The sequence below is a fragment of the Haliotis rufescens genome, unplaced genomic scaffold (genome assembly GCF_023055435.1).
Source record: "Haliotis rufescens isolate VD_foot unplaced genomic scaffold, xgHalRufe1.0.p SCAF_6, whole genome shotgun sequence".
NCBI lineage: Eukaryota > Metazoa > Mollusca > Gastropoda > Lepetellida > Haliotidae > Haliotis > Haliotis rufescens.
The window spans coordinates 50,846,281-50,990,459 of record NW_025964334.1 but is presented as its reverse complement, the minus strand read 5'-3'; the positions used below and the strand labels follow the sequence as shown (position 1 = coordinate 50,990,459).

Genomic DNA, 144,179 nt, shown 5'->3' with positions numbered 1-144,179 from the left:
CGACGAAACAGTGAGTGAGTGAGTTGGGTTTAACGCCGCTTTTAACAGTATTCCAGTTATATCGCGGCGTGTCAGCCTAATGTAGGAAGAAAGCCCGAAGTGATGCAGGTCTTAGACGTTTACCAATTCGGTGAAACCAACGAGCACGTCATAAGGATACAATTTGTTTTAAATGATAAGTAGTTCTACATAGTATCGGGGGTGAAGGTCGGTTGATTCGAAGTCATCGTTGCTCGTAATATCAACCACTGGTTTATCTGGGCCACACTCGATTATTTCCAGGCCTCCGTGATACAACTGGAATTCATCTGACTGCGTCGTAAAACAAAAGAAAAACATTTAAATCATGTCATGTGAGCAGAGTTTAAACTTACATTATCATTGAAATTGTACACAAATTCTGCGTGACAAGTAGTCCTGTATCAACGGTGAAGCTGCGCCTTCAACACCTTAAGCGCTACCTACATTTGGTTTAAAATGGTTGACCGATAAAGCCCGCAAATAGAACTGGAAGCTAAGAATTTGAAGCAAATTCCCCAAACAGTTCTAAACGTTAAGTTAAGTTTGTGCAGCTTATTTGACGTCCGTCGTATGCGCGTTCATGGTTGTTTCTGTGGAGCATGACTAACACATGGAAGTCCAAATAAAAGGCGTCTTGACGGCGATGGCAGCTCGCCCTACCCTATCTGTACCGGTAGCACCCGTAAGTTGTCAACGTCATAGAATTTTCAGATGACCTTTAAAATGGTAATTGTCACAAGAGCTTTGCCGAAATGACACGAGTTGTCACGAATGAGACTTTTTCAGTTCCGGGACTGGCAAATGAAGGTTTTAACGTGCTTAATCCTCACAAAAGTACGTGGTAGTTTGGTTTAAAAGACCAATGTCATTACCCTTACTCTGGATGTGAAAATAAAGAGTAAGGATAAAAACAATAAACGCGAATTAAAATGTGTCATGATGATTCAAAGATGCTGGCAGGATAAATATATACTTCTCTATCAAGAATCCATTAGGTGATGATGTGAAATTGGGGTAAACGTTTGTTCAATATTACTGCTTTTATTTGTGTGTGTGTGTGCGGCTGCTTGTACTAGTCCGGACTAATGCCGGTTTTGTAGTTCTAACTTACTGAGATACCATGCCGTAGTTTAACATAGATACACCACCCAGACACAGTGTACTGACTTCGAACCGACCTTGTCCTTGTTTTAGACCCTTCATGCCGAACACCAGGCAGGGTAACAGGAAGTACCATCTTTTAACGTCTTATTGTATGACGCGGCCTGGGATCGAACCCCGGACCTTCCGCACTCCGGACAGACGCTCTATCCACTACACCACGGAGACTGTCCACGGAGGCTGTGCTTAGATCGGTGAGGTGAGGTAAGGTTAAATTGGATTTAAAGACGCGATAAGATTATTGCATTTATATAGGGACGTGCATCACGTGTATGTGTGGCTGCTTGTACTAGTCCCGACTTATGTCGGTTTTAGAGTGCGAGCCCGACCAGTTCTTGTTTTATCTCCTTAATACCGAACGATAGGCAGGGAAACAACAAATACCATCTTTTAATGTCTGACGCGGCCAGGGAATCGAACCACCGACCTTCCGCTCTCCGGGCAGCTCTAACAGCTCTACCACGGAGTAGGCCTTATCTCCAAGAGACAAATCCTGTCATCAATATTGCAGGAAAGTGAAATAAATCCAAACTCTATTTAGCCTGAATGTGTATTCGTGTGTCAATACCTATACGATATGCTCATTCCTACGTTTATCAGATATTTGTCATTATAAAAAATAATTAAAAAGTAATTTGCGACATATGTGTTTATTCACAATGTTTTACCAAAATATTTAAAGAAATATTCATCATGTAATGGCCTTAACATGACCCACGTGGTGATTCCGGAGCGGAACAAGCCCCGAGTAAACAATGCTTGTGATAAACATAAAACGTCAACGCCTGAGAATAATTACAGTAAACTACGGTTATTACGAACACGCTTATAACGAACTGACCGATATAACGAACTTATTTTTTAGTCCCGGCCATCTGTTATATATATGCTCTATATATGCTTATAACGAACTACGGTTATAACGAACACGCTTATAACGAACTGACCGATATGACGAACTTATTTTTTAGTCCCGGACATTTGTTATATATATGCTGCATATATATGCTTATAACGAACTACGGTTATAACGAACTAAAATAAGGGGTCCCTTTGAGTTCGTTATAACCGTAGTTTACTGTAGTCTCGATTATCCAGCGAACCAGATTCCACAGGGCGTAAAAGTCAAAATAGCGTTGGTAAATATATGTATGGGTAACCGAAAATCGGCGATGACACCGGGTGTACGCGAAAAGAGTAAACATGGTACGGATAGGGACCGATTACAATGAGAATCGGATGGACACAATGTGTACCCTGCTTGATGGTCACCGCGCCACAAAATCCGAAGACGTTGCTCATGCTATCAACCACTGCGGCACAAAACAACAGTTTCTCTCTCAGTCCCCTTACCTGGCAATTGAGAATACAGACAGTTTATGTTTGTTACCTCAAACAAAAATTAATTCAAAAATATATTACCCAACCGCAACATCGATTTTTTTTTGATTTTTTTTTTTTTTTTTTTCATAAAAAAATGTCTATACTACTCCCCTGTCTACACAATATGTTTATTTTCACACGATGATGTTTACGTATATTTGAGATCAAGGGGAATAGAAAGAAAAGCGTGGCTGTCTGTTAGAACACATCAAACATCCCTTCTTCAAAAACCACAGTCCCGGTGATCGCCCCAGTCCTATATGTAACAAGGAAGCCGTAATTGGTTCAACACATTTACATTAGGGCACAAAAACGCTACAGTAACGACACGAGTGTTGGGAGACCCTGACAAGCCCCTCACTGTCGCAACGCCGCGGCGTCTGTACCAGTGCCAGATCACGTCGCTGACGACATTCCCGTCACACCTATAATCAGCGTTCCAGCTATGTCCAACACTGTACATCTCCGCTTTGATGTTGCTGTGATTGGGTGGGCTTTTGTTGCGTAAGCTGGTAGAGGTAGTGATATCTATAGTGCCGCCAGGTGGACATAGCGATGACAGTTTGCTGCTAGAGCAGCGTGGGGTGGGGGCAGGGGTTGAGGGGGTGGGGATGAGGAGTAGGGGGGGTGACGGGGGATACAATGAGGATTTACATATTATCATGTTAAGGGACTGGCTTAGTTAAAGATTCTTTATGCATCGTATAAACTGCCGGTTATAAGTTCACAGAAAGTGTACTCTGAAAATAAAATGTGACACAAAAAATACAAACTTTATCAACACGTAACTAGTCTGAAAACAGTCCCCGAAACACTGCAAATTTCAGAAACACAACTTTGATACCCGTATCAAATACATCACCATCGAATAACCATTTTTGTTTGGTTTTTTTTTAGCAATCAACAAACATGGATGTATTCTTTCTGCCGGGCTGTTTATAATATTTCTATCTTAATTATTCTTTATATGTGTCAGTCAGTCATTCAGTCAGTCAGAGTCAGTCAGTCAGTCAGTAAGTCAATCAGACAGTTAGTTAGTTAAACTGTTTTTTCTATTCATTTGTTTTTGGTTTATTTGTAGGCTGTTTACTGGCAATTCTTTTTATCATTTCTCTTCAAATCTACACAGCTGTTCCATTCGAGCGCGCATTTATTGTCGTCCAAAACATCAGCGCTACATATCCTTTTGATGATACTTTTCATAATTAATACTTCATGTATTTATCTTTTTAAAATCAACATGTTATTTTACCGTTGCAAATTATTTTTCCAGAAATGCTGATTCGTTAATCTTAGACAACAAAACAGAAGCATCGATGACAGCGACATATAGACATATAATATTTTTAAGACATAGTTATATTCGTGCCCTCAGTGTTCTAGATATTTTCCAAATCGCTCAATCTCTTCATATCAGAACCTTAGATCCAGTTCTTCCAACAATGCACAAACAAGTCAATTCTCCCAGAAATACGTGACCTTAAAAGAAGCAGCTCTAAATACCCCATTGACCAAACTCTCGAATTTAATCGGTAAAGATCAGTGGAAATATGCATCATTCTTCCTAGCCTATGATATCGCGGTGATTAGATATATATCTGCTAATCTGCGTCATCAGTAGACGAATGAAACTTCAAGGCCTTGTGTTTCTCGCACGCATGAGCGTCCGCGGGTCGAAGTCGTGACACCAGTCCCGCGAACTCGCAGCGCTGAGCATGATCGTACAAAGAGACAGCCTGCAGACCGAGAGCATCACTGTTCGCTTTTCATAGTGGGAGAAACGATCCCGATTGTCGCACGGGAACTCTAGTATTTGTTGTCATATTGGCTTGCTACTAAGATACGCGGCAGATGTCGGCTTATATTTAACAGTAGGCGAGGTGTCATCATTTAGTATCTGTTGTCCAGTCTGAGCGAAAACCAGGATTGCTCCTCTGTAGATTCCAGTTCGCGATGATGTTTCCCAACCAATTCTACGGAACTCTTCTACCGATTTCAAGAAAATTCGTTGTTGTTTTGATTCTTTTTCAAGGTAAGTTTATTTCTATTATTATTTATTTGTGTATTTGTGTTTATATATCTGTAACATGATAAAACATGATATGCATATGCTTGGATGTTTTCTACATGTATATACTTGTATGATTGTAACCATTAAGAAACACTGTTTCTCTGAATATATTTTTTTAAGAAATATTTAAAAAATATCGTTTTACTGCCGCTTGAACTTATTAATTGGTGTTTCGTACCTTTTCTGTTTTACATTTTTCTTAAACCTTTTACACACTATGAAATTTGTTTCGTCGGATAATCGGGACTGGTTTTTCTCTGATGTCGACGTCATATATTGCTTCATGTGTAATCGTTTGAAAAACCTGCTTGAATCTTTTCCTGATTCAGTATTTTTGTAGTATCTGAATTCCAACATTTTTTTATATAATTACCCATTTGCCGTCCAGACGCATATCTTTCTCATAACGAACACCAATCCAAATATAACAAATAATCAAATTAACATAAAACAATAAAACGATCATTAATTTATTTAAGACATTAACAGATTTATATGTAATACTAATCATGAATGAGGAAAAAATACTATCTTCACTACAGAAACACACAATTTTTCAAAAGTCATCTATCCCTATTGTTAATTAACATGCGACAAAAACTATATTTTTCTGCCTTAAACAAATTATAAGAAATAGAAGCAATTCATATTACAGCGTTGTTCGTCTGCTTTCTACATTTATCTGTTTATTAATATTCCATATTCATATTATCTTAGTCTAAAAAACAACATGACATGCCCATCTCTCATATTGTTCTAAAACAGATTTGTTATATTGTATTGTGTTTCTGAAGACAGACTGCATCACAGTACGGATATGCGCCTTCAATGATGTTCAATCAAACTATATTAGACAAGGTCGTAAGGAAATCGAAACTTAAACAGTGATAACATTTCCTGAGGTGTTTTTTAATCAACAGTCAGGCTGACATTGCTTGTTTCTCGTACAACTGGTAAAAAGTTTCGTTTTAGGATACCTCGCATGTTATATATTGTTCTCCGGGCGTTAGTCCTGCAGAACGGGAGCGGAATGTCAGGAATGTTATCGTACTGCTGTCGATCGTTTCCATGCATTTTGAAACTCTTTTAAGCATTATACTGTGCAACCACGCTTCATTGTTCTGATGGAATATCGAGAAGAAATAGCCAGTTAATATTGTTATGAAACTGACCCAGTCTCGTTAGAATGTTACAACGTTTATTTTTAACTGTTTTGTGACCGCTAGTCTTCGTTGTTATTCTTTTTGCGGTGTTGCAAATGTATTAAATCTCGTCATTTTAATTTGTTTCGGGGGATACGTCCGTGGGGTTACTAAGTAGATAAGACTTGCTCGTGCTTGCTTGTTTTTTTGTTTTTTTGTTTTGGGTTGTTGTTTTTTTGTTTAATGCCGCACTCAGCAATATTCCAGGTATATGACGGCTGTCTGTAAATAATCAAGTCTAGACCAGACAATCCAGTCATTGACATCATGAGCATCGATCCACGCAACTGGGATGCGATGACATGCATCAAACCAAGTCAGCGAGCCTGACCACCCGATCCCGTTAGTTGCCTCTTACCACAAGCATAGTATGGGTTACTGAAGACCTATTCTAACCGGGTCTTAACGGGTCGTGCGTGTTGGTAATGAGTATTGGATGGTTAAAATGGATGACCTGGTGTGACCGTGTTTTGATAGAAATGTCCTCAGAACATTGGCAAACCAATGGTCATAATCGGATTTCCAGTGGTTGTCATCGGATTCGAAAGCAGCTGTGTGTGTGAGATTGGCAGGGCATCGTATCCTGACATTGTGGTCTGGCGGTGGAATAAATGCTTATTCACTCACTAGCTCATTGCGCAACGTCGTGAGATCGTAAAATACTGACAATTGGATGCACATTTTGTCGCCTCAGTGGGTGCTTCTATAGCTTGTTGACCGGGGAGGGAACTACCCCTACTCACTCACACATGATCTGGAGCGTTTGGGTAGCCAAGTGGTAAACGTGTTCGCTCGTAAAGTCGATGCGCGTTCGAATCCACACAGTAATTTACTTTGTGACACTCACTCATTGACATAACGTATGTAATTATATGTCGTTTCTCACCGAGGACCTTGGTAAGATCCTTCACACGATCCAATAGTGTGAAGCCCTTTTTAGTTGCTCCCCGTCGCGATATGGCTTGAATATTGCTGAAGCGGGGTAAACCCATACTCACTCACTCACTCACTCAACCAATCAAATACTCACTCAATCACTCACTCACCCATCCACTCTCTGACTCACTCACTCACCCAATCACACAAACAAATAACATAACCTGCTGAGTTTTGAGTGAGTTGAGACTTACGCGGTTTATAACATAATCACATGGGGGGAGACACCAAAATATCAGCTTCACTTGTTGTGACGGTATATGGGATGAAACCCGGTGATACAGCGTGGCGAGCGAACACCTTAACCATCAGGCCATAACCCGCGAAGATCCGGGTCTCCAGCAGCCCATGCTTGTGGTAAGAGGCGACTAACGGGATCGGGTGGTCAGACTCGCTGACTTGGTTGATGCATGTCATCGTATCCCAATTACGTGGCTCGATGCTCATGATGTCAATCACTAGATTGTTTGGTCACGATTTGATTATTTACAGACCGCCGCCATATAGCTGGAATATTGCTGAGTGCGGCGTTAAACAACAAACAAACAAACGCTCCGGGTGTTCTGATAGCCAACACATTGTTAAACACACTGTGAGTGATCTCTTTAAGATTAGCTCAAGAAACCATCGTTATGATGATGTAACCAGCGATAACAAGCCGTGCCCCCACCCCCGGGGGAGAGTATACAGAGATACATCGTAGTGACCACCTGGGGCTAGACTTAGTACCAGGATTATCCGATTACAAAATCACGTTACCTTTATCAAAATAATTGAGAAGATATGCTCAGAGAGATAGCAGGTGCGCTTTATATTTTGCACGATATGTTTATTTTCAAATGTGGTTGGTATGATGGTAACGGCCTGGGGGTCCGGCCGTAGAGAGGCCCAATACATCTAATTGCTAGTCCTAAGAGAAGCGGGGGGCACGGGTGGCCCAGTCACCAGAGACCAAAAACATGAACAACGATCCTAGTTATCAGGGCACGATGACTCGCGACCAAATTACAATGCCAGTGCACCTGACAGTTGCTTCTCTTAGGTGAGTGAGTGAGTGAGTTGGGTTTAACGCCGCTTTTAACAATATTCCAGTTATATCGCGGCGTGTCAGCTTAACGTGGGAGGAAAGCCCGAAGTGATGCAGGTCTCAGACGTTTACCACTTCGGAAAAACCCACGAGCACGGGTATGGTACTGACAAATCTAGAAACATAATCGGGGCGAACCGGGATTCGAACCCACAATCATAGGTTTCTGGCGTGCCCAAGGGACGCAACTCTGCACAGCGAATCGCGGCGCCTTAGACGACTGGGCCACCTGTGCCCCTGTGGGAATCGAACCCGGGCCTTCTGCATGTTAAAAGCAAGTGCGCATGCTAGTAATTCCTTTGCTAGAAGTTGAGCCATGTGATCGTGATCTCCTAGGAAACTTAACACTGACCTGAAATTTTAAAAAAATGCGTTTTGCGGTAACAATTTGACTCGAAATACTTTGAAACGAGTGTCAGCTGTATTTTTCTTTGAATAACAGTGATATTGTTTTCTTTTTCAGCTTCGTCCCTGTTCCTCGCTCAGGGTGTGTCGGGGGCGTGTGAAGATGCCGTGAATTTGTGTGGAAACACGATGTTTGCCGAGATCGCAGCCGCTTCCGGGGACAACACAGCCATCTGCGCGTAAGTATGTCACGCTGTTTATGTGACTGGATGCCATCGTGGCCATGGAGTTTTATGTGATGACATAACGTTGTGCTGTCTTTCTTGTTAAACTAAACTGTCGGGCGAAGAAAAGTATACATCCATGCTTGATGGTGGGTAAAAATGAAACTAACCAGAAGTGGGTTTTTTATGGTAATGTATTTGAAAAGTACTTACAATTTATGTTTTTGTTCACTTTAATCACCGAATTAAGCCAATTGGAGACGCATCGCTTTATTTATTTATTTATCTATCTATTTTTTAAGGAGATATTTCACTCGACACATGAAATATCCTCTATTTATTTATTTATTTATTTATTTATCTATTTATTTATTTATTTATTTATTTATTTATTTATTTATTTATTTATTTAAGGATATATTTCACTCGATACATGGAATATCCTCTATTTATTTATTTATTTATTTATTTATTTATTTATTTATTTACTTATTTATTTATTTATTTATTTATTTATTTATTTATTTATTTATTTATTTATTTATTTATTTATTTATTTATTTATTTATTTATTTATTTATTTATTTATTTATTTATTTTGGAACCCATGGTGATTCACAGGGACCGATGATCGCGCATGTATCTTCGAAAGAAAACTGGTCAGAATCAAGTGCAGATAAAGAATTGATTTAAGGAATGAGTAAGCACTAGTTTGGACCTTAATTTTACAGTGTTTTTAGCCTCGAAGCGTTTTCATACCGTCAGTCTATATCACGTACGAATTGTATAAGGCTCTTTTCCCTCAGTACGATCTTAGTGATATGATTTATTGATAACTTGATTAGAAAGTATGTAATAGTGGTCATAAGACATATAGATATATTTTTTTACAATAAAATTATGTAGGGCAAGTACCAATATTGAGAACAAAAGCTACCAGATAATCGCTGACAAATACAATGTCTTATTTCGTATGTTTAGCCATGTCTGAAACTAGTGTTGAAATATAGCATGGGGAGCATTCATTCCGAAGGTAGTAGATGTAGCGTAGGCAAGATACGTAGCGTTGGCAGGGTACGTAGAGTAGGTAGTATACGTAGCGTAGGTAGCATACGTAGTCTAGGTAGTATATGTAGGGAAGGCAGTATACGCAGCGAAGGCAGTATGCATAGCGTAGACAGTAGACGTAGCATAGTTAGTATGCATAGAGTAAGCAGTGTACGTAGAGTAGGCAGTATACGTAGCGTAGGTAGTTGACGTAGCGAAGCCAGTGTACAGAACATAATCAGTAGACGTAGCCAAGGCAATAGACGTAGAGAAGGTAGCATCTTTAGCGTAGGTACTATACGTAGCGAAGGCAGTATACGTAGCTTAGGTAGTGTAGCCAGTATACGTAGAGTAGGTAGCATGGGTAGCGTATGGAGTATACATAGCGCAGGTAGCATACGTAGCGAAAGCAGTACACGAGGCGTATTATACGTGTAGATACTATCCTGAAGCGGGTGTATGATAAGGCAGTATGCTTCTACTCACAGGGCGGTGGACACGGCACTTGGGTGTGTGGCGACCGAGACTGCCAGCTGCGACCTCTTGGCCAAGGCTGACATCATCGCTGCCATGGACGACATCATCGGCCTCTACAAGGATGCTCCTTACAACTGCGCATTGCGTAAGTCACGTTCTCTCTTATCCTCCGGGCCCCGTCGTCTTATGCGCCGCAATTCGCTGTGAAGAGTTGCGTCCCTTGGACACCCCGAAAACCTATTATCGTGGGTTCGAATCACCCCGATTATGTTTCTAGGTTTGTCAGCACCATACCCGTGCTAAAGGGTTTCACCAAAGTGGTAAACGTGTTGGGCCTGCATCGCCGGCTTTCCTCCTGCATAAAGCTGACATGCCTTAATAAAACTAAAATATTTTTAAAAACGGCGTTAAAACTCTCACAATCTTCTCCTCAATCCAGAATCTGAACCATTGCTTATATCGAATGGTCGAGACAATAAATGTATACGCATATTACGCTTTGTAACTAAGATCTCCGGATATACCGGTTTTCCTCAAATACTTTCATTTTGGTATAAAGGTAGCAGAGTTCATATGTCACAATTTGTTTTGAACCCAGCTAACGCAAACAACGCCGCCTACGACGACCCTTGTGCCGACGCCCTCTCCTACTGTGTCAACATCTACTACGAAGCGGAATACACGCCGACGACAACAGAATCTTGTCAGTAAGTGCATGACATGTATATGTCAGTGGGGAATTTTAATATTTAGGCTCATAGATTTAATTAAAAAAGATGCAGTCAAACACTGTTGTGTCGAACCTTGATGTGTCGGACTTTCGTTTGTCTCAAAGTAAAGTTTGGTCCCTGCGTTTTCTTTCTTTATTCATTATTTTCGGTTGTGCCGAACCTCGGATAACTCGAAGTATTTACGTAGGTCCCTTCAACTTCGACACAACGGTGTTTTTGTAGCTGAAAAGAATATCTAGCCTCAATTCCAAACCCCAGGTCGCTAACATCCCGACAATCAGGATTATCAGCGAGGCGATCTGGGATTCGATCCAGTCACAGTGATCACGTAGTCCTCACTGAAACCCATGCCCGCTTACCTATTGAGAATGATAACAGTGACAACGGTATACAGACTGTTGCTAATATTGCATTTGTTTGTAGAGGGTTTGACCGGTACCTGCTGTGCCTGCAAACCAACACAACATCATGTGACGCCACCGCTCAGACCCTCATCGCCCAGACGTCGGCAGAGACCGTCTCCAAGATGAACGCTGACCCATACTTCTGTTCAGAGAGTAAGTGAACAACTTATGACTGAGTATCCGCGAAGAACCGGATTAGAATTGTTCTTCAGCAACCCATGCTTGTCAACAAACGGAACTGGGTGGTCAGGCTCGCTGACTTTGTTGATGCATGTAGTCGTATCCCTATTGCGTAGATCGATGCTCATGATGTCAATCACTGGATTGTCTGTCCAGACTCGATTATTTACGGACCCACGTCATATAGCTGGAATATTGCTGAGTGCGGCGTAAAACAACAAATAAACAAACCTCGCCACGTCCGCAGTATCGATCACTGGCTTGTCTGAACTTTCTGCAGGTCAGGATGTAGATGTGATAGTGATGGTCGCGGTGTGATTCGTGACAGTAGTTTTCTTTTTTTAAATTCAGGCTCATAGGTACGGAACCGTACTAGTGCCACGGTGAAACTTTTTTTTTGTCTAAGCATCTCCTACGTAGGACTTACTATCTCCTACGTAGGATTTAGTATCTTCTGCGTAGGAGATAGTGATTCTAGTAAGAGATAATAAGTCCTACGTAGGAGATACTAAGTCCTACGTAGGAGATTGTGATTCTAGGTCATACTAAGTCCTACGTAAGAGATAGTAAGTCCTACTAGGAGATACTAAGTCCTACGTAGGAGATAGTTATTCTAGTCGATACTAAGTCCTGCGTAGGAGATACTAAGTCCTACGTAGGAGATACTTAGACCCAACAAAATTCACCGTGGCCCCACTACGCTTCCGTACATAGGTTTATAGAAATTATATAATATATAATACTAGCTGAATAAAATATCTAATCTCGATTTGAATCCCAATTTAAATGATCGGTCCATAAATGTATATTACCTACAGGAACATTATTGTTTTTGCTTCCTGCAAATTGGCTATATGAGGAGAAATTGAAATGTATAATCTTTAGGACTGAAGGATATATAATTTTTGTCATTAATAGTTAAAGCATAAAAACGAAGTCTGACTGTAGTGGCGTTTGATTGGTAGCAGACACTTCATTTTCATTATAACGCCGCTGTTTCATGTACACATGCTGTAAATGTTTGGCAAAACAAAAGGACTGGTGGCATTAAAACAGAATGTGGATGGCATTATAACGGATGAAGATGGCGTTATAACGGAATTAGGATGACATTATAACGGAACTAGGATTGCGTTATAACAGAATGTGGATGGCATTGTAACGGAATTTTGATTAGCATTATTACGGAAAGTGATTGGCATTATAACGGAAAGTAATTGGCATTATAACTGAATGTGGATTGCGTTATGACGGAATGTGATTGGCATTATAACGGAATGCGATTGGCATTATAACGGAATGTGGATGGCGTTATAACGGAATGTGGATGGCAATATAATGTTTGACTGTTTTTTTCCAGGAAATACGTACGACATTGCTGGGTGTGAATCTGGATTCTATGAATGTGTTAACCCTCTAAGTGCCGTCAGCCAAAACACCTCCGCGACTTCAAATCAAGTCTGTAGGTACGTACAGGTTCTACGTGTTTCGCAGACACACAGAGGGTCACCGGCCGGCAGAGGGTTTGTCCATCCCTTCGCTTTGCATCTTAAAAAATAGCCAAACACAAATCTAGTCTTTCATATTACATATACAGATAACGCTTGTAGTGTGAAGTACGACAACCATCCAGGCAGCGAACCACCCACATGGCCACACACCCACGTGCCGGACAGCTTCGTTCGCATTTAGTTTTCATAGATGATTTAGTTAGTGAAGTGGGGTGAGGTGAAATTGGATTTCGCGACGCGATAGGATTATTGCATTTATATAGGGACGTGCAAGCACGTGTGTGTGTGGCTGCTTGTACTAGTCCGGACTTATGCCGGTTTAATAGTGCTAGCCCACCACGCTACCACGCCCAGACACAGTATACTGACCCCGAGCCGACCAGTCCTTGTTTCATCCTCTTAATGCCAAGCGTCAGGCAGGGTAACAACAAGTACCATAATTTAACGCCTTTTGGTATGGCACGGCCGGGGATCAAACCACCAAGTAATGTATTTTTGTTATTATTAATATAAATTTCGTCATCATCATCATCATCATCATCATCCCACATCCATTGAAACCCCACCAATCCACACGGTGATATTATAAGCGTCCGGATTAACAAGTTAATTTTTTTTTAAACTCACTTTAATATTTAGGCGTTCTTTGCAGTAAGCGTCCAGAACTTTCAGTCGTAAAGGGATTACTTATGTCTTTACTCATATTGAGGTTGTTTTTTTCCAAACCGCAAATAGTTCTGAACTTTTCAGTAAGCCTTCATACGCTGCATTTAAGGTCTGACGTCCTTGCACACACCTGGAGAATCCGCTAATGCGGTGTGTGATGGACCAACCACACTTATTCAGTTGGAAGTATTTACAGTGAATCACACGTACACGCGATGGCCCAGGTCAACTAAATTTGGAAAAAAACACATGCCTCGCGCAGACGCCACCGTGTTGATGTCAGTCTAGTTTACACCTATCGGCCATGATGGTATGTGAGGTGGAAGATGTCTGCTGCAGCAACTGGTGAATGCAGTTTTCTGTGTATCAGCTGTGGGTTATGTAACGTTGCAGCGCCGCCGTCTCAGCAGCGGGATGTTCGTCAACGTTAACGTCGTCGTAATAACATCGGTGAGGTGGAATGAGGGTAACGTCGCCGTAAATATTATTACACTGATATAGAACGTGCATGTACGTGTGTGTGTGGCTGTTTTTACTACTCCGGACTAATGTCGGTTTAAGTGCTAGCCAACTGAGATAGTTTAACATGAATACCCGCTCAGACACAGTATACTGACTACGAGCTAACCAGTCCTTGTTTTAGCCACTTAATGAAGAGCGCGGTGATGTATTTTATACGGGTATCATAGTTGTGTTTTGGACAGGAAGTAGGCAGTTTTTCGGCGACTGTTTTCAGGCTAGTAACGTTTTGATAACGTTTGTATTTTTTTGTTAAATAATTTTAAAAAATATAATATTTCACATTATATCAAGATCTCAAGCTAATTGGAATCGAACCCGGGTTCCCTGATTAGGAAGTGACCGCACGAACCATAAGGCCACACTTGGGTAAAACGCATTGGGTAGTGGGAGAACTCAACCGTGGCATTTGTGAATTTAAGGTATCTGACAAATGGGGTATCTGACAAATGCGGAATGTGACAAAAGGCGTGAGACCACACCGCCGCCCTTTAACCTTCAACAGACCCATCTAAACTAAAGCCTCTGACGTCATACGCACATGCGTTTACATTATTTCTAACCCTCCGTATTCTTACCTAAACAGGGTTGAGTGACACATTTATAAATTCTTTCAAGGGAGTTTTATAGAGACGCCTCTTAATTGGGATTCTATGTGCATCTGGAAATGCGGACAAAGGGTCAGTGGTATTTGTGTTGGCAAGCTGTATCAACATAACAGTATATTGTAATGTACAACACGACCACAGCTGTCAGATACTGGCCGCACCGTGTTAACATAGGCAAAACATTACTAGTGCTTGAACAGGGGATATCTGTGAAATTAACAAATAGTATTTGTAATTCCGTTGCATGCGTAGTTTAAACAATATTTTTATTGCAGTGCGATTTTAATGTGACATGAGCTCCCATGTTCTGTATATTTGGTCTGTGTGGAATTATTGTATATATAAGTCCAATATCATGAGTTGCTCCCCTTGTGGTGTCAGGATCCGCGGGTCGTAGGTTCGAATCCCAGATTTCCCGATTATGAACCTTGGTTTTCTCGCCATACCTTTGTCCGTGGGAAAACGTCTGCGAGATCCGTCCAAATGGGTTTCCTGACACACCGTGACATGACTGAAATACCGTGATATACCGTGACATAACTGAAATACCGTGATATACGGTGAAGTAAATCAAATACCGTGACATAACTGAAATTCCGTGATATACCGCGATGTAACTGAAATACCGTTAAGCGACCTATAGCCAATGTGACTAAAAGCGGCGTAAAACCTCACTCACTCACTCACTAGTACTTAAGGCGGTCGCTCGTCACGCCGAAGGCCCGGGTTCGATTCCCGACATGGGTACAAGGTGTGAACCCCATTTCTGGTTTCCCCCGCTGTGATGTTGCTGGACCGTTGCTTAAAGCGGCGTAAAACCACACTTACTCACTCACTCACTCAAACAACAAATCTTGTACATAACCTGCTGAGTTTTGAGTGAGTGAGTTGAGACTTACGCGGTTTTATAGCAATATCACATGGGGGACACCAAAAAATCAGCTTCACATGTTGTGACGGTATACGGGAAGGAAACCCGGGGATACAGCGTGAAGAGCGAACACCTTAACCATCAAGCTACTAGACCGCCCCTTTAACGTTTGATCATGTAAATCAAGAAGGTAATCTACAGTATTTACTTTTTTTCAGTGAGATCACGGTGTTTACAAACTGCGTAACCACAAACAACGCCAAGTGCAGCCCACGACTACAACAACAGTACAACGAGAACGCTGCCAACCTCACCGTTACCTTCCAGGGAGATCCCTACTACTGCGGCTCTGGTGAGTACGGCACGGGGTGGACGAGCGGGTGGGCTAATACCAGGAGTGAACGAGCAGGTGGGCTAATACCCGGAGTGATCGAGCGGGTGGGCTTGTACCCAGAGTTGACGAGCGGGTGGGCTTATACCCGGAGTGGACAAGCGGGTGGGCTTATACCTGATGTGGACGAGTAGGAAGGGCGTATACCGGGGTGGACGAGCGAGTGGGCTTATACTCTGAGTGGACGAGCGGATGGGCTTATACCCGGAGAAACAACACTTTTCACTGTAAATGTGGACCGTGGTATTGAAGGGGATCTAAAATAAATGCCGTGCTCTTGGGTTTCACCGAAGTGGTAAACGTCTGAGACCTGCATAACTTCGGGTTTTCCTCCCACATTAAGCTGACACGCCGTGATATAACTGGAATACTGTTAAAAGCGGCGTGAAACCCAACTCACTCACTCACTCACTCACTCACTAAAATAAATGACGCGTGTTTCACCCGCCAAAAGCAGAGGACGCAAATTCCCTGCCTTCATTCCCTTGGTATTGCTTACTCGGGAACAGGGCGAACATGGGCATATTTGCACCAGATCCTGCTCCTTAAAGGGGAACTTATCAAGTATATTCAAATTATTCAAAACCCATTTGTTTTTTTGTTAGTGAGTGAGTGAGTGGGGTTGTAATTCAATATCACGGCGGAGACACGAGTACCCATGTGTGGAATCGAACCCGGGGCTTCGGCATGACGAGCGAAAGCATTAACAAGTAGGCTACCCCAACGCCCCTGTTTGTCTGTTAATTCAAATATTATGTTGTCAATCTGGCAATAAATGGATACCATAATTACATAAAGGAAACGTCTACGTTTCACGCATGACACTTATTACAACGCCTGGACATTGGCATGAGATCTGGAGGAGAGAGCCCCTTTAAGACACACACTCACCGATGACACTGCAGTGTTAGGTACTGTGTGACACTTTCGATTGCGACTTGAGTTAAAGTACAGTGGTTCCACTGTCATGGGCTGTCGCATCAGCTGGAAAAATGTGTAGATAGCGACGAGGAGTTTCATATAATACTATACAGCTTTTGATGAAAACGGTTAAAGGTCACTAGAATATCACCGATTAAATTTGAATTTATGAACTACAGTAAACTACGTTTATAACAAACACGCTTATAACGAACTGACGGATATAACGAACTGTTTTTTGGCCCCGCCCATCTGCTGTATGTATGCTGTATATGTGTTCATAACGAACTACGGTTATTACGAACTAAATTTAGTGGTCCCTTTAAGTTCGTTATAACCGTAGTTTACTGTACCTTAGCAAAAGTTTAAATATTTCACTTCACATTAATGGATATATTATTAGTTATGGTTTCTATATGGTTGCCGTATATGGTGTCATATTAGGTTAGCAGAATAATATAAATAATAGGTTCGGTTGATTATGGTGTCGCCCAATATTTTTCTGCTTACCTAATATGACACCGTATACGGCGACTAAAGATATCATAGAGAATTTATTATGCCGAAAAATTTACACTATCTGCTATCCATATTGCACAAATGAAGATTTGATACTGACAACCGTTGACGTTTAGGGTCAATGGGAGACTACTCTTCAAACCTTAAAGGCCAAACCTTGTTCATGATTTCAACTCTAATCTTTATCAATAAAGTCACGAACGTGATCTGAAAAAAATATTAATGTCCTTGCATATCATAATTAATTATATTAAAACAAAACAGGATCCAATAACGAATTTCTGTACTAGCATTTGCAAGTGAAATGTGTGACGTGGGTGTTGGAAAATCCCAAATGGCTGTTACTGACGGTATACGTCAGTAACAACCATCTTGTTTTTTTTTATTGACGGTATACGGGCTCATGTGGGGTTAGTAGTTCTGCTCTCTGATTGGTCAATCTCACTTTGAGGCGTAATAAGAACTGATACGATACCAGCTACATCGCATCTTCCTGAAGCAAGGGAGTTAACTGACTATAAAAGTCCAGTTTTCAAGATGGCTACCTCGATAGAGGCCAGGACACCATACTAGGTATATTAGGGCCATTCGCTTCACAAACTCCTTACAGCCTTACCGGTGTTGTAGGCAAATCTGGATATAACAAAACAAACTTTAACTTCTATAACTATGGTTGGTAAAAGCATCTCTGAAAGTGGTAATATGTGTCGTGTGAGAGGACAATAGTTGGAAGTACTTTTACCCTCTGCCCATATTATAATACCGTATTCAACGTAATAAGCGCCCAGGCCGTTCTCAAAATTAGAAATAGAGGGCTCTTATTAGAATATAATTTTAATGAAAAAAAAAACAGCGTTGAAAGATTGTAAATTTCGGGGTTTATGCTGACAGCCTGAAATGATACAAAATAAAAGTCTGTGCGTATTATACACGAGAGATATATTTTCCAGAATTTAATTGCCCATAATTAAGGGTGCATATAACACACGAGTGCGTATAATACACGAATAAATAAGTCTTGTGTACATTGATCGGAAGGGGTGCTAATTGGGATTGTTAACGAGCCAATATTTCAGCAAATATCGCGGCGGGCGCTTATTACGTCGAATGCGGTATATACACAGCTACCACCTCACCAATGCGGACCCTCTTTATTCCAGCCAACCCCTGTATGGAGGCCTTCAAGGGATGTAACACGTCGGAGAATGTGAGATTGCCGGCCGCAGGATGCGGGTGAGTGATTGATGATTACACTATTGTTGTTTTCGTTACAGTCTGTCTTGTTTTTTTGTAAATAATCAAGTCTGGACCAGACAATCCAGGGATTGACATTATGAGCATCGATCCACGCATTTGGGATACGATGACATGCATCAACCAAGTCAGCGAGCCTGACCAACCCATACCGTTAGTCGCCTCTTACGACAGGTATGGGTTGCTGAAGACCTATTCTACCTGGGACCTTCACGGGTATTTCGTTACAAGCAATTCAGATGTTAATAACGATTGTTTGGAACTTGACGATTGTAACTTGCAGGCTGGGATGTTGTATCGAGATTAGATATTTCTTCAGCCACAACCGTTAAAACAAGATATTTTTTTATTTAATTATATGAGCCTGAATTTCTTTTAAGAAACAAAAAACACCTTGCAACAATGTATTTCTGTGGCAGGCAATTTCGTTTTTCTTCAGCCGTCTGTAGCATAATATTTTGGGGACAATTTATTTCGTTTGATAAAATCCCAAGCCCCATAATATGAAATGATCGGTCCCTTTGCTAGACATGTACTTTATACCTGGTCTGTGTTTTTTCGAAATTGTGATAGTGACACATTTCTTCTACAAAATTTACTTGAACGCCAACACCCCCTTTTTCAGCCTACTTGATGTGTACGACGCGTGTTTCGCTACTGTCAGCCCGATCTGTGACAGCGACAAACTGGCGGAGACGACAACAGAGGTGAACACGCTCAAACAGCAGCTCACAACGGACTTCGGATGTAAGTCGTGGTCCACACAGGGCCGACGTGGATGTTAGGGTTAATGCATTTGTTGTTTAATTGAATAACTTACTGGTTTAACGCCACTTTGAACAGTAATCCAGTCATATCGTGGCTTGTGAGCTTAATGGAGGAGGGAAGGGGAGATCTGATGTTTACCACTTGGGTGATACCAACGAGCAGGGGTAAGATATGGTGGCCGAGAGGGGACATCGCTTTATCGCCTACAATCGCGTCCGCGAGAAAGCGATATTAAAACGAGATCACGATACGAGAATTATCGTCGAGAGTTATCGTCTAGTGTGATCGCTTCCTCGTCTCCTGCTATCGCTTTCTCGTCTCCTGCTATCGCTTTCTCGTCTCGTGTCATCGCTTTCACGTCTCGTGTTATCTCGTTCTCGTCTCCTCCTATAGCTTCCTCACCTCGTGTTATCGCATTTTAATCTCGTGTTTTCGCTTTCTCGTCTCCGGCTATCGCTTTCTCGGCTCCTGTTATCGCTTTCACGTTTCCTGTTATCGCTTTCACGTTTCGTGTTATCGCTTTCTCGTCTCGTGTTATCGCTTTCTCGTCTCCTGCTATCGCTTTCTCGTCACGAGTTATCGCATTTTAGTCTCGTGTTTTCGTTTTCTCGTCTCCGGCTATCGCTTTCTCGTCTGTGTTATCGCATTATCGTTTCTCGCGGCCGTCATTGAAGGCGATAAAGTGATGTCCTATAGCATGTTGCTGACGAACCTAGAAACGGTCAGTATGAATCTGGTATTCGAACCCATGATCACAGGCTTCTTGCACGTCAAATGGATGAACTGCCGTGCCACAAAATACATATAGCCAATGTTCACATACTGATAGTTAACCGTATGTGTTAACCTATTTTGCGCATAGGTGCTACAACGACAACAACTCCTGCTGCTGCTACTACTACTACAACATCAGCTTCTACAACTACGACTCCTGTAACTACAACAACTGCTGGTACAACTCCCACAACTACAACCACTATTACAACTACTGCAAATGGAGGCAACACCAGCCCAACTGCCAACAACCAGGGTCAGAACCAAGGGAAGACTACCGCGCCAAACTACAACTACGGTAACTTTTCCTATTTGTCGTTCAGTTAGTGATGCATCTCGTAACCTTGCCAACATATCAACTGTGTCACGTCACTCGCTAACATATTATCATATATTGTTCTCAAAATAGTATCTATATTCAGTTTCTGTACTCGTTAATCCGAACTGTACCTTTACCTGTGAAATCGTCCGGATTAGCAGGTTGCCTGGTTACCAGATTATTGATATGACGTAAAAATCCCTTTGTATATATACGCGTTCGCAACAGCAAGCGTCCGGAATGCGGGGTTTCTGGATAAATGAGGTTCTGTTGTATGACTAAGGATGTTGTTTGTACGTGGCATGGATTTCCGGTGTGTGAGTGAGTGAGTGAGTCGGGTTTAACCGTGTTTCAGTTATATCTGTGTATGTCGTAAATGCCTACCACTTTGCGAGATCCCGGGATTCCACCCGTCTTCAGCAGCCCATGCTTGTCATAACAGGCGACTATTCTTGTCGTAAGAGGCAAATAACGGGATCGGGTGGTCAGGCTCGCTGGCTTGGTTGATGCATGTCATCGATCCCAATTGCGTGGATGGATGCTCATGATATCAATCACTGGATTGTCTGTCCAGACTCGATTATTTACAGACCGCCGTCATATAGCTGGAATATTGCTGAGTGCGGCGTTAAACAAGAAACAAACAAACAACTTGACTTACATGTATGTCAACGCGAGTGTTCGAGGTAGGTGTTCAGTCAATGTAGAGTTTAGGACGGATGGAGTACCCTTTCAAAAGTGGTGTAGAAATGAGTGTGATCTTCTATAAGTTATTGTTGTTTTTGTTCATTATTATTATTATTAGCATTATCATTATTATTATAAATGAGTATGATCTTTAAGTTATTGTTGTTTTTGTTGTTGTTGTTGTTATTATTATTATTATTATTATTATTATTATTATTATTATTATTATTATTATTATAATATTATTATTATTATCATTATTATTATAAATGAGTATGATCTTTAAGTTATTGTTGTTTTTGTTGTTGTTGTTGTTGTTATTATTATTATTATTATTAATATTATTATAAATGAGTGTGATCTTTTATAAGTTCTTATCAGTATTATTATCATTATTATTTTCAGATGGAGCAGCATCTACAACATTGTCTTTCCTCCTTGGCTTTGTCATGCTGTCCCTGTCAGTGATCCTGTCGTGAATCACGTGAGGCACCTGCATGACGTAATTGACGACCGGCGTTACCTATGCTGTGATTTGCACGTCACTTTTACTGGTCGAGGGATTCGCACTACGGACGAAGTGTGTCCAACCCACAGCTTAGTATGATGCATATTCATGACTCCGGATCACTTGAAATGGACTTGGGCCCCAAACAAGGATGTTTTACATGTTGTATAGGTCGTCAGTGACGTGGAAGTGTGTTGCATATTTGTACAGTTAGAATTGGTTTCATATTAAAAGGTACTCGTGTCTTCAACAGAATGTGAGGCGGTTCTAGCATTCGCGGATATATTTTGACCAACAACTCGTCGCAATTTGCTGTGCAGAGTTGCGTCCCTTGGCAATGCCAGAAATCTATGGTCGTGGGTTCGAATCCCGGTTCGCCCAGGTTATGTTTCTTGGTTAGCATCACTTCGGGCTTTCCTCGCACACCAAACTGACACGTCGTGATAAAACTGGAATACTGTTCAAAGTGGCGTAAAACCCAACTCACTCACTCACTCACGTAAAGTAACGAGTCACATCTCGCATGTGTGTGAACAGCCATTCAAGACACGCGTAAGTTTTGATGTAATTGACATAATTAAAGGCAGCACTTTTCAAGATAAAATAAAACACAATACTTGTTTACTGCACCGGTGATTTATTCCTTCGGTTTCAAAACAAGAGGGGCGGTCGGGTAGCCTAGTGGCTTAACCGTTCGCTCGTCACGCCGAAGACCCTGGTTCGATTCCCGACATGGGTACAATGTGTGAATCCCATTTCTGATGTACTGTCCCCCGCCGTGATATTGCTGGATATTGCAAAAAAAAGGCGTAAAACCATACTCACTCACTCACTCAAAACAAGAACTCATTTAAGCGAGGCATCTATCCGACGGCGTCAAATTAGCATGTCTTTATTGAAATGGTAAACAAATTAATTTACAATGTAATATTTATCCCCAAATGTCAGATCAATACAGGTATGTTTGAAATCATTCCCTGTTTTGCATCTTGCATCATGCTCTTGACTCCAATGCAACATCCGTTACACCCTAAATTGGACAAATACGGTATTTCCGCAGTAAATGAACGCATTCGTGACCAACTCGTGTTATTCCGGGACAAGCCGAATAGCGACTCGTGCCCCTCTCATGGCCATTTTTGCGACCGGGTTCAGTCTTAGCGCAAACGGGCATACCTAAAACAACTGTCAACTCGTTGCGTAATGGTTAACATGTATTTCCCCATATATTATATATATTTCAGATGCAATTTAAAGCACATCTGGACATGCGGAATTATACAGTATGATTGAACACATGTAACTGTCTTGTGTATATTTTTAGAAGCAAGACATATGTAAAATCAAAAATTATTTCTGAGGGAATCTTTGACGAAGAACTTGAAATCATACGCGCATTCTGATTGGTTTGTCGTATTTTTGCACATAACATCATCGAAAGGGGGACGAGTCTTCTTGCAGGTTACGGAAAGGGGCGAGTGGTGACGAATGTAAATGAACGCAGTAGCCTAATGAGGCTATTGTATCGTTGGTACTGCCTCCCTCCCATTATTGCGGTAAACATTCGAACAAATGTCATGCATTTCAGGGTTAAAATAATAGTGAACAACTAACAGTATATCGGGAATTTTAAGATAAAGTAGACCACTTGTGATATGTTATATGTTATGAACATTTGTTTGAAAGAAAACCAGAAATATCGTCAAATAATTCGTTCTCTATTCCTATGCATTACCTTCGTAATAGATTAACAATTTTTCACAGAAATAATATATTTAAAAACGTATATCTAAAATATATATTTTTTAAAAATCCAAATGGAGCCCATAACAATGCCTTTCCAAATTTATTCTCTTGGGTCTGGGAGACTAGCTTTATGCCAACTTAGTCACGGAGCAGTTATGTCCCTTGGGTAATCTGAAATATCACTTTATGGGGACAGAATCTTATCTACCGTATTCGACGTAATAAGCGCGCCGCTCTAATAAGCACCCACGGCGATATTTGCAAATATATTTGCTAGTCAACAATCCCAATTAGCATCCCCTTCCGAATGATCAATGTAGACAAGACGTATTTATTCATGTATAATACGTGTGTTATATGCATCCTTTATTGTGGGAAATTAAATTCTGGAAAAATATATCTGTCGTATATAAACATTTCAGGCTGTCAGCATAAACCACGAAATTTAAGATCTTTCAACTCTGTTGTTTTTCACCAAAATAATGTTCTAATAAGAGCCACCTATTTTTGAGAGCGCCCTGGGCGCTTATTATGTCAAATACGGTAATGTGATATGAAACGTTCACATTTAACTATCTCAGTATAAATCCCAAGGGGAGAGAGCAATGACAACACGCTTACTATCAGTGTAAACTGCCGGGTAAAAGAAAGTTTACGCTTGAAAATTGAATTTATTACCCCGCTACTAGGCAGACAACAGTCGCAGAAACACTGCAAACTTAAGGACCAAAACACAACTTTGATACCCGTTTCAAATATATCACCATCCAATAGCCATTTTTGTTTGTTTCATTTAAGCCTCAATCAAAGGGGCACGGGTTGCCCAGTCGTCTAAGGCGCCGCGATTCGCTGTGCAGAGTTGCGTCCCTTGGGCATGCCAGAAATCTATGATTGTGGGTTCGAATCCCGGTTCGCGCCGATTATGTTTCTAGGTTTGTCAGCACCATACCCGTGCCCGTGGGTTTCACCAAAGTGGTAAACGTTTGAGACCTGCATCACTTCGGGCTTTCCTCCCACATGAAGCTGACACGCCGCGATATAACTGGAATACTGTTAAAAGTGGCGTTAAACCAAACTCACTCACTCAATCAATCAAACAAACATGGGTGTATACCTTTTTTGCTCGACAGTCAATTTAAAGCAATGCAATTGTACATAGTACGGGGAGGGTCTACTAAATTGTGATAAAATGTACCCAATCCATGACATCACTGAAATCGATATTTTAAACTAATAATCAGGGATGGTGGAGGGAGAAGCGTTCTGAAAACGAGCAGGCTCCTCAACAGCTTAATACGTGTACTTAAAACGCACATGTGCGTAGTTAGTAGTAGCTGGAAGCGCTCTTAAAATATCGCTATAAATTATTTAGACGGTTACACAAGACATTCGTTTGCGTTTTACGGTAATTTAGTAAATTCGTCTCCTAAATAAGCAGAACAATTTACAACATGATTAATAACAAATATAGGATCACAATATTTCTCTGGTTCTGATTTGTCAATGTAGCAAGTCTCTTCTGCGACCATCTTTAAAGTTTGCAATGATTTGTAATCTGGAATGTTGTGCTTGAGCTGCCGAATACTACATAAAATACAGTAAACTACGGTTATAACGAACTCAAACGGACCACTAATATTAGTTCGTTATAACCGTAATTCGTTATAAACATATATACAGCATATATACAGCAAATGGCTGGGACCAAAAACAAAAGTTCGTTATATCCGCCAGTTCGTCGTAAGCGTGTTCGTTATAAACGTAGTTTACTGTATTGTACTTATATGTGTCCACGTGAATGTAAGCATGCTATTTTGTACATAATCAATTGTATTTTCGGGTGATATATTTTTTGTCGAGCGATTTCGATGACTAAATGAAATCCAAACATGAGAAAATCCATGTTTTAGGTAAAAAAATATATTTGATGCTGTTTTGTATTTTTTGTAAATATTGAAAGTATCAAATAACAAGGAAGAATGTTGAACAAAAAACTTTATTTTCACAACAATATGGTTTGTATTTTTATAGACATGTGTGATGTACATAGTTGAATGTTGTCGTTGATGCTGTAATAAAGCCGCTAGTACTGTGATATGTTTTTTGTTTCCTATATACTTCAATTGGACCATGGTAGTGCTAAGGGTGGTTTCGGACAGAGTTCAGAGCTGCGTCCTTTAGTGAAGACGACTGTAATAAATCAGTTTGTAACCCCATAACCTCTGTCATGTTTGAAATATTGTGAATGTGTGCCGAAAAAAGCAAATGTATTGATTTAAAAATAAGATGTCTACGAAACCCATCAGCCGTTTTCTATTATGCGAATTTGCTTTTGGATTTTTAAATGTTTTTAATTGAATTATATATTTTTTGTTAATAACGATATAGAAGTATTCTTTGAGTGCTAACTTAGCGCCGGAACAGTTCGTTTTTTATATACAATTGCTGACTTAAGATATTTTCAAACTTGAAAATCAAACATATGATAAAATCAACTGAGATGTATAGTTTCTTTTCCAACTCAGTATATGTGCCCATGATGCAACAGGCAACTCCCACAAGCATCTCTCGTAAGTTTAATTCAAAAAAAATTATCCAGTTAGGCCAGACATTCTTGTTTAGTTTACGGATTTTTATAGGGAAAGTTATGGTCGGATGTTGAGTGTTTGCTTTTAAAATACATTGTTAAGGAATTTTGTAATCATCTTAATACATGTGTATTTCATTTAGAGCGATAAGATGATATCAACAACAAAAAATGACGATTAATCGTAAGGACTGTATTTGTTTAAGTCATATACAAGTTTATTCTTTTTATGGTAAAAGCGATCTTTACCGTAAGCGGTATAAAAAAAATGTCATTCTGATTTTATTTATTTTTCTGAATTTTCATTTTTAAGGTCAACGGATCCGTATACCAAGAAAAAATATAATGCTTTCATATAAACTGCAATGATCTGCACAATCGTGTGCTTCATATCACATGCATTAAACTCCCATCAACCCACAGACAGCGTTTCAGATTATTCTTTTACAGACTCGTATTCAGATGCCGAACGGGCATCAGCTCAGAAATAACAAGGCATAAGGTCAAACTACAGAGAATCCATAACATATTCTGTTTGAAGCCCTCCGCCGAGTTGTTCCCACTGGGACGGAAAGTAGAATTCCCAGTTTCGTTCGCTTGAGTTACCGCTTCCGATGTGTCTCCGAGATCAGCGACCGTGGATCCATTGGACAGGCCGTCCTCATAGGCAATGGCTTCCGGGTCTGCCTGCCGTTTGTCATCATCTTTCTTAGTAGAGTTTTCATCCTCTGCATAATCTACATCAGTTTTCAAGCCAGCATCTTCCTCAAATTCTCCGTACCCATATTCATCGTCTGCTGTATCATCCTCGCCATTCTCCTTGATCTTGCTTTTCTCAACTTGCGGTGGCCCAACGTTAGTTTCTTGAGATGTTAGACCCTCTCTTCCATTAACCGATGTGTGAGCATCGTCATCCTTTCCCTTGACTTGAGTCCCGGAGCCACCCCCAGCCGTTCCTGGACGCAAAGTACCCGCTCCAAAATCAACATCGTTACCTCTTCCTTCAGACCCGGAGCCACCCCTACCCGTTTCTTTCCGCAAAGTACCCGCTCCAAAATCCACATCTTTACCCCTTCCTTCAGACCCGGAGCCACCCCTACCCGTTTCTTTCCGCAAAGTACCCGCTCCAAAATCCACATCTTTACCCCTTCCTTCAGACCCGGAGCCATCCCTACCCGTTTCTTTCCACAAAGTACCCGCTCCAAAATCAACATCGTTACCCCTTCCTTCATACCCGGAGACACCCCTACCAGATCCTTGCCGCCGTGTGCCCGCTCCAGAATCCCTGCCTTGCACAGCGTCATTATTTCTCTCTGCAGTGTTTCGATCCTCTATCATTATGTCCTCATTGCGCCTTCTAGTTCCTGCACCATTTCCATTCTGATCGACAGCATTTATATTTCGTGTAGTCTCTACTTCGTCGTCACCAGGCACATAAGCTGTCCCTGCCGATCCTCTAGGTCTTCCTGCCGTTCCTGGAGATCTCCTTGCCGTTCCTGGAGATCCCCCTACCGATCCCTGAGATCTCCCTGTTTTTCCAGATTTCCCTGCCGAATCTGGAGACATCCCTGCCGTTGCTGAGGATCTCATCGCCGTTCTTGGAGATCCCCATACCGATCCCTGAGATCTCCCTGTTTTTCCAGATTTCCCTGCCGAATCTGGAGACATCCCTGCCGTTGCTGAGGATCTCATCGCCGTTCCTGGGGATCTCCCCGCCGTTCCTGGGGATCTCCCTGCCGTTCCTGGGGATCTCCCTGCCGTTCCTGGAGATCTCCCCGCCGTTCCTGGAGATCTCCCCGTCGTTCCTGGAGATCTCCCCGCCGTTCCTGGGGATCTCCCTGCCGTTCCTGGGGATCTCCCTGCCGTTCCTTGAGATCTCCCCGCCGTTCCTGGAGATCTCCCCGTCGTTCCTGGAGATCTCCCCGCCGTTCCTGGAGATCTCCCTGCCGTTCCTGGGGATCTCCCCGCCGTTCCTGGGGATCTCCCCGCCTTTCCTGGGGATGTCCCTGCCGTTCCTATTGATCCCCCTGCTTTTCCTAGAGATTTCCCTGCCGAATCTTTAGATCGCCCTCCCACACCCAGAGGCATCCCTGCCCATCCTGGAGATTTCCTTGCCTTTCCTGGTGAACGTGAACGCCCCACCCGTAGCGCACCTGCGAGAGTTCCCACCATACTTGTCTTGTTCGCTTCCGATGGATGAACCTCTCTACTCTTGAGATTCGCTCGTTCATCCGTGTCAGCATCAACATAGTCTTTATCGGCGACCTTTCTCACACTGTTATTTCCACACAATTCTACAAACAGAATAGCCATAAAATCAACATTTTAACAAAACCGTCTATCTTAAAAAGACAAAATAATATTTTCACATGAAACAAAACAGTTTCAAAAATTCTTCAATGACGTCATGGAACAATGTCTTAGTGTAACTGGGCAACGTGGCGTCGTTGCCTAGATGCCACACGATTTGAACAATTCACTGAAAGGTTTAATATGAAATCATGGAGGGGACATTATTGTGTTGTCGCCCTCACAAAATTAATCAAGCGCGACAATGTCCCTTCTGGGATTCCATAGTTAAACGGGAAGTGTACACGCAAAAGTTACTTTCTTTCTTTTTCTAAACAAAACGCAATTTTAGAATTAGTTAGTATCTGTGTTTGAAAATACACACTCATTTTTTTACAGTGAAAGTAGGAAGCTCACAATAGTGTGAAAATGAAATGCCGTTATGAGGCCTTCGTTTTTCGAGCTAAACAGGCCTGAGTTATCCCCCTTAGATTATGACGTAATTGGTGCCAATTCAACTGGGTCCCTGTCTATTCTCAACGCAAAAGATATCAAGTACCAGTTTGCGGTAAAACAACATGGCCTACGACACATTCCGGCGCAGTGGTGACTCAGCATAACACTATGCTAGCTGGCATCTGAGACGCAAGAATCACACACCAGCACCTACACCACGTGATGCGGCTCTAACAAAGCATGATGACGTCATAATGTTTATCAATTGGCACCAATGACGTCATATTGTAAGGGGCATAAGCCATGGTGTTTTTGTTATGGAAATAGAACACTTGGTAAATGTGAAAAATATAAATAGCTTTAATACGAAAATTATGTTGATTAATTGTGATATTTTTATATTTTTGTCTATGACACTTCTTGGTTAACACTTTTAATGTGGAAAAATTACAAGAAAAATAGCTTCATTTCCGTGTGAACTTGCCCTTTAAACGTTATCTGGATGTTTTAACAAGACTGAAGTTTTCAATAATAGAAGAATTGGTTAAATTTATCAAATACGGTACTTATCTCATCTCGTGGCCCATTTAATAACCACCCGCACCACAGATAATATTTAACCAGTCTGAAAGTCTGTGAATATATTTTTGTATATGGTGACAGTTATAAGTCAAACGTGTACGTTATGAATGCGACTTGCGACCTGGCCGCGCCGTACCTGGTTGACATTTTTGTTGTTGGCAAGTACGTCTACTTTCCTGTAGCCTGGTTTTAACAGCACCGGTGTCCGCGTTGGGACACTGCGCGGTAGCATTGGTGACGCAGGATAAGTATGTTGCATAGGCACTGGAATTGAACACATGTCGTAGTTACATGTCTCTCTCTCTCTCTCTCTCTCTCTCTCTCTCTCTCTCTCTCTCTCTCTCTCTCTCTCTCTCTCTTGAACACATATTGTAGTTACATCTCTCTCTCTCCCTCTCTCTCTCTATTGAACACATATTGTAGTTACATCTCTCTCTCTCCCCCTCTCTCTCTCTCTCTATTGAACACATATTGTAGTTACACCTCTCTCTCTATTGAACACATATCGTAGTTACATATCTCTCTCTATTGAACACATATCGTAGTTACATATCTCTCTCTATTGAACACATATCGTAGTTACATCTCTCTCTCTCCCCCTCTCTCTCTCTCTATTGAACACATATTGTAGTTACACCTCTCTCTCTATTGAACACATATCGTAGTTACATATCTCTCTCTATTGAACACATATCGTAGTTACATATCTCTCTCTATTGAACACATATCGCAGTTACATCTCTCTCTCTCTCTCTCTCTCTCTCTCTCTCTCTCTCTCTCTTGAACACATATTGTAGTTACATCTCTCTCTCTCCCTCTCTCTCTCTATTGAACACATATAGTAGTTACATCTCTCTCTCTCCCCCTCTCTCTCTCTCTCTCTCTATTGAACACATATTGTACTTACACCTCTCTCTCTATTGAACACATATCGTAGTTACATATCTCTCTCTATTGAACACATATCGTAGTTACATATCTCTCTCTATTGAACACATATCGCAGTTACATCTCTCTCTCTCTCTCTCTCTCTCTCTCTCTCTCTCTCTCTCTCTCTCTCTCTCTTGAACACATATTGTAGTTACATCTCTCTCTCTCCCTCTCTCTCTCTATTGAACACATATTGTAGTTACATCTCTCTCTCTCCCTCTCTCTCTCTATTGAACACATATTGTAGTTACATCTCTCTCTCTCCCCCTCTCTCTCTCTCTCTATTGAACACATATTGTAGTTACACCTCTCTCTCTATTGAACACATATCGTAGTTACATATCTCTCTCTATTGAACACATATCGTAGTTACATATCTCTCTCTATTGAACACATATCGTAGTTACATCTCTCTCTCTCCCCCTCTCTCTCTCTCTATTGAACACATATTGTAGTTACACCTCTCTCTCTATTGAACACATATCGTAGTTACATATCTCTCTCTATTGAACACATATCGTAGTTACATATCTCTCTCTATTGAACACATATCGTAGTTACATCTCTCTCTCTCTCTCTCTCTCTCTCTATTGAACACATATTGTAGTTACACCTCTCTCTCTATTGAACACATATCGTAGTTACATATCTCTCTCTATTGAACACATATCGTAGTTACATATCTCTCTCCATTGAACACATATCGTAGTTACATCTCTCTCTCTCTCTCTCTCTCTCTCTCTCTCTCTCTCTCTCTCTCTCTCTGTGTCTCTGTCTCTCTCTATTGAGCACAGATCGTAGTTACATCTCTCTCTCTCTCTCTCTCTCTCTCTCTCTCTGTCTCTGTCTCTCTCTATTGAACACATATCGTAGTTACATATCTCTCTCTATTGAAAACATATCGTAGTTACATATCTCTCTCCCTCTCCCTCTCTCTCTCTCTCTCTCTCTCTCTCTCTCTCTCTCTCTCTCTCTCTCTCTCTCTCTCTCTCTCTCTCACTCTACCTGCAAATGGAAACTGGATCCGCAAATGCTCTTGAGAACTGGTCCTCGCATCGGCCTAGACACTTGGGTTGTGCGGGGTCGATGCATAGACTGGCTGGTAATCCTGAAGCAATCATCGGTACATGCACAACGTATTTACATGATATATCACTGTGAGGAACAGACACTCGGAGACACAGTATTTACATGATATATCACTGTGAGGAACAGACACTCGGAGACACAGTGTTTACATGATATATCACTATGAGGAACAGACACTCGGAGACACAGTATTTACATGATATATCACTGTGAGGAACAGACACTCGGAGACACAGTGTTTACATGATATATCACTGTGAGGAACAGACACTCGGAGACACAGTGTTTACATGATATATCACTGTGAGGAACAGACACTCGGAGACACAGTGTTTACATGATATATCACTGTGAGGAACAGACACTCGGAGACACAGTGTTTACATGATATATCACTGTGAGGAACAGACACTCGGAGACACAGTGTTTACATGATATATCACTGTGAGGAACAGACACTCGGAGACACAGTGTTTACATGATATATCACTATGAGGAACAGACACTCGGAGACACAGTGTTTACATGATATATCACTATGAGGAACAGACACTCGGAGACACAGTGTTTACATGATATATCACTGTGAGGAACAGACACTCGGAGACACAGTGTTTACATGATATATCACTGTGAGGAACAGACACTCGGAGACACAGTGTTTACATGATATATCACTGTGAGGAACAGACACTCGGAGACACAGTGTTTACATGATATATCACTGTGAGGAACAGACACTCGGAGACACAGTGTTTACATGATATATCACTGTGAGGAACAGACACTCGGAGACACAGTATTTACATGATATATCACTGTGAGGAACAGACACTCGGAGACACAGTGTTTACATGATATATCACTGTGAGGAACAGACACTCGGGGACACAGTGTTTACATGATATATCACTGTGAGGAACAGACACTCGGAGACACAGTGTTTACATGATATATCACTATGAGGAACAGACACTCGGAGACACAGTGTTTACAGGATATATCACTGTGAGGAACAGACACTCGGAGACACAGTGTTTACATGATATATCACTGTGAGGAACAGACACTCGGAGACACAGTGTTTACATGATATATCACTATGAGGAACAGACACTCGGACACACAGTGTTTACATGATATATCACTATGAGGAACAGACACTCGGAGACACAGTGTTTACAGGATATATCACTGTGAGGAACAGACACTCGGAGACACAGTGTTTACATGATATATCACTATGAGGAACAGACACTCGGACACACAGTGTTTACATGATATATCACTATGAGGAACAGACACTCGGAGACACAGTGTTTACATGATATATCACTGTGAGGAACAGACACTCGGAGACACAGTGTTTACATGATATATCACTGTGAGGAACAGACACTCGGAGACCCAGTATTTACATGATATATCACTGTGAGGAACAGACACTCGGAGACACAGTGTTTACATGATATATCACTGTGAGGAACAGACACTCGGAGACACAGTATTTACATGATATATCACTATGAGGAACAGACACTCGGAGACACAGTGTTTACAGGATATATCACTGTGAGGAACAGACACTCGGAGACACAGTATTTACATGATATATCACTATGAGGAACAGACACTCGGAGACACAGTGTTTACATGATATATCACTATGAGGAACAGACACTCGGAGACACAGTGTTTACATGATATATCACTGTGAGGAACAGACACTCGGAGACACAGTATTTACATGATATATCACTGTGAGGAACAGACACTCGGAGACACAGTGTTTACATGATATATCACTATGAGGAACAGACACTCGGAGACACAGTGTTTACATGATATATCACTGTGAGGAACAGACACTCGGAGACACAGTGTTTACATGATATATCACTATGAGGAACAGACACTCGGAGACACAGTGTTTACATGATATATCACTGTGAGGAACAGACACTCGGAGACACAGTGTTTACATGATATATCACTGTGAGGAACAGACACTCGGAGACACAGTGTTTACAGGATATATCACTGTGAGGAACAGACACTCGGAGACACAGTATTTACATGATATATCACCATGAGGAACAGACACTCGGAGACACAGTGTTTACAGGATATATCACTGTGAGGAACAGACACTCGGAGACACAGTATTTACATGATATATCACTATGAGGAACAGACACTCGGAGACACAGTGTTTACATGATATATCACTGTGAGGAACAGACACTCGGAGACACAGTATTTACATGATATATCACTGTGAGGAACAGACACTCGGAGACACAGTGTTTACATGATATATCACTATGAGGAACAGACACTCGGAGACACAGTGTTTACATGAGACCGTGTCTGAGACCGTGAACACCTGACACCATACGTCGTGGCTAACATACTCAACGTGCTGGCGAACACCTGACGTCATCTGTGGTCACAGACTGAGACATACTCAATGTGCTGGTGAACCCCTGTCGTCATCTTTGGTCACAGGCTGAGACACACTCAATGTGCTGGCGAACACCTGACGTTAACTGTGATCACAGACTGAGACACACTAGACGTGCTGGCGAACACCTGACGTCATCTGTGATCACAGACTGAGACACACTCAACGTGTTGGTGAACAACTGACGTCATCTGTGGTCACAGACTTGGACACACTCAACGTGCTGGCGAACCCCTGACGTCATCTGTGGTCACAGACTGAGACACACTCAACGTGCTGGTGAACAACTGACGTCATCTGTGATCACAGACTGAGACACACTCAACGTGCTGGTGAACCCCTGACGTCATCTGTGGTCACAGACTGAGACACACTCAACGTGCTGGTGAACATCTGACGTCATCTGTGATCACAGACTGAGACACACTCAACGTGCTCGTGAACCCCTGACGTCATCTGTGGTCACAGACTGAGACACACTCAACGTGCTCGTGAACCCCTGACGTCATCTGTGGTCACAGACTGAGACACACTCAACGTGCCTGTGAACACCTGACGTCATCTGTGATCACAACACACTGAATTTGATGGTAAACACCTAATCCTACCTGTTCTCATTTTTTACGAGACATTTTACGATTTTTACATTTCATTTCTGAAACATTTCCGTTTTTTCATTCTATAGCAACCGGCTTGCGATGTTTCCTCGGGGCCCTCTTTTACCTAACATCTTTTAGCCTTGTGAAGGCCAACAATAACGGTTTCTTTAACATTTCTTCTTAAAATAAAATAAAATTTTCAGAAAATTCAGAACTTAAATATCTCTTTTTATGTGACAAAGATATAACGGATGCTTGAAAACAACTTACCTATGACCAGTAAACAGTATATGGTTGTCACGGAAAACTCCATGGGCACAGCAATGCGACTTGATGCGAAACTAAGAATGGTGGCTCGCTTTGCAGTAATACTACGGGGGTTCTCTGATCATGTGAAACATACGGGCTTGTACCGGTCAACATTTCCATGCTCAGGTGCACAGTGTATGTATTGTATTCAATGTTAATGTGATGTTGATGAAATCCATCTCCCATTTGTGGTAACATGATGCTAGTTAATTACAGAACAACACTACTTACGTGTGTAAGAATGGCATTTTACGTTGCAATCTGGATTTCATCATGACTTTATGTGTGAAAATGTGTGTGGCATTGGCATAAAATGGCATGTAAGCCATTCATTCGTTGGTTCCTTCGTTCATTCAAATTTAAATTTTTCTTTTTCAAAAAAATATTTTTTTTAAATGTTTAATGAATTACTCATCATTTAGTATTTTTAGAAACCTGTTCACACGGTACAATGTGTGAAGCCCATGTCTGGTGGTCCCGGCCGTTAGAACAATAATTATGTTTAATGTCAGTTACACTCTTCAAAAAAAGAAACGCACAGGTAGTATGTAGTTTATTGAACCTGACTACACAAAAAAATCCGGAATATAAATTGGATATATGTCATTGGAAAATGTTGGTGACCTGATATTCGACAAACGGTACGTCAAAACGCAGCCATTGTCGATTTGTAATGTCTTAAACGGCATTGTATTCACATTTGTTCAAAAATGTCATGGAGGAAATCAGTAAAGGAAAATGCACATGCAAGTTATGTCAAAGAGGGGAATCACAGTCTTCTGTTGCACGCTACTTCAACGTCCGAACACGCCGCAGAAACTCCCACAACTGACAAACGCGTTACAAGCAGAATGGCGCAGAATTCCGCAGGACAGAATTCGTACACTTATCCAGTCAGTGCCGAGGAGATGCAGAGCCGTGATTGCTGCCCGGGGCGTGTTACGAGATATTGAGTTCAGTGTAACCTTGTGGCCTTATATGACATGACAATGAACAGTTTTCAATGCCTTCGTACAACGGCAACATGTGACTATCGAGCTCCAAAATTTCATATGTGTATCTATGATATATAATTAAATATATCGACTTTATAAGGTACAATCAATTTACTAAAAATCTACCTTTGCATTTCTTTTTCTTTTGAAGAGTGTATATAATGTATGCTATTTCTCATGTCACTGTCAATACATTGTAATTTGTATGTGTATCATGTTTGGGAGAGGCATTCAGATAAGCAAAGTTTGTTTGTTTGCAAATCTCTCCACTTCATGGAAATGAATATGTTTATATCATATTGCTGGAATATTGCTAAAAGCGGCGTAAAACCATACTCAATCAGTGACGTCATGCCTTACACCTTGATGACGTAATGAAGTACCGGTGAAGCCTAGGACTGGGCAGGTGGCACACACACGCACGCGTTCACACAGACAAACACAGACACACATACACACCCACACACAAGCTCGACCGCACGCACACATACACACACGCACACATACGCGCGCTTATACACACACTCTTTCACGTGCGCTCATACGCGCTCTAATTCACACTCTTAATTCGCCGTGCAGAGATGCGTCCCTTGGCGAAGCCAGAACCCTATGATTTAGTGTTCTATTCCCGGGTCGCCCCGATTATGTTTCTGGGTTCGTCAGCACCATAACTTGTGAGTTTCACCAAAGTGATAAACATCTTCACTTCGGACATTCCTCACACATCAAGCCGACCCGTCGTGATATAACTGGAATAATGTTAAAAACGCCACAAAACCAAAATCATCGTGAAAGGCGACTATTCTTGTCGAAAGAGGCGACTAACGGGATCGGGTGGTCAGGCTCCCTGACTTGGTTAAAGCATGTCATCGATCCCAATTGCGTGGATCGATGTTCATGATGTCAATCACTGGATTGTCTGGTCCAGACTCGATTATTTACAGACCGCTGTCATATAGCTGGAATATTGCTGAGTGCGGCGTTAAACAACAAACAAACAAACAATCAAACGTAGCTATAACAGTGCAATAATCGTGACAGCGACGTTATCCTCATTCCACCTCACCGATCTTATTACGACGACGGTAACGTTGACAAACATGCTGCTCCTAAGATGGCGGCGCTGCAACGTTACAGAAACATTCACATCATCCAAAAGTATGTATAAAAGATACAGAAATTCATAAAATTTGTTTCTCCCAATTAGAGGCGAACCGGTTCCCTCCTCTGCTGTGAGTGAGTGAGTGAGTTAGGTTTAACGCCGCCTTTAACAGTATTGCAGGTATATCGCGGCGTGTCAGCTTAATGTGGGAGGAAAGCCCGAAGTGATGCAGGTCTCAGACGTTTACCACTTCGGTGAAACCCACAAGCACGGGTATGAGTGAGTGAGTGAGTGAGTATGGTTTTACGCCGCTTTTAGCAATATTCCAGCAATATCACGGCGGGGGACACCAGAAATGGGCTTCACACATTGTACCCATGTCGGGAATCGAACCCGGGTCCTCGGCGTGACGAGCGAACGCTTTAACCACTAGGCTACCCGACCGCCCCAGCACGGGTATGATGTTGACAAACCTAGAAACATAATCGGGGCGGGCCGGGATTCGAACCCACAATCATAGGTTTCTGGCGTGTCAAAGGGACGCAACTCTGCACAGCGAATCTCGGCGCCTTAGACGACTGGGCCACCCGTGCCCCCTCATCTGCTGTGAACAAGGGTCAATGAGGTACGACGCTGATTGTTTGCCGCAGTGTACTCGGATACCTCTCCCCGACGCCCAGTAACGAGACGTGGTCACGGCATCTCTGTAATGGATACAGTTATCACAAATCAGCATGGAATATGTCATATCAAGTATTTCCAACATAAGTGCGTCTGAAGCAAGGTGAGTTGAGGGACAATGGGGTCTAGAGTCGCGTTGTGGTTTTCAATAATGGTATGCAAGACAGGACAAATTTGGAGCGTACGCAGATATTTTAATATTCTGGAAACCGGTAGATCAATGCTGACACTACTGTCTACAACTAAAACATCGATATAAAGGCCGCCAGCAGTTATTTCATATGAAACATGGGACATTCATCTTTGTCACTTGGCTGGCTTGAAATATGAGTTGACCCGTGAAGATTCCGGGGTAGAATAGGTCTTCAGCAACCTATGCTTGCCGTAAAAGGTGACTATGCTTGTCGTAAAAGGCGACTAACGGGATCGGGTGGTCAGGCTCGCTGACTTGGTTGATGCATGTCATCGATCCCAATTGCGCGGATCGATGCTCATGATGTCAATCACTGGATTGTCTGGTCCAGACTCGATTATTTACAGACCGCCGTCATATAGCTGGAATATTGCTGAGTGCGGCGTTAAACAACAATCTTCGATTTGTTTTGAAAATATGATATGTGCTGATTGCATGAGCAGGATCTGCGTCTTCGAGGGTTATACCCACCTGATCTTCTTGTTAACCAGACCCGTGAAGATCCGGGGTAGAATAGGTCTTCAGCTACCCATGCTTGCCGTAAAAGGCGACTATGTTTGTCGTAAAAGGCGACTAACGGGATCGGGTGGTCAATCTCGCTGACTTGGTTGATGCATGTCATCGATCCCAATTGCGTGGGTCGATGCTCATGATATTAATTACTGGATTGTCTGGTCCAAACTCTATTATTTACAGACCGCCGTCATATAGCTGGAATATTGCTGAGTGAGGCGTAAACAACCAACCAACCAACCAATCAACCAATCTTGTTAACCGGCCCTTACGGAAGTCATTGGTTACTCGGCACCGATTTTGTCTCTGAATCCTCAGCATGTTTTGTCTGGGCCTATTTGTATAATCATATTATTGGTTAACGGGTGGCAATATTCTAGTGGTGGCCTCTTTATCGAATCTTGGATCAGGCACACGCTGTCAGGGTTCGGTGACCTGCGAGAATCCAGGTCACGGTGACCTACAATAAGCCAGGATAGAAGAACTGCGACATTTAGACTGAGGGCGTGGTCTAGCCGTCCTACCTACACCCATGCGGTCTTTCTACTCACATCAAGACCGAGTCCGAGTTCTTTAACCGTATTATAAACCGAAATGAATAATTATTCACGCTAAGATGAACTAAAAAGCAAGGTTTGAAAACATCTAGCCCCTCAGTAGAAATGAACTCGGTTCACAATGATGATGCGTTTCGATAAAGACATTACAGATAAAGAGTTACATCGCTGCGGGAGAAAAAAAACAACATGTGCAACATAGACAAAACTAAGTCATGACATCTAAAATTGAACAACCTTTCATCATCTGCCCCGATGGCCCAGTGGGAAAACAGTAGGTTACAACTCAGGTTCATTTCTTGTCTTCGACTTTAGGACAATGGACGTTTGAAACACAAAGTCCAAATTTCATCTTCCCAACCCATCCGCATCCGGCCTTTCTTCTGAAAGGTAAAATACCCGGGCGTAGCAAGTGTATTTGATTGGTTGAAATGCAGATGGGACAGGTCTTTCTGTAACTCCAAATGACCTCATATGAGGTCTCGAAGTCTCAGAAAGACTTACGTACAGGTAATGGTATTGTGTTTAACAATGGGATGACGTCATCAGAGGTTTATTTTTCCGCGGAATCCCCTCGGAGAGACAGTGAACATGTAAAAGTGATGCAAGCGCACGTAAAATATTGGTAACGCCCAAGTGCCCCACTGGTCGAGTTAACGCATCATCTAGTTTCTGAAATAAACTATTTTACACACGAAAAAGCAGTTTTAAATTATCTAAAAAATTATCGCCATTTTAAGAAACCGCTGTGCACTTGCCAACTATTATAGACTTACATATATATATATTATATATATATATATATATATATATATATATATATATATATATAGTTGGATATATTTGTTTCAGGGACTGTAATATCAGAGCGTGTCAGCTGGATGTGGGAAGAAAAGGCTAAGTGATAGAGGTGATGCAACTGGAATATTTTTTAATGCGGCGTTTGATAGTATTCTCTCACTCGTGTCAATGTGTGTCCGTCATTTCAAATGTAGTGAGGTAAAATGGGGTTTAACGTCGCGTCCGACATTATTGCACTCATATGTGTGTGTGTGTGGCTGCTTGTACTAGTCCGGACTGGTGCCGATTTTATAGTGCTAGCTCACTGTGATACCATGCCACATTTTAACATGAATATCCCTCTCAGACACAGTGTACTGACTCCGAGCCGACCAGTCCTTGTTTTAGCCCCTTGGTGCCGAGCGTCAGGCAGGGTAACAACAAGTACCACCTTTTAACGTCTTTTGGTATGACGCGGCCGAGGATCGAACCCCGCACCTTCCGCTCTCCTGGCAGACGCTCTACCACTAGACCATGGAGGCGGTCTGAAATGTAGTTTTACGACGCATAAATAACGTATAATTATGTATGCCTATTGACGTTAATATTTTACTTTTATGAACCGTTTACCTTATCACATAACCCTGCTTAAACTTGGGGGCGTTAGTCAAAGGCTTCTTGAGTAAGCAAACAATGCTTCGATGTGTTAGAGCCTAACAGTTCCTGCTGGATGAACTCCATCTTCCCGAGGCAAGGGAGTTAACTGATATTAAAGTCCAGTTTCCACCTTTACCGAAATAGACTGGAATTATGGAGTTGAGGTTTTGCTCGACTAACGAGTCTGTGCATAGTCCAATCAAAACGGCGTAACGAAAACAACATCCGATTCGTAAACTGCCGTGCTGATTTCGGCCGGTTGCAGGATTTGCAGAGCATGTGTGCCGTCGTCAGCTGGGCGTCAACATATATTTTCAAAATCTTTTTATGTTTTTAATCAAGGTGCTCACGTGTTTTAATGCACTTCGCGAAGTAAGACCCGTTTTAATACAATATAGATCTTGATTATCGATCAGATCCTCTCACTGGCGAGTCCATTTTGTTTGGAGCAAATGCAAGTGATATGAGAGGTGGAATCTGATCGGTCAATAGGAGGGACATAGAAGGGACATAACTCGTAATAGCCACTGGTGGTGCTACGATCGAACCAATAAATTACGGCCTAGTTCGGCAAGGGTGGAAACTGGACTTATAGAGTCAGTTAACTCCCTTGCCTCGGGACGATAGATGACCTCATTTGCATATTTATCGGTGAACAAAAATGGCATCTCAATTCTGACCCGGTAAGTTCACTCGTGAAAACTTAGCCAGGTCACTCGACGAGATAATTAAGTTATTTGTGAAGACAATATAAATATCCTCTATGAATTAAATGTTGCTTTGACTGAACGAGCACACGAATGGAATAATGTCTTTATTATCCCTATTCCTGTCACTTTCACGTTGACAAAAATGTGGGAGACTGGCTTTCACGGGAGATATCGCTTGTATGAGACATTCGCTACTATGACGTCACAATCAAATGACATCACTCATCTCTCTGCCTCTGAAGCTGGTTAGCTATGCTTTTACTCTCAAGACACAGGTTATTATAACTGAAGCAGTATCACGAGGGGTATATGTGGTATTATGCGTCCCTCGTTGGGTTTTACACCACTGACAAGAGATTTTCTGTCCCCGCTCAGAAATCCACGTGCAGAATGTTTTCTTCATCGCGGGGTAAAAGGGATTTATTCTCCCGCTCAGAAATGTATTTCCCTCCCAGGCGGATACGTAGTATTTTATCAAAACCAATCAGATCTCAACATTGTGACATGGAGGTAAGATAATAATGTTTACACAATAAAATAGTTAGAGGAATGATTTGGGATGATAAATAGAATCTCACCGTTGTGTCTTTTGATATTAAATATATCAACACGTTTTAAGCTTGTGTTGACCCGTGTTGATATAGCTGATATCAAAAGACACTGAGATTATCTATGTTAATTGATTGGCAAAGAAACGCAATCCTTCAGTTGATTTTGTCAAATGTTTGATTTTCAAATGAATTCCATATTCTACCTTCTCAGTAAATTAAAATGATTAATCCTGCCATAGAAACTGTTTGCAGTTTTTCACATGGGTGTATTCCTAGGTCCGTTGACACTATTTTTATGATACGGAAACATTTCTTGCCTCGACAAAATCAAAGGCAGTCAGCTGGGAGTCGCAGCAATTAATCGAGCTTTATTACCACCAACCAGTAAGGCTTATTACAGAACACAAAATCATATTATCCTGCCAGTCAGTGTTAGTTATTGAGGGGTGGTGGGGGGGGGGGGGGGGGGGGGGGGGGGGGGGGGTAGCCTGGCGTGAATAAAAACTGCACTGGCTCTCAGTCAGCCCTTAAGATTACTTCTATATGGTTTTATTCATAAAAATATTATTTGATTTAACGCTTTTAAGATTTTTCAGCATAATACACAACTGCTGATGGGTATCTTAGACATCTTATATTTGAAAAAGATAAATATGCTTTTTTCGGGACAAATTTACAGCAGGTAGGAGTTTTGTGGTTGCAAATTCATATCTTACCCTAGTCTCTATATCTCAACGAGGTAAGGGAGTTGACTGACTATAAAAATCCAGTTTCAACCCTTGCCGAACTGGGCTGGTTATGGAGTCATATTTGGCGAAGTAAGACCCGTTTTATCATAATATAGATTTTGATTATCAATCAGATCGTCTTGACTGGGCGCCGCCTTTTTTTTTGAAGCAAATGCACGTGATAATCGAGGAGGAACCTGATTGGTCAATAGGAGGGACATAGAAGGGACATAACTCATAATAACCACTGGTGGCGCTACGCTATACCCAAGAAATTCCAGCCTAGTTCGGCAAGGGGGGAAACTGGACTTTTATAGGCAGTTAACTCCCTTGCCTCGGGAAGATGCAGTCTCTGTTGAACCAATAATTTTTACACAAAAAAAATATATAGTATACTGACACTGGGCGTGATCATATATATCTTGCAGCTGCTATGTTCTGCGTTACAAGCACCTGTGGAAAAATAGTGGTTTTTAATTTCAAGATGGGCATGAGCAAAGTGTTTTGTCCGATAATATTTTGACATCAGGACACATTGTCATTGACATAAACCAGCCAATCAGCATGACGTCATGATGCTCAGTGGGAATTACTCACTGAAAATATTTTTAGTGTTAAATAACTTTATTTCACGAATCACTCAGCAATATATTATAATATTATGACCAATGAATGGAATCAATTCTAACCCGGAATCCTCACTGAAAGTAATTTCGTCTATTGCTGTGATACATTATAACTAGTCTATTGAGTTGCATTGACACTCCTTCCCATATTTTGTTGGCTTAATTTACATGCACATGTAATTCTAGAAGCCTTGTCACTCGTCATTTATTCAACATAATGCTCAATCCGATAGTGACGCTGTTCTTAGGATGAATACGGATATATGGTGACAGACCAAGGTTCACAATCAGGTGGGAATCGGTATTCGGACTCATGATCAGCGGATCCTGATACAGCTAAGGCACGTAACTGCGCGAGAAATGAAGGTACAAAGTAACATACAAAAGTCTGGTGTAAATTAACATTATTCATCTGCACGATCCTGACACAACTAAGGGGCGCAACTCTGCAAATAGAATTTTGGTGTACTATACCATTGTCTTAAACCCGAGTAAAATGAAAACAAAACTTATTTTATTTTTCGGTATGACAAATATCCCAGCCGATACCAGTTATGGTTTGCCGGATAAAACTGTAATTGTGTCACAGGTTTGAAAACGTCCCTTCCGGTTTTGGAAAATAACACATACATCACTTGTTGATCAGTATTCATCAGATTTTGATCCAGTAAATAGTGCACCGCGGTCTTATAATCCTTCTCAAGCTGGAGCAAAACGTCCGGAGTTCCAACATACATCCCTCCGCCAATCCACACTTTATTATTGTGGACTATGTTGATAAAGTCGAGGTTCATTTCCGGTTCCGCTATCTCTGTGACGGCAACGAGACTCGAGTTCAAATCAGGCGGCGCAATGAGCACAAATGGATCCTTCCGGTTGAAGACGTCACGGAAATACCCGATGTCTAACCAGCAGTAGAATTCGGTCTTAAAGAATTTGTGTTTCAAGGTATCTGCAAGGAGCTCGAATTTGGCATGCTGGGCTGAGGAGTACGCAGGCTTCACGGTGTTTGGATAATGTCGCGGGTAATTTTTTTGCTTGTATATTTGGTTTATCCTTTTCATGATGTCAAAGCTCCATAAATTATTCCTATTGACGAGAAACAACTTCGTCAGTCTGAATGTGGTTTTGCGAACATTTTTCATGTGGTTGTAAAACCGTCTTGAATCCGTGTAAATCACCATAGGATTAAACATTTGACCGTAGAAATTGGCCCACTGTTCGTAAAGCTGGCGTCGCAAGAGTCGCCTCCCCTTGACGAAGTCTCCGATGTCGAAGTAGGCAGTGACGACGGTCATATTTGCGGTGATGTTGCCGGCTTGATAGACTCTATGGCCAGCTTTGGAGTAGATGGCGAGAGATAGGTTTCGTGTGATCTGAATCCCGCCTCTCTGGATGTCCTCGTCGGGGTACTGATCCTTAAAACAAACACAAAACATATTTTATTAATGTTTGTTGTTTAGCGCCGCACTCAGCATATCCCAGCTGTATGACGGCCGTCTGAAAATACTCCGTCGGGGTACGGTGACACGTTGGATGCTCATGATATCAATCACTGGATTGTCTGGTCCATACTCGATTATTTACAGACCGCTGTCATATAGCATTTTAATATTGCTGAGTGCGGCGTTAAACAACAAACAAACAAACATCACAAGTACTCGTGTGCGCTCTACTTTGTCAACTTGTGACAATTCAGCGTCTTGTTGACTAAATTGTGCACTTTGAGGTAAAAGCACGAAATTTGGCACACAGGTTCTTCATCCCAGTGCAAGCATTTATGGCTATAGAGCCATCCAAAATGGCCGCCATAAGTATCCTTTAGTGGTTCCGATATCTTTATCATATTTGGTAATATGGTAATTATCTTTCATTTGATCCTTTTTGGATACTTGGTCACCTTAATGATTCCAATATGGACAATGTAGTTGGTTATGACAAAACTAAACACGTCTTGCCATTTGTCGATTTTTACTATTGCATTTACAATGCCTAACTAGATTTGATGCAATTAACAGACATAGGGATATATTGGCGTGACAGCAAAGGTTTGTTGGTAGCATCTGGAAGCTGAGACAATCCTTCTCAGTCAATAAATCAATCAGTCTTTATACGGTACTGAAGTGGCCACGTGACCTATCGTACATACGATATACAATCCTTTTCTTAGCCTCGAGGAAAAAGTATGGTTATTCTGATCGGTGTTTCATGTAAATATTTCATGAAGAGGCTAATCGATATGTTGGTTGTCTTCACTACGGCATGGCTGTACGATACAACATAACTTGTCTTCAAAATGTGTAGTATCTATTATTTATGTCCTTGTAAATAACAAAAGGTGAGGGTAGGGGTGCATTTACGTTCAAAACTGAGTGAATATGAATTTATTACATCAGTCTTATCAAACCAAATCACAGCGGGGACACCAATGGGGTGTCAAACTTTGACCTTGAGGTGGGTGAGGTGAAATTGGGTTTAACGTCGCGTCCAGGATTATTGCACTTATATAGCGACGTGCATGCACGTGTGTGTGTGTGGCTGCTTGTACTAGTCCGGACTGATGCCGATTTATAGTGCTAGCTCACTGAGATACCATGCCGCAGTTTAACATGAATACCCCACTCAGACACAGTATACTGACTCTGAGCCGACCAGTCCTTGTTTGAGCCCCTCAATGCCAAGCGCCAGGCAGGGTAACAACAAGAACCATCTTTTAACGTCTTCTGGTATGACGCGGCCGGGGATCGAACCCCGGACCTTCCGCTCTCCGGGCGGACGCTCTACCACAAGACCACGGAGGCGGCACTGACCTTGAGTGATAAACGAATCTCTTGACCACTAAGATACCCAATCCCATGACATTGATAGCGAGTAAGATCTGATGTCCCAGTCAGTGAACCTGAATAAATTATACCATCTGAGTTGCAGTTTACGCCGCTTACCGTATTCGACGTAATAAGCGCCCCGCTCTAATAAGCGCCCACGGCGATATTTGCTAATATATTGGCAAGTGAAGAATCCCAATTAGCATTCCATCCTATTGATCAATGTACACAAGACTTATTTATTCGTGTATAATACGTACTCGTGTGTTATATGCACCCTTAATTATGGGCAATTAAATTCTTGAAAAATATATCTGTCGTATATAAACAGTTCAGGCCGTCAGCATAAACCACGAAATGTATCTTTCAACTCTGTTTTTTTCCACCAAACTAATATTCCAATAAGAGCCTCCTATTTCTAATTTTGAGAGCGCCCTGGGCGCTAATAACGTCGAATACGGTAAGTGATATTTAAGATATATAACGATGTAGGTGGGTGCACAAGTAATGGGCTTCGTGTGCACAATGTGGGAAATCTCAAGCTGACGCTTCTTGTCCTAACGCTCACCGTGAAAATCAGCGTTAGAATTGATCTTCAGCAACCCATGCTTGTCGTGTCAGACGACTGACGGGATCGGGCGGACAGGCTCGCTGACTTGGTTGATGCATGTCATCGTATCCCAATTGTGTGGATCGATGCTGATGAAGTCGATTACTGGATTGTCTGGACCTCGTCGAGTGCGGCGTTAAACAACGAACCGGTGATTTGGTGAATCGTATTTCCAGATGTACCAGTGAAAATGTGATTATGTGTTTGTACAAGTGTCCATATTACATCTCTGTCACGTGGAAGGTCAATATTCGAGTCTGTGCCAGGCAAACCGGTGATTGATAACATGAACAACGACCCAAGCCGTCGGAGCACATCAGCAGACAATCATCCAGGTCCTCATAAGTCGGATCCTGCAAGCCTGTCGTGTTTGGGTGAGTGAGTGAGTGAGTATGGTTTAACGCCGCTTTTAACAATGAAACAATATTCCCGCAATATCACGGCGGGGAACACCAGAAATGGGCTTCACACATTGTACCCATGTCGGGAATCGAACCCGGGTCTTCGGCAAGACGAGCGAACGGTTTAACCACTAGGCTAACCGACCGCCCCTGTCGTGTTTGCGACCTGTTTTGCCTGGAATCATGTGGTCTCACGTGGGCAAATACAAAATCCGTTTTAAGGATGTTCATAGTGCATGTTATAATTGTTTGTGAAAGTTTCTTTGTCGAATATATTTATCAATATTTACCTTGAAGAAGAAAAGAGGTGTGTTCATCTGGATCACAAACAACACGCACATATTTAGACATCCCATAATTCCTAGAAGCCATAGCAACCACAACTTCCGTTTCCGGGACATCAGCGTAGATGGATGTCTGCAGAGGAAGGCTCTGCCTCTCTGAGCTTGGTACTGAAGTAAACAACGAGGGTATATATATAATTGGCATCCATTAAAGAAAATACACTGAACTCTTGATAGATTTCCCAGAAACGTTATAGATTAGCAATTGCACAAGTATGTCTTGGCTTCCTGTCGGTGGAAACTTTTATCGATCCAATGTTTTGTTTCTAATCGTCCTTTTAAAAATTGATTCGGTCAGGTGTAAGATGTTTATTTTTATTATCATATTGACAAATTTGCATCTCTGTCATGAAATTGCTTTTTCTGCATGCAACGCATTGTTTGCAAAATCAAAATATATTTGAGTGAGTGAGTATGGTTTTACGCCGCTTTTAGCAATATTCCAGCAATATCACGACCGGGCGTCACCAGAAATGGGCTTCACACATTGTACCCAATATTCCAGCTATGTGCTACTGTAAATAATCGAGTCTAAGCTTGTCGTTAGAGGCGACTAACGGGATCATATCGTCAAGCTCGCTGACTTGGTTGATCCTTGTCATCGTATCCAAATGCGTAGATCGATGATTATCTGGTCCAAACTCGATTATTTACAGACCGCCGTCATAAAGCTGGAATATTGCTGAGTTCGGCGTTAAACAACAAACAAACAAACAAACAAACAAACAAAACATCATTTTGATATCATCCATTGACAGTGACAGCATTTATTCCTCGGTGTAGAGAAGGTGTTCCACGTTTGATTGTTGTTTAATTTGGAACTATTCAATTCATTTATGAAATAGAGGAGTGGGTTACAACAAATACCCCCGAGTTTTTTCTTCGTTTTAACAAAGGTAGCTCAGTTCTTGTGAACACTGCGTCGCTCGGCACAGCCTGTTTCGTACATGCATAGTCATAGACGACGATCCATATGTCATGAAAACAGCTGATTGGTAACATACGTAAAGACCATTCTTTGTGAGCCTCTACATATTAGTCAGGACAAAAGCTAAACGGCACAACACACTCACTTATTCAAAGACAAATGCGTCTTACCTCAGAATACGGTTACCGGAACAATAGACAATATGGAACCGCGCTCCCGACGATGGGCTTATGCTACTGAGCTTCCTCGACGTGGAACAGGAGCACCAGAACAATCTTCATCAATATTTACACTCGATAGTAGCTGTCAATAATCCCTTCATAACTACAAGTTTACGAATCTTCCTGAGATATGTGCTTTTGGTTTGTCCCAAAGTGCCCGACCCTTTTGGGGGACTGTCCCTTTCACAAGAAACAAATACTTGAGATAGACCTACTGTAAATAGCGTTATTCTCACCTTCCGGACGTAAGACAAATCCAGTGTGTCTGTGTGTGTCTGTGTGTCGTTGAAGTGTTTGTTCGTGTTCGTCGATCGATTTTGCCTACAGGTATTCTTGAGCAAGCTAAACACAGTGTATAAATGTAAATTGAATAGGAATTATTGGTAAATATAGAAAAGCAAAATATCGGCCTTGACCCCGATCAATATGCAGCACTGTACCATTACGTTGAGTGAGTTGGGTTTAACACCGCTTTTAACAGTATTCCAGTTATATCGCCGCGTGTCAGCTTAATGTGGGAGGAAAGCCCGGAGTGATGCAGGTCTCAGACATTTACCACCTCGGCGAAACCCACGAGCATGGGTATGGTGCTGACAAACCTAGAAACATAATCGGGGCGAACTGGGATTCGAACCCACAATCATAGGTTTCTGGCGTGCCAAAGGGACGCAACTCTGCACAGTGAATCACGGCGCCTAAGACGACTGGGTCACCCGTGCCCACCCCATTACGTTGAAGGGGTGAAGAGTATAGGTATAGGTGAGCACATCAAAGTTAGACCTTTAGCCAAAGCTTGACCTCCTCTGTGGAATGGACTTCCGAGGCACGTTCAAAGTATCTGGACTTTTCAACGTTCATGGAACATATAAAACAGTCCACTTTGAGAGAGCCTTTGTCCAAACTGTTGGAGACCCTTAAAGATCCGGGGTAGAATAGGTCTTCAGCAACCCATGCTTGCCGTAAAAGGCGACTATGCTTGTCTTAAGACGCGACTAACGGGATCGGGTGGTCAGGCTCGCTGACTTGGTTGATGCATGTCATCGATCCCAAATGCGCGGATCGATGCTCATGATATTAATCACTGGATTGTCTGGACCAGACTCGATTTATTAACAGACCGCCGTCATACAGCTGGAATGTTGCTAAGTGCGGCGTTAAACACCAAACCAACCAACCAAATTGTTGGTTATTAATATGAACTTTGTTGTTGTTACCTAAAATTGATTTCGAGGATCACAGCAACCAACACGAAAAGACGAAGGTCCTAATGTGTATGAGGGGAACAGTCCAATATTTTCACAGGGGTAATCGGTTTGCTGTATACCAGATCAAAAGGCACGTGACAAAAAGATACAAGAGGGGGATGTATTGTAAGTACAGTATGGGTGATCTGAGGCGTGTTCAGGAGGGCGAACGACCGCGCGAGAGTACAGTGAGGCGCGTACTCGCTCTCGCGGCACAGTATCCAAAATAGCGTCGCCGGGGATCAAAACAGCCCTGTCCACAAGTGTCATAGGTTTACACATATAATTTCATCACAAGTTTGATGGGTTCATACTTTGATGTTCATGATAACAAAGTGTTTATTTTTAATATTAGTTACATGTCCATGTGCTGGACCAGACAATCCAGCAATCGACATGAGCATCGTCTGTGCAATGGGGATACGATGAAATGCATCACCAAAGTCAGCGAGTCTTATCACTCGATCCTTACGGCAAACATATGGGTTGCGGAAGACCTATTGTCTTCCCTGATCATCGCGGGTCAATATATTGAAAATGCAAAAATATCTTTTTGATGGTAGATCTAGTCTAAAAGATTATTCTTTTGACATCGGTTCCATTCTCGTCAAAGGCAAATATTTGTTCAATGTGCGACGCCATCTTGGATTACGAGGCGAACTACCTCTCGGGCTCGATCGCGAGTACACGCGTGCGCTCGCGCGTGTTCAACAGCGCGCGCTCGCGTAATATTGCGAGCGCCAGCCCTCCTGAACACGCCTCTGGAATATCAATGGCATTCGTTAGTTCGACTTATTCGCTAGCGACGCAAGAGACGTTGTGGACGGTAGCATGTTGCAACAACCACGTGGGTCTACTGTGCAGGTGCGACACGTGCACTTTCACAATGACCAGAAAAACTGAATGAACTCTTCCAAGTCACGGGGAACTCCTTGATGTCAAAATTGCGACTTCTGCGCTGGATAAACACTTTCCTGTCCATCAGCAGCAAGGATGTAGATGGGCTCAGTATATATTACTCAAAACAAGTTAAAGAAGACGGAGACAGACTTAATGTAGTCAGAAAAAATCGAATGGAACTCATGCACTGAAGGGCATCGATGATGATACGCAATCATGATCATCTCTGCTCTGCGTGCATTTCTCTGTTAACTCTCATGGTACGTATTGCTTCGTGTTTGAAGGTCGACATTCACCGAGATTTCAGTGTATAAAGCACTGAATCATAGCATATAATACGTCAAGGCCAGAGAATAACCAGTCTTTCAGGTGAGGTGAGGTGAAATGGGGTTTAACGTCGCGTCCAAGATTATTGCACTTATATAGCGACGTGCATGTACGTGTGTGTGTGTGTTTGTGTGGCTGCTTGTACTAGTCCGGACTGATTCCGATTTATAGTGCTAGCCCACTGAGATACCATGCTGCAGTTTAACATGAATACCCCACTCAGACACAGTATACTGACTCCGAGCCGATCAGTCCTTGTTTTAGCCCCTTAATGCCGAGCGCCAGACAGGGTAAAAACAAGCACCATCTTTTAACGTCTTTTGGTATGACGCGGCCGTGGCTCTACCACTAGACCACGGAGGCGGTCTACCAGTCTTTGAAACAGATTCCATTGGGCGTTAAAGGCAAAATAGCGGTGACAATTATATGAACAGATCACTGACAATCAGTGATGGCAAAACATGTCCTGCCCTACCGGTATCACCCGCCACACACAAGTTGCATAAAAAGTAGACATTTCTTGCCCGACAGAGTTCAGCACTACTCCTGCCATTCGATGGCGGCATGTAAACAAACCAGAAAGAAATTGAAAAATAAACTCACCATTTGCCTAAATCCTTGTGGAGTTCAGAATTTGTTGTGTGTCTTATTTCGAAGGGATTGCCCGTGTTGCTACAATATCCAAGCCCTCACGATAATGGATAGGCATAACCTCAACAGCATGCAGATCATCTTACACTGAAGCTCAATAATTCATAGCTCATTTTGATCTTAGTGACATTTACTCTTCAGGTGATGACGAATCTTTCGAAAAGGAAGATGATATCCTGTATATTTCAGTGGTATCACAATAGGATGTTTATATTATCTATAGTTCTGGGGCACGGGTGGCCCAATCGTCTAAGTCGCCGCGATTCGCTGTGCAGAGCTGCGTCCCCTGGGCACGCCAGAAATCTATGATTGTGGGTTCGAATCCCGGTTCGCCCCGATTATGTTTCTAGGTTTGTCAGCACCATACCCGTGCTCGTGGGTTTCACCGAAGTGGTAAACGTCTGAGACCTGCATCACTTCGGGCTTTACTCCCACATAAAGCTGACACGCCGTGATATAACTGGAATACTGTTAAAAGCGGCGTAAAACCCAACTCACTCACTCAAAACGCAAGGCAAGAATTGAGGTTTTTGGAGGTGACCACATTTCGTTTTGTGGTGATCGGATGAATCAAGGCTGGTCAGTGGGTCATCATGTAGACTTATCTCTTAATTTCGTGACTTTCTGTCTCCAAATCCCGCTACACTTTATAGAAAAGCGAAATACAGCAGCGAGTAGCTAGACACCATTTCTGGCTACTACATCGCATGAATTTACGATCTCTTCAAATGCAATTTTACCTTATAACACTAGGCCCAAGAAAGTGTCTCTGGGGTGGTTATCAACGGGTTGTGGATGAGATTCGGCATCACAGAAGTGTCTCTCAACAAAACTAAGATATATTGACACGTAATGCACCTGAAAAATGGAGTGGTGGCACGTTGTGTAATGGCCACTGGTTTAAGCGGGGCAGATAGCAATGCATCCGGAAGCCGTTCCAAGGCTTAAGAATTCCATATTTGATCTGATTATTATCACCAAAAGACTTGCCTCACTGTAGCCTGTAAATAATCTGGACCAGGGAATCCAGTGATTGATATTATGAGCAGCGATCCACGTCATAGGTATACGGTCACCAAGTGCTTTCAACGGTTTTCTTTGTTATTTGTTGTTGGTTAACGCCGCACTCAGCAATATTCTAGGTATATGACGGCGGTCTGTAAATAATCGATCCACGCAGCTGGGATACAACAGTATTCTAGTTTGTATCACGTGATGTCAGCTTAACGTGGGAGGAAGGCCGAAGTGACGCAGGTCTCAGACGTTTACCACTTGGGAAAACCCACGAGCACAGTATGGTACTGACCAATCTAAAACATAATTGGGGCGAACCAGACCTCGAACATACAAACATAGGTTTCTGGCATGCCCACGGGACGAAACTCTTCACATCGGACGCCCCAGACAACTTGTGCATAAGTGAGTATGGTTCTACGCCGCATTTAGCAATATTCCAGCAATATCACGGCGGGGGACACCAGAAATGGGTTTCACACATTGTACCCATGTCTGGAATCGAACCAGGGTCTTCGGTGTGACGAGCGAACGCTTTAACCACTAGGCTATCCGACCCTTACTGGTGCATAAGAACAGGACCAATTCTAAGCAGGAATCCCCAGGCGATCAACTCACTACAAGTTGGTTGGTTTGGTTGGTTTGTCGTTTAACGCCGCACTCAGCAATATTCCAGCTATATGACGGCGGTATGTAAATAATCGAGTCTGGACCAGACAATCCAGTGATTGACATCATGAGCATCAATCCACGCAATTGGGATCGATGACGTGCATCAACCAAGTCAGCGAGCCTGACCACCCGATCCCGTTAGTCGCCTTTTACGACAAGCATGGGTTGCTGAAGACCTATCGTATGTGGGCTGTTAACGTGGATGCAAGGTCCTATTATCCATCTACCAGGTGAGCTGGAGACTCCTCGCGCCCTGACCAAAACATGGCTTAGTGCGTCCTCCAGGAACTGATCACAATAAACCCCTAACTCCACGACCTCATTTATTTCATTCTCATTACAAGCACAGAATAAAGACGTATTCCCCCCAACTGGTAAAATGGTAGGGTATAAACTACTCAAAAGAAGTTCAAACACATCAGATTGTTTTCATATGACTATAGTTTCATCTGATAGGGATGGTGGGCGAGAGACAACTGGAACTCGTTTTGAGTGGCATATATTTGACATTGAATGATTACAGATGACAACATGCGCAATCGGGTTAAAAAGTCTAACCACTTTGTTTTCTCTCGGATAAATTTAGGATTTAATATTTTTTGGACATTGTGCAGATTTCAGTTATTGTGACCATAAACTAGTTTCATTCCATGGTTTCATGTGTGTGCCGCGAGTGCCGTCTAACTTGAGAACTCCCTCACTGCCGAGCTCATGGCAGCCGCCAAACTTCAAAAAGAACTTCGATAACCCACAAGCGGGAGACAGGGCAAGCTGATCACCATCTTAGGGAGGTGAGGTGAAATGGGGTTTAACTTTGAGTCCAAATTGTGTATAGCGACGTGCATGCACGTGTGTGTGGCTGCTTGTACTTGTCCGGGCTGATGCCGATTTATAGTGCTAGCACACTGAGATACCATGCCAAAGTCTAACATGAATACCCCGCTCAGTACACGGACTCCGAGCTGACCAGTCCTTGTTTTAGTCCCTTGATGCCGAGCGCCAGACAGGGTAATAAAGTACCATCTTTTAACGTCTTTTGGTATGACGCCGCTGGAGATTGAACCCCGGTTGGTTGGTTGGTTGGTTGGTTTGTTGTTTAACGCCGCACTCCGTAATATTCCAGGTATACGACAGCGGTCTGTAAATAATCGAGTCTGGACCAAACAATCCAGTGATTGACAGCATGAGCATCGATCTACGCTATTAGGATACAATGACGAGCCTGACCACCCGATCCCGTTAGTCGCCTCTTGACAAGCATAGTCACCTTTTACAGCAAGCATGGGTTGCTGAAGACCTATTCTACCCTGGATTTTCACGTCAAGCATGGGTTGCTGAAGACCTATTCTACCCTGGATCTTCACGGCAAGCATGGGTTGCTGAAGACCTATTCTACCCCGGACTAAGTTTTAAGTCCCATGTTGTCATCTGATAATACCTGGTGCCGAAGGAGAATTTAAAAATTAAACCAGATTTACCTGTAATTCTCCGAGGGACCAGAGAACAGTGAGATCACATGCCAGAGACTCTCCCTTAGCTCTATACATTCTTAGTCAGCCCACATTACAAATTCTTTAAAGACTGAAGCCAGATTGCACAGTCGCAGTCTCATGTGATCTCACTTCTTCCCTTGTACCTCGGGGAATTACAATCAAACTTTACCTTACAAGTGAGTATTGTTTAATTCAAATTGCTGTGTGGCTAACATTACCGATGCAAACAATTTTTAACACCCGTAAACCTTAAAAATGATTATGGCAATGACAGATCAACGATAGTCTTATGAAAAATTGGATGTTCTTTTAACCTCTTTTGAGTAGTATTTGCTTCACGTTCTCCTTAAAGGCTTTACGTTCACATCAAGTCCGAAGTTCCTTCGTGAAGACAAAGCTTTCAGGGCACTTTGAGCATCGTTGGACAGTCTGAGTTTGAGCCTGTCAGACAGAGACACGGGACTCTCCATCATGGTTGTCTCAGCAGCTCCAGACACATCACGACTCCCAGAACACCCATTGTCTGTCTCTGTCACAAAGCTGTCCCTTTTGAACAACCCATGTACACACAAATCTCTCTGGACCATGGAACTTCCCACGGGTGAATCGTCCTTACTGCTGAAGGATGATGCACCACTCAAATCGTAACCCTCAGAGCCACTCTTAGTGAAACTGTCTCTGTCTTTACGGTTGTTTTCCTCTCCTGAGTGAGGGTGGAGCGTTGTTGAAGTTCCCACACCGCTGAAGCAATCTTTGCTAGGAAGGGACTTACCTCTGGATGGCTGGTCATTATTTAATGCTGTAAATGGAGTTTTATCACCTGTGGTTTCAGTTTCCCATTCAGGCAACGTATCACTGTCAGAGTCCTCATAGAAATTTGGGAAAGGCTGCTTTGCCGAGACTTTCACACAGCCTGATGGCTCATGCAGCATCTGTAGAAATGTTCGATCACCTTCTAGTGCCTTCGGGAACACTTTGTCAGTCGGCACGAAACACTTGGTTGGGACACACATGGGTCTACAGTCCCCCACTTCACTATCAGAATCCTCACACAAGTCAATCACAGAATCCTCTGTCGAAGATTTGACAGAGTCTGGCCATGTAGATTGTTCATCTGTATCCGACTCTCTGGACCTGCCACTGGTAGCCATTGGTTGTTTTTGATGCTCCTCTCCTAAGTTCGGGTAAGAGTCACATGCAGAGTCACATGCAGAGTCACCTGGCAAAACCTCATGTTGAACCACTGGGAGACCGGATCTACTGCCCTTTCTCCTCAATGACAGCTTGGACTTGTTAGGAAGTGTTCTTTGGGAACAGGATGAGACTTGGCTTTGAGATGAAAGCATGATCTGGTCATCAGTCTCAATACTGGCTGTGCACTTCATGTCAGATGAAGTATCTGGTCCAGTGTCAGTTCCAGGTGCTGATTCCTTTGAAGTTTTTCCCCCACACTTTTCAGAACTGTTTCCTTGGGCAACAATGTCATGTTTCTCAGAACAGTTAGTGTGTACATCATGTTCCAGAATGTCCTGATTAATGGTGTTCTTTCCTATTTCAGGCGGTGTACTGGATTCTGAACTCTCTCTTATCAGCCGGCGTCTAGATGCCACACCCTCAATTGTACTGACGTCAACTTTTGTACTAGAAGACTTGGAATCAAGTGATAACATTTGGAAGCTTGAGTCGATATCATCACTCCCATCGCATGTCGTCGACTCAACACCTCCACAGGATGGGAGACAATTTTCATTTCCCTCCATATTGAGATTGATGGGACTACCAATGGAAGGTCGTCCTTCAGGCTGAGAATCACAAATTGGACTTCTATAACTGACAAAAGAAGATTTGATAGATGTTGAACTGGCTGTCATATTGGCCAAACTGTCATTCAACAGCGATGCCTGCATGCTGAAGTTGCCAAACTGTAACGTTGAGTCGACAGCGGAGGTGAAGGCTGGCGATGGAGTCTGATAGAGAATAGTCTGGTTCGTGTGTGCAGGTCTGCTGTGAACAGAGTCAGGGATGCAAGGTCTTACCAACAATGAAGGAGAGGGAGTCTGATACAAAAGAACCTTTTTCTGCATGTGACCAGACGCAGGACCTGTTTCAGGGGTTAGTGGATGGAATGGAGGTCTCTTTGCTCTTGTTAAAGGTGATGGTGTTAGGTTGAATAGATGGCTCTTAATACTGAAAGGTTTCATAGGTTTAGGGCTTACATTGGAAGGATGGGGTGACCCATTTAGTATTTGTGGACTACTGGAGGAGTTAATTTGGAAAGAGGAATGATCATGACAATGCAAGGTATTCGTATAACTATTGTGTAGGGTGTTGCTACTTGTATTATGCACTGCCCTACCATTTAAATAGAGATGATTCGTTCCAATTTTCTCAGCACTTGGCAAATCTAAGGAGTCGGGAGATGCACCACTGCTGACAGAAGCTGGTCTGCTTGGTCTGACGGGGATATCAGGAGTGTGAACTACAGTCATGCAAGCAACATGGCTGAAGTCATGCTCACCACAATATGTACCAGAAGTGAAGTCTGAAACTGCTGGAGGACCATCTGGTGATCCTTCACGTGTTTCTACTTTAAATGGTGGATCTGTACCTGCTAGTGACTCTCTAATTGGTGGAACAACTGCTGGTGGACCATCTGGTTGATGACAGGATGATCTCTTATTTGATCCCTCAAATGTTTCAACACCTGATCTGTCGTCCCGAGACAGATCAGTTAATGGTGGCCCTGTACCTGCCAGTGAATCACCATCTTGTCCTTTAACATTTGCATGTGAGCACTTACCCCTTAGTCTGCAATCTGTTGTATCAACAGATAATGGAACACACTTTGAACTATCACACATTTTGGAGATAGGACTGAAGTTGTGATGGTCACATCTACTCTCACATAACCTACTTTCAGAAGGGGTCTGGTTTGATTTGGGATTGGTGACATAACCTGACTCCCCAGATATATGAGACAATACAGTCACATGGGAAGCCAGATCATGTGTGATGCCATTGATAGGCTGATCTTTGACACACCTGCTCAGAACAGGTTTGGACAAATCTGCGAAATCCTTCTTTTCCCTCCCCTGAAGCTGGTTCATCACTGGTTTCTTATCTGTTTCACAAGACAAAATCGGTTTCTTGAAGCAGCGGACTTCAAGAGATGCACCCTTTGAGCTCGGTTCTGTCACTACATGTTTTTCTTGTTCACTTTTCCTTGTCCTCACAGGCCTTACTCTCTGCATTGTGTCAACACCACTCTCTGATATACACTTGGTCATGGTATGCTGTTTGAGGGCCAGACACTGTTCAAATCCCCCGGACACAGACTGACCTTTGGTGGACTGGCCAAGCTTCAACTGAAGCCTCTGAGACAAGGAGAGGAACACCTCCGAATCTGAATCAGACTCGTTTTTGTCCGAATTCTCATAGGATTTATACTTCTCGGAAATCTCGGAAGCATCTCGATAAATGACATATGGCACATCTCCACCAGTACTATGTTTAGTGCTAGTGTTTGGAGTACCTTTTAACTCAGATTGAATTCCATAAAGTGAATCAGTTTTGGATCTGCTTTCATGTAATGCAGTATTATTTCTTGTTCTTTTTGCACTTTCATCTTGAGCACCAAGTTCAGTCACATACTGAGTCTTTGAATACAACACATCTTCGTCAGGACAATCTGACACGGTATGACCTTTACTGCTCGTCTTTCGGGATGTCTTGGTTTCCTGTTTTACCCTGACATCCAGCTCATCAACACCTTTGATGTCGATAGGTTTACGTCGACTCTTTGCAGTCAGACCAGGAACACCTACAGGTCCTTGTGCTGGAGGTGCCTTCTTCAGGTGATGAGAATTCGACTGTACACGCTGATTCCCATCTCTCCAACTGTTTGCAGGTGCAATGTGGCAGGAAGCCTGCTGTGCACACTGAGTGCTGTCCATCTGAGCGTTGTGACGAGTGTCCCCGTCACCTTGTAGCTCCAGCAGCAGCATCTGGCTGGACAGGTCGCCCAGCTCATCCTCTGGAGGTTCCTTCTTCTTGGATTTCTTTGTGCCTAAAAGATATGAAAGCGTATATATCTTACCAGCAGGTTTCAAGGCCAGTTGGAGGCCATTTGAAGGTCAAAGGTCTCTGTACAGGCAGAAGCAAATGCTCCAAATATTCATGGCTGAAATACTTCCACTCTGGAAGAGAACTCTAAGGAGCCATACATTCGCTATTAGGATGGGTCTTGTAATTTTTGTTGAAAAACATAATATGTTCCCTAAAATGGTGGAAAAAATAGCAAAATCATTCACTAACTATGCCTGAGTGAGTGAGTATGGTTTTAACACCGCTTTTAGCAATATTCCAGCAATATCATGGTGGAGGACACCAGAAATGGGCTTCACACATTGTACCCATGTCAGAATTTGAACCCAGGTCTTCGGCGTGATGATCAAACACTTTTAACCTCTAGGCTACCCGACCATATTCTGTTAAAACTGAAGATATTGTGACTAACCCAAATAATACATAATCAGCAATTTTGCATCTTTTTGCAGCAAGGACTTTGCACAAAAGTTTGTGTGTCTTGAGTTAAATATTGGAAATTGTTTCTTTAAAAAAGTTTAAGGGCATTAAAAGCTCCTCCTTAAGTCTTCATACAAGCTTCTGAAGATATCTTCACATTGAGGTCTTTTCAAAGGGGCTGTGGGGTAACCTAGTGTTTGCTCGTCATACCAAAGACCTGGGTTCGATTCAAAATGTGGGTATAACATGTGAAGGTCACTCATGGTTTCATGGCGGTGATATGGCTTGAAAAAAGTTAAAAGTGGCTTCAGAAATATAGGTATTGGGGGATGCTGTAAATTAGGTGGCTGAAATACCTTTCTTTTTCTTCACCTTCTTGGCGGCCAACTCCTCTTCAAGATCGTGGACGAGGTCAGGGAATGCTCGAGCAAAGAGGCCCTGTTCCTCCATTGTTGTGTAAAATTCACTGCTGGTGTTCACATCATCCACTACCAAAGACAAAATTGTGAGTTTGAGTTAACAGTATTCCAGTAACATCACAGCATGTCAGCTTCATGTGGAAGGTATGGCTTGGAGAGTCCAAATTTACTACCGGGTACCCATCCCGCTATTACCCAACCCTACCCCGGTACCCACTGTAGGTCTTAAGAGTTGAGTACAAAATGTCTGATTGGGAATAGTTTGAGAGTATCCCTGGCAAAATGTGTTTAGGTACACGTATAAAACGATCTGGTCATGCATACACTGAAGTTGACTGAAGTTTGATTTTTATTCAAACATATAAAATTCAGAAGGAATGGGTACATGGTCAGAAAGAAATGCTAACATTAATGACTTGAAGTGTGACCATAGAATTTTAGATGTTTTTTGTCATAAAACAATATATCACATGACTAACCACGGGTACGGGTAGTCCTGTGGGTACGGGGTCCTTCTCAGTACCCAAACCGAGTACCCAAGTGACCCATCCCGACCCTAGTGGAAGGCAAGCCCGAAGTGATGCAGGTCTCAGACGTTTACAACATTAGTGAAACCCACAGCACGGGTATGGTGCTGACAAACCTAGAAACATAGTCGTGGTGAACTGGGATTCGAACCCATGCAACTCTTCACAGCAAATAGCCCTGTCTTGTAGTAGTTTATTAAAGATTGAAAACCTGTTTTCTCTCACATACACCAGTAGGTCATTACATTTATCACTGGACAATGTAATAGTGATACACTATTGTACCATATCGTAACAGTCTTTCATTGAGATGAAATAGTCATTTGGTTGACATGCGGAAGAAACAATGACAAAGCAATGTTAAATAGTAACTCATTGATTTTTGCTGTAATACTGCACCAGTAACTTGAGCTATGATGACTTTCATGACTTATTAATATAACACCTGGTATCAAAATGTCACAGTTTATTCAACTGACGGCCTTGTCATGAGTAGCAGCACACCTTCTTCATCTTCCCGAGGCAAGGGAGTTAACTTACTATAAAAGACCAGTTTCCACCCTTGCCGATCTAGGCTGGTATTGAGGAGTCAATTTTGGCTGGGCTAACGAGTCTATGCATAGTCCAATCAAAATCGCGCATTGAAATTGAAATCCGGTTCGTAAACTGTCATGCAGATTTCGGTCGATTGCAGGATTTGCAAAGCATGTGCACCACCAACTCGTCAGCAGATATTTTCCAAATCTATTTATGTTTTTAATCAAGGTGCTAATGTGATTTGATGCATTTCGCGATGTAAGACCCGTTTTATCACAATATAGAAACTGCTTATCGATCAGATTGTCCTGACCGGGCGCAACCATTTTGTGTGAAGCAAATGCAAGTGATACGAGAGGTGGAATCTGATTGGTCCTTAGGAGAGTCTTAGAAGGGACATAACTGGTAATAGCCACTGGTGGTGCTACGATCGAGCCCAGAAATACCAGCCTTGTTCGGCAAGTGTGGAAACTGGACTTTTAAAGTCAGTTAACGCTCTTGCCTCAGGAAGATGCACCTTCTTATGCAGAATCAAGAAATAGTCACTGTGACTATTCCCTAACTGTGCCTGCATGTATATATGGGTCATTATAAATTAAACATGTGAAGACAATCCCAATTGCGTGGATCGAACCTCAGGATGTCAATCACTGGATTGTCCAGACTCGATTATTTACAGACGGACGCCATATAGCTGGAATATTGCCGAATCTTTTGTAATTTTTTTTGGCTTGATCAAATTAGTATGTAACCAAAACAGTTGTGTACCATCAACCGTGGAAAGGTCCTCACTACAGCAACAAGCACACAAACTCCTATTGCCACCATGACCATAACATGAGATGTGCAGTAAGCAGTACACACGTAAAGGCAGGGTTAGAAATTGGCACTAGTCCTATAGTCCTTGCCAAACTGCCCAATGGCAAAGGTATCATAAGGACTAGAAGAAAATTGCCATTTTTAAGAGTTTTGCTATATGTTATCATTATAAGGACTAGTGGACGAAAACTGTTAGTTTCTAACGCTGTAAAGGGAAGTAACTGTGTGCCATATTGGATCCAATTGTTGTTAGGATTTTAGGATTAGTATTATAATATTTTTTATTTTTTTTGAAAATGGAAAAAATAAAAATACTCGTGTGGCAGACTTTATGATGATGCAGGCAGTGCCTGAGAACCAAGACTTTTATTTTTTAGGAACCATCTTCTCTTGAAAAGAAAATCATGAAAATTATAGGGGGGTGGGGCATAAGAAATGTCCTGAGAAACCTGCTTATTCATACCAGTTCCTGGAGTTCAGAACTAATTGTGAGTGGAGTTATGTGGCAATTGTGGTGATTGTCAGTGGCAGCAAATGATAGCAGCACTGGTAAATTTTTGTGAGCTGTATCATTTGATTAGAGTTACCTCCCTTGTAAACAAACATGACAGTCCACATCATTTGAGAAGTTTCAGGAAGGTTATTCCTAGAAAGCTGGCTGTACCATAAGAGAGACATGAGGGAGATTTGAGGCGATAGTGACAAAATTCTGGACATTTGTGAGTGCACTTACATCATTACAGGGCTGGTACGCACACTGCTGCTGCTACTTTTGTCTTTTGGGATTGTAAAACTAAAACTGTGTGTTTCAATATAATTTGTTTGTCATTCATTGATCTTGTAAGGTCATTTACTGATTTCTTTAGTTGGTTCTGTACAAACCAATTACTGGGTTAACCTTCGTGTTGCAATTTCAGAATCAGCGTGTAACAGTAGGAGAGAAGGAGTGAGTGAGTGAGTGGGTTGGGTTTAATGCTGCTTTTAACAGTATTCCAGTTATATCAAGGCGAGTCAGCTTAATGTGGGAGGAAAGCCCGAAGTGATGCAGGTCTCAGACGTTTACCACTTCTGTGAAACCCACGAGCACGGGTATGGTGCTGACAAACCTAGAAACATAATCGGGGCGAACCGGGATTCGAACCCACAATCATAGGTTTCTGGCGTGCCCAAGGGCCGCAACTCTGCACAGCGAATCGCGGCGCCTTAGACGACTGAGCCACCCGTGCCCGAAGGAAAGAAGGAAGGACACTGGACAGAAAAAGACCTAAAAGTTCTTTACCAAATGACAGTAAAACATTTATTTGAATTTTCAGCCTACGGAAGATGAGTGATATAAAAGTGTTAACTCTCACCTGACTTGAACCACTCCACTTCATAGACAGGTACTCCATGTCGGACACGTGGCTTCACAACCCTGTGTGCAGAAACGCGAACATGGCACTGAGTGAGTTTGGTTTATGCTTTGAAAAGTATTACAGTAATATAGCCCCCAAAATCATGCAGGTGTTTGATTTGTTTGTCCAGCTCACTGACTTGTTTGATGCATGTCATCATATCCCAATTACGTAGATAGATGCTCATGATGTCAATCACTGGTTTATCTGGTCCAGACTTGATTATTTACAGACCGCCGTCATGTAGCTGGAATATTGCTCAGTGCGGCGTTGAACAACAAACAAACAAAAGAGTAGATCTAGATAAGCACATCATATATCATTCCATCATCCCAAGTCATGCTTTGGAAAAACTTAAACCTCCTTTAATTAACAAACAAATGAAATATTCCAATTGTACCAGGAAGAAAACCTAACCATTGTGATTTTATGAATGCTTCAAAGACTTTGAGAAGATTCTGTCCTGGAATAGGTGAGGTGAAATTGTGTTTATTATTGCCCTTATATAGCGTGCATGTACACGTGCGTGTGCGTGTGCGTGTGCGTGTGCGTGTGAAGGTGCTTGTACTAGTCCGGACCGATGCCGATTTATAGTGCTAGCTCACTGAGATACCATGCCGCAGTTTAACATGAATACCCCACTCAGACACAGCATACTGACTCCGAGCTGACCAGTCCTTGTTTTAACCCCTTAATGCCGAGCACCAGACAGGGTTACAACAAGTACAATCTTTTAATGTCTTTTGGTATGACTCTCCGAGCGGACGCTCTACCACTAGACCACGAAGGCCACATTTTTCCATACCTATTAGGTTTAAGGTAGGGCAAATTTTTCAACGTGGTGTCAGCCATATGCACAAGGTCCCACAGAGTCACCAGGGGCAGAACCTTCTCGGTGGTGTAGTCGGGCGGCCATTCCATCTTCGTCTCTGCATACTCCTGGGACATTCAACAAAGGATTATTTCAAACTGGTGAGTGAATGTTGTTTAATTCATTGTTTACAATCTGAAAGCTCTCCATAAAGAATGTTAACACTAAGTTTCACTGGGTTTTACACACAAGTCTCATCGGAAAGAGACAACTGTGAGATCAACGGGCAGTACTGTCACAAGCATAGCAGTGTTTGAAATAATTTTAAAACCCAACAAGACAGTCAGGTAGGGGATAGGGCTGCAACAATACACCTAGGTCACGATACGATACGTATCTCGATACTTACATCACGATTCGTTATGAATCTCTATACGCTACGATACAAGAGTGACAAGAGAAGACAAGCGATAAATGAATTAAACTTAGTTTATTAAAATGAAAAATTAAATTAAATTAAATAAATATATACTGTTTTGAGTTTTTTTCACTTAATGAATCATCTGCCATTTCCAAGTAATAGTTAGCTAACACAAAAGTAACAGTCCTACAGTAAGTCCCCAATGGTTTCTTTAGCAAAGGACGAGCATCTGCTTTTTCCGACATGTTAGAGTTAGAGACCGCTCAGCCAATCAGAAAGCTTGAACTGCTACTGATATACAAAGCAAGCATAGCCGCTGTATTTTCGAAGACGTACATGTGTGTAGTGAAAATTATATTGTCCCAACGTTTTTATCACTCGGTTCGAATTTAAAATTCATTTAAAACACATTTAATAAAAGTTTGTTAAAAAAAACGTATCGTGAAAAATCGAGATACAGCACCTCACAAATCGTGCAGCGTATCGTCTGGAGTGATTTGCGATGCATCGGTGTCCCAGGATATTGTTTCAGCCCTACAAGGTGACCCGTAAATGTTGCCTGCCCATGTTCAAAGTTACCTTACAGCATTCAGACATTATAAATAATGAAAAATCGCAAACAATAAGACACAAATTGTGTCTTGATTCAGTTGAATTAATGTGAACAATCATTTAAGAATATACAAGGAGTAATAATAAAACTGAATATCTTAAAATGATCTGCCAGATAGTCAGACACAGGCAGGCAGTTATTTCTCCCACTGGCGTATTGCCAAATATTTGAGTCCCACAACTAGCTGACACATCCAAAACTGACCTGTGTTTTAGCAATGTGAGGACGTCTCCATGTAAATGCCTTCTTTGGAGTGGTTTCTTGTTTGCTTAGAAATTCTTCAATAACCTGGAACAGAGATGTTGTTGAGGTAAGTGTGATTTGATATCTCTGATTGAACAATCAGAAAATCTAGTGATTGATATTATGAACAAATATCCATGCTGTCGGACTACGATGACAGGCAATCCACCAAGTCACCGAGACGTATCATTCTATCTTCTTACAACCAGCGTAGTTGAATGACCGCACTCAGCAGTATTCCAGCTGTATCATGTAGACCATAAATCGTGTATAATTGAGTCTGGAGCAGGAAAATTAGTGTTTGTTTGTTTGTTGTTTAACACCACACTCAACAATATTCCAGCTATATGACGGCGGTCTGTAAATAATCGAGTCTGGACTAGACAATCCAGTGATTGATATCATGAGCATCGATCCACGCAATTGAGATACGATGACATGCACCAACCAAGTCAGCGACCTGACCACCCGATCCCGTTAGTCATCTCTTACGACAAGCATATTCACAATTTACGGCAAGCATGGGTTGCTGAAGACCTATTCTACCCCAGATCTTCACGGGTTGGAAATTAGTGCTATAAATCATAGCAACAATCGACATATTATCTTCTAAAAGACCAGTTTCCACCCTTTCCGAACTAGGATTGAATTTCTGGGCTCCATCGTAGCGACACTAGTGGATAGTACGAGTTATGTCCCTTCTATGCCCCTCCTATTGACCAATCAGATGCCACCTCTCATATCACTTGCATTTGCTTCAAACAAAATAGTGATGCCAGTCACAATGTTCTGTTCGATGATCAAGATCTATATTGTAATAAAACGGGTCTTACCTCATAAGGTGCAATGGAAACATGAAAAGATTTGAAAAATATCTTTCACCGCCCAGCTGATGGGACACATGCTTTGCAAATCCTGCAGTGGATCAAAATCTGCATATTGAAATCCATGTTGTTTAGAGACGGATGTTGATTTCGTTAAGCAATTTTGATTGGACTGAGCATGGACTCATTAGTCCAGCCAAAATATAATTCCAGCCTGTCATCGGCAAGGGTGGAAACTGGACTTTTAGTCAGTAACTCCCTTGCCTCTGGAAGATGTCCACAATTTGTTTGATATTTCCCTGCACCTGTACATTGTGTGCAATGAACAAACACACTGTTTACTGATGAAGATGATTCATCTTCAAGCTGACCTGTGCTTGGGGGAAGTCTGGTGTTGCCAGAGACTTCTGTCGAATGAAAATCTCAATCTTGCTGACACACTGACTGACTGTCATCTGTTCCCACTGCCGAAACCTGAGTGGACACAAAATAGCATCACACATTAGCAGTGTTCTGCCGAGACTCTGAACAAACGGGGACAAGGACCCATTCAGCATAAAAACATGGGGTCATTTTCAAAAATTTATGTTGTTGTTGGTTTTTTGTTTAACGCCGCACTCAGCAATATTCGAGCTATATGACGGCGGTCTGTAAATAATCGAGTCTGGACCAGACAATCCACTGATTAATATTATGAGCATCAATCCACGCAATTGGGACCGATGACATGTGTCAACCAAGTCAGGGAGCCTGACCACCCGATCCCTTTAGTTGGCTTTTACGACAAGCATAGTCACCTTTTACGGCAAGCATGAGTTGCTGAAGACCTATTCTACCCCAGTCTCAAAATTTATGTGGCTACACACTAACGTAAGTTGTGGTCAGCGATTCTGTAATACCGAGTTCATTTGAGGCAGAAACATCTTTAGCATTATCAGAACTGTGACTTCTACAGTGTTCGCGTTAACGCATAAACCTGCTTTTTTCACGCATTAAAATCATAAAAACAAGCAAAAAATATTTTGCACGCACAGATTGTGATTACTTAAGTTTGTATTAATACCATAAAATATGAAACTATTCAAAGCTGATAGCCTGCTTGCGATGTTCAGACGAAAATAAATCAAAACCTGGAAATTCCCATTGCTAAAAATAAGAACGTGGCCAGATGGCGCTTTGAATCGCGTCCTATATATTTCCATATATGGTCTTTGGGCAACAGAATAACTAATCTCAGACACAGGACGTCATATTTATTTTATAAATGATTGAACTTTCATTATATCAAAACTGGACCGTAAGTTAAAGCATGGTCATAATTATTAGCTGTACTAGTACTGATTTTATTGAAATAAAAACTTCACACGTGAAATATTTGAATTGAAAATATATTTTTTCATTTCTGCACGCACAGTACCAAAACCTACCGCGAACACTGCTTCTATATTTGCAAAAATGTGTAAGCTTGATTCTGATTGGACAATTTGTTACTTTCAGCCAATGAATGGCGCGGATAGTAAATTGAGACAACTGAGGCAATGAAAATCATGATGTTTACATTCAATAATAGAAGCAGCTGTCTACATGAATGGCCCCTTGTCCCACTGAGAGTAAATATGCGGCAGTCGATAAAATATTTCGAGAATCAGGCAAGACTGCTGCCTTGGCAGAACACTGCACATTAGTAACGGGTATCTGTCTTACTTTTGTATTGCAACAAGTTCCAACAATAATTCATGCGTTCTCTCATCTCTAATTTCTTACGAAACTGAATAAATATAATCCAAATGTCTTGTCCTTAAACAGACTTTTCCTCACATATTGTAGTTGTCCACCATTTTGTTGGATGTGCTAAGGCTTGCGTAATAGGCACATAAAATACAGCAAGCTGGTCGCGAATAGTTTCACTTTTTTTTTTATCACAGTTGCTAATTTCTGAATTCATTATTTTCATTCCACTTGTCACTTGTGTAAACTTTGCTAACAAGAACTACCGTATTCGACGTAAAAAGCGCCCTGGGCGCTCTCAAAATTAGAAATAGGGGGCTCTTATTAGAAAATTAATTTGGTGGAAAAAACCAGAGTTGAAAGATAAATTTCGTGGTTTATGCTGACAGCCTATAATGTTTCTGTACGACAGATATATTTTTCCAGAATTTAATTCCCCATAATTAACGGTGCATATAACACACGAGTGCGTATTATATGCAAATAAATAAGTCTAGTGTACATTGATCAATCGGAAGGGGTGCTAATTGGGATTGTTCACTTGGGAAGTTGCGATAGATTAGCAAATATCGCGGTGGGCGCTTATTACGTCGAATACGGTATATATGCATACTATGCATATTATGACACAAATTCATTATTTCAAATTGTTGTTTGTTTGTTTGTTTTCTTTTTGTTTAACGCCATAGCAATATTCCAGCTATATGACAGTGGTCTGTTAATAATCAAGTCTGGACCAGAATTCCACGCAAAATTCATGCATCAACCAAGCCTGACCATCCGATCCTGTTAGTCGCCTCTTACGACCAGCATAGTCGTCTTATGACAAGCATAGTTGCCTTTTACGGCAAGCATAGGTTGGTGAAGACCTATTCTAACGCAGATTTTCATGAGTATCAAATTGTGGTATACCGGTAATACCCTGCACCTCTATTACAAACAATCTTTCAAGGCCGATTAGGCCTCATATATAGTGTGGTGATTGTGAATACATTTAATTTTAAAATAGGGTAGAAAGGGTAGGGTATATATTTGATATCAAATGAGACTCTGGTGAGATTCTCTGTTTATTGGAATTGCACTCCCAGATAAATATTGATGCCAGACACAATCTAACCTTTTGAGTATATCCACACCTTTGAGGGACTGGAGATACTTGATGACTCGCTCAACCCCCACCCCCGGGACCCCCCCTGGCAGGTAGTCACACCCCAGGAGTAGTGCCACGCCCACCAGCGACTCCCGGGATACCCCCAGGTCCTGCTCAATGGCTGCCATGCTGAAACTCTCAACATGAGGGTCCTGAACAGAGCAGATTAGAAAGGAGTGAAAACATGTCTGTAACATTCATCAGAAAATTCAAAAAATATATAAAAATGACCTAACATACTGCAAGAGTGAGTGAGTGAGTGGAGTGAGTGAGTGAGTGAGTGAGTGAGTGAGTGAGTGAGTGAGTGAGTGAGTGAGTGAGTGAGTGAGTGAGTGAGTGAGGTGGAGTGAGTGAGTGAGGTGGAGTGAGTGAGTGAGTATGGTTTTACGCCGCTTTAAGCAATATCACGGCAGGGGACACCAGAAATGGGCTTCACACATTATACCCATGTCGGGAATCGAACCTGCGTCATCGGCGTGACGAGCGAACGCTTTAACCACTGGGCTACCCGACCGCCCCTCTAGTGAGTGAGTGAGTGAGTGAGTGAGTGAGTGAGTGAGTGTGGTTTTACGCTGCTTTTAGCAATATTCCAGCAATATCATGGCTGGGGACACCAGAAATGAGCTTCATGTCGGGAATCGAACTAGGGTCTTCGGCGTGACAAGCGAACGCTTTAACCACTGGGCTAACTGACCGCCCCTCTGAGTGAGTGAGAGTGAATGAGCTTCACACATTGTACCCATGTGGGGAATAGAACACATACTGCAAGAAGTCTTGAACAAACTATTAATTAAAGATCATCTAATTAAAGTTTGTTTCTTTGTTGTTTAACTCTGAACTCAGCTTTATGTAAATAATCAAGTCTGGACCAGACAATCCAGTGATTGCTATCAGGGGCATCAGTTTTCGCAATTGGGATCAACCGAGTAACCGAGCCTGGCCGCCCGATCCCAATAACTGCCTTTTACGACAACCAAATGATGCTGAAAGTCATTTCTAACCCGGATTTTCCCGGGTCTTGTATCAAAAATGTGGTTTTCATGCAAAATAGCAAGTTCAGCACAAAGCACCCTTTTCTTATGATACCTTAACTTTTGGACAACTTGGAAAGGCTTCAGTATGACATTACTTTATTTCATTTTCAGAATGGCACTATTTTTTATATCAAAATACATTGGGGGCACGGGTGGCCCAGTCGTCTAAGGCGCCGCGATTCGCTGTGCAGAGTTGCGCCCCTTGGCCACGCCAGAAACTTATGATTGTGGGTTCGAATCCCGGTTCGCCCCGACTAGGTTTGTCAGCACCATACCCGTGCTCGTGGGTTTCACCGAAGTGGTAATCATCTTAGACCTGCACCCCTCCGGCTTTCCTCTCACATTAAGCTGACACGCCGTGATATAACTGGAATAATGTTAAAAGCGGCGTTAAACCCAACTCACTCACTCACCAACTCAAAATACATTATAAAATAAAGTTTGCACACCAGTGTTTCAATATCATCTATTAATGGAGATGCAGTATGCATCATAAAAAAATATCATTTGGACATATTTATCTTATCATATTAACAGTGGAGATAACAATGGTTGCCAAATTCAAAACCGTTTATAAAGGCAGATGTGAACACTTTAATAAAACCATTCTACCAGATGTAGAGAATACATGCCGCACCTTGTTGTTCATGGTGAAGTTCTTGTAGACGGTGCGAGCTCCGTACAGGAACACGTCTCCATCGTCCGTGATGCACGCATCGACGAGCTGAAACAGTAGGGGATATCAGAGGAGGGCTTCACACATTGTACCCAGGTGGGAATCGAGTCCTGGTCTTCAGCCTGAAAATGCGGATGTTTTAACCACCAGCTACCCGACTGCCCAGGACTCATCATAAAGGTGGAGTGAGTGAGTGAGTTTGGTTTTCAGGGGCTTTTAGCAATATTCCAGCAATATCACAGTGGGGGACACCAGAAATGGGCTTCACACATAGTACCCATGTCAGGAATCGAACCCGGGGCTTTGGCGTGACGAGTGAATGCTTTAACCAGTAGGCTACCCGACAGCCCCTCATAAAGGTGGAAAACCATATGGTTACGATTATTTTATTTCATATCATTCAAACTGTATCACAAACTAGAAATATGTTTTCAAGGGGAGGTAAGGCATAAGAAAGATATTCATTAGAGGAAAAACAAGATAAAGTCCCCCTCTGACTGTTAGGAGCACCTGACTCACCCCTGCAGCATCAAGGGCAGCACACATGGCCTCGGCCTCCCCGCGACTGTGAATATAAGGGATTCCAAGCAGGTCCAGAAGCTGGCAGCACTGAAATATGGATTATCAATGACTGAATCTAAAATAACTTATCAATATAACCCTACAAACCATAACTTGTTTTATTAACTGATGTCATCCTCTGTATTGCCTTGAAAGACTAAATTGTCCCCTTTCACACATTCTGGGTCAGAATAGGGCCTAAGTTCTCGTGTTTGTCAAAAGAGCAGATTAAAATAAGGATCCGGAAATAAGGCTTTGACACTGCTGACTGTCATCATTACCGGATAGTATGTTTGTTTGTTTGTTCTTTAACACTGCACTCAGCAAAAGTACAGTTTATACGACAGCAGTCTGTAAATAATTGAGTCTGGACCAGACAATCCAGTGATTGATGTTATGAGCATCGATCCACGCAATTGGGATACGATGACAACCAAGTCAGCGAGCCTGTGATTGGTACTTGTATCATGAAGGGAAAAATCAGGATCCACCAAAGCATCGGTGTATCATCCCACCAGCAGTGTATATGCAACTAGTTCTCTGTCTGCAATGGCACAGATGATCGATAAATAACTTGTTTTAATATCAGGAATCAGAGTATTGCCCTTATTCATATACTTTTCCTCACAACAGTATGCTGGATCTCAATCAAACCCCAAGAGCCTAAAGGTGTAGTTTACAAAATTGACTGCAACTGTGGCCAATCTTACATAGGTGAAACATCCCGCCCCACAGCGGTAGAATCTAAATGTTTTAGTCCACTAGTCCTTGTAATGATAACGTAGCAAAGTCCTTATGAATGGCAAATTTCTACTAGTCCTTATGATACCTTAAATATTGGGCAGTTTGGCAAGGACTATGGTGAAGTGAGGTGAATTGGGGTTTAACGTCGCGTCCAAGATTATTGCACTTATATAGCGACGTGCATGTATGTGTGTGTGTTTGTGTGGCTGCTTGTACTAGTCCGGACTGATGCCGATTTATAGTGCTAGCTCACTGAGATACCATGCCGCAGTTTAACATGAATATCCCATTCAGACACAGTATACTGACTCCGAGCCGACCAGTCCTTGTTTTAGCCCCTTAATGCCGAGCGCCAGACGGGTAACAACAAGTACCATCTTTAAACGTCTCTTGGTATGACGCGGCCGGGGATCAAACCCCGGACCTTCCGCTCTCCACTGGACCACGGTGGCGGTTATGCAAGGACTATAGGACTAGTGCCAATTTCTAATGCTGCCCATCAACACCAGAATCAAAGAGCACAAAACCTCCACCATCAAATCAGACAATAAATCAGCCATCTCGGACCACATCAGCAACTGTCCTAATCACAACATCAACTGGGACAACGGCCAAATCCTCTCCAACAACCTACATGACTTCACTTAAAGAAAACTAACAGAAGCAGTCCTGATTCTCCGCCACAAGCCATCAATCAACAGAGATCCGCCTACTATGAACTGAATAATCACTTGTTTAATTGGCTTCATGTCCCATTGGCTTCCATCTACGTGTTCTCTGTCCATCGTGTTGTGACAGTATTATCCTTCTGTTGTCAACACTTATGTTATCCCACTCATGTATACAATGATTGTTACTGTTAATCCTCTACTGTTAATCCTCCACCTACTACATATATTGGTTTACTCTCACTTTGCCAGCAGGCTGGGGAGATTAACTTGTGACTTGCCAGCTATAGCCTGTTCTGATTATGACCAGCCAATGGATCGAGGGCGATCTCCACATCCACCAGTGGAACCACTTCAACAGTGATGGGCCATGTACAAACAGCCACCTAGAGGGATGGAACAGTCGACTAAAGAAGATCGTGGGAAAGGCATATCCCAACATTTTCGAGATGATTACCTTCCTTCCCAAAGAGCAGAAGTCATCAGAAATTCACAGAGTGCAGTACGAAGCAGGACAGAAAAGACATCCCAAGAAGAAGAAGACCGCAAGATCGCCAATTTGAAGATGAGGTTGGAGAGGCAAGAAATTGACATTATCCACTATTCCGGTGTTGCATCAGCCATTCTTATCAAGTTAAAAAAATAATGTTATAATTCATGTAAATCATGTTCTGTTTGTTGTACCAAATTGAAAAGTATCAACTGTTGCGTGATCATGTCGCTGTTTTTGAAACAATATAATGTGTGGAATAAATGACACAAAAATTTATCATGAGTCTGTTGTTTCTACTGTGTCCTAAACACCATCCAAATACACCATTCAAAAACACCATTCATAGCGTAACAACCTTGTGTGTTAACATAACACGGACATATCATCAAAGAAAAACCGCTGGTCGACGTAACGCGAATAATTTTAATTCTTCTGTACAATGTCCCCCATTCAGTCTTGCTTGACAACGGTATAAGGATCTATACCGAAACGTGGCTTTTTACAGTATCAAAGAAGTTGTTATCCATAAAATTGTGTCTACCTTGTGAACAGTATGCCAGCATCCAGATAACTTTTTGAGCCATTAAGTTTTTACTCTGCAGTTTCTATTTTAATTGTGTTATTACATTTTCCATTGGGTAACCAATATTTTTTCACTCATCCATTCATCACTCTATTGGGTTTCTCCAAAATTAATGAATGTTTTAAGATTTACAAAAAACGAAACAATGTTTTCGATGGATATAACTGTTCTAAATATATAGGCTTAACTCGGAAAGTAAATTAGCTCGTTATTGTGTTTCGGAAATTAGCTCCTTTGTACACATGCTCAAAAAGCTTCATTGGGTATTCACGCTTGCTGTTTTTATACATTTGAGTTTTTTATCTAATGCATGCCTTTCTGTACACAAGTTAATTGAGAGTAATTTGGTTTTGAATATTTGGGGGGTATTTTACGCACATATGCTGCTTATCTGTAGTTCTGGTATGCTACATTCCTTCTTGCTTTGATCATGTAACAGTTTAGAACAATGATGTGGAAGGATAAGTTCATCAGAGACATTGTATGACAAATCGATATTTTAAGACAATGCAAACTGAATGCATGGCTCGCATTGGTCAGAGTAGTCTGCTGTAAAATGATTTGTGGTTACTCTCCAGATACATGAAAGCCGAGATGTATAGCTACCTCTCGGAGTCTGGCGTTGAAGTTGGAGCGTCCCCCTCCACCTGCACGTCCCCCCCTGCCCCGCCCGAGAGCCTGCTGGCGCCTCCTCATCTCCTGCCACTTGAGCTGTGGAGCCGCGCCCTCGATCACAAACACCAGTTTCACCCCCAGCTGGGTCAGGTAGCTGACTCGGAAAAACAGGTTCCTGAAGAAAAAGGAGGGAGTGAGTGAGTTGGTTGGTTGGTTGGTTTGTTGTTTAACGCCGCACTGTAGATAATCGAGTCTGGACCAGACAATCCAGTGATTAATATCATGAGCATCCACGCAATTTGGATCAATGACATGCATCCACCTAGTCAGCGAGCCTGACCACCCGATCCCGTTAGTCGCCTTTGTGACAAGCATAATCACCTTTTTCGGCAGGCATAGTCACCTTTTTTGGCAAGCATGGGATGCTGAAGACCTGTTCTACCCCGGATCTTCACGGGTCGAGTGAGTGAGTGAGTGAGTGAGTGACTGACTGAGTGAGTGATTTCGGTTTGACATCACTTTGCACAATATTCCAGTTATTCCACAATATTCCGGTGTCCCCATTTATGCAGTAGTATATGTCCCGTAAAAGTCAGTGAGTAAGGTGCGTTTAATGCCGCTTTGAAAAGTATTCATTTATGTCACAGAGTATCTTGACCAGTTTGGTGAAAACCACAAGCACAGTAAGGATGCTGACAAACCTAGAAACATACACTGGGATTCAAATCCATGATCATTGGATTCTGGTGAGCCCAAGGGGCGCAACTCTGCACAGCAATTAGGGGAGAGTTACACGCCCTTCTCGTAAGGCCTTGTTTCTGTATCTGACCTGAGGTCAGGGCCACCTTATCAAAGTAGGTGGCTGGGTCTTATCAGGGGACGGTGACCATATCTTTAAACACTCATGCTTTATCAGAAACATAGGTGTCGGCTGTAAATATAATAGTTTAGTTGAGCTACAGATAAGCAGCTATTTGCATAAAATACCCCCACAAAATATTCAAAACCCAATTACTTTCATGTAACTTGCGTACAGAAACGCATTCATTAAATGAAAAGCTCAAATGTATAAAAACAGCTCACATAAATTCCCAAAGAAGCTTTTTCAGCATGTGTACAAAGGACCTTATTTCCAAAACACAATTACGAGATAATTTACTTTCTGTGTTAAGCCTATATATTAAGAACAGTTATATACATCTAAAACATTATTTCAGTGTTTGAAAATCTTAAAATGTTCAATAATTTTGGGAAAAAAGCAATTATAGAGTGATGAATAGATGAGTGAAAAAATATTGGTTACCCAATGAAAAATGTAATAACCAATTTAAAATAGAAACCCTAGAGTAAAAACTCAATTGCTCGAAATTATCTGGAGCTCTGGTTTAGATAACAATAAGGATATACCTAGAACAGTGTTCACCACTAAGCATAAAAATACAGGGGTCTCATAATCCTAATGTTGAACGTTAAAGACTTAACAGAGCTCCAGATAAGCTTTTGGTGTTGTGGGTATTTTACCCATGCATTTTAAAATCATTGGGTATCAGTAATTTTATCTGAGTATTCAAATTTCTGTTACCCAGTAGTTTTTACACATGTGGGTATTTAAGTTAAATATTTAAAAACACTATTCATCTAGGCCCTGCAAACTGGTTTCGTGTTGGTTCGAGGTCTTTATAGGACTCAAAAATACCACGATACTTCCACAAGAAAGTGTGATGGCAAATGATCATGATGTAACTGTCATCGTGGAGTTTGGCAAGGTTGACGGAATGCCCGTTTATAATTTCAAAATAAGCTGCTGATTTGCTAATCGAATACGCAGGGTTATTTCACAATATTTTGATGATACGCACAAGTTTTATTTCTGTAGCGTATCTGTAATGTTTGTTGCGTATTTGATACGCTTGGATTTTATTTTACTGCATATTTCTGCATTTCTGATGCGTATTTTATGCAGACACGCAGCTTATCTTGAGCTCTGTTTAAGGGATCCCGGATTCAAATAAAAAACAAGCAGATATCGAGGGCCTGAGGACCACCATTAAAATTGACTAACACATATCCTTGAACCTGACCAGGTTCCCCATTTTAGTTGACTGATGATGAGACTGAGCTACTCCGGACCTCTTCAATCTCAGTGCTATGCTTATGACTTAACATATGAACCCTTGATTTGTTTGTTTGTTTGTTTAATGCTGCACTCAACAATATTCCCGCTATATGACGGCAGTCTGTAAATAATCAAGTCTGGACCAAACAATCCAGTGGTTGATGTCATGAGCATCAATCCAAGCAATTGGGATACAATGAATTGCATCAACCAAGTCAGTGAGCCTGACCACCCAATCCCGTTGGTCGCTCTTATGACAAGCATAGTCGCCTACTGCGACAAGCATGGGTTGCTGAAGACCTATTTTACCCCAGAACCCAAGGTAAAGCAGCCCTAGACATTTGTTTTTCTTAAGACTTGTGCAGAAGACTATTGGGAACCTTATTTCACTCAACCTCAGAGTTTGCAGCCAATCCTGATTGAACGAGTCAAAAAAGTTTTCTCAATCTCATTAAAATCAGATCTTTGTACTCGCTACCGCTAAACAAAGATCTGAGGTCACGTCAGAACGACCTTTCATCCGACCAATCAGAGCGTCGCTTACCAGATCATGAAAGTGACAGTCGGAATCTGTTTTCTAATCATGCAACCACGTAATATCTAACACGTGGTATTCCGCACGACAGTTACAGGTTTTATGTTTATATCCATACAATCTAGGCCATCTATAAGCCATTCCAGAGTGTTCTTCTTATCAGTTTTAATATTTTTAATCGAGAATACGTCAAAATATGTTTCGAAGCGTAGTCGCCAGTTTGAAACTAGTGTTGTAAAGCTCGAGAAAGCTGCCTTCTGATTGGCTCATGTAGATTTCTTGACAGTCATTTCATTGGTCGGTCAAAATACAAGAAAGGTCGTTCTGACGTGACCCGTAATGGGATGTCCTCAGATCTTTGTTTAGTGGTAGCGAAAAATAAGATCTGATTTTAATGAGATTGAAGTTTTCTATGTTTACATTTTCTGTCAGTTTTTTTCTTTTTCAATTTGTAGAAAAATTGAAGCAATGGGAAATATAGCCCTCAAATGCTGCCATAATGACAACCATCAATGGATTGTTATTTGTCCTCAGCAAAATTTAGTTGTCTCGGGCTAATGGACTACCATGAATTTCGAAGGCTTGAAGATGACAGGCAGGCCTGAGGTTAGGGTTGAAAGGATACAGCAAGGTCACGCTACAATACATATCTCGATACATAGGTCACGATACAATATATATCTTGATACATAGGTCAAGATACGATATATATCTTGATACATAAGTCACGATACAATATATATCTCGATACATAGGTCACGATACAATACATATCTCGATACATAGGTCACGATACAATATATATCTTGATACATAGGTCACGATACATAGGTCACGCTTCAATACATATCTCGATACATAGGTCACGATACAATATATATCTCGATACATAGGTCACGATACAATATCTTGATACATAGGTCACGATACAATACATATCTCGATACATAGGTCACGATACAATACATATCTCGATACATAGGTCACGATACAATATATATCTTGATACATAGGTCACGATACATAGGTCACGATACAATACATATCTCGATACATAGGTCACAATACAATACATACCTCAATACATAGGTCACGATACAAAACATATCTCAATACATAGGTCACGATACAATATATATCTTGATACATAGGTCACGATACAATACATATCTCGATACATAGGTCACGATACAATATATATCTCGATACATAGGTCACGATACAATATATATCTCGATACATAGGTCAAGATACAATACATATCTCAATACATAGGTCATGATACAATATATATCTCGATACATAAGTCACGCTACAATATATATCTTGATACATAGGTCACGATACAATACATATCTCGATACATAGGTCACGATACAATACATATCTCGATACATAGGTCACGATACAATACATATCTCGATACATAGGTCACGATACAATATATATCTCGATACATAGGTCACGATACAATATATCTCTCGATACATAGGTCACATTACAATATGCATCGCGACGCACATGGAAACTTCTTAATAAATATTTTTGGGCAAGTTCAAGGATAGGCTAGCTGTAAACTAGGGCTGCAACGATTATACTATGAGGCGAATACGATTTGTATCATAAATATAGGGTAACAAATACAAATATTAATTCACGAATACAATAACAGGTCAGCAGATGTATTATTTGTTATATTCAGTGAAACAATAATAATATAAATTATTTGACATGGTTTGTTAATTATTAATATATTACACATTTATATAATGCACTTTTCCAGGTGCTATAGTATCTGCTCAAATGCGACGATGACCAGTGACCACAATACTGTCAAATTAAATATTATAAGAGTGTTGTCTTTGAAGAAATCTATGCATATAATATAACCTTATGGATATTTTTAAGTACAGGGTATATAAATGCACATGATTGCATTTTCATAAATATTCTCTTCTAGTGGCCACGAAAAACGAATTCAATTCATGAATGGATACAGTTCAATTCACCAAATACGCAAATGAATCGTTACAGCCCTACTGAAAACACATGTTCATAGCAGCTATTGTCAGTACTTAGTAGGGAATATGGAATGGTAATTACAACACACTTTGCAATATCGGACTGACAAAACTGCTGGGTAGGGCACATTTCTACTAGTCCTTATGATACCTTAACTATTGGTCAGTTTGGCAAGGACTACATGACAAGTGCCAATTTCTACTGCTTGGCAAGGGTGGAAACTGGACTTCTAAAGTCAGTTAACACCCCTGCCTCAGGAAGATGGTGAAACTCACAAGCACGAACTCTGTATATAGTTGTTTGGATGATGTACAAACCTCAACGACCTTATTGGCTGCCTACACGACGAACCTCTGGTTTGTTTGACCTCGATAATTTGCATAGCTGCAGTGACATAAACTGACCGGCAAACCAGTATACAACCACGTTTGAGTGAGTGAGTGAGTTGGGTTTAACGCCGCTTTTAACAGTATTCCAGTTATATCGCGGCGTGTCAGCTTAATGTGGGAGGAAAGCCCGAAGTGATGCAGGTCTCAGACGTTTACCACTTCGGTGAAACCCACAAGCATGGGTATGGTGCTGACAAACCTAGAAACATGATCGGGGCGAACCGGGATTTGAACCATGATCATAGGTTTCTGGTGTGCCCAAGGGATGCAACTCTGCACAGCAAACTGCTGCACCTTAGACGACTGGGCCCCCGGGTCCCTGATGTATATCTTAGACATCTACCCTCTTGGTGAAACCCACTGGTACTGGCATCGTGCTTAAAAGCAGAGATAATCAAATCCAAGAACAAAGAATTATCCCCCTTGAAGACCTGGATCCGAATTGGTTTTCCGCACGACGTTTGTCGTAAGGTATTCATCAAAAAAGACAAGGAGTAAGTAGCAAGAGTATTATCTTGTATCGATACCGAAAAAAACATATTGTGTATCGCATCGTCGCATGAAAGCTTGCAATGCGCCGGTGCACCAATATCTATCGTTTCACCCCTACCCAAGGTCCTGGGGTCACAAGCACTGCCCACCTGAGATACGGCCTGGCTACGACCCCCTGCATGGACTTGACACACTGGTTCTCACACACCCAGATGCTGAGGTCCACGGCGATGGTCTGACCTCGGAGTGAGGACAGCGGCGTGTGCTGCTTGACAGGAGCCAGAATAGTCCACAGGTTCGTCACCCCCATCTGAAAATACCGTCACAATCGGCATTAGGCCTCGAGTTTACTCCACATTGATCACAATTTCAGGTATAACGTTATATCAGTGATATATATGATATATCAATGATGGATGATGGTTGGTTGGTTGGTTTGTTGTTTAACGCCACACTCAGCAATATTCCAGCTATATGACGGCGGTCTGTAAATAATCGAGTCTGGAACAGACAATCCAGTGATTGACATCATGAGCATCGATCCACGCAATTGGGATCGATGACATGCATCAACCAAGTCAGCGAGCCTGACCACCCAATCCTGTTAGTCGCCTCTTACGACAAGCAAAGTCGCCTTTTACAGCAAGCATGGGTTGCTGAAGACCTATTCTACCCAGGATCTTCACGGGTCTAATGATGGATGAATGCTAAAAGTGATGCAGATCTAATTGAGTGAGTTACTTTCAACAGTAATCCAGTTATATCACGGCGTGTCAGCTTAATGTGGGAGGAAAGACCGAAGTGATGCAGGTCTCAGATGTTTACCACTTCGGTGAAACTCACAAGCACAGGCATGGTGCTGACAATCCTAGAAACATAATCGGAACGAACCAATCATCATTGGTTTCTTGTATGTTGGTTGGTTGGTTGGTTTGATGTTTAACGCCGCACTCAGCAAAATTCCAGCTATATGACGGCGCCTGTAAATAATTGAGTCTGGACCAGACAATCCAGTGATTGATATTATGAGCATCGATTCACGCAATTGGGATCGATGACATGTATCAACCAAGTCAGCGAGCCTGACCACCCGATCCCGTTAGTCGCCTTTTACGACAAGCATAGTCGCCTTTTACGGCAAGCATGGGTTGCTGAAGACCTATGCTACCCCGGAATCTTTACGGGTTGTTTCTCGTATGTGAAAGGGACGCAACTCTGCACTGCACAGCAAATTGCGGCGCCTTAGACAACTGGGCCACCCATGTCCCTGATGTAGATGAGTGACATCTACCACCTTGGTGATGCCCACTGGTCCTGGCATGGCGCTTAAAAGCAAGGATAATCAAATCCAAGAACGAAGAATTATCCCCAGTGAAGATCTGGATGAGAACTGGTCTTTAGCAAGACATTAGTCGTAAGTGGCGACTAACGGGACTGAGTAGTCATTCTCTCCGACTTGGATGATTTATTACATTATGTCCTAATTGTGTAGATTGATGCTCATGATGTCAATCACTGGATTGTCTGGGCCAGAATCGGTTATTTACAGAGCGCCGTCATATAGCTGGAATATTGCTGAGTGCGGCGTTAAACAACAAACAAAGAAATAAGGGAAGCAACCATGTACAACTAACTTACTACACCTTAGACAACTAGAGTACCTGTGGCCCCAAATCTGATATTGAAGAAATGGGAAAAAAATTCTCATCAGAAGCATATTTCTTACTTGACCAGGTCACTAGGCTTCTTTTCTCAAGTAGAAAGAGATTCATCAGAAAAGCATGGCAGGACAGCTTAGGCAGGTTGCAGTTAATGTTTTGAACCATTTATTTACTCTCATCTTATCATTCCGTTGGGTATTTATACTTTTCTTTGGGTATTCAATATGTTTTTATTCTCTTGGGACCAGGCCATTATGTTTTGTAAACCGATAAGTCTACATTTTTTTTAACTAGTTCTACTTCTATGCTGTTTCAGGTAACGTCTAATTAGCATATGTTTGTTAGCGGTGCGCAGTTTTACTAGAATTACCTGTAAAAATTGTTCATGCAGTGTTATTTAAATGACAAGCAGCGTCAAGTGAACAATGTTTCTTTTCAGTTCCCTGCCTTGAGAACGGGAAATGTTTGAAACTAATTTTGTTTTGATTTTGTTTGTTGTTTAAAGCTGCAGAAGGCAATATTCCAGCAATATGACTGCCGCCTGAATTGAATCTGATTGAGCATCAATCCACACAACTGGTACATGATGACATACAATCAGCTAAGTCACTGAACCCGACCACCCTATCCATTAAGTCGCCTCTTACAAGCCTAGGTTACTGGGGAACTATATCATTACTCAGAATACCCCCGGGTTGTTACAAAGTAAAGCGGTTCAAGGGGTGGGACAATTTTTTTAGTTCAATCACAGTGTCAGTAAACATGATAAATAACTGACGGCTCTTCAGCATCAACCAATACGGCGTTTATAGTGCTGACATGGATTTTTCCAGGATTCCACATTTAGTTCCCTTGGCAATCTTGGTGAACAAATTGTTATTTTGCTCAAATTGGTCAGTGCCTCTACAAAGTCATAACATTAATTATTGAGGTTGGAAATATGGAATTCCAATGTGGAATTTATTTACTTTTACTGACATTTGCCGCAGACTTGGGCCCAAATATTGGCCACGGAGCAGATCTGGCTAAATCCCTAAACTATTACCGCAACTCTCCATTATTCATTAATACACTAAAACTAAAATCTACTGAAAATAATGAAAAGATACGAGTGAAAGAGAGGAAAGTCAAAGTTTTGGGCACAGACTGCGGACGTACAAGGGAACGTTGGTTGGTTGTTTAACGCTGCACTCAGCAATATTCCAGCTATATGACGGCGGTCTGTAAATAATCGAGTCTGGAACAGACAATCCAGTGATTAATATCATAAGCTCGATCCACGCAATTGGGATCGATGACATGCATCAACCAAGTCAGCGAGCCTGACCACCCGATCCCGTTATAGCAGAATAGCCGAGTCTTATCAACTATAGGCCTCACTTCATATACAAGGCCTGAAACAAGTTGAAATGGCTTAAAACCTCATCTACTCATTTAGAACTTTCGGTGGGTATGAATTAACTGGAGATGTTCTTTTAATATTCGCGCAGTATCAAGGAACAACAAAGAATGTGCTTCACACAGCGTATCCAAGTAAGTGATAGCACTTTGTTGTTGAGCGTGACAATCAAACGCTTTAACAACAAGGCTACCCTATTTTGACAGCTCATAGATCTGCCATAATTTGGGCAAAAGTTTCTAAAAGAGGACTGTGTAGAACTGCTTGTATGAAATATGAAAACAATAAGCCATATTCTTGTTGGCATTCTGCTTAAAGAAATGATGCATCAAATGTGATTGCTGAGCATGTGGCTACCGCCTTCTCCTTTACCTCTTTGTCCCACCCAGCTGATTGTTTCACCTGTCCTCTTCAAATTCCCGCCATATTTATCACTCTCGTTAGCACGATATTGATTAATACCACCATATTTTTTTAATGGTGTGATAATTTAGACAATCATGATTCAATACATTACAAAGAATATTGTTGTTTTATAAAAACATTTCAAAATAATCAATATTTTGTCACGTGACTTTACATTGGAGTGCGGGAAAGAGTACTCTGCCGGTGCGCGCCAGATTTTAAACACCTGTGAAATATAGAAGAATTTCATGGATTTTACTAAGTATGCCTCTCCTAGGTAAAAAGGTTTTCAACTGTCTGAAGCCCTTAAATGACATTAAGGCTGAGGAGGCCGTTTTTACCATCCCACACACCAAGGAACAGTTCCGATCTAAAGCGTATCCTTTTGTCAAGTGACCATCTGCAGCATCCAATATGGCGGCGCGCATGGATTTCATTGTAGAAATAGTAAATTTATCATATTTTCTACATTAGTGTTGCGATCTTCATGAAAGTCTGCATGCAAGCTGGAATTCAGGACACAGAACGGTGAGTCAAATTTCGTTACAATCGGGCAGCATTTGACCAAAATATCTCAAATAATCATTTCTGCCGAAAACAGCGTGGAGTGATTGTTTACATCTCTATGGTGATCACGTGGTATTAAAATATTAAATTTTAACCATTTAACTGTTATTTGGTCATATTTATATGTGAGCATTGTTATCAGATTGACCACAATAACGCGCAGTTCAAAAACACCCTTCCGCGATCCGCCATTTTGTGTTTGCACGATTCTGCAAAAATCGCGTCGTCTGCTGCTGTCAAAACACGATTCCGATTTATTCACCACTGTTACATTCAATAAATACTCAATATTGAAGCTTGACCTTACACTTACGATGAAACAAACTTATATTGTGTTGATGTTTGGCCTTAATTTGATATAAACTCATTTAAGTTTTGAAAATTCATCGAAGCAAAATGAAGGAAATGAGTGTAAACACGATATACTTCGACATTTTGCTGATTTCGTATGTACTTTACTGAATACGTGTAAACATGACACACATTGTCAATAACTTTTAGAATAGATGTACTTAATTACTGATTGTTCCTTAACCAAGTGAGTGAATTTGAAAAACGGAAAGATCTATATGGGGAAAGGATATGGACCTGTCAGTGTACTGGACACATTAACTTGACGCATGAAGAGGCATGGAATTCAGAGAAGGCTGTGCAGAAAACTCTGAAAAATCAGTTTGCTGCATGTTATGAGAAATCTGTTCTTGAAATTGTTCACCACAGTAAGTATTTGTTGATATTTGTTGTCATTTTATTACACATTTCAACCCTTTTTCTCATAGAGCATGAAGAGTAGATCGTTTTGAAACTAGTGCCAAGTTTTCCCACCAGGGGGAGTTGTTTGCATGGTTGGTTTTCCTTGTGCAACAACATTTTTTTGTTTCCCTTCTTCAACCTTACTTTGAATATGCTCATAGAAGTATTATTTTGAATGCTGTGACATGTGTAATGTGTCCAGGTGATAACTGAGGTATGAACATGATGAAGAAAAAGGTGTTGTATATATTTTAGGAATAATTATTATATTACTGTGGATGTTAGCTGGCTTCACATTCCTCTTTGAAGTCAAGCATGATATAAATTTATGTACATTGTCAGATACATCAGCACATTTTTGACTGTGTAATATCAATGCAAAACTTTTTATGTAATAATGAAGATAAAATTTATTTTACTGTTTTCTTGGAGACAAATGTTTAGAAAATGATTAACTACATAAGGAACATAATTTATTACAATTTTCTATTTGCTTGAAGTTGAATATACACTTTTCTAGAAACATGAGTTATTGACCATTTGAAAATGTTCACTTTAGTTGCTATTATTATCTAGATTACGAGTAAACAAGGTTATTTTTCCTCCATCACAATAAGCCAATAGTTACACAACATTACTATTAATTTCTATTATTTCTGGTTTGACAATGTTGATATAATAACATGGCTAAGCTCTGAAATTAAGATCATCATTCAGATATTTCTGTCTTTGCAAGTTTTAATCTGTACTTTTCAATTATCTAAGACGTAATGAGAAAACACATGTTGATCAGTTATCATTGGTCATTGTTTGGGGTCAACAGTCACATGACTACTATTGCTGCACTAGCATGATAATGTATCATTCTTTTTCAAAATGAAACAATGTCAGTCATGTGCCATGCAGTCTGGTTTCTCTGATTCTTCGTAAGTCTTTGCATGGCGCTAATATCGATACAATAATGGTGGATCCATGTTATCAGAAAAGGCACAAGGAAACGCAAGGTTATTTTGATCTTCATGGCTAGCATGAAGGACTTGACCCAAGAAGATCCGGGGTAGAATAGGTCTTTCAGCAACCCATGCTTGTCGTAAGAGGCGACTAACGGGATTGGGTGGTCAGGCTCGCTGACTTGGTTGATGCATGTCATCGATCCCAAATGCGTGGATCAATGCGCATGATGTCAATCACTGGATTGTCTGTTCCAGACTCGATTATTTACAGACCGCCGTCATATAGCTGGAATATTGCTGAGTGCGGCGTTAAACAACAAACATTAAGGACTTTGTAACATGGTCGTTTGTGAACCTGCTTTGTGGCAACCTATTATATACATATTTGTGGCACTTTTTCATTGTTTGAAAGTAATGTTAAAATACCGTATTCGACGTAATAAGCGCCCAGGGCGCTCTCAAAATTAGAAAGAGGGGGCTCTTATTATGATAGTATTTTGGTGGAAAAAAACAGAAATTCCAGAAATTAATTGCCCATAATTATGGGTGCATATAACACAAAAGTGCGTATTATATGCGAATAATTAAGTCTTGTGTACATTGATCAATCGGAAAGGGTGCTAATTGGGATTGTTCACTAGCCAATATATTAGCAAATATCGCCGTGGGCGCTTAATAGAGCGGGGCGCTTATTACGTCGAATACGGTAGGTCTGAATTTTAGAAAATAATGACTTTGCAAAAAATCCCAAATTTGAACCAAAAAACGTTTTCCCCATATTTCCTGCATTTAGTTTGAAATCATTGATAAATACCTCTGATTACTGTCAAAAGCTTTTAGAATTATTTTTGTTATGTAATGTTTTCAAACAGAGTTGTCTCCCCTTTAACTAACTGCAGACAAAACATTGCTATGAGATATTTGCCTGAGGCAGGTACACTGATTGTATTTCAATGATTTGATTTTTATTACAGTAGGACTAAAATTTCCAATCAATGACATCTCTATGTAAACCTAAACTCTTATGTTCCAGGTACCCTCTCATTGGACACGTTAGTGGACCAAGCATGGCTGAAGCTGCAGCAGGTGCTCTGTGTGACCGAAAAGATCAACCTGCGCATCAAGAGTACAGGAAAGTAAGTGGAGCAACAATTTACAGCATTCACATCTTAGCATATCAGACAGCATCTTCCCAAGGCAAGGGTTTCCACCCTTGCCGAACAAGGCTGGTATTATGGAGTTACATTTTGGCTGGACTAACGAGTCTATGCATAGTCCAATCAAAATCGTGCATCGAAATCAAAATCGAAATCTGGTTCGTAAACTGTCCTGAAGATTTCGGTAGATTGCAGTATTTGCAAAGCATGTGCACCGACAACTCGTCAACAGATATTTTCCAAATGTTTCCATGTTTTTAATCAAGGTGCTCACACATTGCGTGATGTAAGACCTGTTTTATCACAATATAAACCTTGATTATCAATCAGATCGTCTTGACTGGGCGCCACTGTTTTGTTTCAAGCAAATGCAAGTGATACGAGAGGTGGAATCTGATAGGTCTTAAGGAGAGGCTCAGAAGGGACATAACTTGTAATAGCCACTGGTGGCGCTACGATAGAGCCTAGGAATAACAGCCTAGTTAGGCAAGGGTGGAAACTGGACTTTTAAAGTCAGTTAACTCTCTTGCCTTGGGAAGATGATCAGACAGTTAATACCTGTGGAGAGGTCTTCAGCAACCATGGCTTGCCGGAAAAGGCAACTAACGGGATGAGGTGGTCAGGCTTGCTGACTTTATTGATGCATATCATCCCATCCCAAATACGTAGATCGATGCACATGATGTCGATCACTGGATAGTCTGTCCAAACTTGATTATTTACAGACCACCGTCATACAGCTTGAATATTGTTAAACAACAAATAAACAAAACAAATCTTTCTCAGATGTATGAATTGTAGCAACAAAGACAGATTCATATGTTCAGGCTCAGCCATTTGTTTGTGATCACTGTCATTAACATGTTTCTTCTTGGTATTGTTTCTTAGATTCAGCATGGTTTGTTTAAAATTGACAGGTCATAGTATTCGGTTCCGAGTTAATCTCAAAGCCAGGGTTCGTTGAATATTTCTACTTTATGGGGGCTTTGATTTCATTGTCAGGAACATTCTGTGTATCGTTACTCCTGGTCGTCCATTTGTGCATCAATAACATGAGTATTTGGGTCATTTGAAGTCGAGAAAATCATTGGTATTAACAGAAGACAGTCCAGTCTGTTTTGGCAGTCTGTGACTTAGCCACTCGTCCGAATCTGGAGTCTAGTAGAATTCAGTTCACTCGAATTAGCTCAGAAACAGTAGTCGAGATATAATAACAATAAAATTGATTGAGAATTGTGCCAAGAGTCAAGTTCAGACTTGTAGCCTAAAATGTTTTGACACAGACTGTTATGGTGACAAAAAGAAATTTAAAACAGTTATTTCTCAAACTTTTCTGTCTGTCAATGTCTGTTCCCGAATTTTCCTTTTTCACCATGGCTTATTAGTTGCAGTAAAGAACCAATAAATAAAGTCCATGTGACTATTTTTGTTTTTGCACAAATGTGACAGTTGAATTTTGATTGGACCATTTGGGACTTTCATCCAATGAAAATCACTGATAGTAAAGTAGGTGAGGTGAGGCAATGAAAAATAAGGCTTTACATTCTATAATAGAAATAACTGTGTGAGTGATGTGAAATATTTTTGAGAGTGACCCCATAATTATATATAAAAAAATCTAGCTACAAATTTTGTATGTGCCCAATGACCAACTGACAATAAGTTTTATACGTCAATCAATAATTTATTGTGGGCAGGCCCCATGCAGCAGAACACTGCGACTTCTTTCATTTAGAATTTGTTTTAACATTTTTCGACCAGTCCTTATCCGATTATCTTCTCACTTTTTCAGTAAGCTGTCTTTTATAATGTTATGGTTTCAATGACCTCTTAACTTTAATTCTTTGTTTTGAACACTATTTCATTTAGTTAATGGTAATCCCGTCATCAATACAGCAAGTATTTGTTCCATGTAAAAGCGACGAGAACACAAATACTCCACAGTTACCTACGATTCGTGTTAAAACTTCTCGTTATTACGTACGTTGCACTCTATACTGTTTGCACCTGAATTGTGCCTACAAATGCTGAATAAAATTTTGTTGATTTGAAATTGCTGCTAGTGAACAAATTAATCTTAAATTTTTTATTATTATTTTTTCAGTGCCAAGGGGTTTTCTGGAACAGTTGTCAGCATTGACACAAGTGGTGTTCAGGTGAGTTTGCACTGGTCAAGTGAAATCTAAAACATTGGTGCTTTTTGGAGAAGCATCTCCCGTGAAACAGCTATGATGTTTCATGTTTTATCCAAACATTGTCTTGCTGTCCATCATTTCGAGGAGCCAGCTGAACAAGTCTTGGCTATCACTATTGGCCAAGCGTCATGTCGTTTGTTCCAAGGAAGTGGTTGTCTTTGTTTCTTTCATTTAAGGGGCGGTCGGGGAGCCTTGTGGTTAAAGTGTTCGCTCGTCACGCTGAAAATCGGGTTCGATTCCCGACATGGGCACAATGTGTGAAGCCCATTTCCGGTGCCCCCCGCCGTGATATTGCTGGAATATTGCTAAAAGCGGCGTTAAACCATACTCACTCACTCACTCTTTCATTTAAAATTTGACCCCACTTGTCACAGGAAGGACCTAGGATCCTTTTGCCATTTCAGAGACGAAAATAACTCTTAAATGTTGCTGCAATGTTAACATAGTATTGCTATGATTTTACTATGGTGTTATTATGGTGTTCAGGGTTCACTGTAGGGATTTTCTAACATGGGCCCCATATCTATAAATTTCAAATATTTCAGAGGTAACCAACACTTGTGTTTGAAAATGTGGGCCTTTTTACAAATGTAGAGGCTTAAAGCGCAAAGCCCACATATACCTTGAATTATCCCTGGCTGTTGCTATGTTACTATTGTGTTGCTATGGTGTTAGTGTTACCATGACGATACTCTGTCCTGCAGGCCAACCCCACCAGCAACTGTAGCTCACCTTCCAGTGATAAAGAAAACAGTTCCGGAGAAGGGAAGGAGTCCTCACCTAAGAAGTGGGTGCCCCCAAAGGTAGGAAGTGAACATTATTGTGGTATATCCCTATGGAACGGGTTCTCGGACACTTATGTAACGTTCATAGTTTTCTCCCTAATCACATGAACAACTGTAAAACATCCCATTCACTTATAAAATACAACCTTCTCTTAAAAACAAGCCATCATCTGAGTATTCACAATGTCTGTGTGATGCTACATTCTCGGTTAAAGCATGCATAATCACAATAAATGTAGCCGTCTGAAAACGAATGATCCCTTAAAACCTATGATCCTTTATTGTGGTATACAACATATTTCAAAATAGTTAGTCTGACAGGAATGAAAGTCTACAGGGGCAAGTTTTCTCCGAAAATCAAGTTATTTTTCCAAAAATTAATTTGTACTAGCCCGCGGGATTTTGTACAAGCCCCGGGCTAGCAGGCTAGTATCAAGTTCTAATCTACTAAAAATTATCTCTGGACTAGTTTGATGACCAATGGTGTCCCTTCTGCCAAGGGTGTGAAAGTAGTTAAATACATTGTTGACCTGCCTGGTAGTGGTGTAGTGATTCAGTATTGTATCCTGATACAAGGCCTACTTTACCATACAATATATCATTAACAACCCTGGTATCGCAATACGTACAATACATTATATTACAAGTAATATTGGTGTAAAAACGTGAATAATAACAGACATGACAGATTAACTATAGTAATATGAAAGAATCAGGTGTTCTTTAACATCTTTTGAGTAGTATATATTCTTTCAATGATGTCCCACTTGTATGTTAGTTGTAAAAACAATTGCTTGAATACTTTGCCAGTAAGCTTGATAAGTCAGTCTTTCTTCAGGGCTAACATTTCCAATCGCGTAGATTGATACTCTGCAACCCATGTTTGTCGTAAGAGGCGTCTAACAGGATCAAGTGGTCAAGCTCGCTGACTTGATGCATGTCAATTATTTACCATCTTCCCAAGGCAAGGGAGGTAACTGACTATAAAAGTCCAGTTTTCATCCTTGGCAAACTAGGCTGGAATTTCTGGGCTCGATCGTAGCGCCACTAGTGGCTATTACAAGTGATGTCCCTTCTATGTTCCTCCTATTGACCAATCAGATTCCATCTCTCCTATCATAAACAGAGTATCAGAGTATCTGATCTATATTGTAATAAAACAGGGTCTTACCCCGTGAAGTGCGTCAAATCATGTGCACTCCTTGATTAAAAGCATGAAAGAATTTACAAAATACCAGGATGTCTGGTTCGTTATACGATTTTGATTGGACTATGCATTGCCACGTTAGTCCAGCTAAAATGTAACTCAATAATACCAGCCTAGTTCGGCAAGGGTGGAAACTGGACTTTATAGTCAGTTAACTCCCTTGCCTCGGGAAGATGATTATTTACAGACAGCCATCATATAGCTGGAATGTTGCTAATTGAGGCGTTAAACAAGAACAACAAACACAAGTGTTTGCCTTATCTTCCATTGATCATTGTTTCAGCTGCTGCCTTACAAGTATAGCATCAAGCTTGAAGAGGAAGACAAAATCATCAATGGTATTCCTGCCTGCGACCTTGTGTAAGATATTCACATTCACAATTTCAACCTTTGATGTTCACCAGGGCTCCAGATAATATCCTGAGCCATTGTGTATTTACTCAAAAATTATTGCTGTTGTGAGTATGTGTTACACACTTGCGAGAGCACACAAACAGATACAAATTCGAAGTCACCAGAAACAGCATTTTAAGTGGAATTATTCTTTAAAAAAGTCCACTGATTGGTTTATCTGCTTGAAAATCAAGATCTATTTTGTAATAATTAAATATTTGTTGTGTTCATTGAAATTCCTGCATTCTGATTAGCTGAATTGGTCACATGTTATTGCATTCATTTTGCAATGAATGTAAAAAATTAAGCCACGCCCACCGAGGCGCACTACTTTTATTACTGCGGAATGTCGGGGAATCCCAATATTACAGTCAAGGGAATTCCCTTTCTGCTCACGTGTATCGTCATGCACAGGACATTTAGCGGCTTTCATGCATATTCATTGTCCAAACTACCCTTTGAAATCGAAGGCCTAGAATGAATGAAAGCAAACGTGCAGGCTCGCTCGCCTGTTTTTTTCCCCATTCGCCTCGGTTCAACCTTCATGTCTTGGGTTTCATTTCTAACTAGCATTATTCCAATTGTGTTTTATTGTAATCAGGGAAGTAATGTTTGAATCTGGAGGTAACTGACCATGTTATTTGAAACAGCCGCCTTCTCCGAACATATTTCTTCCGGTTTGTTACAGTCTGACTGTTGCAGTTCTTTTCGCCTCTTGCCTTAATTGACAGGTCCAATGAACATTGTTTTGATCCTACTCTCTGTTGATTGGCTACTGACTGTGTAGGCGTGTCAAATTATGTGCATAAATTAAACGATCACCTGATTCATGCCACACCATAGTATACATTCCTACACCTGGAATGTTCAACAATCGCGTCATTTTTGTCTGTTTTGATATGTACAACTGTTTTTGGTTAAACTATTGTAGATAAAACATGTTTTACGTTGTCAAATTTAATCATAAGCATTGACTGTGTATTTTTTTCGGTTCATTGAGGTATGAAAAGATTCCCAGGACCTCATTTTTGTCGGAAGAGCTAACTAAAATTGGGATTGTTGTCAGGCCATATGACTTGGCTGGGTGTTGATTGTTGTTCATGCGTGGGTTAGTCCGACCCAGACTTGTTTATATATCGACAGCTGTGGTAAAGCAGGAATATTGTTGACAGTGACATTTTATATTTTTTCATGTTTTTTCTTTCCAGACGAGTAGATCGACCCCCGTCCAAAGAATTGCTTCGGCTCTTCATACGAGCCAGTGCCCTCCGCGTTGGCACCACGTCCACCAGTCCCTGGGTCGTCAACGATGCACTGGTCAACAAATACTCCTTACCCAGCAAATTTGCCGACTTCCTTGTTTCACCAGCTAAGGTGAGCAGTTGTTTCAGGTGTACCGTACCAAGTTTGAAGTTAGAGAGGGTCCAGGGGTCCTAGAGGATCCTGCTGTTTGATTCCAGGGACCCCCTAAGTCTTTAACATTTACATTAAGATTATGACAAGGACCCTGGACTTCCTGCTTAATGTCCAACATACTCCATGGGGATGCTGGGTTAGAATTGCTACCCAGCAACCCATGCTGGTCGTAAGAGTCGACAAACAGGATCAGGTGGTCAGGCTTGCTGACTTGGTTGAAGCATGCCATCATATCACAATTATCGATGCTCATGATGTCAATCACTGGACTGTCTGGTCCAGACTCGATTATTCACAGACCAGCATCATATAGCTGGAACATTGCTGAGTACGGCGTCAAACAACAAACAAACCTATGCTGGTCATTAGAATCCAAATAAAGGATCAGGAGGTCAAGCTCAGTGACATGGTTCACTGTCATTGTACCCCAACAGGGTGATATTGGTCACTGGATTGGATTGTCCAAACTCAGTTATTTACAGGTCACCGTCATGTAACTTGAATATTGCTGAGTGCATTGAACAACAACAACAACAAAATACTCGTAATTATGCGTACTACTGATAAGAATCCCTGGAAATAATTGACATACTCGTTTCATGATGTCTACATATTTATTTAGACGCATCTGTTGTTGCAGATGGCTGAAGCAGCAAAGCGAGCAGAAGAGGAAGGTGTCCGTAAACGAAAACATCATCAGCAGCATAAACAACCAATGTCTGCTAAAAAACTGAAAATTACAAAGTCCTCCAAAATGTCTGATAGCAAAAGAGGGAACTCAAGTGTAAAGAAGAGGATAAAGAAAAAAGACAAGGACAAATCTCCTGTTAAGAAGAAGAAAGTTATCGATGAAATACTAATTGAGAGTGAAAGCTCGGACGATGAAGTGCTCGCGAATCTGAAAAATTCCAATGATTCTGATTCGGACACACCATTGGTCAGTTTGAAAAGTCAGCTGACGCCGAAAAAGAAAAAGAAGAAAGAATCAGATGATTCCGATTCAGATACCCCTCTCAGTAAACTGACACCCAAGAAAAAGAAATTGAAATTAGATTCTGGTTCTCAAAAGTCAAGGTCACCCAAGAAATCGCACACGAAAACAGCCTCCAAGCCTGGAAAGAAATTGAGTGCAGCTACTGGTGCGAAGAAGAGGGGCAGACCCAGAAAGGATGCTCCAGCAACGCCAAGCAAGAAAGTCAAGAGAACGCCCACTAAAAAGGTACGTCATTGGGTTCTTACCATTTATTCTTATCAAAATTGGGGCTAAAGGGGGCTGTTCTTAGTCCAGTCGTAGCAGTGGCTTCATCGACAAGGATTCCACCCGATCTAACATCATCGAAATCGCTATTGATAGTTGCATTGTGTCTGTTGTGCAGGCACAAACCTATGATTGTGGGTTGGAATCTTGGAAAATAGTTTGCTTTACTTTATACAACCCAAGATTATTCCCACGCCACTGTTTCAGGGAATGAAGCAGATGACGCTGCTGGACATTGCTGGAAAGAAGGGAAGTCCAAGAACTCCAAGCAAGTCGGTCAGGAAATCTGCCCCACCTCCTACCCCAAAAATCGTAAGGAAGTAAGTAAATAAGTGTTGTCCTCACCATATAACCTAGACTTGATTATTTCATAGGCCACTGTTTTGTAGCTTGAATATTGCTGACTTGGGCATTAATATAACTTTTGAAGAAATTGTTTTTAATATTAAGCTTTTCGAAGTTAACAGTTGACAAGTAAATTAACCAGTGTTGTGTAACGTATGGCTTCTTTGTTTCAGAATACTGAAGTTGAGCTCTGAGAGTGACCACAATCGTGTGAAGTATGCCTTCTTGGTGAAACAAGCAGCCATGACACTTACCTCACAACAGAAGTCCAACCTCCCTGCCCCCATCAAGGACATCATTCTAAAGAAGTGTGAACAGCTCAATGAAAAGAGGCTCATGTACGTGTTTCCCTTCGCATGATGAACTTGAGGGCCAACAGTCTGCCCAAAACTATTGCAACTACAAGCATGGCTCTTAGCATCTTTTTCAGTAGATTTTAGTGTTATTGTATGTACTATTGTAAGCTGAGCTTACTAGCCCAAACAGAATTTTACTTGACTTGGGGGGCGGTCAGGAAGCCTAGTGGTTAAAGCGTTCGCTTGTCACGCCGAAGACCCGGGTTCGATTCCAGACATGGGTACAATGTGTTAAGCCCATTTCTGGTGTCCCCTGCCATGATATTGCTCAAAGGGGCGTAAAACCATACTCACTCACTCACTCACTTGACTTGGGCTTTGTGTTGATGTCCCACAGTCTTACCTCACCTTATATTACCGTTTTTCTTCCAGTGGAAAATTATTTTTGAATATTTGAGATGCTGTCTGTCTCTTGGACTGACATGAATGCTGACCCGTGAAGATTCCGGGGTAGAATAGGTCTTCAGCAACCCATGCTTGCCGTAAAAGGGGACTATGCTTGTCATAAAAGGCGACTAACGGGATCGGGTGGTCAGGCTCGCTGACTTGGTTGATGCATGTCATCGATCCCAATAGCGTGGATCGATGCTCATGATATATTTATCACTGGATTGTCTGGTCCAGACTTGATTATTTACAGACCGCCGTCATATAGCTGGAATATTGCTGAGTGCGGCGTTAAAAAACAACAAACCAAACCAAAAGACATAAATGCTGGTGAAATAAGTATATTCACAACATACAACATAGGGGTGTTGTCCTAACATTGTGCCATGTTATATAATAGCAGTAGCACAATGTTCAATCTGCGACTTCAGCCACTTGTCCGAAGCCCAGGTCTTGTTAAGTTGTGTTCAGTTTAGCATGCTCCTCTTATAATAGTCCACATAATAACACGGAATTCTACGGAAAATGGTGCCAGGATCCTAGTTCACACCAGTTGTCGGACACGTTTTTGGAGCTGTTAGTTGTCTTTTCTTCACAAAACGTTCCATGACCTGTTTGACTTTGTCCAGAATACAAATGTCTTTGTCATTGGTTAATATCCTTACAGTCATTTTGGTCTTCAGAACCTATGAGCTTTTGTTGCATGTGTGTGTGCAAAATGAGTATGGTTTTACACCATATTGAGCAATATTCCAGCAATATCACAGTGGGGGACACTCGAAATGGTATTCACCGATTGCGTTCATATGGGGATTCGAACCCGGGGCTTTGGCATGACAAGCAAATGCTTTTATCACTAGGTTACCCCACCACAAAATTAGAAGTGCTGATGCAAGGAAAGCTTGGTTTTTTTATTCAGTTTTGTTTTTTTTATGTTTGGACTGCCAAAAGTTTATAAGTGTTTGTGTTTGTAAGACAAATTAAAAGCTCCCAATTTGAACTGTCAATAGTCAAACATGGTATTGATGACAACAAAGAGGAATTTAACATAAATGTACTGTGATCAACCCTCAGATAACTGCACAGTGACGCTTCTTGAGTGATCATTACGCCCTATTTATAAGGAGACCTGATATTATCACCCAATATGATGAGACCTGATGTTCTTATTGTCCTATGTAATGAGACTCGATGTTACCACCCTATGTAATGAGACCTGATGTTCTTATTGCCCTATGTAATGAGACTCGATGTTATTGCCCTATGTAATGAGACTCGATGTTATTGCCCTATGTAATGAGACTCGATGTTATTTCATTATGTAATGAGACCCGATGTTATTATCCTATGTAATGAGACACGATGTTATCACCCTATGTAATGAGACCCGATGTTATCGCCATGTATAATGAGACACGATGTTATCGCCCTGTATAATGATACCGGATGTTATCGCCCTGTATAATGAGACCAGGTGTTATCACCCTATGTAATGAGACCTGATGTTATCGCCCTATGTAATAAGACCCGATGGTATCACATTATGTAATGAGACACGATGTTATCACCCTATGTAATGAGACCCGATGTTATCACCCTATGTAATTAAACCCGATGTTATCGCCCTGTATAATGAGACCCGATGTTATCGCCCTGTATAATGAGACCCGATGTTATCGCCCTCTATAATGAGACCCGATGTTATCACCTAATGTAATGAGACCCGATGTTATCGCCCTGTATAATGAGACCCGATGTTGTGAGCAGGGAGAAGATGACGCCGGAAGAGCGAAATGCCTACGTGAGGGTAAAGAAGCAGAAGGTCAAGGCCGTGAGGCAGCAAGAACGGAAGGAGCAGAATAAGGTAGGTGGCGTTGTCATGGTTTCAGATATAGATATCAGGTTCAAAGTATAATGCATATCATCATTGCTGTTGGTCAAGACCTAGTCGTTTTAATAAACCTTCGTCTGGACTGTAAGACAAGAAGTTAAACAAATGGAAAACATTGAAAAAGATGTACTTCCCAAACAAGAGTGATAATTGTTTTTGCTATGTGGGTCAGAAATTCTTCCATTTTTTCATGCTGAGGTGAAATATTTCATGATGATTATTTGTTTGTGTTGATGCTTCTGTTCCCAAGAAACTACGAGTTACAACTCAGGGGAGATAATCCTGACTGATACTCAGTGGCGTTCGAGCTGCTGCCCTCAGTTTGGTGGTGTATTCAGAATGCCTAAAGAACATGGACAACGCTATTCCCCAGAATAGTTCCTATGGTTCAATATATTTTCTATGTTGTCACATCCCTGATTATGTCCTGTGTAAGTTGTTTTAAGACCTGTGAAGATCCGGGATAGAATAAGTCTTCAGCAACCTTTGTTTGCCGTAACAGGCGACTATGCTTGTCGTAACAGGCGACTAACAGATGGGGTGGTCAGACTCGCTGACTTGGTTGATGCATGTTATCGTATCCCAATTGCTCGGATCAATGCTCATGATGTCAATCACTGAATTGTCTGGTCCAGACTTGATTATTTACAGACTGTCGTCATATAGCTGGAATATTGCTGAGTTCGATGTAAAACAACAACAAAAACAAAACAAAAGGTGTTCAAAATGAGAATGAAATTATTGCAGAAATATGAAGACCTTGACCTGCAGTCAACTCCATTGCCTACACCGAAACCTGTTCACACACCAGATGGCCTTCCTAATGAATGTTTTGGTGATGTTGCCATGGTTACTCAGTTCCTGAGCAGTTATTGGGGACTGCTAATGCCAGATGATGAATATCCTATTTATTCAGGTAATATTCTCAGGAGATATTATTTTTTTTTAAATATTGCTATCTTTAAGAATATGTCCTGATCTTCAGTATGAATTTGTTCATTTTTTAATTTATATATTGCCAGCATTGGTAGAAATAAAATAGATGCTTTTGGATTCATGTATCGGTCATGACTGTTTCAGGTAAGTATACAGGTTAAAAAAAAACATGCTTGTCTCAAGAGAAACCAAATGGTTCGAGTGACTTTCGTGTTTAAATGTCATCATATCCAAATTGTGTAGATTGATGCTCATGACTCGATGAATTGCATATGACAGTCATATAGGTGGAATGTTGCGTTAAGCCGCGAACAGTAATTTCTGTAAGCTCATGGTGCTTATAAATAATCGACCCGTGAAGACCTAGGGTAGAATAGGTCTTCAGCAACCATGCTTGCCATAAAAGGCGACTATGCTTGTCGTAAGAGGCGACTAACGGGATCGGGTGGTCAGGCTTGCTGACTTGGTTGATGCATGTCATCGTATCCCAATTGCGTGGATTGATGCTCATGTGTCAATCACTGTATTGTCTGGTCCAGACTCGATTATTTACAGACCACCGTCATGTAGCTGGGATATTGCTCAGTGCGGCGTTAAACAACAAACCAACCAATTATAAATAATCACTGTATGCTGCATTACAGATATGTAGAACCCACTTTTGTTGTAAGGGTAGTTGGGTAGCCTCGTGTTCACATCGTTCACTGGTCACACTGAAGCCAAGGGTTCGATTCCCCACTGTGATATTGTGGGAATATTATTAAAAACAGCGTAAAACAATACTTGCTCTAGTAACCATCCCCCACTTGCTCCTTTTGAGACCCAAGCTTGTCAAATTTTATCAACACTATAATCAGGTGAAATTTGGGCTATACAGTGAAGTCCCGTTAATCCGACATGGTTGGTTTCATATGATTATGTCGGATTAACGAGTATGTCGGATAAACGAAATTAAGTTGTATCAGCGTTTGCGATTGAAAATCGGACAATTTCACAATAGATAACAATATTAACACGTAATGAAAAATGAAATATTCATATTGTCATGTTACATTGTTTGCGGAAAATGTTTTCTAATCATGCACTCTAAAGCTGAACACAAAAATCGGTTTCGTGCTGTATTCCTAATTCAAAATATTTTGAAAAGCATAGTCTGGAATGAAAGTCGCCAATTTGAAACGAAAGTTCACGAAAGGTCATTCTGATGTGACCTGTAATGGGATGTCCTCAGCGGAAGTGTGAACTTGTATCTGATTTTAATTATTTTGAGATAATCTAAGCATGTGGATTAATCTTGTTTTGTTCATTTAAAGCATTAATTGTTTGTTGTTAAGCAAGTTTATATCTGCAGCCGTTGTAATATGCAGCTATCAGCCAACTCGTCTCGCATCAAAACACGGGCTGTGTGCTCGCGGGCAGATGACCACCAGTACGCTGATCACTGTGTCAGATTAACGAGACTGATTAATGAGTGATTTCGGTAATTTGTTGCAAATAAGGTGTGTCAGAGTGCGAGTGCGAGTGCGGATTAACGGGTCTAAATAGCACTGATTAAATCGGTTCCCATCATTAGTGTCCAATAAAGCCGATTGTCGGATTAACAAGTGTCGAATTAACGAGACTGTATGTTGCCTCTTGCCTCTTGTTGCAGATGACTTGATGACAGCTCTGGCATCTGGACTGAAAGGCTCCACGTACGTCGCCCGTGTCCTGGTCGTCTTGCTCCAGACATTGTTGCAGGATGAAATCGCTGAAGATTACAAGGAGCTGCGTGTGAAGCTGGGGGACGTTCCCATCAACCCGTACACTGCCTCCGAGCTGGTCAGGTTGTGTCTACGGCGGAATGACACCGGTGTCGGCCACACTGACGACTCCTATGAAGATGATAACGACAGTGAAGTGGTACGTCGGACTGTTAAACCTCCACATTCTTCTTGCCTTGTTTTCAATCTGCACGTCTAACATGGTGACATGGTGACACGTTCCTAATGCATAATACTCTTGACATATTTTCACTTGGTTTTGATTGTGTAGGCGTTTTTGGTTGTTTTAGAAAATCTGCCACATTCTGACCCATTGTTCAGTCTTACTTGACAACAGTGTAAGGTCTACTTTGTCATCCATCCACTTCTGAGAAATACCTATAAAACAATTAATTTAATTCAGGGTTAACCTGCTGAATGTCCAGTAGCTTGATAACCTTAATTGTTATAGCACATCTGTAAGCTGCTCTGCTTCAGAGGTGGCGGTCGGGTAGCCTAGTGGTTAAAGCGTTAGCTCGTCACGCCGAAGACCCGGGTTCGATTCCCGACATGGGTACAATGTGTGAAGCCCATTTGTGGTGTCCCCTGCCGTGATATTGCTTGAATATTGCTAAAAGCGGCGTAAAACCATACTCACTCACTCTGCTTCAGATAGATAGAGTTCCGTTTTATTAACATCAGAAAATAAAGTAGAAGAATGACCATTTGTGAGAAGTATTGGTCCTGACCTTATTTGTTATTACTGACAGACACAGACAGACAGTTTATTCAGTTACAAGGCCATATGGCCCATTGTACAGTTCAGTTTTAACAGATACATAAAAATCAACGTGATCTAATTCTTGAACATAGCATAATATATTCACCTGAGTCTAAATACATGTGTCAAATACATTGCTAAAAACTTGATAACATCTACATCGATCGAATTCAACAAACTGATAATTAATTGATTGTCTTTGTGTGTAATATCTAAATTAGATAGAAACTTTAATCTCATTTTTCTCATGTAAAAAGAACATGAAACTCGTCTTCAATCTCCTGGTTGGTACAGATAGAACATATACAATTTACAAAATCACTTTCCTTGGTTCTATTTATTGACAAGGAAGTTATGGAGAGATATTCTAAATTTACAAAGAGCTCTCAATAGAGTTTTATCTTACGGGCATTAGTGTGACAGTGTTGTCAGTGAGTGAGATGTGTGATGTATGTTTGCGTCAGTGAGTGAGATGTGTGATGTATGTTTGCAGCCGGACCAGATCATCCAGCAGCTAGAGACGCAGGAGTTCCACGAGCTGGAGGCGGAGTCCAAGCTGAAGGTGCTCTCCGGGCTGTGTCTCCGCCTTCTCGGAACCTACTCCATACAGGACTACATGGAGAACAAGCAGCAGGAGGCCAGCCAACTCTCGTAAGTCAGCCCTTGGAGACACTGTCACGCCTCGAGGGACAGGGGCTCGATCCCCGTCAGCATCATACTAAAAGATGGTACTTGCCTATCGCTCAGCATTAGGGGCTAAACCCAGGACTAGTCAGCTCGGGGTCAGTGTACTGAGTGGGGTATTCATGTTAACTGCGGCATGGTATCTCAGTGGGCTAGCACTGTAAATCGGCATTAGTCCGGACTAGTACTAATGACAAACACATTTGCTTGGTTGCAATCAGATTCCACAGTGTTGCTTGCAATGTATTTTTAGCAAGATATTGATCCAGTTTGTTATGACTGCCTGCCTGAATGAGTGACTTATTAGCGTGTCCGTGTTTTAGTCGTCAGAAGTATGCCGAGCTGAAGGAGAAGAACGTGAAACTTAAGGAAGAGAAACAGAAGAGGAAGGATGAGGGGAAGGGCAAGGGAGAGGATCAGCCTGAGGAGAAACCAGCAGGTTGGTGGAGATAGGAGGCGTTTTACTTCTGCCGTAGTTTGTCAAGAACATTATCCTGCAATGTCGACCCCTTTCATTATTTCAGCGTTCAGTAAAACCTAGCCACATCCTCAAAATCCTCTGATTATTGTCTGATCAGGGATTTACCAAGACCTGCTTAGAGACTGATATTCGGCACCAAGTCTGCAGCCAATTTCAGTACAAATTCCATCCTTGGAATTACAGACGTACCAATTTGTATAGTTACAGTTATAACCAATGATTACTGATGTAATGGCTTGCTGGACGTTACCTGTATCCCACTGACCACTGGACGAATCTGGAGGATCTACCTAAACTACCTACTTATGTGGGGAATGAGAACTTTAACAAACAATTACCAGTTTTGAAGAAGATGATAGCTTTCCCCAATTTGCCTAAGTCACTTAGTTTGGAACCCCCGATAATTCCCTGCTGACATATTTTTATGACGTTTTTTTAAATGGATTTTCCCATATCTCTACAAGGAAGTGACATGTAGATTAAAACAGATGGAAAAATTAATGATAGACAGTACCTTTTACATTTGACTACATTTTTCCATTATGTATACGGTTAGCTTGGCATCAATTTTAACTGTTGATGTTTATATTTACCATTGCTATGACCCTGGGCAATGACAATTGCAGTGCATTGTTAAGTCAGTGGTAATCAAGATAATTATTTTTGCGATCAAATATTTGATCTCCCTGGCATGTAATGCGAGGGATTCTGTTCTTAGAGATGTGTACTTGACATAGTAATACAAAGTCCCAAATCCCACTTCCATGGTATTATGAAGATCTGGGGTATAGAATAGGTCTTCTGCAACCCATGCTTGCCCTAAAAGGCGAATATGCTTGTCGTAAGAGACAACTAACGGGATCAGGTGGTCAGGTTCGCTGACTTGGTTGATACATGTCATCAGATCACAATTGCATGAATCGATGCTGATGATGTCAATCACTGGATTGTCTGGTCCAGACTTGATTATTTACAGACAGCCGTCATACAGCTGGAATATTGCTGAGTGCGGTGTCAAACAACAAACAAACAAACAAACCATGGTATTGTTTTGATAGCTCAGTACACTACTCTTGTATCCGTACATACAGATTTAATAGAAATTCTCTCATCAAGTTGGACTTCAAAGTAACAGTCATATTATTTGTTCTTTCGAATTTGAGGGTGCTGGGGGGATATTGTCATCTTCTGATGACTGTTGTCTTCACGCAACAATATCCGGGGGGCCAGTAAGTCCCGTCTGATAATGACAATAAACACTTGGAGAAGGCAGCGTCAGGATCAAGGACAGATAACTCCTGTTAGGTAACCAAGGGCAACATTTTGGTTTCTCTGTTATAGGATCAAAGTTCAGAAGCAAATTGCAGGGTGTTGTGTGAGGATAAGTAAACGGACATGAATAACCAAATTTATGTAGAATTGTGAAATACTTGTTGTACACTGATGATTCCTAAAGTTTGGTGTGGGTCACCAGGTGCGACGTTGAACTACTTCTATGGCAAAAAGGAGGGTGAGACTGACAGTGGGTCAGCTGCTGGTGACTCCATGGATGACGTGGAGGGAGACGACCTCATCTCCGTTGTAAAGAGGCGGCGACTAATGACTGCCAAGCAATCGGCAGAGAGAGAGAAGAAGGAGAAAGAGAGGAAAGAACAGTAAGTGGACAGGATGTCGAGCTCGTTGAGGGTTATGGAGATGAACTCTGTGGGTAGCCTAGTGGTCAGTTTGCTTGTTACGACGAAGGCTTCGGTTCAATTTATTGTGTGAAGGCCATTTTTGGTGTCCCCAGCTGTGATAATGCTGAAAGCAGCATAAAACCATACTCACTCTACTGTGATAGGGGCGTGGGTGGACCAGTCGTCTAAGGCACCATGATTCGCTGTGCAGAGTTGCGTCCCTTGGGCACGCCAGAAACCTATGTTTATGTTTCTAGACCCCCGATTATGTTTCTGGTTTGTCAGCACTATACCCGTGCTTGTGGGTTTCACGGAAGCGGTGAACATGTAAAACCGTCATCACTTCTGGCTTTCCTCCCACATTAAGCTGACACGCCGTGATATAACTGGAACACTGTTAAAGGCTGCGTTAAACCCAAACCAACTCACTCCACTGTGAGTTGCATCCCTTTTCCATGCCAGGATCCGCTGCTCACTTACTCGTAGATTCTGTCTGAAGATCTTGTTGTTCATAATATGTGACTTGACTGATAGAATGATATTGAACCCCACCTGTGGGAATCGCTGGTGCTGTCCGGACTGGATCAGTTACATGTCACTGACATAGCTGGAATATTCCTTGAATACAATTATGCTTATTTTATACAAATATTATCTTGTGTTTTTCAGGAAGGAAAGGGAATACCAAGAATATCGTAAACAGCTAGAGAGGGAAAAGTTTGCGAAAACATTCAAAGTAAGTATCTCTGCTCTTTCCAATTTCACAATAGAAATTCATTGATTTATTGTATTCAAACTAACATTAGAATCAGGTGGACAGGCGAAGTGACTTGGGTGTTTCATCTCACTGTCCCCTGATAATGTGAATGTTGCAGATGATGTCCATCACTGCGACTAAGTCATTTCAGGCCAGCGTGAAACTAACGGGGTCAGGTGGTCAGACTCGCTGCCTTGGTTGATGCATTTTGTCATATCCCAATTGCATAGATCGGTGCTCATGATGTCAATCACTGAATTGTCAGGTCTGGACACAATTATTTACAGACCGCCTCATATAGCTGGAATATTGCTGAGTGCAGCGTTAAACAGAAAACAAACAAGCAAAACACTTTGAAGCCGTATTATTTTAACACACTTGAATATTTACATTTATGATGTCTGAACGTTCCCAGATACAGCAGTGCAGTGGTGTTGATCAGCTGTTATAGTGATGTTGATCAGCTGTTCTAGTGATGTTGATCAGCTGTTACAGTGATGTTGATCAGCTGTTCTAGTGATGTTGATCAGCTGTTACAGTGATGTTGATCAGCTGTTACAGTGATGTTGATCAGCTGTTACAGTGATGTTGATCAGCGGCAGTGGTGTTCATCAGCTGTTCTAGTGATGTTGATCAGCTGTTACAGTGATGTTGATCAGCTGTTGCAATGATGTTGATCAGTTAATCAGCTGTTACAGTGATGTTGATCAGCTGTTGCAGTCATGTTGATCAGCTGTTACAGTCATGTTGATCAGCTGTTGTAGTGATGTTGATCAGCTGTTGTAATGATGTTATGACTTGTGTTTCAGGATGGGATGACTCTCGCCCGTAATGTGTTACGACAGACCCCAATAGGCACAGACAGGAACCACTGTCGGTACTGGCTGTTCAACAGTACGATACCCGGGCTGTATATAGAGAAAGGTGATGCTTGTTCCTATTCTTTAGCAATGTTCTGACCTATACATTCCTGGACTGTTTTAGACTTCACTTCAGAATCGGTTTGTTGATTTCACATTAGCCTAGTCTTCCTCCTCTAGGCCTTTTATTATCCCCGACCATGAAGTTGGAGGGGGATCTAGGAATGGGTACCGTTCGTCCATGCATCTGTGCGTCTGTGCGTCACGCAATATTTGTTACAAAACTTTCATATGTATCAAACACATGCTAAACTGGTGCCTTTTGGTGTTTTGGTATTTCTAAAAAAATATTTTTGGTGTTTCCATGACAATAAACTGGACTTAAGACTCAAATACATGTAGCATTCGTATTTAGAGCATAACTCAGAAACTGATTCGAATTTTATTCTGAACTTTGCATACATATCAAACACACGCTGAACTGGTGCCATTTCATGTTTCGTTATTTCTGAACAAAACATTTTTTGTGTGTTGTCTTATTTTTTTACGTTGTTAGCCTCCCTTTCTCCATGCTTTAGAAATTGAGCATCCTCTTTGCAGTGCATGATTTTACATAATCAGCATTAAGGTAATTACCTTGAATTCTAAAAGTCTAAAGTGAACATTGACGGGGGATAGTGCTAACTCTGTGTTCTTGTTATTTATGAGTTAGTTTGCAAAAGAATTGGTCTAAAATTCCATGTTGGTGCTCAGGTGGAACTTCCAGATAAGTACAACTTAGGAATGAAAATGAAAAACAAGTTTATTCCCCCATTTGAAAAACTTGCTTGGTTGATGCATGTCATCGTATCCAAATAGCGTGGATCAATGCTCATGATATTAATCACTGGAATGTCTAGTCCAGACTCGATTATTTGGAGACCGTTGTCATATAGCTGAAATATTGCTGAGTGCGGCGTTTAACAACAAACAAAACAATAAAACCCAAGATGTGATATTAAGAATGTATTTCCATTTCTTATCATCAGGTTGGGTGAATGCAGCTATAGACTACAACTGTCAGGGATTGGGTGACCGAGCATCGAGTGCTCCGAACACACCCAAGAAGGCAGACAGTGTGACATCGGGGTCCCAGCCAAACACACCTTCTAAGTTAAAAAAGAAGAAGTCAGAGACTGAGTCTACGTAAGCATGTAACCTTTGTCAGCGGGCCCAATTAGTAGGCAGTGTCCAACAAGACCTTCACTTCTGTTGTTATTGCTTCAAGTGTTTCAGAGGTCGCCTTCTGCCTAACAACTTTGGCTGACCTGTCCCTCTTTGGGACTCGGGGGACAGGTCAGCCTCCCTCTTTGTGACTCACTATGCTTGTCGTAAAAGGCGACTAACGGGATGGGATGGTCAGGCTCGCTGACTTGGTTGATGCATGTCATCGATCCCAATTGCGTGGATCGATGCTCATGATGTAAATCACTGGATTGTCTGGTCCAGACTCGATTATTTACAGACTGCCGTCATATAGCTGGAATATTGCTGAGTGCGGCGTTAAACAAACCAACCAACCAACCAAATCTTTGGGACTCGTGTGAGAAGGGAATTGTGCGATTTAGTATTCATAAAATTTGTTTTTGTATTGATATGATTTCTGGTTTTGTATTGATATGATTTAATTTTTATCCTTGGCTGCTCTGCTTATATGTTAATTTCACTTCTAAGAAAGTGTTATCCCAAATACTGGAAGGTTTTGCGAGCAGGAAACTACTGCAAAAATTGCGCACACTTTCAATAGTTTCATGGCGCAGTTATTTTTGCAGTCCAACAACAAAGAAAACTTGTAAGGGGTCATATTACATTAATTCACTTCCACACGCTGTCCAACCAGCCAGTACATGATTAAACAAACAATCCCTCGCTTCCTGTGTTTCCCTGATCTCACATTGTCACAAGACCGGTGAAGATCCGGGGTAGAATAGGTCTCCAGTCTCTCATGCTTGCCATAAAAGGCGACTATGCTTGTCGTAAGAGGCAACTAATGAGATCGGGTGGTCAGGCCGCTGACTTGGTTGATGCATGTCATCAATCCCAATTGCGGGGATCGATGCTCATAATATTAATCACTGGATTATCTGGTCCTGACTAGATTATTTACAGACCGCCATCATATAGCTGGAATATTGCTGAGAGTGGCGTAAAAAAACAAACAAACTTAGTGTCGACAGTCTAGTTAGTATGAATTCACTAACCTGCCACATCTTATCAAGTTGCCGACATAACACTGGGTAGTCAAGACACACGCCAGGCAGTCTGTTCTGTCAGACTTTACAGACCAACGTCATGTGATGGATTTTAAGTTAGATTAGGCCCCAGTAAAATATATGCTGTTCGTAAGGCTTTGTGACTTAGTAAATTGTGTGTCATCATACCAAGAAAGGTGCTCCTAATGAGTGGCATTAAACAACAAACAAACAAAGAACTCTCCCAATGCTTGTTTCAGGACTCCTCGTCCTGGTCAGAACCTGTGGTTCTCCTGTGACTCGGTGGAGGACCTGGATACCCTGCTCAAGGCTCTTCAGCCAAGGGGCATCCGGGAGAGCAATCTCAAGTCCGAGATACAGAAGAAGTATGATGACCTATCTAAAGCCATGACTGGCACAAAGACGTGAGGCACATTTATTTAGAGAAATAGATATAAAATATTTGCAAAGTAAAACCCTGCAAAGATAAGCTTCCTTTTGTCTTCATGTAAAGCGAGAGAAACTAACAGTTTTAGCCCACTAGTCCTTTTATGATAACATACAGCAAAACCCTTAAAAATGGCAAATTTCTACTGGTCCTTATGATACCTTCACTATTGGGCAGTTCGGCAAAGACTACAGGACTAGTGCCAGTTTCTAACTCTGATGTATCAGTTTCTACCCTTTGTATAGTGTGGGCGGACAATGTTATTCCTTGTTTTATCGGTGAGCTTGCAGAAGTAGAAGACAAAATCTTTATACTCATTGTTTCATCAATATTATTTATGATATAACTATCCTATTTTTGTTTGTTATGTTGGCCCCAAAGACAGCAAGAAGTAGCCGTATTTGACGTAATAAGCGCCCCGCTTGTGAACAAGCTAGTGAACAATCCCAATTAGCACCCCTTCCGATTGATCAATGTACACAAGACTTATTTATTCGCGTATAATACGCACTCGTGTGTTATATGCACCCTTAATTATGGGCATTTAATTCTGGAAAAATATATCTGTCATACATTAACATTTCAGGCTGTCAGCATAAACCACGTAATTTATCTTTCAACTCTGTTTTTTTCCCACCAAAATAACATTCTCATAAGAGCCCCCTATTTCTAATTTTGAGAGCGCCCTGGGCTCTTATTACGTCAAATACGGTTATCTATATCTGAATGTAAAGTGTATCAAGCAACATGTTTGTATGGTCAACATTGAAGTATTTCCTTCCGTATCAGGCAAGACAAGGAGGTTCTTGACAGCGAAATCACTGAAGACGACCTCGTGAATGGGTTTAGAAAGGTCAGTTAAGAAACATGTGTTTGCATTCCCATTTCTCATTTCCACAAATTCTGTGTGGGTGACCCCGTCCTCAGGGGTCTGCTCTTTGCTTTGCAGAGTTCACCCCTTAGGTATGGGTGGCCCTGTCCTGAAGGTGGCGCTCTTTGCTTTGCAGCGCTCATCCCTTAGGTATGGGTGGCCCCGTCCTGAAGGTGGCGCTCTTTGCTTTGCAGAGCTCATCCCTTAGGTATGGGTGGCCCTGTCCTGAAGGTGGCGCTCTTTGCTTTGCAGAGTTCATCCCTTAGGTATGGGTGGCCCTGTCATCAATGATGCCTCATTTGCATCAGTATTAGAGATCTTAGCCAGCCATCTAATAGCGAGCATTTTGGTGACCAAATGCGGCTTAAATCTATGATTAGTGACCTAAATTTATCTACTTGCCACTTGGATACCTAGTAGTAAACATAACTGGTGACAATATCTGTTGGCTCCCAAAAACTTAGGGTTGCTCCTAAATTAGACATGTTAGTAGCAGCTTGGCTACCTAACAAGAAATGGAACTAAGAGGGTTATCGACTGAAAATGTCTGACATACTGTACTGTATTGGAGTTAAACCAGCTGCATACCCGTGAAGTACCAGGGTAGAATAGGCCTTCAGCAACCCATGCTTGCTGTAAAAGGCGACTATGCTTGTCGTAAGATGCGACTAACGGGATTGGGTGGTCAGACTGGGTTGATGCATGTCCATCATATCTCATTTGCATGGATTGATGCTCATGATGTCAATCACTGGATTGTCTGGGCAAGATTCGATTAATTACAGACCGCACGCACGCACACACACACCCCAATTTCATTATGAAAGATATTTCCCCCTTTATGAAAAGATCTTAGATTTGTTGATTGTATTTTTACATACCAATAATTTGTGTTTCTATTGTATGCAGGAATTGATTGATGCGGAGTTGCGTTTGAGAAATGGCGGCCTTGGCGGCATCCCAATGTTTGATGAGTGGGAGGCCAAGGTCAGCTCAGCAACAGATATCAAGGATCTGGTGAGTCGTTCATGTCCTGACTGTGACTCTAGCCACTCGTCCAAACTCCATGTCATGTCAAAATTGCTGTCTAGCCACTAGTTCGAACACATCTGTTATTCATTTCTGTCTTGTGAGCTCAAGGTAATGAAAGCCGATATCCAGTATTCGACGTAATAAGCGCCCCGCTCTAATAAGCGCCTACAGCAATATTTGCTAATATATTGGCTAGTGAACAATCCCAATTAGTACCCCTTCCGATTGATCAGTGTACACAATGTACACAAGAGTTACAAGAGTTTTTGTATCATTTCAGGCTGTCAGCAAAAACCAAGAAATTTACAATCTTTCAAACTCTGTTTTTTCTCTCACCAAACTTATGTTCTAATAAGAGCGCCCTATTTCTAATTTTGAGAGCACCCTGGATGCTTATTACGTCGAATACGGTATATGTCAGTATTAAAAACTGGTGAGGGTCTGTAATGGCAGAGTAACTGTGGTAATATTAAAGAATCAGTGTTCTTGGGACCCCCCAAATATTTAACTTGTAACATTAGGGTTATGACAAACAGCCATTGTTGTTCCTGTGTGATAAGGACCACTTGTTTTATACTTGATGTCAACTAACAACAGAACAAGTTTGGGCTGATAGATCTGAATGTTTTTAGCACAGACTGATTTACATGTTAGTGATCAGGTCTGCCTTGCAGTTTGCTGAATGTTTTATGAGCTACATTTTCTTAAAGAAGTCAAATTATTCATGAAATTGTTGTGTAAATGATGCTACCCCATGGACTTACAAACACATTGCTGTGTGTACCTGACCATCCCATAATGTATGTTGCTTTTTATGAAAGCTAATATCCAGGTTTTCATTTCAGGGTGCATGTTTGAAAGAAGTTCAGAAAAATGTAGCGGAAAAGTTTTTTAAAGGTTTCATGAAGCCTAGATACTACATGTACCTCACGCAAGTCAAAGAAATAAAGGAAGAAGAGGACAAAGGTCAGTGTTTGCATTTACAACGGCCCATGTGCAAAAATACACCGTGAAATATTCTGGCAAAAATACAAACCAACGTGCGTCCCCGGGAAGCATTCGAAATTCTGTTTCAATTTAATTAATGTTTACTTCACACTTAACTTATTTTTGTTGTGCAATATCTTGCAATATGTATCAAAATGCAGACCAAGTATTGCAATATACAGCCTTAATTGAGAGAGAAATTGAATGTGTCGTGTTATTTCAGCGGAAGATGAGGATGATGAAGATGTGATTGCCTCCAAGGCTGTGGTGGAATGGTTTGATGCCCTGGAGACCTGCCCCACGTTCTCCAGGCTGCACGTGTTGCTCGGCATGCTCGACTCGTGCATCAGGTGGGAGAAGTCTGCGGAAAATGCTGTAAGTCTGAACAAAGTACCCTGAAAATCAAGTGCACACTAATCTATAAACCTGGTAATAATTCTCTGCGCTTTGAGTGTGGTGTGTGGTATCTATACAGCATGAGGGGCGGTCGGGTAGCCTAGTGGTTAAAGCGTTCACTCATCACGCCGAAGACCCGGGTTCGATTCCCGACATGGGTACAATGTGTGAAGCCCATTTCTGGTGTCCCCCGCCGTGATATCGCTGGAATATTGCTAAAAGCGGCGTAAAACATACTCACTCACTCTATCCAGCATGCAAAAACGCCATGCAAATGACTATTACTTTTCTTAGATATGCATATTTATTTATTTTTCTTTATTGTTGTTTTTTATTCGCACTAAATATTATTGCTTCTTGAATCACATCAGTCATGAGTTCCTTTTGTGTGATTTCCTCCAGAAATGCAAGATCTGTCGTAAGAAGGGTAACGATGAGGCCGTCCTGCTGTGTGATGAGTGCAACCAGGCCTTCCACATGTACTGCCTGCGTCCCGCGCTCGTCTACATCCCCAAGGGAGACTGGTTCTGCCCGGCCTGTATAGTGAGTATACAAATTCAACCTTTCGCTGCAGGGGACAACACTTTTCAGTCTTATTAGACGAAGACTTTGTGTGTGATCATCTTCCCGAGGCAAGGGTGAAAGTCCAGTTTCCAGCAGATGTCTAGTTCATTACGCAGTTCTGATTGAACTATGGATAGACTCGATTGTCCAGCCAAAATGTAACTCAAGAATTCCAGCCTCATTCAGCAAGGGTGGAAACTGGACTTTTATAGCCAGTTAATGCCCTTGCGTCAGGAAGATGTTGTGTGATAGGCTAAACATTAAGTGGTAGAATGATATGCACCATCCAGTTGAACTGTCAGAAAAGAGATGGTTGATTAAATTTGGTAGGACTGCCGATTGCCCAGAGCGTAGTCCCCTGTTTAAGGAAGTGTGCCATTATAAGTGAGAGACCCATTAAGACACATTTTCAGATAAGCTTCAGGTTATTTTGGTACCCATGGGTTTGATTCTGATTGGATATTCAAAAATGGGGGCGGTATTTGACGCAAATATGCTGCTTATCTGTAGCTCTGCATTGAATCTATTGGTATTTGTGTGGATTTTTTTGTCTAGTTTTACTGAATGTAACTCTGTAAATGAATTTCGCAATAGGGTGGTATGCAATAGTTCAATCTAAAATTTGTTAACTACGCATTGGTAATACTTTTAAAGTGTATTTATGGTTTTAGTTGCATATTGGATCAGCTAGGATTTAATTTGTCTGTGTATTTCAGTTTTACACAAATACCCAGCTTATCTAGAGCCCTGCATTTTGTAAACATGAGTTAATGGCCGAATGCTTTTGTAACCAAAGAAAGAGAGGATCAGTATAGACTTTGGAGTCCTTATAGACAGATGGGGCGGTCGGGTAGCCTCGTAGTTAAAGCGTTTGCTTGTCACACCGAAGACCAAGCAGGTTCGATTCCCTACATGGGTACAATGTGTGAAGCCCATTTCTGCTGTCCCCTGCCGTGATATTGCTGGAATATTGCTAAAAGCGACATAAAGCCATACTCACTCACTCGCTCACTCACTTATAGACAGATATGCACAGTATTGTGAACTTATATGTTGTGTCCCCAGCCACAGTCCAAGAGACGACACAGTCGAGAGGTCAAGCGGTATAATGAAGATGCTAATTCAGATGATGTGAGTATACTTTTACATCGGAAAATATTTTGCTTGTTTGTTGTTTGGAAAACTGGATTATCGTAACAAGACCCAGATATGTCCATTTGTTTGAATCCACACCATATTGTCTTGACTATGTTTTGGGGGTTTGACTGTAGTCAGCTGGAAGGCAACAAGAAAGATAACAAGACCTTATCCTGACTCAAACTAATGCTACTCAGTTGACGCGACAATGAGAGAGTGGCAAGTTACTGGCTTGGTCACACGCTTCCAGTGCGGTGCTCAGCTCAAGGGTGCGTTTGGGTGAGATGTTTTTCTGTTCTCCGGGAACACAGCAGAGGAAGTTTCCACTCCCTTTCTAGAGTGAAAGGAAATAAGCATTTAGTATGAGTCAGGATAAGTATAAATGATATTTTTACTATTTACTCTATTTTTCTGTCACTACAATTTTTTTCTCAGACAAGAGAGAGTAATCTGGTTGTTTGGGATCCACAAAGTTATGTCTCAGGACATCTGCCGTGTCTAGTTAACAATTTCATATCAAATGGTCCATGCCTTATGATCCTACTGGTTTTCCACAAATAGGTTTTTTTGGAAAGTTTTTTTAAGCTTGGTAGCGATGAAATTAGGTGCTGTTGATGAAGCAGGGTGTTGTTGCTAGTGATGGTCGGCTGTTGATGAAGCGGGGTGTTGTTGCTGGTGATGGTCGGCTGGTGATGAAGCGGGGTGTTGTTGCTGGTGATGGTCGGCTGTTAATGAAGCGGGGTGTTGTTGCTGGTGATCGTTGGCTGTTAATGAAGCGGGGTGTTGTTGCAGGTGATGGTTGGCTGTTAATGAGCGGGGTGTTGTTGCTTGTGATTGTCTGCTGTTGATGAAGCAGGATCATGTTGCTGGTGATGAAGCAGGGTGTTATTGCTGGTGACGGTCGGCTGTTAATGAGCGGGGTGTTGTTGCTTGTGATTGTCTGCTGTTGATGAAGCAGGATCATGTTGCTGGTGATGAAGCAGGGTGTTATTGCTGGTGACGGTCGGCTGTTGATGAAGCGGGGTGTTGTTGCTGGTGATGGTTGGCTGTTGATGAAGCAGGGTGTTATTGCTGGTGACGGTCGGCTGTTGATGAAGCGGGGTGTTGTTGCTGGTGATGAAGCGGGGTGTTGTTGCTGGTGATGGTTGGCTGTTGATGAAGCAGGGTGTTATTGCTGGTGACGGTCGGCTGTTGATGAAGCGGGGTGTTGTTGCTGTTGATGAAGCGGGGTGTTATTGCTGGTGATGAAGCGGGGTGTTATTGCTGGTGATGAAGCGGGGTGTTGTTGCTGGTGATGAAGCGGGGTGTTATTGCTGGTGATGAAGCGGGGTGTTATTGCTGGTGATGAAGCGGGGTGTTATTGCTGGTGATGAAGCGGGGTGTTGTTGCTGGTGATGAAGCGGGGTGTTGTTGCTGGTGATGAAGCGGGGTGTTATTGCTGGTGATGAAGCGGGGTGTTGTTGCTGGTGATGAAGCGGGGTGTTGTTGCTGGTGATGAAGCGGGGTGTTATTGCTGGTGATGAAGCGGGGTGTTATTGCTGGTGACGGTCGGCTGTTGATGAAGCGGGGTGTTGTTGCTGGTGATGAAGCGGGGTGTTGTTGCTGGTGATGGTTGGCTGTTGATGAAGCAGGGTGTTGTTGCTGGTGATGGTCGGCTGTTGATGAAGCAGGGTGTTGTTGCAGGACCTAAGCGACAACGTTGATGAGAGGGAGCCCATCGAGCATGACCAGGAGTGCTATGAGTGCGCAGAAGAAGGAGGAGACCTTGTGGAGTGTGGAGATTGTCCTTCTGTCTACCATCTGGACTGCCACAACCCACCCCTCCGACATCTACCTAGGTACGTGTCCCGCTTCTTGGAAGCAGTAGGCAGTTCAAATATGTGGTAGTTTGACTAATCAAAGCTCCTGTTTATCTATCTGTAATGTTAAATCCAGACCCAGAATCAGAATCAGACCAAATTTGGGATTCATACCCACAATCCTAGATTCTGACCTTCCTGGTGATGGCTAATGTTTGCGCCTCAGACAACAGGGCGACCCAAGTTTGCTTGAACCTTGTACAATCAGAACATTTCCTGCTCATGTGATTGAGTATTATTTTTGTCTTGAAGCTCTAAGAAACAGTACACCTATTTTCTTCAATGCATATGATTTTGAGTTCTAGCTCTTATCATGGGTTTCCACTTTCAGAGGGTACTGGGAGTGTGGGAACTGTAAAAGCGGAGGCAGAAGTCGAAGGGGCAGAGGAAAATCTGCGCGGAAAAAAACTAGAGGTAAGACAAACTAAACACTTCATACCAAAGGGGGCGGTCGGGTAGCCTAGTGGTTAAAGCATTCGCTCGTCACACCAAAGACCTTGGTTCGATTCCTGACCTGGGCGCAATGTGTGAAGCCCATTTCTGGTGTCCCCCGCGATGATATTGCTGGAATATTGCTATAAGCCGCGTTAAACTGCTCACTCATACCCAAAAGATAGTACTTGTTTCCCTTCCTGGTGATCAGCATTAAGGAGATAAAACTTGGACAGTTGTTATGGCTTTGTCGATATGGACCCGTGAAGATTCCTGGGTAGAATAGGTCTTCAGCAACCCATACTTGCCGTAAAAGGCGACTATGCTTGTCGTAAAAGGCGACTAACGGGATCGGGTGGTCAGGTTCGATGACTTGGTTGATACATGTCATCGATCCCCATTGCGTAGATCAATGCTCATGATGTCAATCACTGGATCTGGTCCAGACTCGATTATTTTACAGACCGCTGTCATATAGCTGGAACATTCCTGAGTGCGGCGTTAAACAACAAACAAACAAAACTTTGTCGATAATCATATGACTTTTATTTCACTGATAACAGAACCAAGAAGGTTGAATATGATTTATTTCTTAGTTACCCATTATTGTATTGAATTCAGTGTGACCAAAATATTTAAAATGGCGCATCAACAAATATAGTAAGGGGTTTCCATGCACAGCTGTTTTCTTACCTGCGTCACCAGGTTTACTTTTTACTGCTAACTCACAATATGTCATCATCACAACCATTGAATCGCTGATTTGCTGCCATCTACTAAAGTAGTCGTTCATTCAAAAGTGTTAAGGTTTTGTATTTCCTCCCCAAACATTCTGATTACATGGACACATGAAGATCCGGGATGGAATAGGTCTTCAGCAACCCATGCTTGCCGTTCAAGGCGACTATGCTTATCGTAAGAGGCGAATAACGGGATCGGGTGGTCAGGCTCGCTGACTTGGTTGAAACATGTCAACGATCCCAGTTGCGTGGATCAATGCTCATGAGATCAATCACTGGATTGTCTGGTCCAGACTCGATTATTTACAGACCGCCTTCATATAGCTGGAATATTGCTGAGTGCGGCATTAAACAACAAACCAACCAACCACCATAAGATTTGAACTCGTTACCTCTTGCAGTTGTGTTATGTTTATGTTATGGCCCACTGTAATAGTCAGTACTTGCCAATGACCAATGCATGTGTATTTGGTTTGATGTTGAGTTACCACTGCTGTAAACCTATGTTCTTCCCAGCATCAAATGCAAAAGTGAAGTACAATCAGTCCTCGGAGGAAGAGGAGGAGGACGAGGAGGAGGAATCTGAGTCCGATGCTGAAACTCCACGTAAGACCAAGTCCAGTCGGAGAACGGCTTCGGCAAAGAAAGAAACCACGTCATCGGGTACACGGTCATCGTCACGGAAACGGGAACCTGTCCGTGAAACGCTAGACCAAAAGCCAATTTATTCTCGAAGACCACCATCTGAACTCTCTGTGAGTGTTTAAGTCTCCTCACACTTTGATAATCAGGGGTAAAGGTGGCTGTGCAGTGTTGCCTCCCTTGGCCACGCCAGAAACCTTTAGTCGTGGGTTCAAATCCCGCTTTGCTCAAAATATATTTCTAGGTTTGTCAGCACCGTGCCCGTGCTCGTGGGTTTCGCCGAAGTGGTAAACATTTGACACCTGCATCACTTCAGGCTCTCCTCCCACATTAAGCACACTGTGATTTTACTGGATAACTGTTAATATAGGGTTATTGAGCTGGCTTACTCTGTGTTTTGATTAATTTAATAGATATTTTGTCAAAAGAACAGGAATGTTGACTGCAATGTTCTGAAGTTCAGTTCTGTTAACTCGGGTTATCAAGGGGCAGTATTCGAACTTTTACTTGGTCTTGTCTCGGCTTCAATATTTCTGAATATGGTGCAAACCTGGTTTCTCCAACAGCTTGGTGTCTTTGTTTTAGATATGTGAGGAGATTCTAGACAAGGTGATGAAGCACAAGTCCTCATGGCCATTCCTGGAAGCTGTGGACAAGAAAGAGGTATGTCACAGCCTAACTTTATTCCCAAGTCATCAGTCCAATATGGACCGGAGTTATCTAGCAATCCATGGTTGTCGTAAGAGGCCAATAACGGGATCGGGTGGTCAGGCTCGCTGACTTGGTTAATGTCTTCGTATCCCAATTGCATGGATCGATGCTTGTGATGTCAATCACTGGATTGTCTGGTCCAGACTTGATTATTTACATACCGCCGTCATATAGCTGAAATATTGCTGAGTGCGGCGTTAAACAACAAACAAACAGACTTATGAAACCAGTTGGCTGCAATGTTTTTTTCACTTAGGACCCAAATGGCTCCCAGGGGAAATAGTTACACAAGATGGCTGCGGACACTGCAACCAAAGTTATTGTGCATTATCATCCATCTTCCGGAGGCAAGGGTGTTAACTGACTATAAAAGTCCAGTTACCACCATTGCCGAACTAGGCTGTAATTTCCAGGCTCGATTGTAGCGCCACCTCGATTATTTATAGACCGCCGTCATATGGCTGGAATACTGCTGAGTCCGGCGTTAAACAACTGACACTCACTCACTTACAATAACAGCTTGTGACTTTACATGCGTCCACCCGACAGGTTCCCGACTACTATGTGATAGTGAAGCACCCCATGGACTTCCACACAATGAAGAACAAACTGGCTCGCCTCAGCTACTCGTCCCCCGAGGAAGTCATCAAGGAGACGGCCCTTGTCTTCAGGAATGCTGCTCAGTACAACAAGGTAGGAAACTCACTCACTCACTCACTCACTCACTCACTCACTCACTCACTCACTCACTCACTCACTCACTCACTCACTCACTCACTCACTCACTCACTCACTCCATGTCATCGTATCCCAGGGGCGTGAATGGCCCGTTTCACCGAAGTGGTAAACCCTCATACTTTTACCACTCTGGGCTTTCCTCTCACATTAAGCTGACCCGCCGTGATATAACTGGAATAATGTTAAAAGTGGCTTAACCCAATTCACTCACACTCATAGTATCCCAATTGTGTGGATCGATGCTCATCACATCAATCACTGGATTGTCTGGTCCAGACTCGTTTATTTACAGACCGCTGGAATATAGCTAGAACATTGCTGATTGCGGCATTAAACAACAAACAAACACTCACTCACTCACTCACTCACTCACTCACTCACTCACTCACTCACTCTGTGTTGCAGGAGGACAGCGAGGTGTACCAGTGTATGCTGGAAGTGGAGAAGGTGTTCGTGGAAATACTCAGCAAAAAGTTGCCTTTCTATCACTACAGTCGTGACCCTGTTGCCAATGGTTACGATGACCATGGCTACAGCAATCGGAAACGCTCTCGACGATGAAGAGACGTCATCACACATGTACATCTTTCCCATCCTGGCTTCTCGTCAAGTAGTTATCTGTACATTGGGTGTAAATTAGCAAATTGTCATTTCAAAGTTGTTCAGTAATTAAGTTAACTTCATTGTTGTTTTTCTCATCTCAAAATGCTGACGAAAGAAAAATTATGTGAATATTTAGTTCTGTTGAAGAGAGTGTACATATCTTTTGGTGCAGAAATTTAGTGATTGTATACATGTTCAGTGTATTCACGTGGTAAACTTGAATTTAATTTGAATTTATTCTTCACTTTTTGACTGTTTAATGAAATCAGCTGATGAAGATTATCAACAAATCATTTCTTATTTTCAATCTTTCCCAAGATTGTTGAAATGGGACATTGAGCTAAATCATTTTTTTTTTCTTCAGGAAACAGTGCATGTATCTAATTGCATCAAAAAACACAAATTCATTTGGAAACAAAATTCCATTGTAAATACTCTATTTTAGTCGTGAGATAGTGTTTTCATGTTGTATTTGTAAACTGTACAGTGTTGAGTCGGAGACTGTCAAGTCCTATATTATTTTATGTAAAGTGTATAAATGTAGTCGTGATCACGATTTCAACCCCATCACTCTTAACGGCCATGCAGATGTGTGAGAAGGAATTTTAGGCATTTTACTCGAGACAGAATTATCCCATATTTTAGTTGTCAAATGCATGCGTTTCTTCGAACACCAGTCCCATTATCAGTTTAAGATATGAATGGATGATTACAACATGGTTAACTGTGAATCATGACATTGTGTTTTATTGTTAGTTAAATGCGAGGTTACTGTCATTGTAAAATCAGTAATAATTTGAGTAGATGCTGATCTCATTATAATAAGATCTTCGTGCTCGCTACTGCTACACAAGGATCTGAGGACATCGGATGATCCCATTGCAGCTAACGTCAGAACGACCTTTTCCAAACTTTGACCGACCAATGAAATGACTATCAAGAATTCCACACTAGCCAATTAGAAAGCATCTCTCACAAGCCTTAGTGTACTATTTTCAAACCGGCAACTTACAGATATTGATTCAAAATTTGAAAGCCAAACAAAAGAAAATGCTTAATTTTTTAGATGTCTGAGATTGTATAGCAATATTTACCACAGTTTAAGAAAATCTCATCCGTTTCAAGTGTTTATCCCATTGAAAAGAGAGATAGATAGTTTTGCTGGAATCAGTCATACAACCCCTGTCCTTCAGAATACCCTGTGTTAACCTTTTCACGGTTAACATGATTAAGAAACAAGATCTGATTCTAATAAGATTGTGTAGATACAAGAAGACCAGGCGTTACTTTAGTAACTTATTCAACCAGGAAACATGTTGACATTGCTTTGTTAATCTTTGAGAAAGATTTGCCCCAGGTGACTGGTGTTTAAATCTTGGCCTCCAGTTCCGTATGACAGTGAGGCGTTCCCTGTAAACCAAGTACCTGTATGAGTGTCTCTTACAACTTGAAGGCTAATTGGAATAAGATGACAGGTTCTCTGGCATTTTGCTGCTGACAGATGTTTTTTAGCCTTACGCCCATGGATTTGAACTATTTTGTTGATTGTAATGAAATGTCTGCCAGAGAAAGTCATCACTGACCTTTGTATGTGATCTCTTGTTATGTGACTTGTGTTTTATTAAATTGCAAAAAGCATGAATTTAATTAATTTCATTTAAAGAAGTTCATTTATGTGGGAGCAAAATTTACCCAAGGCTGGTTATATATAATTAACAGATTAAATGGATTTTATATCAATATCCAAGTTTACTTGTTTGAAGGTGTGGTGGTTCTGTTGAAACATTTGTCTTTTGACATTAATATTTAAAGAGTAAGAACATTTGTTATGTACAAATATTAAAGAGTAAGAAACTTTGTCACTAGTCATTCTGTTGCCTTCATCTAAGAGTATTATCTAGTTCCACAGTATTGACTATCCATGACATACACCTCAGGATGTTTCTGAAAATGTGTTGTGTTACATTGTAGACCAAACTTGACAGGTTGAGAGGAAATCACTGAAAGTGGCTTCGTCTCTGAAATATGTAGAGATTGATACAGATAATTGGCTTCAAGGTATTCAGCAAATGTCTAAAAATCCCAAATTGAATTTTTATAGAATTAATTTCAGGTTATTACAATAACTTTCTATAATTCAAAAAAAAATATTGAAGGAATTGAGGACTTTCAAAACATTCCCATTTTGGACAAACTAATAATGATCTTTCTCGTGAACTTATAAGAAGCAAGAAAAAGGAAAAGATGTAAGTAATGCTCAGACTGGCTGACTTGGTTGATGCATGTCATCATATCAGTGAATGAATTGATGTTCATGTCAATCACTGAATTACCGGGTCCAGACTTGATTATTTAGAGACTGGAATACCGCTGATTTTGGAGTTAAACTACAAGCAAACAAAAAAATCTAATCATTGTAGACATTGTTTTCTCAACAACTGAACCAAGCTAGTTCATGTGACACCACTTCATAATATCAACCACTGGTTGTCTGTCCAGAGTCGTTGTTTACAGACCACTGTGATGTAGCTGGAATGTTGCTGATGGCAGTGTCCCACAACTATTGAATCAGGCAGCATGGAGAAGCAAGGCTCTTACTGACCTTTGCTTGGCATACAGAAAAGATTGGTCAGCATAGCTTAATGTGACTACTGCTTGGATTGATGATACCGTAGGATTCAACAATGATACATCTTAATCAGGACCAGTAAATTTTATGATTTAGCTGGGTGTCCCTTGATCTTTTATACTTTTAACTAATGAAAAGACACAAAATGATGGAATATTAGCACAGACGAAGACTCCATGAAATTGTTCGATTGTCTTCAGAAATGGGGCAGCACCTCAGTAGGTGCTAAGAAACTGACACCTGGGCCCACTTGCACAAAACGATCTTAGCGCTAAGACTATCCTAAGCCTATGATAATGTATAGGAGTTAAGATGATCTTAGCGCTAAGATCGCTTTGTGCAAGTGGGCCCTGATGGGAGACTTGGCCCCCAGCAACCTATGCTGGTGGCAAGAGGGGACTTAATAGATCTGATGGTCAGACTTGGTGACTTGGTTGATGGCCTGTCAACGTACCCTACAGTATGGATCGTTTCTGGCAGTTTCAATCTCTGATTGTCTAGTTCAGACTTGATTATTTACAGGGTGCGGTCATATAGCTGGAATAGTGCTGAGTGCAGCGTTAAACAACAAACACGCACAAAGAAACTAAGACCTTTATACGTTAACCAGTTACAGACTAGTCTTTCTGTGATTGTTATGAAAGGGGCATCGTATTGTAACCTAAACAGTCCATTAGGGAAATACCCACATGCTTGAATGAGATTTTGTTGCATACACAAACTACAGCAGTAACATATAGGAAATGTTTTAGTCTGTTTAGTGGTTCATTAGAAAATGTATCTTATTTAATATCTAGGGTATGTACTTAAAAGTTGCAGAGCAGCTGATCAGAGTGTCTGACGAAGAGTAATTTATAACATGTCATCCTTTAAATTAAAGCTTAACTTGACATTGAGTGGTGTTCTGTGTTCTTTCTGTCAGCTGCCATGGAGATTCTATGGTGCCACACAGGACCCCTTCCACAAAGCGATCCCAGCGCTACAACTACCTAAGCCTATTTTGAAGTATGTGAGTTACGATCATCTCAGCGCGCTTTGTGGCACGAGGCCCTGGGCAATTTGAGATGAAATGCATCTAAGAGGGGGAATTGGGTGTCCAGATCCGGATCAAATGTGAACAAATTCATCATTCAGCTGAGTTGGTTTCAAGAGTGGCTCCTCCGCTCAAAATTCAGTTGAATTTAATAAACACTTTAGACAAACTTCAGTGACCGCTCTACCCTTATGATTCTTGGATTGTACTCATGATGTGAACCAAGCACCTGCACAATCTTGATCATGTAGACCTTTGAGATTCTCTGCTGAGAAAAATCTCATCGGAATTGGACACACTGCTTGTAAAATGTGGATTGTGTAATTCTAAAATGGCTTTTGAGTATATCACCAGTGATATCCATCTCTGCGAAGATGTCCTTGACAGCACAGACCGTTGTTCACATCACCAGCTTGGGTGCATTTACCAGACTGCTGTGATGAAACTCCAATTGCGCAGTCACATGTGATTTCAGACTTTTAGCCATCGTCTTAGTTAACGTCGTACTTCACCAAATGTCAAGAACAAACGCTGATCGGGGGTCGTTTGTACAGATACCCCAATAGGGTAGATGGATGCGCATGATGTCAATAACTGGATTGTCTGGCCCATACTCAATTATTAACAGACCATGTCGGTGGCATATTGCTGAGTGCAGCGTTAAACGACAAGCAGTAATGACTGTAGGCTTCTCGTGCTTCTGAGTGAGAATGGTTTTACGCCGCTTTTGGCAATATCAAGACAGGGGACACCAGAAATGGTCTTCACACATTGTACCCATGTCGAATCGAACCCGAATACAGTGATTGACATCATGAGCTTCGATCTATGCAATTGGGATACGATGACATGTATCAAAGTCAGCGGGCCTGACCATGTGCACCCTATCCCGTTAGTCGCCTTTTACGACAAGCATGGGTTGCTGAAGACCTATTTTATCAGTTAACAAAAATACAAAGATACTGTTAGGGGTTGATAAAAATCAGTAAGTACCTCCATACACTAAACGAAAGCAACACACGAATACCAGGTAACAGTTTAATCCACATGGTGCAAACAGTTTAAACAGATTCAATGCTGGCGTGCGCCATGTGTCATACTTCGCGGAAATAGATTTGCGTGCACATTGGCCCTGGCCTGCCAGAGCCTTTAACAATAATACACATGGTACAGACACACTGTAAACATGTCGAACACCAAACGAGGCGACACGTATTGGTATGATTGACGTAAACTCAGCGTAATTATTGAAGGTCACCTCGATATGTTGGATGTCGACCATGAACATATGCCAACAGGCGTCCATAGGTCTGAGTATGTTGACAATGTGATTAACAGTCGAAGAACATGTTGTTTATGCCTATGTCACACTGAGTGGATGCTTTTATGAAACTGAAAAATGGGCGACAGTTAAAACAATGAAAAGTGCAAGATTGTAGGGGATGGAAAAGCTACCCAAACGCACCCCTGAACGCAACCAGTGGTTTAGCCCGTGCATGTGCAGTACATGACAAGTAACAGTCAATGGGGGTTTTAAATAGTTCATTCCAGATGCAACTGAACATCACTTTTGGAAGTTGAAAATGCGACGTTTGTTGAATACGTTTATTTCTTATTATCTGCGTGACCGTCAATAAATAATGACACGGGGTATAATACCAAAACAAAAGATTACCTGAAGTCACCAATGTTTTGAGGAAAATTCCAAAGAGATACACCAAAAACCTGCTTTACAAGAATCGCAACAGTGAGGATTTGCATCGCCTCCATAGCGATCGGATGGCGATCTGGTAGCGACCGCACTCGGGAAACTTCGCCCCTTTCCGTAACCACAAAAGAGACAATTTCAGCAGAAACGGTCGATCGTGTTCAGAGGCAGCGCCGGAGCCTTACAAGAGTAGACCGTGATCGGGGCCGACGTATTCCGTTGAGTTTTCAACAGAAGCGTCTCTTGGCTTGCAGCTAAGGGGCGAATGTTAAGGGACAATCAGTTGGTACTGGCGATGAGGTGCAGGCACCTGGCTCGGGTAGACAGGTCACAGTTACACTGACGTTTCCTCAAACCGGAAGTTCCTGCTTCCGGGCCCTGTCTCTGTTAACTCCTTCAGAATGGCGTGGTCAAACTCAGCCAATTCCTGTGGCGTGTCCCATCTGTCGCCCTTCAGGGAGTACAGCCTGGATCCATCGAACACGTGTTCGTTGTCATGACGAAGATTTTGGTGAGTCCCTGAAACAAGGATGCCTCCTTTAATCACAGGTGTCATAGTCAGCCAGTGGAATACCGCATTTCCTCGATTAAACTTCCGGGCGTTTATTTATTATAGACGCTCTTTACCCCAAACGTTTAATCGCAAATATAATAATTGGGAGAATAAAAACTACCCGGCATTTATTCGAGTCCTGGCATTTATTCGAGACCCGGCGTTTATTCGAGACCTGGCTTTATTCGATATCCGTCGTTTAGTCGAGGAACTACAGTTGTTTACGTTTGCAGTACATGTACAATGAGAGTACCAGTGAATGAGTGGGTGAGTGTGGTTTTACGCCGCTTTTAACAATATTCCAGTTATATCACGGCGGGGGACAACAGATGTAGGCTTCACACATTGTTCCCATGTGGGGAATCAAACCCGGTCCTTCGGCGCGACGAGCGAATGCTGTAGCCACTAGGCTACCCGACCGCACCGATGAAAGTATCAGACGTGGGTCTCTTATAGTTAGTGAGTGAGTATGGTTGTACGCCGCTTTTAGCAATATTCCAGCAATATCGCAGCGTGGGCACCAGAAATGGGCTTCATACATTGTACCAATGTCGTGAATCGAACCCGGGTCTTCGGCTTGACGAGCGAACGCTTAAACCACTAGGCTACCCGACCGCCCCGGGTTTCTCAGGGTTCTTAGCCCTGTTAGTGTAGTGAGGGACTGCACACGAACACGTTTATCTAAATCAAGACGGGGATATTAAAAGCTTGGCTTGATATTCTGAACTGATATTCTAACTACGGGTTTTGTCTTCGTTGGAATAATTATGCGTTAAAATAATTATGCTTCTTTACTTAAAATTATATTAACAAGCAATAATTGTAGGAATTATGGCAAGATCGGAGCGACCATTTGCTATTCAAGATTGCCTCTGGATATACAAAATGAAAACAGTTGTTCGTCGTAAGTGGATGCTCTACACTGGGGGATTCAGAGTGGGGTGCAAGAGGTGGGGTGAAGGAGAAAAAAAAATGTTTCTGGATTATTAAATGGTTGTTTCTTTCGAGTGCACAGGCGGCAGGTTCTCGGACATGCGCACCTCCAATCCTGTAGGTCTGCAGGGTGGCGAACTCGGGGTTGGTGGAGCAGTTGGGCATGTACAGGGTGTGGTCGCAGTACAGGACGTCTGCCAGGCAGGACGCGTTACAGTCCCGGGACGACATCTGCAACATAAAGCGCTAATTACAGTCGGGGTATAGAAGCAGTAGCAGGAGTAGAAGTAGAAATGGGGGAAGTAGCAGCTGTGAATCAGTAGTAGTTGCAGAGGTAGTCGTGGTAGTTGCAGCAGCAGCAGTTGTAGTAGTGGCAGTATGTTATTTAACGCCGCAATCAGCAATATTCCAGCTATATGACGGCGGTCTGTAATTAATTGAGTCTGGACCAGACAATCCAGTGATTGACATCATGAGCATCGATCCACGCAATTGGGATCGATGACATGCATGAACCAAGTCAGCGAGCCTGACCACCCGACCCTGTTAGTCGTCTCTTACGACAAGCACAGTCGCCTTTTACGGCAAGCATGGGTTGCTGAAGATCTATTCTAACCCGGATCTTCACGGGTCTGTTAGTTTGGGGGTAGGGTATCAGTAGGTCGGTACACCACACCCTATGTTGTTCTTCCATCCCCACGGAGGTCAACTGGAGCCAGAGCAGAGCAAAAGATAAGCTTTTGGTTATTTTGGTATTTCACTCAGGGGTTTGATTCTGATTGGGTATCCACCAGTATTCAGGTTTTTTTAACCACCTGTTTCTTGACATTTGGGTATTTAACTTAAAATCTGTTTCGTAACAAGCCCTGTAAATCATTTATAACTATGTGTACAGTATACCCAGGGTTAGAAATTGGCACTAGTCCTATAGTCCTTGCCAAACTCCCCAATAGTAAAGCTATCCTAAGGACTAGTAGAATTTTGACATTTTTAAAGGTTCTGCTATATGCTATCATTATAAGGACTAGTGGACTGAAACTGTTAGTTTCTACCGCTGTATACCTGCGTATTCATTTTATTTCAATAGCGTATTTTTAGTTTTTGTTGCGTATTTGATACGCTAGGATCTGATTTGTCCGTATTTCAGTATTTACGCAAATACGCAGCTTATCTCGAGCTCTGCAGGGGTTCAACCAGCCATAAGTACGATTCAATGGATCAGCCGGTAACGAAGAGAGACACTCTCCAATACTCAGGGATCCACTCGACGAGATCCTTCTACCTGGGCGTGTCCCGTCACCTGCTGCAGTTCCCACGCGAGTTGTCTGTTCCTCTCTTCAACCTCCGCCAGGTGGAGCTGTTGTCGGCAGATCAGCAGGTGGAGCTCGTTAATCTGGAATGTTAATTTCTTCCGTCACTGAAATGCCTTCACCAGTCGTAAAACGTGTAAAATGAAGACCAACTTAGATGGGCCAGTGTTAAACCAGTTTCAAAATCGTTCGTCCATAAGGCGTGCCAGAAACCCATCACAGTTCTGGGTTTGAATCCCGATTCGCCCATCTTCCCGAGGCAAGATATTTAACTGACTTTAAAAGTCCAGTTTCCACCCTTGTCGAAATAGGCTGGAATTCCTGGGCTCGATCGTAGCGCCACCAGTGGGTATTACGAGTTACTTCCCTTCTAAGCCTCTCCTATGGACCAATCAAATTCCACCTCTCGTTTCAGTTGCATTTGCTTTAAACGAAATGGGGGCGCCCCGTCAGGACGATCTGATCGATGATCAAGCTCTATATTTTGAAAAAAACGGGTCTTACATCGCGAAATGCATCAAATCACGTGAGCACCGTGATTAAACACATGAAAAGATTTGGAAAATATCTGTTGACAACGAGTTGGCGGTGTACATGCTTTGCAAAACCTGCAATCGACCGAAATCTGCATGACAGTTTACGAACCGGATTTCGATTTCGTTGCGCGATTTTGATTGGACTATGCATAGACTCGTTAGTCCAGCCAAAATGTAACTCCATAATGCCAACCTAGTTTGGTGTGTGTGTGTGTGTACTTGTCCTGACTAACAACGATTGTATAGTTATCGCCCACTGAGATACGATGCCGCGGTTTAACATGAATACCCCACTCAGACACGTATACCAACTCTGAGCCGACCAGTCCTTGTTTTAAACCCCTTAATGCCGAGCGCCAGGCAGGGCAACAACAAGTACCATCTTTTAACGTCTTTTGGTATGACGCGGCAGGGGATGGATCCACTGCGCATTGACGTACCTAATTGGCAGTCTGAATGAGCTGGGTTACCTTGTTCTGTTTGGCGGAGTCAATGGCAATTGCTTTCTCTCGGTCGAACTGCACGTGCAACAGGGAGTCGAGAACTCTCCACAGTGCCCCCGTGTCTGAAATCGTGACACACGTCAATCAATCTGGGACCACATTTCAAAGTCTTCTCAAACAACGGGTGACTGGTCCACTGATGCGTTAGGGATCAACCTTTTGATATTCTGGCAATTTCATCAACATCAGATCTTATAGTTCTCGCCACCGCTTTTGTTTAAGATCTGATTTTAATTAGATTGATATTCTAGGGCAGGGACTGGGATTTTGTATGGAGATTAGATATTTTTTGAGCTGCTGTACCAAAACCAGATATTTGTTTCATTCACAATTACGAACCTGATTTTTTTTTAAATTTTGTATCGAGATTAGATATTTCTTCAGCTACCGCACCAATACCAGAAATTTGTTTCATTTAAAACTACGAACCTGATTTCTTTGTAAAGAAAAACACCTTGTAACAATGTAATTTTTGTGGCAGGCGATTTCCTTTTTTTTCAAGTCTGAAGCATAATTATTTTTTTCAAGAATTTTGGGGGACAATTTAATTTTTTCGATAAAATCTCTACCCCCGACCCTCAGAATATCAACTGGGCCCACTTGCACAAAGCGATCCTAGCGCTAAGATGATCGTAACTCCCATACTTTAACATAGGCTTACAATAGTCTTAGCGCTAAGATCACTTTGTACAAGTAGGCCCAGAGCTGTAATGGTAAGCGAAAGCTGTGCTAATACGCTTTTCTTCAAATGTTGTTCTACATGCGGTGGGGTTTCACCAAAGTCGTAGTGCTAAGATCACTTGGTGCAAGTGGGCCCTGGTCGGTCCCTTACAAAATTCGCCCAAGGAGTGGAGAGGCAGTTTCTTTGATATGGAAAAACAGTATCAAGTAAACTTAAATAAAAATCAGCAAATTGCGCCCTGTAGCCGCCTCGGGATCCGCTGGTCGTGGGTTTGAATCCCAGATTCACCTTGGACATAACCATCGATCTGTCAGCGTCACATCTGTATTCGTGGGTTTCACCAATGTTTTGAACTTCTTTAACCAGAGCTGCTTACTTACACTCTCTTACTTAAATAAGTGTTTTAATCAGTCCAACTGTAGGGTATTGGGGTGGGGGGGTGGGGTGGGGGGGGGGGGGGGGGGGGGGGGGTGCGGGGTCTTCTCAAGACGATTACAGTAACGATATTTGGCGACACGGGTTCGTTGCGTTTCTTTTTTACCTCTGGACTGCTCCGCTTCTCTCAAAACGTTCTTGAGGTAGTTGGAGTCGGCCCTGATGCTCTTCTTGACCGTCATCCATTCAAACTCCCTGTCCTCCAGGCACAGCTGTGGACAAACAGAGGACATGAGGACCAGGGCCCACTTGCACAAAGCGATCTTAGTGCTAAGATGATCTTAACTCCCATACTTTAACATAGGCTTACAATAGTCTTGGCGCTAAGATTGTTTCCTGCAAGTGGGCCCAGGGTGCCTTTTCGCGAAGCCTCTTAGGCTACGAGACGGTTTACGACCCTCCTAATAAAGGATCGTCTTACGATCATTTTTTAAGCCTCTTAACAACGTCGTACTGTCAATCTTAAACTAGGATGTCGCGAGAGTTCACGGCGTCGTATTTTACAAGCAACGGGACCGGAAAGTGAAAAGGCACCTGACAATGTGATCAGGGCCCCGTTCCACAAACTTAACCATAAGGTCGCTTTGTGGAACGGCGCCCATCTGATGATCAATAGGCCTCGTTATATCGCCAAGACAGTCCCCGATTACGGCTGGGACGGGTAACTCGGGGACCCGGGTCGGGTGGGTACTGAGTAGGACCCGGGTACCCATAGGACTGACTACCCGGACCCGTGGTTAGTCACGTGATATTTTGTGTAATGACTAAACTTATCTCGAAATCTACGGTTACACTACAAGTCATTAATGTTTGTTTTTCTTTCTGACTATGCAGCCATAACTGATTTAAGTCAACTTCAGTGTATGCATGACCAGATTGTTTAAAACATGTATCTAAATACGTTTTGCCAGGGCTATGCTATAAAGGTTCCCCATCGGACATTTTGAGACATCTCCTGAGACCTACAGTGGGTACCCGGGTAGAGAAGGGTAATAGGGGGCGGGTACCCGGGTAGTAAATTTTGACTCGTCCCTGCCCTGTTCCCGATCCACAAAATTACAAGGTAAGCCTGGGCGGAAATCAATATACTATTCAGTTCTGTTATCATGAAATGGCACCCTGGTGGGTGGGGTCAATGGGGACGAGCTTACAATCAACTTTGACACTTACAGTCAACCACGCTGTTATCATTCAACCATCCATACAACCAGCATGCGTGTGTGAAAATACGAGCGCCAGGCAAGGTAACAAGAAGTACCATCCTTATCGTCTTTTGGTATGACGCGGCCGGGTATCGAACCCCACACCTTCTCTTTCCTGGCGGACGTACTATCACTAGACCACGGAGGCGGTCGTATGTGTACGTCAGTGCTGATGTGTCCCATGTGATTTATAGTAAAGGTGGGAGTTTCATTTTGTTATGGGTGAAAGCAAATACGTATGTGTGTAAAAGGATGATTAATATCCTACACATGTACCAACCTCTATGATTTCTAATTGCGGTTATATCATATCATTCTTGCATATTTCCCACTGGACTCAAGTAAAGAAATATAGAACAGAACTGAATCGAGTACGGTGATCCAGTGATTGACATCATGAGCATCGAGCTGCAAAAATGGGATACGATGACATGCATCAACCCTGTCAGCGATCCAGTTAGTCGCCTCTTAAAAGCATACTCGTAGTCGCCACTTACGATAAGCAATGGTTCCTGAAGACCTACTCAACCGGATCTTCACGGGTACATATATACATACATACATACATACATACATGCAAGTGCAGTGCAGCATCATATATGATTCACGCAAGCTTGCGGTTATACATCGGTTGATTAACTGCACAAAATACCGTACGATCGAGTATGATTGTATTTTGATGATTTTATTTCAAGGCTGCTTCCGCCAATTTACGTGTGTGTCTGTGTGTGAAAAGGGAATCCCCAATGCACAGGAACTCGTTATTGGTCAGCAAATATATACTATATACACATACATATACAGGATTAGAAACTAACAGTTTTCGTCCACTAGTCCTTATAATGCTAACATATTGCAAAACCCTTAAAAAGGGCTAATTTCTACTAGTCCTTATGATACCTTTACCACTGGGCAGTTTGGCAAGGACTATTGGACTAGTGCCAATTTCTAACCCTGATATAGGGGGTATATAGTTTTATTTACTGACCAATACGAGTACCTGTGTCCCAATGCTACACAGTTCTTATATTAATATCCCGCTACTCCACAATTTACATGTCATTGAATCAAATATGCACTCATTAAAACACACTGTATGAGAGAACGATTAAGCCTTTTACACCAACACATAAGCCCTAATCAGAGACCATATAATAGATTATATGGTCTCTGCCCTAATCTATACCAGATGTAGAAGTATGTGATCAATTTTCAATGTGATTCGAAGTAGTCCATTTCTCATTTTTTAAATATATATTAAGGGAATATATAACTATTTTCTCAGTTCCTAAGTCGCACAAGGTAAGTGACACCATTACATCATTCATGGAATAAACTACATGTATGTTGAGTTGCCAAGAGCGGTGACGAAAACTCGAGAATCTTCGAAGAGTTACCTCCCTTACAGGGATTCCCTCTTAAGCTGTGACGTCACATTCTAGAGGTTTCCGGAAGAGACGAGACAGTTGTACACAAATCCACGCTGGTGTGGAAGTATGGAGAAGGTAAGGGGACTGGTATATATACAGGCGGTCTGTCAGACCACAGCCATACACCAGGCTGGAAGCGTACACTACTGTATACTACCGATACACAGCGAAGCAGAGAGGGAGACTACACACTTTCTGTCTGTCAGATACACTGAAGTGACTTAGTTCAAGAAGCGATTATTGAAGTTTGTTGTTTTGAAGAGAATGGCGCCTAAAGGAAAAGCTCCCGCCATTGGCATAGACCTGGGAACCACCTACTCTTGTGTTGGTGTGTTCCAGAATGGAAAGGTGGAGATTATCGCCAACGACCAGGGCAACAGAACGACCCCCAGCTACGTGGCCTTCACTGACACAGAGCGTCTGCTCGGAGATGCCGCTAAAAACCAGGTGGCGCTGAACCCACAGAACACTGTGTTTGACGCCAAGAGACTAATCGGCAGACAATTTGAGGACAGCACTGTCCAAAACGACATGAAACACTGGCCGTTCCGCGTTGTCAACAGTTCAGGGAGTAAGCCCAAACTACAAGTGGAGTACAAGGGAGAAAAGAAGACGTTTGCGCCTGAGGAAATCAGCTCCATGGTGCTGAGCAAGATGAAGGAGACAGCTGAGGCGTACCTTGGACAGCAGGTGACTGATGCAGTGATAACAGTGCCTGCATACTTCAACGACTCTCAGAGGCAGGCGACCAAGGATGCGGGGGCCATTGCAGGGCTGAAAGTATTGAGAATCATCAACGAGCCTACTGCAGCTGCCCTGGCCTATGGCCTGGACAAGAACTTGAAGGGGGAGAGGAATGTGCTCATATTTGATTTGGGAGGTGGCACATTTGACGTGTCTGTGCTGACCATAGACGAGGGCTCCATGTTTGAGGTGAGGTCAACTGCGGGGGATACTCATCTGGGAGGGGAGGACTTTGACAACCGAATGGTGGACCATTTCCTTCAGGAGTTCAAGAGAAAGTTCAGGAAGGACATCAGCAACAACGCACGTGCCATGAGACGTCTGCGCACTGCATGTGAACGTGCCAAGAGAACTCTGTCCAGCAGCACGGAGGCCGGTATAGAAATTGACTCCCTGCATGAGGGAGTGGACTTTTACTCCAAAATTAGCAGGGCACGATTTGAGGAGCTGTGTTCCGATCTGTTCCGCTCAACTTTGGAACCAGTGGAGAAAGCTCTGAGAGATGCTAAACTGGACAAGTCTCGCATCCACGATGTGGTGTTGGTGGGAGGCTCCACACGAATCCCCAAGATTCAGAAGCTGCTGCAGAATTTCATGAATGGCAAAGATCTGAACAAGTCCATCAACCCCGATGAAGCTGTGGCTTACGGAGCTGCAGTGCAGGCCGCCGTGCTGAGTGGGGACACGAGCGACGCCATCAAGGATGTTCTGCTGGTGGACGTTGCGCCGCTGTCCTTGGGTATCGAGACTGCTGGAGGTGTGATGACCAAGTTGATTGATCGGAACACAAGAATCCCCACCAAGGCAAACCAGACCTTCACAACCTACTCCGACAACCAGCCAGGGGTCAGCATCCAGGTGTTTGAAGGGGAGAGGGCTCTCACAAAAGACAACAACATTCTGGGCAAGTTTGAGCTCACAGGTATTCCCCCAGCCCCCAGAGGTGTGCCTCAGATTGAGGTGACATTTGACATTGATGCTAATGGCATCCTGAAAGTGTCTGCAGTTGACAAAAGCACTGGCAAGTCCAACAACGTCACCATCAGTAATGACAAAGGTCGTCTGAGCAAGGCCGACATTGACAGAATGGTGTCTGAAGCTGAGAAGTACAAGGAAGAGGATGAGAAACACAAGGAGAGAATCGCTGCCAGGAACCGCCTGGAGAACTACGTGTTCAGTGTGAGGGCCAGTGTGGACGAGATGGGCAGCAAGATGGAGGATGTGGACAAGCAGACAATAAGCAAAGCTTGTGAGGAGACGCTGCGGTGGCTGGACAACAACTCCCTGGCGGAGAAGGAGGAGTTTGAGCAGCAGTACAAGCAGCTTGAGAGACTCTGCTCCCCGGTCATGTCCAAACTCCACAGTCAGGGACGTCCGCAGCAGCAGGGCGGGGCCGGCAGAGGGCCCAGTGTGGAGGAGATGGACTAGACACATTCATTCAGGACTGACCTAAACAGTATTAGAATAACACGTGTGTAATGTTGTATGAATGAATGTTGGTGGTTAAATGTTACAGATCTGTTTATATTGATTCAGCACACTCTACATGCTGATCATGACACAGTATGATGTTTATATTTTTCAAACTGTTTTGAATAAATATTGAAAAGCATTTGATTGTGTTTTTTTATGTTTCAATATGCAACCTGTAAGTTGTTTGGGCTATCAGTTGTTTACTGTCATTTTTTCTGTTTGTCATGAAAAGGAAAGAGATTGATCCACTTCTTGGAAAGGCTTCTGTCAACTGGTTGATATATTTGCAACTGAGGATGAATTAAGCTCTATTAAATTCATGTTTATCGGTCAAACATGTTTCCAGTTACAGAGTTGCATCCCTTAGTTGTGCTAGGATGGTGGGTTCAAAACCCATATCCACCCCAATTATGATCCTTGGTTTGTCAGCACTGCATCTATGCCATTGGGTTTCACCAGAGTGATGGGGACATGGGTGGCCCAGTCGTCTAAGGCGCCGCGATTCGCTGTTCAGAGTTGCGTCCCTTGGGCACGCCAGAAACCTATGATTGTGGGTTCGAATCCCAGTTCGCCCCGATTATGTTTCTAGGTTTATCAGCTCGTGCTCGTGGGTTTCACCTAAGTGATAAACTTTCAGATCTGCATCACTTCGAGCTTTCCTCCCACATCAAGCTGACACGCCGCGATGTAACTGGAATACTGTTAAAAGCGGCGTTCAACCCAACTCACTCACTCACTCACTCACCAGAGTGATTATCATGTGACCTGTTGTCATTTATGGTTTCCTGTCCTTTCAGCAGACATGGTGTGACACAACCGATACATATTGTTCAAAGCAGCATTAAAAAACACTCACCTTCCTAATGAGTAAGTCTAGTTTTACATCACTATTAGTAGTATTCCATCAATATCATGGCGGGGGACACCAGAAATGGGCTTCACGTGCTGTACCCTATGGGAAATGGAACCCAGGCAACGAGGTTTAATTGCCTTAATCACGAGACTACCCCACCAGCCGCTCACCTTCGTAGCATGTGTGAGGAAGTATGGTTCTACACCAATTTTAGGGTTCTACACCAATTATTCCTGACATATTGCACATTCCTCTTCATACATTGCACCAGTGTGGGGAATCAAACATGGGTGATCAGCTTGAGAAGCAAACTGTTTCACCTCCAGGCTGTCCCACCCCTTGTACGTGTCCTCTAGGCTGTCCCACCCCTTGTACGTGTCCTCTAGACTGTCCCACCCCTTGTACGTGTCCTCTAGGCTGTCCCACCCATTGTATGTGTCCTCTAGACTGTCCCACTCCTTGTACGTATCCTCTAGGCTGCCCCACCCATTGTACGTATCCTCTAGACTGTCCCACTCCTTGTACGTATCCTCTAGACTGTCCCACCCATTGTATGTGTCCTCTAGACTGTCCCACCCCTTGTACGTATCCTCTAGGCTGCCCCATCCCTTGTACATGTCCTCTAGACTGTCCCACCCATTGTATGTGTCCTCTAGGCTGCCCCACCCCTTGTACGTGTCCTCTAGGCTGTCCCACCCCTTGTACATGTCCTTGAGGCTGTCCCACCCATTGTATGTGTCCTCTAGGCTGTCCCACTCCTTGAACGTGTCCTCTAGGATGTCCCACCCCTTGTACGTGTCCTCTAGGCTGTCCCACCCCTTGTATGTATCCTCTAGGCTGTCCCACCCTTTGTACCTATCCTCTACTCTAGGCTGTCCCACCCCTTGTACGTATCCTCTAGACTGTCCCACCCCTTGTACCTATCCTCTAGACTGTCCCACCCCTTATACGTGTCCTCTAGGCTGTCCCACCCCTTGTACGTATCCTCTAGGCTGTCCCACATCTTGTACGTATCCTCTACTCTAAGCTGTCCCACCGCTTGTATGTATCCTCTAGACTGTCCCACCCCTTGTACATATCCTCTAGACTGTCCCACCCCTTGTACGTATCCTCTAGGCTGCCCCACCCCTTGTACCTATCCTCTACTCTAGGCTGTCCCACCCCTTGTACGTGTCCTCTAGGCTGTCCCACCCCTTGTACGTATCCTCTAGGCTGTCGCACCCTTGTACGTATCCTCTAGACTGTCCCACCCCTTGTACATATCCTCTAGACTGTCCCACCCCTTGTACGTATCCTCTAGGCTGCCCCACCCCTTGTACCTATCCTCTACTCTAGGCTGTCCCACCCCTTGTACGTGTCCTCTAGGCTGTCCCACCCCTTGTACGTGTCCTCTAGGCTGTCCCACCCCTTGTACGTGTCCTCTAGGCTGTCCCACCCCTTGTACGTATCCTCTACTCTAGGCTGTCCCACCCCTTGTACGTATCCTCTAGGCTGTCCCACCCCTTGTACGTATCCTCTACTCTAGGCTGTCCCACCCCTTGTACGTATCCTCAAGGCTGTCCCACCCCTTGTACGTATCCTCTACTCTAGGCTGTCCCACCCCTTGTACGTATCCTCTAGACTGTCCCACCCCTTGTACCTATCCTCTAGACTGTCCCGACCCTTGTACGTGTCCTCTAGACTGTCCCACCCCTTGTAGGTATCCTCTAGGCTGTCCCACATCTTGTACGTATCCTCTACTCTAGGCTGCCCCACCCCTTGTACGTGTCCTCTAGGCTGTCCCACCCCTTGTACGTATCCTCTAGGCTGTCCCACCCCTTGTATGTGTCCTCTACTCTAGGCTGTCCCACCCCTTGTATGTATCCTCTAGGCTGTCCCACCCTTGTACGTATCCTCTACTCTAGGCTGTCCCACCCCTTGTACGTATCCTCTAGACTGTCCCACCCCTTGTACATATCCTCTAGACTGTCCCACCCTTGTACTTATCCTCTAGACTGTTCCACCCCTTGTACATATCCTCTAGACTGTCCCACCCTTGTACGTATCCTCTACTCTAGGCTGTCCCACCCCTTGTATGTATCCTCTAGGCTGTCCCACCCCTTGTATGTATCCTCTACTCTAGGCTGTCCCACCCCTTGTACGTATCCTCTAGGCTGTCCCACCCTTGTACGTATCCTCTACTCTAGGCTGTCCCACCCCTTGTACGTATCCTCTAGGCTGTCCCACCCCTTGTACGTATCCTCTAGACTGTCCCGACCCTTGTACGTATCCTCTAGGCTGTCCCACCCCTTGTACGTATCCTCTAGACTGTCCCACCCTTGTACGTATCCTCTAGACTGTCCCACCCCTTGTACGTATCCTCTAGACTGTCCCACCCTTGTACGTATCCTCTAGACTGTCCCACCCCTTGTACGTATCCTCTAGGCTGCCCCATGCCTTGTACATATCCTCTAGACTGCCCCATGCCTTGTACGTATCCTCAAGACTGCCCCATGCCTTGTACGTATCCTCTAGACTGTCCCACCCTTGTACGTATCCTCTAGGCTGTCCCACCCCTTGTACGTATCCTATAGGCTGTCCCACCCCTTGTACGTATCCTCTAGGCTGTCCCACCCCTTGTACGTATCCTCTAGACTGTCCCACCCCTTGTACGTGTCCTCTAGGCTGTCCCACCCCTTGTACGTGTCCTCTAGGCTGTCCCACCCCTTGTACCTATCCTCTAGGCTGCCCCATGCCTTGTACGTGTCCTCTAGACTGTCCCGACCCTTGTACGTATCCTCTAGACTGCCCCACCCCTTGTACGTATCCTCTAGACTGCCCCACCCCTTGTACGTATCCTCTAGACTGTCCCACCCATTGTAGTATGCTGTAAGAGGTGAGCTAGAATCAAGGGGGACCAGGTTGCTGCTGAAAATAGAGTGCTCAAATGTCGGACTGCTGATGTGCCCTGGCTGGTTAATTCATACTTACAGGCTGGTGAGATTTTGTCATTTGCCTATAAACTGTGGCAACATTTTCTACAAACTACATAAATCTAAGAAACATTGACTTTTGATTGATTACTGCAAGGGGCAAACATCTAAGAATGGCAACAAACCTCTGACTGAAGTAGATACTGAAAGAGGTTTCTTCAAAAAAAGGAATACCCAGTCCTAAGAACAATCAGCAGTCATCTTTTCTATTGCCACTAACGTGGCTATATCCCCTGCCCCTGTTGCAGAATTTATGACATAATTAAATCTAAACAAACCGTCACCTTTTTTAACTGAGGTGGAACTTGTCATGGAAATTGTAAAAAAAAAGAAGAGTTTGGAACCTAAGTCCATCTTGCTGCCATGGAAATGTAAAAAATAAAAATTTCTAAAATTTCTAAATAGCAAAAGGCACCAGTTCAGAATGTACCTGACAGACCTGCAAATTTCATGAACAAATATTGAACGGTTTATGAGTTATGCTCCGGAAACGAACCCTACCGTCACAGAACCTAGGTCCATCTTGTTGCCATGGAAACGTTAAAAAGAAAAATTTCTAAAATTTCTAAATAGCAGACGGCACCAGTTCAGCATGTACTTTACATACCTGCAAAGTTTGATGAAAAAATATTGAACGGTTTATGAGTTATGCTCCGGAAACGAAACGTGACGGACGGACGGACGGACGGAGCCCGTTTCTATATCCCCCGCCAACTTGGCCGGGGGATAATTACCAAAGAAACATGAACCATTTTCATTTCGAACAACCAGGGAAAACAGTTCGGCCTTAAAGCAGTCTGCCAGCAAATAGTGTATGGTAAAGTGATATACAAACGTACAGTGTTGGTGTGGTCCAAGGGAGATAATCCACAAGGTAATGCGCTGGGGAAGGTTTGTAACTTTGTCACGTCATTCATGTCCCGCCCATAAACAAAACGAAGTCGACACTACGATAATTCAGCTTCACTTTCTATCGTAAATATCTCTGCCCCAAAAGGGGCGGAGATGTTAGACCATACTTTTCACGTCCCGCTCATTTTTGGTGTCCTTTTTGCTCAGGAATGCCCCCTGACGGATTTCGGAACGCTAGCGCTTGCGCGCTTATATATAAGCAAAGCTGCCTTACGAAAACGCCCGAAGTGGGGACCCAAATATTGCAGTTGACCCTAATCAGGAAAAGGCGAAGCAGCAGCTCTTCTTATTTCCAATATCCCGAATTGCATGGATCTTTTGGAAATATCTACGTAAGACATCGATATCCCTTTGATGAATGTCTAGTAGTGAGTGAGTGAAAATTACAATCACTGATGTCCAAGATGCGGCTGATTCTGGGTCGCATCGTATATGATGCAAAGATCGAAGCAGAGGAATCAATGATGGGATACAGTCACATCCCTATCGCCTCGTGACTATAACAACACATGTAATGAGATACCCCATATCAGCTTCTGTATACCATGTGAGTTTGTCACTTTGCACTTTATACGAATTTTTGAATAGCCGTTTTAAATGGAAATATATACATCAGACTTTACTTTTTGTCCAGGTGTAAAGATATATTTTGCCGAGGATCGAGCAGGTTGTTAAACGTGTCGAGCCAACGCACTAACCTGTTGTGCACTTAATTATGAAACACGTATTTACCCTATTTGGCAACATGGGGCGGGGCTCCTCTGTTTATACTCCCTTCAAAAACTGAGGGGCGGTCGGGTAGCCTAGTGGTTAAAGCGTTCGCTCGTCACGCCGAAGACCCGGGTTCGATTCCCGACATGGGTACAATGTGTGAAGCCCATTTCTGGTGTCCCCCGCCGTGATATTGCTGGAATATTGCTAAAAGCGGCGTAAAACCATACTCACTCACTCACTCACTCAAAAACTGAGGTCGCGTTTCAGATTATTACACTTATAGAGCGCCAAGATAAGACCCGGGTTAGAATAGGTCTCCAGCAATCTATGCTTGTTGTAGGAGGCGACCCTGTTGCCCTGGGTGCCGTGATACGAAATAACCTTAGCGTTACGACTGTCGTAAGTCTTTGTTAAGGTATGGGAGCTACGACCAACGTAGCGCTAAGATCTCTTCGTACAAAGGCATCCTGGTTCGCCCTCCAACTGCACGTGACAAGCACGTGACTCACCTCCAGGGCACGCCGCTCGTGCTTCAGTTTCAGGATGAGGTCCTTCTGCTGCTTGGCGCGCTTCCCAGTGATAACATGGTCTTCCTCTCGCCTTTCGGCTTCATTCAGCAACTCTGGATATATATAGAAATGGAGTAAGTGAGTTGGTTTAACACCGGCACTTCGAGCAGTTTTTCATTTTTACGAAGGGATGTCGGTTTGGATGTTTTGAGTAGAAGAAAACCCTATGTGACCTCAGTCGGCTTTTATCGCATTTTTATGACACCTGGCAAACCAAGGATTACTACGCGGCAGTGTCGATCTCCGGTTCGAACCACCAACATAAGTTGATCCTGTATGACGGGCATAGCCAATAAAAGCGTGGTCGTTATGATGGTGTCACGCGTACCTTTATCTTATGTGGACTTTTATAAGATAGCTACGCGATAAATCGCAAAGAACAATGAAGAACGAAGTGTGGTTTATGTCACGATAAGACATTGTTCTAACACGACGTCATTTCTGAAGATTCGAACAGGCGCTCGCAACTTGATGACGTCGTAAATTGGACGTCTTTTAAAGAGGGAAGTGACTAGTGAGTTGTTCCTCATAGATGTAGCTAGGCAACGTAGATAAACGCATTGGCCAAACGTTTGCACCCAAAAGTGGGAGAGATGTGACAATCGGTCCTTGGAGGTAGGGTACAGAAAAGAAAAGACCAAATTTAATCCCCCTGTTCATAAATTGGACTTGTCTGACATTGTTGCGGTCGGATTTTATTCAGCAGCGTTAGAAAGTGGCACTAGTCCTGTAGTCCTTGCCAAACTGCCCAATAGTTAAGGTATCATAAGGACTAGTAGAAATTTGCCCTTTTAACAGTGGGAGGAAAGCCCGAAGTGATGCAGGTCTCGGACGTTTACCACTTCGGTGAAACCCAGGAGCACGGGTATGGTGCTGACAAACCTAGAAACATAATCGGGGAGAACCGGGATTCGAACCCACAATCATAGGTTTCTGGCGTGCCCAAGGGACGCAACTCGCGGCGCCTTAGACGACTGGGCCACCCGTGCCCACTTGCCCTTTAGAAGGCTTTTGCTACTTGTTATCATTATAAGGACTAGTGGACTTAAAATGTTAGTTTCCTCCCCTGTTCAGGGAGTCATAATTCCCTAAATACGGGTACTTTTTACTAAAATCCTTAAAGGGTCTATACATAATGTTGATATCTAATATAAAAAATTAACGACTCGTGGTCGTTTATTTTGTAAATATAGACCCTACGCGTAAAGACCTTAAACGATGGTATTAATCGTTTCGAAGGTGTGTTAGTTAACCGTGTTATAGTCAGCTACGCGGATTCATAAAGTTTCCACATCGGTTTTTTTATTCATACCTCAATGAACCGAATAAAATAGTCACTCCTAAAATGGTTTATTTAGAGCTAACAAAACGTCAAGTGTGTTATTCGCCACAGTGGCATAGGTACAGTTGTGTGGAGACCATTTGAGGTGCCTCTCGACCAGATTTGGCTGGAGTATTGCCGAATGCGGCATAAAACCTCATTCACTCACTTTAACCGATCATCTTACACACACACACACATATATATATATATATATATAAACCAACACCATTAAGTGTGTGAGTGAGTGAGTTGGGTTTAACGCCGCTTTTAACAGTATTCCAGTTATATCACGGCGTGCCAGCTTAATGTGGGAGGAAAGCTCGAAGTGATGCAGGTCTAAGACGTTTACCACTTCGGTGAAACCCACGAGCACGGGTATGGTGCTGACAAACCTAGAAACATAATCGGGGCGAACCGGGATTCGACACATTCGAACCCACAATCATAGGTTTCTGGCGTGCCCAAGGGACGCAACTCTGCACAGCGAATCGCGGCGCCTAAGACGACTGGGCCACCCGTGCCCCCCAACACCATTAAGGAACGGTAGGGTGTCTATATAAGACTCGTTGGATACTGGTAGAGCGAATACTTTGCCGGCCCATATTTAAGAACTGCCAAAGGAATTTTAATCTGTTCAAGCATTCCTACTTGATACAAAATATGCTGTATGACAGGCATCTGTGAGCTGTGTTAGGAGGTTTATGGGGGTTTCCGTCGTGATGTTGGATACCAAATGTTTTTGTTGTGTTTGTTGTCGAACACCGCACTCAGCAATATCCCTGCTATATGACGGAGGTCTGTAAATAATCGAGTCTGGGCTAGACAACCCAGTGATTGACATCATGAGCATCAATCCATGCAATTGGGATACGATGACATGTATCAACCAAGTCACCCAGTCTGACCACCCGATCCCGTTAGTCGCCTCTTACGACAAGCATGGGTTGCTGAAGACCTTTTCTACTCCGGAATTTCACGGGTCGGAAACCAAATGCAGTGACCGGCTAAGTACGTCTCCCCTTTAACACACATCAGACTGCAATGGGACCGATCGAAGGTGGTGGCTGTGGTGGTTTTACTAATAAAAGGTCATTAATAAAACAATGATTCTCATTTTTGGTGTCCTGAACAGATGTGCTGTGTTTCAGAGAAATAATAACAGCCTTCCCCACCCCACAAACCCAGAATATTGAATAATCGGTCCCCAAATGGTCTAAAAATAATTCCGACCTTCAAGGTTTTTCTTGTGAATTGTCCATTTCATATTGACGCCTTGTAGCAAGTCTAGTACATCTTGAAAGTCCTGTTCAAACTCGCTCTGCTTAACATCATCCTTCAAACTGCCCGTTTCTGGTGGGTTGTCGGAGTCTGTTTGTGTATCAGAAGTTACTGAGGTTTCTGCTGCCGTCTTCAGAAGACCCACCGCGTCTTCAACGTGAGCAAGAACACAGTTCAGTTTGATAAGGTTCTCCTCTAGAGCCACCATATGGGCTTCGGCATCTTTTATCGGATCCGTGAGGGGGGCGGGCGAACAGGGGGAGGAATTATGGGGGGACGTGTCCCCAGGGCTCTCTGGGAAACAGCCGAGACACGTCAAACCTGTCGTCTGGTCCTTGCTAAATGACGAAGTGTCGTTTGCCTGCAGTTTGAGTGGACTCAGTGACGGACCCAAATTCCGGTTCACGTATTTCGGAGTGGTTGGGTATGTTTTCTTGTCCTGGCGTGGCACTGTGGGTGTTACTGCGGGAAATCTTACGGTTTTCTCGGGGAGGGTACCTTCACTAACGGTGCGACGGATGGTACTGTCATCGTTAGAAGCAGACTGTAAGGTATCACCCGCATCCGTAATCTCCGTTATTGTGATCGTTGGAAAACGCTCCTCAGAACACTGATGCCTAATGTGCAGGCTCGCGTCAATGTCACTGCTGGTCGGGGTGCACATCTCGTCCTGAAAATGTGGATTCGTGTTTTGGTTGCCTTCCTCGTCTTCCTGTCGGAAGGCGTCAGCAACAATTCCCGTAACCAAAGCGTCTGTCAAATCTTCATCGTCTGAACTATATGCGTCTTCATATACATAAACGTAATGATCATCGCACGCCATCTTGTACCAAGTTATGTGCGAATGTCGTTGACGTCACGGTTATAAAAAGGTGTGATGTCACGACAGTGACGTCATAAGAGACGCACATTATTGACGTCATACACATTTTTTGTTTACGTTGCGCACACGCTGTCTCACAGCCGGAGTGTGTTGGTGATAAAGGTTGATGTAGTGAATTTTAGGGTTACGGAAAATATTAAAATATTGTTATAAACATTGTCAGACATGTTCAGATGGTTCACAACTAGATATATTTCTTGTTTTCTCTTGCACGTTTTGTATTGGGTTTCTGGCAAGATCAATTACCGGACAAAAACCGAAGCTATGCAAGCAACTGTGCCCTGTGCAACGTTATGCGAGAATTACGCTCGTGCGGCTTTGGGTCTACCTCTAACTATAAATTAAATTACGGAGGGATGTAGCATATTTAATTTTCTATTTAGTGTGTAAAATGTAACTGCAAATAGTAAATTGGTTTGAAAAACAAACAGTGCTAAGTGATATCCGAGGTTTTCTCATGCATAAAATGATTTTCTCATACGTGAAAAACTAGCACATTTCACCATTTTTATCGTACACCGATAAAAGTACTTTATGTGCGACGATGTTTTTTTTAAATTTTTATTTAACATGTCTCATGGAAACTGAGCGATCAAAACACTGCCTTATGTCTTCACGACATAATGATATACTATGCAAAATAAGTAGGGGATGGTGGGAATCATCAAGTGAGTGAGTGAGTGAGCATGGTTTTACGCCGCTTTTAGCAATATTCCAGCAATATCACGGCGGGGGACACCAGAAAATGGGCTTCACACATTGTACCCATGTCGGGAATCGAACCCGGGTCTTCGGCGTGACGAGCGAACGCTTTAACCACTAGGCTGCCCCTGGGAATCATCAAGACATATCTTCTGATCTATATGGTATTGGTAAATGGCAATGATATGATCGTATCTGGCAGTAGGATCAGATCTAATGGGTTCTAATGGGTGGTGTGGTGAGGTGGTGACGCACAAGGTCGTTACAGAGGTCGGGGGTCAAGTTCGAAATTTGCATTGGCAGCCAACGTCAGCAATATCGAATAAAACCTCCTCTGTTGGCCAGACTTGCACAAATTCTTCGAGGCATTCTTTTGATGAGGAAGTAATTAGAGAAATGGGTGGGTCTAGCTTACATGTTCATTAGCCCTTAGCTTCCCATATTCATCTGAGTGTGAGTATAATTTGACTAATGTTGCACCATTATTAATCGAGTAATAGCCATATCATCAAATGTCATAAACTGATAAAACTTTGACACCTTTTTGTTTGACGTCATGGCTATGTCTTTGTCGACGTCTTTGGAGATAGACGACATTGGTATATTGATTAAATATACATCTCACTTATTTTTTGTTCATGAATTTCATTTTTGTATGAACAATCTTGATTTGTAAAACACGTGCACTTTTCAGGCATCAATTTTATATAAATAAAACACTGCAAAATATAGTGAGTGGAGTTAGCGGTAGCGAGAACTAAGATCTGATTTTAATGAGATTGAATTTGACGTCGCACTGGTAAGCAATAATCCAGCTATATCACAGCAGCATGGAAATTATCAAGTTTGGGCCTGGTAAACAAGTGACTGATAGCATGAGCATCGATCACTGTAATCGATGTGTGACACGATCAGCCACTGTTTTACGGGTGGTGTGAAAATGTGTGACTATTTTCTGTTTTGCTGTTTTTTTCTTCTGTCCCTTTGTAATAACTCGGTTTTGAGATCTTTGTTCAAAATGGTATGGTCTGTTGACAAAAGTATTCAATTCGAAAAAAATAAAAAATC

General features: G+C 42.2%; 7 protein-coding genes across 9 annotated transcripts; 3 read left to right on the top strand and 4 right to left on the bottom strand.

Moving 5' to 3' along the window:
• Positions 1-4,284: 4,284 nt before the first annotated feature.
• Positions 4,285-22,765, top strand: LOC124120738 (mucin-5AC-like). Its single transcript, XM_046483621.2, has 11 exons — positions 4,285-4,597; positions 8,325-8,445; positions 9,966-10,099; positions 10,553-10,661; positions 11,109-11,242; positions 12,630-12,735; positions 15,663-15,796; positions 18,436-18,508; positions 19,155-19,276; positions 20,160-20,369; positions 21,483-22,765. The coding sequence occupies exons 1-11, from the start codon at positions 4,519-4,521 to the stop codon at positions 21,554-21,556; spliced, it is 1,296 nt and encodes a 431-aa protein (XP_046339577.2). The 5' UTR covers positions 4,285-4,518; the 3' UTR covers positions 21,557-22,765.
• A 2,957-nt stretch (positions 22,766-25,722) lies between these two features.
• On the bottom strand, positions 25,723-34,951 carry LOC124120725 (uncharacterized PE-PGRS family protein PE_PGRS54-like). The gene is made up of 4 exons (XM_048386639.1): positions 34,598-34,951; positions 31,181-31,283; positions 29,382-29,509; positions 25,723-28,212 (listed from the first exon to the last, which is right to left on the bottom strand). The coding sequence occupies exons 1-4, from the start codon at positions 34,638-34,640 to the stop codon at positions 26,363-26,365; spliced, it is 2,124 nt and encodes a 707-aa protein (XP_048242596.1). The 5' UTR covers positions 34,641-34,951; the 3' UTR covers positions 25,723-26,362.
• Positions 34,952-42,521: 7,570 nt separating this feature from the next.
• On the bottom strand, positions 42,522-48,350 carry LOC124120734. The gene is made up of 3 exons (XM_046483616.2): positions 48,008-48,350; positions 46,856-47,017; positions 42,522-44,147 (listed from the first exon to the last, which is right to left on the bottom strand). The coding sequence occupies exons 2-3, from the start codon at positions 46,964-46,966 to the stop codon at positions 43,239-43,241; spliced, it is 1,020 nt and encodes a 339-aa protein (XP_046339572.1). The 5' UTR covers positions 46,967-47,017; positions 48,008-48,350; the 3' UTR covers positions 42,522-43,238.
• A 6,229-nt stretch (positions 48,351-54,579) lies between these two features.
• LOC124120732 lies at positions 54,580-82,844 on the bottom strand. Of its 2 annotated transcripts, XM_046483614.2 has the most exons (13): positions 82,730-82,844; positions 79,447-79,607; positions 73,735-73,918; positions 70,599-70,688; positions 70,041-70,127; positions 68,337-68,521; positions 65,863-65,965; positions 64,629-64,712; positions 63,385-63,518; positions 62,538-62,599; positions 59,240-59,371; positions 57,336-58,425; positions 54,580-57,221 (listed from the first exon to the last, which is right to left on the bottom strand). In XM_046483614.2, the coding sequence occupies exons 2-13, from the start codon at positions 79,605-79,607 to the stop codon at positions 54,695-54,697; spliced, it is 4,839 nt and encodes a 1,612-aa protein (XP_046339570.2). In that variant the 5' UTR covers positions 82,730-82,844; the 3' UTR covers positions 54,580-54,694. The 2 variants fall into 2 exon arrangements, with proteins under 2 accessions (XP_046339570.2, XP_046339569.2); XM_046483613.2 differs by having other exon boundaries at positions 54,580-58,425.
• Positions 82,845-82,933: 89 nt separating this feature from the next.
• Positions 82,934-121,258, top strand: LOC124120733 (tyrosine-protein kinase BAZ1B-like). The gene is made up of 32 exons (XM_046483615.2): positions 82,934-83,139; positions 83,873-84,048; positions 86,069-86,171; positions 88,297-88,348; positions 89,092-89,190; positions 90,663-90,739; positions 91,981-92,146; positions 92,829-93,407; positions 93,654-93,766; positions 93,965-94,129; positions 96,302-96,398; positions 97,173-97,341; positions 99,013-99,263; positions 100,378-100,535; positions 100,892-101,007; positions 102,524-102,704; positions 103,395-103,461; positions 104,292-104,406; positions 105,371-105,527; positions 106,834-106,998; positions 107,811-107,874; positions 108,802-108,909; positions 109,770-109,890; positions 110,135-110,286; positions 110,710-110,850; positions 111,937-112,002; positions 113,692-113,846; positions 114,199-114,281; positions 115,556-115,794; positions 116,267-116,344; positions 116,942-117,085; positions 117,536-121,258. The coding sequence occupies exons 1-32, from the start codon at positions 83,027-83,029 to the stop codon at positions 117,689-117,691; spliced, it is 4,626 nt and encodes a 1,541-aa protein (XP_046339571.1). The 5' UTR covers positions 82,934-83,026; the 3' UTR covers positions 117,692-121,258.
• A 1,161-nt stretch (positions 121,259-122,419) lies between these two features.
• LOC124120724 lies at positions 122,420-142,381 on the bottom strand. Of its 2 annotated transcripts, none has more exons than XM_046483604.2 (7): positions 141,479-142,381; positions 138,865-138,977; positions 128,162-128,267; positions 126,906-127,000; positions 125,872-125,982; positions 124,697-124,820; positions 122,420-123,622 (listed from the first exon to the last, which is right to left on the bottom strand). In XM_046483604.2, exons 1-7 carry the CDS (start codon positions 142,347-142,349, stop codon positions 123,438-123,440), a joined length of 1,605 nt encoding a protein of 534 aa, XP_046339560.2. In that variant the 5' UTR covers positions 142,350-142,381; the 3' UTR covers positions 122,420-123,437. The 2 variants fall into 2 exon arrangements, with proteins under 2 accessions (XP_046339560.2, XP_046339561.2); XM_046483605.2 differs by having other exon boundaries at positions 125,890-125,982.
• On the top strand, positions 130,293-133,043 carry LOC124120723 (heat shock protein 70 A2-like). Its single transcript, XM_046483603.2, has one exon. The coding sequence runs from the start codon at positions 130,952-130,954 to the stop codon at positions 132,857-132,859; it is 1,908 nt and encodes a 635-aa protein (XP_046339559.2). The 5' UTR covers positions 130,293-130,951; the 3' UTR covers positions 132,860-133,043.
• Positions 142,382-144,179: the final 1,798 nt, after the last annotated feature.

What these genes read in the sequence shown, in the direction of transcription:
- LOC124120725 (XM_048386639.1), bottom strand. Translation starts at nt 34,640, where the DNA reads ATGGAGTTTTCCGTGACAACCATATACTGTTTACTGGTCATAG. An exon ending in ATACTGTTTACTGGTCATAG is followed by an intron (nt 31,284 to 34,597) that starts GTAAGTTGTTTT and finishes TGATTGCTTCAG; the next exon opens with GATTACCAGCCAGTCTATGC. An exon ending in GATCCAGTTTCCATTTGCAG is followed by an intron (nt 29,510 to 31,180) that starts GTAGAGTGAGAG and finishes GTTCAATTCCAG; the next exon opens with TGCCTATGCAACATACTTAT.
- LOC124120733 (XM_046483615.2), top strand. Translation starts at nt 83,027, where the DNA reads ATGCCTCTCCTAGGTAAAAAGGTTTTCAACTGTCTGAAGCCCTTAAAT. An exon ending in AGAGAACGCCCACTAAAAAG is followed by an intron (nt 93,408 to 93,653) that starts GTACGTCATTGG and finishes CCACTGTTTCAG; the next exon opens with GGAATGAAGCAGATGACGCT. An exon ending in GCCTGAGGAGAAACCAGCAG is followed by an intron (nt 101,008 to 102,523) that starts GTTGGTGGAGAT and finishes GTGGGTCACCAG; the next exon opens with GTGCGACGTTGAACTACTTC.
- LOC124120723 (XM_046483603.2), top strand. Translation starts at nt 130,952, where the DNA reads ATGGCGCCTAAAGGAAAAGCTCCCGCCATTGGCATAGACCTGGGAACC.
- LOC124120738 (XM_046483621.2), top strand. Translation starts at nt 4,519, where the DNA reads ATGATGTTTCCCAACCAATTCTACGGAACTCTTCTACCGATTTCAAGA. An exon ending in ACGACAACAGAATCTTGTCA is followed by an intron (nt 10,662 to 11,108) that starts GTAAGTGCATGA and finishes ATTTGTTTGTAG; the next exon opens with AGGGTTTGACCGGTACCTGC. An exon ending in GCTCACAACGGACTTCGGAT is followed by an intron (nt 19,277 to 20,159) that starts GTAAGTCGTGGT and finishes TTTTGCGCATAG; the next exon opens with GTGCTACAACGACAACAACT.
- LOC124120732 (XM_046483613.2), bottom strand. Translation starts at nt 79,607, where the DNA reads ATGGGGGTGACGAACCTGTGGACTATTCTGGCTCCTGTCAAGCAGCAC. An exon ending in GTAGCCAGGCCGTATCTCAG is followed by an intron (nt 73,919 to 79,446) that starts GTGGGCAGTGCT and finishes CTTTTTCTTCAG; the next exon opens with GAACCTGTTTTTCCGAGTCA. An exon ending in CCCTACCTTAAACCTAATAG is followed by an intron (nt 62,600 to 63,384) that starts GTATGGAAAAAT and finishes TTCTGCACACAG; the next exon opens with GGTTGTGAAGCCACGTGTCC.
- LOC124120734 (XM_046483616.2), bottom strand. Translation starts at nt 46,966, where the DNA reads ATGTCCCGGAAACGGAAGTTGTGGTTGCTATGGCTTCTAGGAATTATG. An exon ending in CACCTCTTTTCTTCTTCAAG is followed by an intron (nt 44,148 to 46,855) that starts GTAAATATTGAT and finishes GTTTGTTTTAAG; the next exon opens with GATCAGTACCCCGACGAGGA.
- LOC124120724 (XM_046483604.2), bottom strand. Translation starts at nt 142,349, where the DNA reads ATGGCGTGCGATGATCATTACGTTTATGTATATGAAGACGCATATAGT. An exon ending in TCACAAGAAAAACCTTGAAG is followed by an intron (nt 138,978 to 141,478) that starts GTCGGAATTATT and finishes ATATATATCCAG; the next exon opens with AGTTGCTGAATGAAGCCGAA. An exon ending in GCAGACCTACAGGATTGGAG is followed by an intron (nt 123,623 to 124,696) that starts GTGCGCATGTCC and finishes TCCTTGTTTCAG; the next exon opens with GGACTCACCAAAATCTTCGT.